Below are 144179 nucleotides of genomic sequence, written 5' to 3'. Positions count from 1 at the left end.
CAGCCAATAGCCAGCAAGATGCTAGGGCCCTCCATCCAACAACTATAAGAAAATGAGTTCCGTCAACAACTCTGGTGAACTTTGGAGCAAATTCTTCCCCAGTCAAGCCTCCAGATGAGAACATATTCCAGTCAATCCCTTGATTGCAATCTCATGAGACTCAGCTAATCTATGCCTAGACTCTTGTGAGCAACCAGTATGCTTTCTTTTAAGTCACTAAGCTTGTGATAAATTGTTATAGAGCTGTGTTAAAGGGTCCCCAAAACTTCAATCAGGTTCAATAATTTGCTATAAGGATTCATGTGTGTGTGCAGGCTCAGTTGCTCAGTCGTGTCCAACTCTGGGACTCCATGGACTATAGCCCACCAGACTCCTCTGTTCGAGGAATTTTCTATACAAGAATACTGAAGTGGGTTGCCATTCCCTTCTCCAAGGGGGTCTTCCCAACCCAGAGATCAAACCCACATCTCTTGTGTCTTCTGCATTAGCAGGTGGATTCTTTACCACTCAGCCACCTGGGAAGCCCATAAGGATTCATATCATTTAGCAAAACCATTATAACCATGGTTAAAGTTTATTGTAGTTAAAGAATATAAATTAAAATCAGCAGAAGAAAAAGATTTATGGAGCAGAATGCAGGAAAAGACCAGGCATAGGTTTCCAGTTGTCCTTTCCCAGTAGAGTCATGTGGACAGAACTTACTTAATTCTCACAAATGGTGTGTGACAACGCACAGAGTATTCCCTAGGGAGCTCAGGATTCAGGGTTTTCACTGAGAGCTGGTTATTTAGGCACAGCTGACTGCCTGTATGGCTGACCTTCAGTCTCCAGCCTTTCCAGAGATCAAACACACATGTGTAGCCCAAGGTACCCACACACATCGCAATTAGCATAAACTATCTAGCATGGCCCAAGGCCTCAGCTAAACAAAGCCACTCTTAACAGGTAGGATATTCCCAGGAGCCAGGCAAGGACCAAACCTTTCTTTGGATGTGCAAGGTTTTGACAACCCAGACCTACTGAACAGCAAAAGGTAACTAATAAAGATTTCGTTACCTGAGAGTATGGTGCTACTGTAATAAATATCTAAAAATTTAAGGAGTGGCTTTGGAACCAAGTAGTGGACAGAAGCTGGAAGAATTTTGAAAAGCATCATAGAGAAAGTCTAAATTTCCTTAAACAGTCTGTTAGAAGAAATGTGAAACTGGAGGATACTGCTGCTGCTGCTAAGTCACTTCAGTCGTGTCCGACTCTGTGCAACCCCATAGACGGCAGCCCATCGGGCTCCCCCAACCCTGGGATTCTCCAGGCAAGAACACTGGAGTGGGTTGTCATTTCCTTCTCCAATCATGAAAGTGAAAAGTGAAAGTGAAGTTGCTCAGTCGTGTCCGACTCTTAGCGACCCGTGGACCGCAGCCTACCAGGCTCCTCTGTCCATGGGATTTTCCAGACAAGAGTACTGGAGTGGGGTGCCATTGCCTTCTCGGGAGGATACTGCTAGTGACGGTTAAAAGGAAATTCTCGAGAAACACGTTATTGGAAAATGAAGGAAGGGGATCCTTGTTATGCAGTGGCAGAAAACTTAGTTAAATTATCTTCTGCAGTTATATGGAAAACCAAACTTGTACATAATTAACTTGGCTATATAGCTATGGAAATTTCCAAGCAAAGTATTAAAGGTCCATCCTGGTTTCTTATTGCTGCTTATAGTAAAATGAGAAAAGAAAGAGATAAATAAGAGAAGAATTGTTAAACAAAAGGAACCAGAACTTGATGATTTTTAAAATTCTCAAACTTTCCAAATATACTAACAAATAATTTCTAAGCACTATCAGGAAAGTATGCTCTATAGAAAAAGCTGAGGGGGTGACTGTACAAACTTTTACTTAAATCTCAGAAAGACCAAAAAGTCAGAGTAGTCAGTCACTCAAAATGTCCTTTCAAGAGGTGAAGAGTGGGCCTCATAGAGCCTCTCAACCAAACCTACAGCCTGTAGGCGCTTACGAAGATATTCCCCAACACTCTGGGCAGGTAGAGAAGGGCTTATCTCAAAAAGATCTGTATGTGTGTGACTTTTTTAGAATGGAGTAAATCTAAGTGAAACCCACAGAAGGCCCAGAAAGTTCTTGAGAAAAGTATTTCAGCAGAAACTAAGAGAATAGATTGAAAGGGAAAAAGAATACAAAATGAAAGGAAGTTGTAGGATTCCCAGTATTCTGTTGGTAAGGAGCAGGCTAATAAAACTCAGGTTCAAACACAGGCTACCTTTCATGAAAAGGGAAGAATGACTCAGAGAGCAAAACCAAGACCCCAGACAGCAAAACTGAGAAATACCAAAGGAAAATTGTTTCTCTATTTGCACATCTGACATGCAATATAGAGGGGTGTTTCCACACTAAGAACAAATTATGAAATAAATGGCCATGTTGGAGAATCCTAAGTGGCAAGAAATTGCAGGGAGTCTCTGTAAACTGAGAACGCCTTGAGCCAACGCCAGAAAAAACAAAAGATCTCAGTCCTACAACCTCAAGGAACTAAACGTGGCTACTAATGGATCCTTCCCCAGTTGGACCAACATAATCGCAGCTTTGTAAGACTCTAAGCACAGGGCTCATCTAAGCCATGTTTGAACCACTGACCCACAGAAAATTGCGATAATAAATGTGTGATGTTTTAAACCACTAAGTTTGTTGTAGTATTGTTATTCAGCATTAAAAAAACCAAATAAATTTTTTAATCATAGTCTACAATTTCTCTCTTCCTATATCCTATGAAATTCCACTCTGCCTCAGAGAATATACTTCACATGATTTTTAACTTTAAATTTGTTAAGATTTGTTTTATGACACAAGGGGTGATATATCTTGGTGAATGTCCCATGTGTGCTTGATAAAAATGCTATGTTGTGTTGGTAAGTGGAGTGGTCTATACATGTCAATTAGATCCAGTTGGCTGATAGTGTTGATCAGTTATTCTATAACCTTGTTAGTTTCTATTTGTTATATAAACTACTGAGAGAGGTGTTAAAATATCCGACTATAATTGTAGATTTCTTCTTTAAGTTCTATCCCGGTTTTTACTTCATGTATTTCAAAGCTCTGTGGTCAGATGCATACACATTTAAAATGGTTATATCTTCATGGTGACTTGGCCCATTATTGTTATGCAATGTCCTTCTTTACCTCTTATAATTTACCTTCCAAAATTAATTTTTTATATTAATATAGCTTCCCTAGTTATCTTTTATTAGGATTTGATAGAGTATTTTTTCTAACATCTTGTTCTTAATTTACTTACATAATTGCATTTAGACTGAGTTCTAGATGGCACATAGTGGGCTCCTGTTTTTTAGCTCAGTCTGAAAATCTGACTTTCAGTCAGTGTGTGCAAATAGTTAATTTGATATAATTATTAATAAATTTGGATAATTATTGATGTGTTTGGAAGAGAGGTGTGTTCTATTTTTCCCATTTTCATTTTCTCTGCTTCCTCTTTTCTATTTTCTTTGCTTTATGTGAATATTTTTAATATCTATGGGGTTTTAATACTATATATTTTTGTATAGTTTTTGTTGTTTGTTTTTGTTCTTGTTTTAATTTCTGCCTAAATTTTCACAGTCCAGTTAAAATTAATATTTTACCATTTCAAGTATTTAATTCATTTACATTTTAAAAAATTACTCAAAAGGTAATATTTATATTTACCAGTAATTGTTTACATTTCATGTTCTTTTTGTTCCCGTATTTCTCCATTACTGCCTTCTTCTGTGTTAAATAGATACTTTCTATTGTACCATTTCAGGTCTCCCATTATTTCTTTTACTATTTATATTCATTTTTTTCATTATTTTCTACATAGTTTCTCCTAAAGATTGTCATTAATATTAACTTATAACAATCTAATTTAGATCAACTTAATTTCAATAATATTAAAAACCTTGCTTCTATATAGCTTCATTCCTCTCTGTTTTTGTGCTGTTATTGGCATAAAAGTTACATCTTTATACAATGCATATCCATCAACACAAATTTATAATCACTGCTTTATGCAGTTATCTTTTAAGTCAGACAGGAGGAATAAAAGTTACAGACAAAAATCATATTTATACTGTCTTTTACGTTTACCTATGTAGTTCCTTCGCTGGAATTCTTTATCCCAGCACGTGGATTTAAGCCACTCTCTAGTGTCCTTTCACATCAGCCTAAAAGACAACATTTAGTATTTCTTGCAGGGCACGTCTGCCAGTGATAAAGTTTTAGTTTGTTTAAATCTGGAAATGTATTAACTTCTTTATCTTTGGGATGATAATTTTTCTGCATACAGAATTCTTGGATAACTTTTTCATTCAGCTCTTTTAATACATCATCTCACTGCCTTCTAGCTTCCATGGTTTCTGATGAGAAATGAGCTGTTAATCTTACTAAGAATCCTCTGCACAAGATGAGATACTTCTCTCACTTTCAAGATTCCCTTTGAACGATGTCTTTTATGTGCAACAGTTTGATTATAATGTTTCTAGGTGTGTATTTCTTTGAGTTTATCTTATTTGAAGTTTATTCAGCTCCTTCAATGTGTAGAAATTTGAGTTTTCCGCCATTATTTCTCCAGATACTCTTTTTTTTTTCTTTCTTTCCCTCCCTCTAGAATTCCATAATGCATATGTTTTGGGTACCCTACAGGTCTCTAAGGCCTTGTTCGTATTTATTCATTCTTTTTTCTTTCTGTTCCTCAGACTAGATAATCTCAATTATCTATTTTCAAATTTACTGAGTCTTCTACTTCCTCAAATGTGCTGTTGAGCCCCTCTAGTGAATTTTTAATATCAGATATTGGACTTTTCTACTCTATTTCAAAATGATCCCCATGATAAGTCTAGTTATGTCAACAAAGATATTACCTAGTCTTAGACTATATTCCCCACACTGTACATAGCAATAAATAAATATATATATATGATTATCTCAAGTTCAAATGCATTTTAATGACCTTGTATTTTTACTCTCCTTCACCATGTTTACTGTTTTTGACATTTTTTAAAAATATTTTTTTGTTTTATATCTCAACTACTTACTCCAGATATAGAGGATTTTACTACTTTTGTAACCTTCCTACTAGCTTTATTTTTTTTAAGTTTTTTTAAAGTTTGTTTATTATTATTATTTTATTGACTGTGCTGGGTCTTCATTGCTTCACATGGGCTTTCTCTAGCTGCAGTGAGCAGGGGCTACTCTTCCTTGCAGTACAAGGGCTTCTCATTTCGGTGGCTTCTCTTGTTACAGAGCACAGGTTCTAGGCTCACAGGCTTCAGTTGTTGCAGCACACAGGCTGAGTAATTGCATCTTGCAAGTGGCCTCAGTAGCTGTGGCACATAGGCTTAGCTGTTCCACGGCATGTGGAATCTTCCCAGACCAGGGATTGAACCCATGTCCCCTTCATTGGCAGGTAGACTCTCATCCACTCTACCACCAGGAAAACTCCCTACTAGTTTTATACATGGCTGATTTACTATTTTTCTGTATAGTTGCCTTTACCAATGAGATTTTTTTTCTTTCATAATTTTTATATTTCTAGTTGCAGCCTTTTCTTTTTGCTTAAAGAAGTCTCTTTAACATTTCTTGTAAAGCTGGTTTGATGGTTCTGAACTCTTCTAGTTTTTGCTTGTCTGTAAAACTTTTGATCTCTCCATCAAATCTGAATGAAAGCCTTGCCAGGTAGAGTATTCTTGGTTATGAGTTTTCCCCTTTCATCACTTTAAATATACCATGCCATTCCCTTCTGCTCTGCAGAGCTTGTGCTCAAAAACTCAGCTGATAGACGTAGAGAAGTTCCCTTGTAGTAACTTCTTTCTTTTCCCTTGTTGCCTTTAATATTGTTTATCTTTGATTTTTGCCATTTAAATTATTCAGTGTCTTGGTGTGGTCATTTTTGGGTTGATTCTATTTGGAACTCTCTGTGTTCCCTGGACCAGAATGTCTGTTTCCCTTCCCAAGTTAGGGAAGTTTTCAGCTAGTATGTCTTCAAGGATGTTCTCTTCCCCTTTCTCTCTCTGTTCTCCTTCTGAGATCTCTATAGTGCAAATGTCATTATACTTGATGTCTCAGAAGTCTCTTAAACTGTCCTCAATTCTTTTCACTCTTTTTTTCTCTTCAGTTTCAGTGATTTATTTTTCTCTACTCTCTCTACACTGATCCATTCCTTTGTTATCATCTAATCTACTATTTTTTCTTCTAGTCTATTTTTTTTATTTTTAGTTATTTTTAGTTTTTAGTTATATTTAGTTTAATTTTTAGTTATATTTAGTTTTTAGTTTATTTTTAGTTATTTAATTATTATAATCTTCATCTCTGTTTATCCTTTATATTTCTAACTCTTTGTTAAAAAGAGATTCTTAAAGTTACTTTCTAGTCCTAGTTTGCTGGAAGTTTTAATCTTTAGTTGATTTAGAAATTTATCAAATGGTTTCTGGTGTTTATGGAGATAATCATATGGTTTTTCTCCTTTTGTCTGTCAATATGATGAAATACATTGATTGGTTTTCCTAATGTAAACCAATTTTTTTTTTTTTTGCATTCCTGGTATAAATCCTACTTGATTTGATGCATTTGACTAAATGTTTTTTTTTCCCTCTAGTTCTCCCACTCCATTTAGCCTCATATATTTTGCTGATTCACTTTTTCCACCCATGTAATTGAAATACATCAAAATGTAATGAATTATGTAGTGTGCAAAAAAGCATGATAGAGTATTTTGGAAATCAAACTCATACTTTATAAGAAGAAGTCATAATTTATAGTAGATAGCACAAGAATTATATGTTACCATACTTCAGAAGATACTAACAATTTTTCAAAGATATCTGAGAACAATAGTAATTATTTCTACAGTCAATAAATTGGCAGTTGACAAGTAAACCAAGGCTTTTGAAATAGATTCTAACAACAGTTCTATCCAAAATACAAAATTATTACCAATAGAACCCTAAAGCAAGTTCTGAACTCAAATCCAGAATAAAACATGTATATCAGAAAATTCTAGATCATGATGCTACTAAAAGTATCAGTTACTCAATAAAGCAAAAATAAAATAAAAACTATGTGTAAGAGGGAGAAAAAAAGGACAAAAACATAAAGAAGCAGGATGCTTCCTTTATTTTAAATATAGGTATGTGGCACTGAATCAGACTTTTTAGTAGCAAAACATTGCAAATGATCACCTCCAAACAAAACAAAACACACACAGAAATTAATGTGCAGTTTCTATCACATTGTAAAAATTCTCTTTGCTTTACCCTTTTCCGTATAAAAAAGCTGAGAACTCACTGCTCCCACATCTGATTATGCTCTGCCTATACTTTAACATGAGTAAGAGCCAAGACTCTACCCCTAGAGAATGGAATGAGTAATTTCTATGTAGAACGAGTCTTCAGAGGATTCTTTTAAGCCCAAATCAGAAAGTACACAGGGACTTCCCTGGTGGTCCTATGGTTAAGAATCTGCCTCCCAGTGCAGGGGACACCGGTTCGATCCCTGGTCCGGGAAGATCTCACAAGTGATGGAGTAACTAAGCCCATGTGCCACAACTACTGAGCTCACACTGTGGGGCCTGCAAGCTGCAACTACTGAGACCACATGCGCTGAAGCCAGCACTCCCTACAGCCCATGCTCCACAACAAGAGAAGACACTACAATGAGAAGCCCACACACCACAAGAAAGAGTAACCCCTGATCAGTGCAACTAGAGAAAGCCTGCACACAACAGTGAAGACCCACCACATCCAAAAACAAATTTTAAAATATTAAGAAGAAGGGTTTTTTTCCAAGTAAACAAAAAAGGATGGACTTCAGACTGTGAAAATGGACAAAAAGAAAAGAGAGATAAGACAGAAGTGATGAAAGCATGGTTTTATAATTTCCCCAAATCCCCTCATAAACAAAATCAAATAGGATAGTAGAAGCCAAAACCCAGGATGACATCATCAACAAAATCAATTCACAAAGAATCTCCAATAACCTTATGATACAAGTGGGTGGGGCCAAACCACTAACCACAGTAAGACCCACAGAGAATGACAGCAAGGCAGAAACAAGGGAGAAACCTGGGTCCTAAACGCTGGAGAACTGAGAGATTACCAACAAGTAGTCAGCTTCAAAAGGAAGGGCTCCCACTTAGATGAGGATGTAGGCCCAACAGGTGGAAGGGGCTTCACAATCAAAGCAAGGTCACTACAGGAAGACTGAAAGGCAGCTGACCATCAGGACTCAGGAACATCCAGTGGGCTCCCTTTCAGGCAGGTAGAAACCCACATGGAGGAGGAATAGCAGAAGCAGAGCAAGTTGATCAGAGCAGGGCACCTGGGCATAAAAGAGAAAAGTGTTCAGATACCAGTGGAGGAGGGGACAGGAGGAAGCAAGTAGAAAGCACCGAAGAGATGAATGCACAAGAACCATTAAATACTTCGTGATAAAACTGAAAATAAAGAAAAATATTGTGGCCCACTCCATCCCCTACACATGAATGTCCTTGTAAAAATACCATTTCAGCAATAGAAAAAGATTATAATCAATCTCACATTCAAAAATACCAAAAAGTAAAAAAGTGATGCAAATAACACATATACAGAAAATAAATATTCACCAGAAGAACATGACTACAAAGCATTTGAAAACAGTGAGCTAACATCTCAAAATGAGTTAAACAAAATTAAAAAACTAAGGGACATCTCTAGCAATCCAGTGGTTAAAACTCCACACTTACGATGCATGAGGTATGGGTTCGATCCCCAATTGGGGAACTAAGATCCTACATGCTGCATAGTGAGACCAAAAAAAAAAAAAAAACATTTTTTTTTAAACAGAAACAAAATTAAGAAAATAGGAGAAGTTATGATAAAAGAGCATAAGCCAGAACTAGCAAAGCTCAGAAATGAGGTAGCCAGAAAATAGGCATATATGAAGAGTTGACAAGCTCAGAAACAATTTTAAAGAAGAAAAAAACATTTCAAGAATGAAGACTAAACTAAAAGGAATAACTGGAAACCACAGAAAGTACAGTAAGAGAATAAATGTGTGGAAATAAGAAAAAAATGGAGGAAATAAAACAGAAATGAAAGGAATAAAATACATTAAGGGAAGAACAATAAACACAGAAGACAAGCCAAAAAAAAAAAAAAGCTAACATGCATAGGAAGAAAATGAAAGGAATTTTTAAAACAATAATCAAAAATTCTTCCCTGAAATAAAAGAAGACTTGAACCTTCATATTTACAACACAGAGTGGTCAATACTGAGACAGACATTCTAGAAAAACAATGGAAATATAAAAAAAAAAGGGGGGGGGGAAAGCTTTCAGTATTCAGGCAAAAAGACAATGTGACTTTTAAGGAAAAGAAAGACAGCTTGGCATAAAACTTCTAAAAAGTAACTCTCAAAGCCAGAACACCAAGGAAGAGCATATTTAAGAGCCTCAAGGAAAGTTAATCTCCAGCAAAGTTTACATCCTGAATCACTTTCAAATACAAAGTTGTGGACCAGTTTCTTCTGAGCACATAAGATATCGGACATCATTTCTTCCTTTACCCCGTCACTTCCTGAACAGTTCAGTCCAGCTCATGCGGTAGACAGAGGAGAACAGGTAGTCATTTGCACGGGGTGTGTTGGGGAGGCAGGGAGCAGCTGCGATGGCATAAAGTGGAGTGCAGAAGCTTAAGTGGGCTTTCCCTGGGACACCGAGAAACAATCCATGTGACCACATGTTAAAGGAGAAAGACAACAGTCCACATCTCTTTTTCAGAAACAGAGCAAGACAAATCTTAGAATCACAACTTCAAAAAGTTAGTTAAGTATTATCTCCATGGCCTCAATCTATTCGGGGAACAAACACCTTTTCAAGGGGGCTTTCCTGGTGGCTCAGATGGTAAAGAATCTGCCTACAATGCAGAAGACCCAGGTTCAATACCTGGGTTAGGAAGATCCCCTGGAGAAGGAAATGGCAACCCACTCCAGTATTCTTGCCTGGAGAATTCCATGGGCCGAAGAGCCTGGCAGACTACATTACAGTCCATGGGGTCACAAAGAGTAGGACATGACTGAGCGACTAACACACACCTTTTCAAGAAAATGCCTTTCAGTTAAAGAGGCTGATAGAAAGAGAATGAACATTCCTGTGATCGGGATCACAAAACAACCCATATAAAAGGTTTTTGAGTAGAAACAGTATTACTTTTTCCCAACCCACAGGCAATATGCTCCAAGGGTTGTGATGATGCTCATTTAAGCATCAGGGCTCACATACAGAGTAGACTCAGCAGAATGGGACGCTATGAATCATATACCTATGAAGCAAAAAATAATAAACTGAAAAATAACTGGTTAGCCTGCTAATTACTTAGGTTTATTTAGCAAATCTGCTGCTTTTGTATTTTCTGTTTAGGCTCTAATATAAATCATTGCATAAAGTTGAAATTCTCTTTGAAGCACTTAACCAATTACCTTGGGGGAAATAAAAGGAAAGTAATTTTCCTTCCACATTTGAGCATTAAATATGTTCTCTTTCCCCATGGTGACCTCAAGGGGCAGGAGCTTCCAACAATCTCCCCAAGTGACCATCCCAGGTGCTAACGGGCTCATGTGCTATGATCTGGAGTGACCTCACAGCAGTGAAAGGTTGAGACCTTCCAGTTCATACCTGTCCTTGGTCCCAGGTGAGTGTGGGACTTTCTGTGACTACATAGGTATCCATCTGACCTCATCTTTTCAGACAGATAATCCAGTGACACTTTGGGCCTGTTACCAACAGCCAAAGCCTTCTTTGCTTGGTCCTGTTAAACTATCATCATATCCCTACCTAGGCCAGTCCTGAATTTAAGTCAACACAGTTAGTATTGATCTAACACAAACCCCTTAGGCTTCCCCAGTGGCTCAGCGGTAAAGAACTCACCTGTAATGCAGCAGATGTTAAGAGATGCGGGTTTGATCCCTGAGTTTGGAAGATCGAAGGAGGGCATGGAAAACCACTCCAGTATTCTTGCCTGGAGAATCCCATGGACAGAGAAGCTAGAGAAGCTTGGCGGGGTGCAGTCCATAAGGTCACAGAGTCAAACACGACTGAAGCCACTTGGCATGCACACGCACAACACACACCTTATGTCAAAACCTGTGATAAGCACAGGGGACACAACACCAAATAAGACACATTGTTGCTGCCCACGAAGAGGTCAGTTTATTCAGAGAGACAGGCATGGAAAACAAAGACGACCACATACCACCATAAGCACCTAAACAGAAATTATTGAAAGATACTGAGGCCACAGAGAAGAAAGATGCCAACTCTTGGAGCTTCACACAGAAAGAAATATTTACACCGGATGTTGAAGGATGAATATGAATTTTTGGGGAACTTGGAGGTGGAGGGATAGCAGAGGAAAAGACTAGCAGACTTCCCTGGTGGTCCAGTGGCTAAGAATCTACCTGCCAATGCAGGGGACACAGGATTTAGAAGATCCCACAGGCCTTGGAACATCTAAGCCTGGGAGCCACAACTACTGACCCAGGTGCTGCAGCTAACGAAGCCTACTCACCTAGAGCCCGTGCTCCAAAACAAGAGAAGCCACAGCAATGAGAAGCCCATGCACCACAACAAAGAGTACCCCCTGCTCGCTGCAAACTAGCGAGAACCTGCATATAGCAACGAAGACCCAGACCAGTCAAAAATAATAAATCAATAAATAAATTAATTAATTAATTAAAAACAAAAAGACTAGCATATGAAAAGCCAAGAAGGCATGAAAAAGCACGGTATTTTCCAGATCTCCAAGGAGAGCAGGATGACCAAAGCGTATATGGCACATGTTGGGAGGCAATGAGACCAGGACTGGCCAGAAACCAGACCCCACATGGTCTTAGGTTCAGTACCAAGAAGTTTAGACTTTATTCAACGGCAGCGGCACAGAAGACCATTCCACAGAAGAGTCATGTGGGCAGATTTCAGTTTCAGAAGGATCACAACTTGGTTGAATGGAGTGGGGTTAAGACCAGAGAGAGAGACTAATGAAGAGATAGATGACAGTGCAGCAGAGCAGTTAGACAAGTTGGCTTGGGGAGTCTGCAGACATCGGTTTGATGCAAGTTCATCACGTCATAAGATGGGAGTTCCACTTACCCACCTTCTGCCTCAGATGCCTCACCCCAGGGCTATCTTCACTGGCCTGCGACCTGTGTAGCTGCAGAAAGGACCACACATACATAGGCTCTACACTAGGTTAACGCTGTCCCTCTCTTGAAATCCTTAATCATTTTTGGCACTCTCCTTAATCATTTTTAAAAAAGAAGTCCACATTTTTGTTCTGTATCGAGCCCTGCAAATTATGTAGCGGGTTCTGCCTCACCTCTAAACGGGTATAACAACAGCACCACAGGGTCACTGGGAAGACTAAAGGAGCAAATACATATAGAAAGCAGTGTTTGGCACACAATCCTCCATAAACAGAAACCATTTTTATTACCAATAATCCACACCTCAAGAAGAATGGAAGGGCCTGAAATAAAGGACCAGCACCAGAACACTTAACAATGTACTAATTTTATTGTATGCAAATTATACTTAAAGTTGATTAAAAAGGAAAAAAGAAATATACATGTACTATAATGCAAATAAATAAATAATAAAAGGTGATTCTGATGTTTAAAAAAAAATGGACCAGGACCATCCAGAGACCAAGGAGAAGGAAACAGGGGGGAGAATGCACAGGACGTTTCTCCAGGTGGTTGAGAAGATGCGTGAGAAGGAAGCAGGAAGGCTAGTGGGCAAGGTTGCCCTTACCCAGACCAACACTGGCAGCAGCTTTAATAAAAAGGAAAACAACCTGCAAATATCCACACAGCTATAAACTAGAGCACCTTCGACATTCATATCCAAATACCACTTTTCTTCTAAAAGTCTCATTGCTGCTTCTGTGCAGGTCTTAGCAATTATAGAGCATGCTGCAAGAAACGCTGAAGTATAATATGTGGCCAGTGGAGAGGCCAGTAAAGTTAAAGGAGAGGAGTTAAAGGAGAGAGCGGTAATTCCTTCTCTATGGAAGCAATGCTTTGAGAAAAGAGTGCGTGTGGGATCAGGTTTCAGCCAACTATCCAAGCTCCAGTCAAATTAATCTGGGACAACTTAAAGTCAGACATTTCACTGAATGGTGAGTGACTGTTAAGTAATATTACTAAAGCAAGCAAAAGTATCAGATTGAACCGTTTGAAACTGCCATGTCTGTAGCCAGAAATGGTCAAATGTCAGCCACTTCATAGCTCAACCCAGCATTTCCTAAAAATACAGGAAAAGCAACACTAACCTAAAACATGACAGTAGCAATAAAAGAATATTATACCTTAAAAAAGGAAATTTAGGAATTTTTTAAAGGGCATCATTCACCACACCTATGATCAGAGAAAAAGAAATATTAATTTTTAACGCAATAATTGAGGAAGAAAGCAAACATTTTACTAAGAGACATCATATAGAAGCAATAAATGATCAAACATCCTGGTAAAAACTACAGCTGAAGAAACTATGTATGGGAAAGGAAACAAATACTACAATAAAAAGTTTAATGTTTGAATTACGGGCATATTATAGCACATGTTCAATAATACAAAAAAAAAGGCAATTTATTAAAACACGAACTCTGCTTGATAAAAAAGCAAATTAGTGACCGGGTAATTCCTCTATTTATTATTTATTGAGCTAATAACAAATGCAGAAAGAAATGAGACAGAAGGCTTTAAAACCTATTGGAACCCTCTTTGCAGAATTGGGCCAATCAGATCTTCCAGGCAGTTCTAACTCATGATATAAAAAGCCCTCGAGAGCATTTGGATGGGCTTTTAAAACATATACACAGCTGCTTGACACCAGGATGCCACTATGGGGTAGGTTAAATGGCTACCAACAGATACAAGGCCTCCAGCACTTTTTAATTCTTTAATCTTTTACATTCTACATCTAATGATATACTTAGAATGCGATGGGGGTTGCAGGGTGGGTTTTGATATCCCCATAAGAATACTTACAAATACTGAGGACTACAATTAAGGTGTCAAAATACAGGAAACTCAAAGTTCAAAAGTAACAGAAGGGCTCAGATGATCTTGGCCTATTCACAGAGCTAATCTTTTTTTTGTTTGTTTGTTTTCAAAGTAGCTTTATTTATTTTTTAAGGTAGTCATTAAAAAAGGTTTTTTTAGGCCAGTTTTAGGTTCACAGCAAAATTGAGAAGAAGGGACAGAGATTTCTCATATGCTGTCTGCCCCTACTCATGCACAGCCTCCCCTATTAGTAACATCTCCCAACAGAGTTGTACATTTATTACAACTGACAAATCTACATTGACACATCATAATCACCCCAAGTCCATAGTTTCACATTAAGATTCACTCATGGTCTTGCACATTCTGTGGCTTTGGACAAATGTATAATGACACGAATCCACTATTATAGTATCACATAAGAGTATCTTCACCACCTCCTACATCCTCTGTTCTCTACCTACACATCTCTTCCCCCATTGCAACCACTGATCTTTTCATTGTATTCTTTTCCAGAACGTCATATAGTTGGAATGATACAGTATGTCTCCTTCTTGGTTTGGCATCTTTCACTTAGTAATATGCATTTAAGCTTCCACCATGTTTTTTCATAGCTTGATAGCTCATTGCTTTTTTTTAGAGCTGAATAATATTCCGTTGTCTGGATGTGTCATGGTTTATTTATACTCTCACCTACTGAAGGGGATCTTGGTTGCCTCCAAATTTTGGCAATTACAAATAAAGCTACTATAAACATCTGTGTGCAGATTTCTGTCTGGACATAAAAATTCAAGTCCTTTGGGTAAACACTAAGCAGTGCAATTATAGGATCATTTGGTTAGAGTACACTTAGTTTTGTAAGAAACCACCAAACATAGAGTTCATCTTAATCTATCAGCATTTGACATAGTGATTTCCCATACTTCTAAAAAAAATTTATTAATTTATTCTTTCTGGCTGCACTGGGTCTTCATTTCTGCTTGCAGGCTTTCTCTAGTTGCGGTGAGCAGGGAATACTCTTCATCTGATGAGTGGGCTTCTCATTTCAGTGGCTTCTCTTGTTGTGGAGCACAGGCTCTAGAGCAGGTGAGGGCTTTAGTAGTGGGATGTGTGGGCTTAGTTGCCGCATTGCATATGGGGTCTTCCAGGACCAAGGATCGAACCCATGTCCCCTGCATTGACAGGCAGATTGTTAACCACTGGATCACCAGGGAAGTTGCTCCCTACTTCTTAGAGTACTGTTTTTGTGTGGCTCCTGACTCACCCACCATACTCTCCTGATGTCACTTCTGTTTTCATTGGCCTCCACCACTTCTGTTTCCCTTACAAGGTCCTCTTCTCTTCCCAATTTCTAACTGTTGGAGGTCTGAAAATTCCTTCTCATCTCTCTCTGTATACCCAGGTAATCTCATCCAGCCTGTGGCTTTAAATAGGACCCTAAATGTAGCTCTCCAGCACTGACCTCTTTCCTGAGCTCCCAGTACACATAACAAGCTGCACATTCCACATTTCCACTTGCAAATCTAAAAGTAATTTCAATTATTTATTTATTTTATTATTATTCTTTCTTTTTTTTTTCCTTTAGCTGTTCATGGGCTTTCTCTAGTTTCAGCAAGCAGGGGCTACTCTCTACTTGCAGGGCTCAGGTTTCTCATGGCAGTCGTATCTCTTATTGTGGAGTATGGGCTCTAGGACACACAGGATTCAGTAGTTGTGGTGCAGGGGCTTAGTTACCCTGAGGCACGTGTAGTCCTTCTGGACCAGGGATCAAACCCATGTCCCCTGCATTGATACTGGATTCTTAACCCCTGAACCACCAGGGAAGCCCTGATATTCAAATTTAATACAGACAAAACAACTCTTGATTCCCCTGCCCCATCCCCTTGTTGCCCAGTCTTCTCCATCTCATTAGTGAGACTAAAAACTAGGAATCATTCTGTCATAGCCCATATCCAATCCATCAGAGATCCTGTGAACTCTGTCTCCAGAGTATATCCTGAATTCTAACCATTCATCAGCATCTCCACCAGTACCACCCTATGCAAGGTCTCTCATCCTAAGGATTACAATAACTGGCCCTTTGTTTCCACCCTTATTTACCACCTCCAGGTCCCCACAAACAGCCAGAGTTACTTTTCTATTAATCAGATCATATCACTGTCACACTTAGGCCTTCTAACCGCCTCCTCTCACCCTTTGAACAAAATGCAAACTTAACTGCTTTAAGACATGGAAGTATAAATTGATACAACTACATCAACAACAGAATACTATATACTAGTTAAATAAATTAGATTGATGGACATAATAAGAAGTCTGACTTTTTTTGACCATGGCCCTCAGCTTATGGGATTTTAGTTCCCTGACCAGGGATGGAACCCAAGGCCCTGGCAGTGACAGCATTGAGTCCTAACGACTGGATCACCTGAGAACTCCCAGAGTCTGACTATTTTTGATATTTGACCACTGAGAGTATTTAAGTCCCACTATTCTCCCTTTCCCTTTTGCCCCACATCTAGGCCAACCCATAAGAAAGTCCAGGCACCCTCCCTTGGTGTTGGCAGATAAGTTTAAACCGGCCCTTTGGTGGAACCCTCCAACCATCTCACTTCCTGACCATAATGCAGACCAGAGCCACCATCCCCATCTTTACTCTCTTTTGCTCCAGATGAAATCCGAGTTCTTCACCTGCTGGGAATTTTTTTTTTAATCATTTCAATGTCTTACTTCTTTCCCAGCTTTACTGAGATAGAGTAGACGTATAACATTGCATGAGTTCAAGGTGTACAGTGTGTTGACTTGATACCTTTACATATTGCAATAGATTACCACCATGGCTTTAGCTAACGCCTCCATCCTATCACATAATTACCATTTCTTTTTAGCGGTGAAAACATTTAAGAACTCCCCTTTTAGTAACTTTCAAGTACATAAAACAAGAGTATTAGCTATAATCACCATGCTGTACATTAACTTCCTAGAAATTATTCATCTTAAATCTGAATGTTTATACCCTTGATCCAATATCTCCCCATTGCCCCCAACCCCCAGCACTTGGGAACCATGACTCTACCCTTAGTTTTTCCAAGCTTCAGCTTTTTTAGATTCCACATGTAAGTGATACCATACAGCATTTGTCTTTCTCTGACTGATTTTACTTAGCTTTATCCAAGCTGTCAGAAATAGCAGGATTTCCTTCTTTTTCAGGCTGAATAATAATAGTCCACGATGTGTGTGTGTGTGTGTGTGTGTGTGTGTATACATAAACACTACACCTTATCATCTTTTTTAATTAATTCATTTATTTGGCCTCATTGGGTCTTTATACTGTGTGGGATCTTCCATTGCAGTGCATGGTCTCTCTAGTTGTGGCACGTGGGCTCTGGAGTATACAGGTTCAGTAGTTGTGGTGTGTGGGCTTGGTAGCTCCTTGGCAAGTGGGATCTTGGTTCTTGATCAGGGATCAAACCTGTGTCCCCTGCATTACAAGGTAGATTCTTAACCACTGGGACACCAGGGAAGTCCCACACACTACATCTTTATCCATTTGTTGATAGATTATTGTTTCATATCTTAGCTCATATAGTTTCATAAATCGTGCTGAAATGAACATGGGGGTACAGATATCTTTTTTGCGATCCTGTGCTTATTTCTTTGGATATACACCCAGAAATGGAATTGTTGGATCATATGGTAGATCTACTTTTAATTTTTTAAGAAACCTCCATACTGTTTTCCATAGTGGCTGCACCAATTTACACTCCCACCAACAGTGCAAAAAGACTTCCTTTTCTCCACATCCTCACCAACACTTGTTATTTCTTATCTTTCTGACGACAGTCATTCTAATAGGCATGAGGTGATATCTCATTGTGGTTTTGATTTGGATTTCCCTGGTGATTAGTGATGTTGAGCATTTTTTCATGTACCTGTTGGTCATTTGTACATCTTCTTTTGGAAAAATGTCTGTTCAGTTCCTCTGCCCACTTTTTAATTGGATACGTGATTCTTTGCTAAGTACATTTTGGATATTAACTTATCAGATATGATTTGCAAGTAGTTTCTCCCTTTCCACAGGTTGCCTTTTTATTTCATTGTTTCTTATGATGTGTATAAGCTTTTAGTTTTATACAGTCCAACTTGTTGGTTTTTGCTCTTGTTCCATGTGTTCTTGTTGTCATATCCAGGAAACCACTGCCAAGACCAACGTCAAGGAGCTTTTTCTTTTCAGGGAATATTTTTGATGCTGACAATATGAGTAACTATCTCATATACATTAGAACCTACAAGTCAATGTAGGCATCCCAATATCCATAAATTCCTGAAGGGGGAGGGAAGGGTTTCCATGCATTTAGCAAGGATTGCCTGCCTGCCTGCCTGCTAAGTTGCTTCAGTCATATCTGATTATTTGCGACCCAGTATTCTCCAAGCAAGAATACTGGAGTGGGTTGCCATGCCCTCCACCAGGGATCATCCTGACCCAGGGATCGAACACCTGTCTCCTACACTGGCAGGCAGATCTTATACCACTGAGCCCCCAGGAAGCCCCTAGCAGGGATTCCTGTTATCCAAAGAGAACATGAGCCAGTAGATAAACCTTGAAAGCATAATGTTGAGGTGGGGAGAAGGGTTGTGACAGAATTGATACTGTTTAATTTATGTAATAATCTGATTTATTTCTAGTAATTTTTTGTTGTTTTAAAGTCTATCTTATCTGCTATTGAACTTTTTACGTATATACATTATATTAATATATCTTGTGCAATTCTTTCATTTTCAGTCTTTCTATATGCCTAGGCTTTAGATGTGCCTCTTATAAATGGGTAATTTTTTAAATAATTTTAAAAAGCTAGTCAGATATCTCTGTCTTTCAGTTGGAATGTTTACACTTACTCTGTGTGTGTGTGTGTGTGTGTGTGTGTGTGTGCTTCATCACTATCCAACTCTTTACAACCCCATGGACTATAGCCCTCCAGGCTCCTCTGTCCATGGAATTCTCCAGGCAAGAATACTGGATCTTCCAGACCCAGGGATCGAACCCACATCTCCTGTGTCTCCTGTACTGCAGGCAGATTCTTTATCTGCTAAGCCATCAGGGAAGCCCCCCCGCCCCCGTAATTTTTATAAAGATCAATTTAATTCCAAAACCTTAGCTTATGCCATCAGTCCCATGCTTTTGCTCTCCCTTCTTGGTTTTTTTAAGGAACTGCTTTCTAATTTCTATTCTATTTTCCTCTACTACTTAGGCAATCATATACTCTATATTCTAGATATTTTAACACGCATAAGTTACTTATCCAAAGCTAATTTGGCTATTCTCCAGAAGAACACAGGACTTCAGATCACTGTAATCCTTACTACTGCTGCCCCAAACTTAACAAGCTATTGCTGCCATATATTTTTATTCTATCTTGTTTTTTGATCATAAAACCCTTGTTATTGTTGTTTATACAATCATATATGCCCATGTTTAACCATATATTTATTTTTTCTTTATTTCATTTCTTGTTGTATCTCAGACTTTCATCTGGAATCACTTTTGTCTAAACTACATCCTTTAGACCAGTGTCATCCAACAGAAATATAATGTGAGCCCATGTGTAACTTTAAATTTTTAAAAACTTTAAAAAAACAAGTAAAATTAATTTTAATAAAACAAAAATATCTCATGATAAATGTTTGACTTGATGCAGTTTTTCTTAGTAAAAACAAATCATCTAACAGTTATCTTTCCTCAAAGATTATTTTGTCATTGCTAACAAATTAGTATGCTTCAATTACCAAGATATAAAAGGATTCTCTTAGAAAGTTGCAATATGAACAGGCAGCTGTGTGTGAACATAGTTAATAGTGAATTCTGAAGGATTCAGGATAACCTGACAACTGAGGTACTTTTTTTAAGGTTTATAAGCTGTATTTCCTATTGTACAGATATTATTATAACCTTTGGACATTCCTCGGATTTTCAGAGAAAACTCTCTGACATCAGAACTAAAGCTTTAGGACCATTACTGAGCTAGAGCCAGCTTGTACCAACTCACAATAGCAGATTGTTAAATATCAGAAATTTTGTAAGTTAAGCCACTGGTATTAGCCATTAATTAAGCCTTTGGAATTAGCCATGGTGGGATTATTTACCCCATGGAAATCATCAAACACCACAACTCAGAGCTTCCTCTTTCAAGACCCTGATGCCGGGAAAGATCGAAAGCAAAAGAAGAGGACAGCAGAGGATGAGATGTCTGGATGGCATCACTGATTCAATGGATAAGAATTTGCGCAAACTCCAGAAGATGGTGAGGGACAAGGAGGCCTGGCATGCTGCAGTCCGTGGGGGTGCAAAGAGTCAGAAACAACTTAGTGACTGAACAACAACAACTAACAAGGCAAGTAAGATTCACCTTTATTTACACTACTGATGAAAGTGAAAGAGGACAGTGAAAAGGCTGACTTAAAACTTAACGTTCAGAAAACAAAGATCAGGGCATCTGGTCCCATCACTTCATGGCAAATAGATGGGGAAAAAATTGAACCAGTGACAGACTGTATTTTCTTGGGCTCCAAAATCACTGCAGATGGTGACTGTAGCGATGAAATTAAAAGACGCTTGCTCTTGGAAGAAAAGCTATGACCAACCTAGACGCCATATTAAAAAGCAGAGACATTACTTTGCTGACAAAGGTCTATCTAGTCAAATTCAGACTTAAATTGAAAAAAGTAGGGAAAACCACTAGACCATTCAGGTATGACCTAAATCAAATCACTTCCGATTATACAGTGGAAGTGACAAAATAGGGATTAGATCTGATAGGGTGCCTGAAGAATTATGGATGGAGGTTCGCGACACTGTACAGGAGACAGGAATCAAGACCATCCCCAAGAAAAAGAAATGAAAAAAAGGAAAATGGCTCTCTGAGGAGGCCTTACAAATAGCTATGAAAAGAAGAAAAGTGAAAAACAAAGGAGAAAAGAAAAGATATTCCCATTTGAATGCACAGTTCCAAAGAATAGCAAGGGGAAATAAGAAAGCCTTCCTCAGTGATCAGTGCAAAGAAACAGAGGAAAACAATAGAATGGGAAAGTCTAGAGATCTCTTCAAGAAAATTAGAGATACCAAGGGAAAATTTCATGCAAAGATGGGCACAATAAAGGACAGAAATGGTATGGACCTAACAGAAGCAGAAGATATTAAGAAGAGGTGGCAAGAATACACAGAAGAACAACACAAAAAAGATCTTCATGACACAGATAACCATGATGGTGTGATCACCCACCTAGAGCCAGACATCCTGGAATGCAAAGTCAAGTGGGCCTTAGGAGGCATCACTACGAACAAAGCTAGTAGAGGTGAAGAAACTCCAGTTGAGCTATTTCAAATCCTAAAAGATGATGCTGTGAAAGTGCTGCATGCAATATGCCAGCAAATTTGGAAAACTCAGCAGTGGCCCCAGGACTGAAAAAGGTCAGTTTTCATTCCAATCCCAAAGAAAGGCAATGCCAAAGAATGCTCAAACTACTGCACCATTGTACTCATCTCACACGCTAGTAAAGTAATGCTCAAAATTCTCCAAACCAGGCTTCAACAATACATGAACCGTGAACTTCCAGATGTTCAAGCTGGATTTAGAAAAGGCAGAGGAACCAGAGATCAAATTGCCAACATCCATTGGATCATCGAAAAAGCAAGAGAGTTCCAGAAAAACATCTACTTCTGCTTTATTGACTATGCCAAAGCCTTTGACTGTGTGGAACACAACAAACTGTGGAAAATTCTGAAAGAGATGGGAATTCCAGACCACCTGACCTGCCTATTGAGAAATCTGTATGCAGGTCAGGAAGCAACAGTTAGAACTGGACATGGAAAAACAGACTGGTTCCAAATAGGGAAAGGAGTATGTCAAGGCTATATATTGTCACCCTGCTTATTTAACTTATATGCAGAGTACGTCATGAGAAATGCTGGGCTGGATGATGCACAAGCTGGAATTAAGATTGCCAGGAGAAATACCAATAACCTCAGATATGCAGATGACACTACCCTTATGGCAGAAAGTGAAGAAGAACTAAAGAGCCTCTTGATGAAAGTGAAAGAGGAGAGTGAAAAAGGTGGCTTAAAACTCAACATTCAGAAAATTAAGATCATGGCATCTGGTCCCATCATTTGATGGCAAATAGATGGAGAAACAGAAGCAGTATCAGACTTTATTTTTTTGACTTCCAAATCACTGCAGATGGTGACCGCAGCCATGAAATTAAAAGATGCTTGCTTCTTGGAAGAAGTTATGACCAACCTAGACAGCATATCAAAAAGCAGAGACATTACTTTGCCAACAAAGGTCCATCTAGTCAAGACAATGGTTTTTCCAGGAGTCACATACGGATGTGAGAGTTGGACCATAAAGAAAGCTGAGCACCGAATTGACGCTTTTGAACTGTGGTGTTGGAGAAGGGTCTAGAGAGTCCCTTGGACTGCAAGGAGATCCAACCAGTCCATCCTAAAGGAGATCAGTCCTGAATATTCACTGGAAGGACTGATGCTGAAACTGAAACTCCAATACTTTGGCCACCTGATGCGAACAGCTGACTCAATGGAAAAGACCCTGATGCTGGGAGGGATTGGGGGCAGGAGGAGAAGAGGATGACAGAGGATGAGATGGTTGGATGGCATCACTTACTCAATGGACATGAGTTTGAGTAAACTCTGGGTGTTGGCAATAAAGAGGGAGGCCTGGTGTGCTGCAGTCCATGGGGTCGCAAAGAGTTGGACACAACTGAGCAACTGAACTGAATGAACTGAAGACTCCAAGACTTTGCTCTTTCTGGATAATTCTGAGAACATCAGAGTTGAACTTGCTAAGATAGCCCTAAACTAGTAGGGTCTGTAGACAACTGGTAAAGCAAGCAAAAATTCTCTCTGGAAGAAGGTTCAATTGTCCTATGTCTCAATTTTTTTCCCACAAATATGTTTTCAAGTACAATGACCAGAAAACAGTCAAAGAGAACTAAGCATTCAAGGTGGGGGCACGGAGCGGGTACTCCTTCATCAAGAGCCAGCAGGGGGAAAAAATACAACAGAAAGACTTCAACATCTTAGATATTAGGCTTTTCTGACCCAGATTATAAAATCACTATTTTCACTATGATCAAAGAAATAAAAGAAAAAGTTGCAAATGTCATCAGGAAACTGTACACTTTAAAATGTGACATTGCAGAAGTGAAAAGGAGTCAAATAGCAGTTGTACATCTAAAAAACAGTAAATAAAAAGTTTAATGGACAGATTTAACAGCAAATCAGACACAGCTGAAGAGGTCACTGACAACCCAAGAGAAAAGTCAGAAGCAGCTATCCAGAATGGAGCATGAAGAAAATATACATAAAATATAGATGAAAAAGAACAAGCCCAGAGAACACAGTGAAAAAGTCTAATATACATTTAATCAGATTTCCAGATAGGAGAATAAACAGAGGCAATACATAAAGATATAATGAATGAGAATTTTCCAGAACTTACAAAATTCACCAACCCATAACTTCACAAAGCTTAACAAATCCCAAAGAGGATAAACAATTTTTTTAATCCACACCTAGACACATCACAGTGAAACTACAGAGAATCAAACAGGAAAAAATCTGAAAAGGAGTCACAGAAAAAGAGACATGATCTTCAAAGAAGCCACAGCTAGCCTGACTGCTAATATCTCAAGAGAAAATATGGATGTTAGAAAATACTAGGATATTATTAAATATCATCAACGTGCTGAAGGAACATAACAACTTACAACAATGGTATAAAGCCAGGATATCTTCATATATTGCCTTGGTTTATACCCAGCAAAAGAAAATTGCCTTTAAGAATAAAGGTGAGTAAAAATAAATAATTTTTTTAAAAGAATAAAGGTGAGCAGTAGAGAAAACTCCATTTACAGCAATAACAAAAATAAAATACTTAGGAATAGATTAAACAAGAAATAGGTAAAGCCTATATAAAGAAATTTATAAATACTCCTGAAAGATGTAAAAGGAGACTAGAACAGATGGAAAGATATTCTTTCTAGCAATATCCCTTGTTCTTGGAAAAGATGGATAAATTCATAAAGATGTCAGTTCTCTCCTAAGTTAATTTAAAATTAAATGCAGTGCTCGCATCGGCAGCACATATACTAAAATTGGAACGATACAGAGAAGATTAGCATGGCCCCTGCACAAGGATGACATGCAAATTCGTGAAGCGTTCCATATTTTAAAAAAATAATAATAATAAAATAAATAAATAAATAAAATTAAATGCAGTCTCAGTTTTACAAAACCAACAAGATTTTTTTTATGGAACTAAGCAAGATGACACTAAACTTGATATGAAAAAAATAAAAATGCAAAAAGATTACAAAAATACTAAAAAAAAATGCTATAGGTAGAAAAGGATTTTCAAGACAGTGAAAATATTCTATATGATACAATAATAAAGAATACAGTATGTACACTGCATCCAAACTTATAGACTATGCAACACCAAGAGTGAACCCTAATGTAAACTGTGGACTTTGGTTGATTATAACGTGTCAGTGTAGATTCATGAATTATAACAAATATTCAGCTTCTCAGGTGAGGGATGCTGGTAATAAAGCAGACTGTACAAGTGTGAGACCAGGGGATATAAAGGAAATCTCCACACTTCCTCTCCACTTTGCTGTGAACCTAAAACTGCTCTTTAAAAAACAATGAAGTCTTTAAACATGTAGAGAGAGAGAAAGAAAAAAAAAGAAAGAGAAGGAAGCAAGGAGGAACAAAATGCTACAAGAAGGATTAGTCTTGTTGTTGGTCTTCCCTGGTGGCTCAGTGGTAAAGAATCCACCTGCTAATGCAGGAGACACAGGATCAATCTCTGATTCAGGAAGATCACACATGCTGCAGAGCAACTAAGCCCATGTGCCACAACTACTGAGCTTGTTCTCCAGAGCCCAAGAGCCGCAGTTACTGAAGCCCGCATCCCAGAGCCTATGCTCCACAACAAGAGAAGCCACCGCAGTGAGAAGCCCACGCACTGCAACTAGAGAGTAGCCCCCGCTCGCCACAACTAGCAGAAAGCTTATGCAGCAATGAAGACCCAGCACTGCCAAAGATAAATTAATTAATTAAAAACTTTTAAAAATACATACTATAAAAATTAAAACAGTATGGAACATATGAAGAGACAGAGGCAGCATAACAGAATAGAAAGTCTGGAAAGAGATCTAAGTACAATAAAAATTTTTTATATAGTAAGGATTGTATTTCAAGTCACAGGGGAGTAAATAGAGTTTTTAATAAATGGTACTGAGACAACTGATTAACCACTTGTTATTCTTTAGCTGCTAAGTCATGTCCAACTCTTTGGGACCCCATGGACTGCAGCACACCAGGCTTCCCTATACTTACCTTAAAAATAGTTATGATAAAAAAAAAATAGTTATGATAATGCTGACTCTTAGGTCAGGGTCATGGTGTAAATTCCATCACACCTTCCTACCTCTCAGAGTTTGCTCAAACTCATGTCCACTGAGTCAGTGATGCTATCTAACCATCTCATCCTCTGCCACCTCCTTCTCCTCTTGCCCTCATTCTTTCCCAGCATCAGGATCTTTTCCAAATAGTTGGCTCTTCCCATCAGGTGACCAAAGTACTAGAGTTTCAGCTGCAGCTTCAGTCCTTCCAATGAATATTCAGGGTTGATTTCCTTTAGGATTGACTGGTTTGATCTCCTTGCTGTCCAAGGGACTCACAAGAGTCTTTTCCAACTCCACAGTTCAAAAGCATCAATTCTTTGGTTCCCAGTCTTTTTTATGGTCCAAATCTCACATCCTTTCATGACTACTGGAAAAACCAGAGCTTTGACTAGATGGACCTTTGTCAATAAAGTGATATCTTTGCTTTTTAATACGCTGTCTAGGTTTCTCATAGCTTTTCTTCCAAAGAGCAAGCATCTTTTAATTTCATGGCTGCAATCACTGTCCACAGTGATTTTGGGGGCCCAAAAAAATAAAATCTGTCAGTGTTTCCATTTTTTCCCCACCTATTTTCCATGAAATGATGGGACCTCATGCCATGACCTTAGTTTTTTTTAATTAACCACTTAGGAAAAATTAAATTAGATCTATGCCCTACACAATACACAAGAATAAACTCTGAACTAATCAGGCATCTAAATATAAAAGTGAAACCTTGCAGGTACTAGAAAATATGAAGGTGAATTTTGCTTGAACTTGAGTTTAGGAAAAGGCTTTCTAACTATGGCCCCAAATTCAGAATCCATGGAAGAAAAGAAATTGATAAATTTGACTACATAATGAAAATTTTTAAAAACTACTGTGTAGTTTTATCATCAAGAAAATCAAGAAAACAAAGTAGGTTAGAGGTAAGAACACTTGAAATATATCACAGATAAAGGAACAATATTCTTAATATATAAAGGACTCTTACAGATGAGGAAAATAACATCAATCCTTCTAAATTCCCCCAAAAAAATTAAAGAAGAAGGAACACTTTGTAATTCTAAAAAAAGACACCATAAGAAAACTACCAACCAATATCCCTTATGTGTATTGACACAAAAATCCTCAACAAAATATAGTAAACTGAATCCAGCAGTATATTAAAAGAATTATACAAGTGGATTATGTGAATTATAAGAAAGAATTATGACCAAGTAAGGCTTATTCTCAGAATACAGAGATGATTTAACATATGCAAATCAATGTAATACACAGTATTAACAGAATGAAGGAAAAATATACATGACCATCTTGATGCAGAAAAGCATTTGACAAAATTCAACATTCTTTTGTAATAAAAATAGTCAATAAACTAGGGATAAAAGGAATTTTTCTCAAAATAATAAAGGACATATGTGAAAAACCCACAGTTATCATACTCATCAGTGAAAAATTGAAAACTTTTTATCATATCTATCTCAGATAATGAATGCTAACTAAACATATGTGGTAATTATTTTACAAAATATATAAGTCAAATCAATACATGTAAGTACACTTTAGACAGTGATGTATGTCGACTATATCTCAATAAAACTGAAAGAAAGGAACTTCCCTGATGGTACAGTGGTTAAAACTTTGCCTTCCAACACAGGAGGCGCAGGAAAAATCCATGGTCAGGGAGGTAAGATTCCACATGCCTCATGGCCAAAAAAACCAAAATGTAAAGCAGAATATTGTAACAAATTCAATAAAAGCTTTTTAAATGGTCCACATCAAAAAAATTGAAAAAAAAAAAAGAGAATAAATCATTGGTGTCCATCATTACCAGTGCTGCTCAGTACTGTACTCTAGCCAGCAGAAAAAAGGGGTCAAGGGGAGTAACAAAGATTAGAAAGGAAAAAACAAAATCATTATTAATCACAGATAATCTATATTTCACTCAAAAGCATGAATATCAAGAATTTTAGCTTCTAGCTCTATGGCAGTTTATACCATCACTTGACACAGCCCATCACCATTGTTAATTTTAAACTCTATACATGTTCCTTGGGGCTTCCCCAGTGGCTCAGATGATAAGAATTTGCCTACAATGCAGGAGACCTGGGTTCGATGCCTCAGTAGGGAAGATCTCCTGGAGAAGGGAAGTGCAACCCACTCCGGTATTCCTGCCTGGAGAATTCCATGGGCAGAGGAGCCTGGCAGGCTACAGTCCATGTGGTCGCAAAAAGTCAGACACGACTGAGAAGCTAACACTTTCACTTTCACATGTTCGTTGAGCAGGTCCCCAACATTAAACATGGGTTTTTGTTAAAGCACCTGTGTTGCAGTGAAGCATTTCTCAATCACCTGAGACAATGATTAAAAGCAGATTTATGGGCCCCACCTCAGAGTTATGGAATCAAAACATCTACAGTTTAGACCTGGGAATCTTTACTTTTTATTTTCCAAGCGATTCATTTGTACACTAAACCATTAGAGTGGATTTCAAAGGTGTGTTACAATCCTGTTACTACTACTAATTTCTTAGGAATGCTACTAAAAATTGATGTTATAACTCAGTAAGACTCTTCCTTCAAATCCTAATCTATTTCATTTACAAATAGTATATTTTAATCCATCAATTTTGAAATTTCCTTCTTGTTCAGTTAATTGCCCTGGCCCCTCTCATGTTATTACAGCAGAATGTCTGCAAAGCGTATGCTAAAAAAAAAAAAAAAAAAAAATAGTTTCTTACCTCCAAACAGAAAAATTATAATGACCTGGACAACCATGACGGTGTGGTCAGTCACCTAGAGCCAGACATCCTGGAGTATGAAGTGAACTGGGCCATAGGAAGCTTTACCAACAACAAAGCTAGTAGAAATAATTTCAAATCCTAAAAGATGATGTTGAGCTATTTCAAATCCTAAAAGATGATGCTGTTAAAGTGCTGCACTCAGTAGGTCAGCAAATTTGGAAAACTCAGCAGAGGCCACAGGATGGAAAAGGTCAGTTTTATTCCAATCCCAAAGAAAGACAATGCCAAAGAATGTTCAAACTACTGCACAATTGCACTCATTTCACATGTTAGCAAGGTAATGCTCAAAATCCTTCAAGTTAGGCTTCAAGAACTTTCTGATGTACAAGCTAGATTTAGAAAAGGCAGAGGAACCAGAGACTAAATTGCCAACATCTGTTGGACCATAGAGAAAGCAAGTGAATTCCAGACAAACATCTACTTCTGCTTTACTGACTAGGCCAAAGACTTTGACTGTGTGGATCACAACAAACTGTGGAAAATTCTTAAAGAGATGGGAATACCAGACCACACTACCTGTCTCCTGAGAAACCTATATGTAGGTCAAGAAGCAACAGTTACAACCAGACAAATAACAACAGACTAGTTCAAAATGGGAAAGGAGTACGTCAAGGCTGTATATTGTCACCCTGCTTATTTAACTTATATGCAGAGTACATCATAAGAAACGCTGGGCTGGATGAAGCACAAGCTGGAATCAAGATTGCTGGGAGAAATAACAATCTCAGATATGCAGATGATACCACTCTAATGGCAGAAAACCAAAGAACCTCTTGATGACAGTGAAAGAGGCGAGTGAGAAAGCTGGCTTAAAACTCAACATTCAAAGAACTAAGATCATGATGGCATCCAGTTCCACCACTTCATAGAACAGGAAAAAGTGGAAACAGTGACAGATTTTATATTCTTGGGCTCCAAAATCACTGCAGATGGTGACTGCAGTCATGAAATAAAAAGAAAAAGACACTTGTTCCTTTAAAGGAAAGCTATGACAAACCTAGACAGCATATTAAAAAGTAGAGACATCACTTTATACACAAAGGGCTGTATGGTCAAAGCTATGGTTTTTCCAGTAGTCATGTATGGTTGTGAGAGTTGGACCATAAAGAAGGCTGAGCACCAAAGAACTGATGCTTTCGAACTGTGGTGCTGGAGAAGACTTATGAGTCCCTTGGATAGCAAGGAGATCAAACCAGTCAATCCTAAGGGAGATCAACCCTGAATATTCATTGGAAGAACTGATGCTGAAGGTGAAGCTCCTGGCCACCTGATGTGAAGAGCCAGTTCATTGGAAAAGATCCTGGTGCTGGGAAAGATCGAGGGCAGGAGGAGAAGGGGGCGACACAGGATGAGGTGCCAATCACCGACCAATCACCGATGGCATCACCGACTCAACAGACAAGAGTCTGAGCAAACTCCAGTAGACAGTGAAGGACACGGAAGCCTGGCATACCGCAGTCCATAGGGTCACAAAGAGTCAGACACAACTTAGCAACTAAACAAAAACAACCTCAAAACATACAAAAAATAGAGTATGCAATGTGGTTTTTTGTGTTTTCTAATAATAAAATGTTAGGTAGTTAGAATAGGAAAAAGGAGTCCAAAATTGCAGTGGCTAAAAGACAAAGAAGGGAAAAGCCCTCAAAAATAGAACAAAGGAAGGTCTGAGGACCAGAGTGAGGACCTCAGGTAAAACAAACAGCTCTCCTGGGTAATCCAATTTACATATGGCAGACTCAGTGGGAGGAGAAAAAACATATAAAAAGAGGAGCCAAAATTAAGTTGGGGGCTTCTCTTCGCATCTTTTGGGTCGGCCCGCCCTCAAGCCTCAAGGATGTATTTTCGTTTGCTTTCTAAATAAAACTGAGCTGTAACACAGAGCTGTAACACTGGTCCCTCTGAGGAAATTACACAGGGCCGTAACACCAATTTGTCCGTCGCTTCAAATTTTTACTGCAGCGAGACAAAACCGAGGAAATTACAAATTCTCCCGACAATAACATAACAAAAAGAAATTCCAACGAGCAGTATAGTTTTAGTAGAAAGGCAATTTAATATTATCTCTTATTCAATAAGTGAAATATTTTAGCTCATCCCAACAGTAAAGTGAAGGTTGCCCTTCAAAAACCACAATATAGTTAAAACTACTTGCTGCTAATCCTAACATCTGGCCTAGGTTAGGGATCAATTCCCAGTTTAAACATACAGTCAGATAATGAATAAAGAGATTCAGAAAGCATAGGCTGTGTGATAGAATTTACACCATGACCCTGAGCCAGGAGGCAGCATTATCATAACTATTTTTAAGAATTACAACATACAGCTCATTATGTGTCAGTAACATTACAATTTACAAAATAGCTAACAATGGATTTAGCATTTGACTATATAGTAAATAGAATCATCATCCCTACAGATAAGGATGTAATTTTACTGTATATGAAAGGAAAATACACATTGCTGATGAGACTCATATCCCATTGCTCCCCTACACTTGTGCCAGCTGAAGTGAAGAGCCATTCTCCAAAGAGACAAGACAGACAGACAGACACACACACACACACACAGTCTCTCCCCACCCCACCCGCCTCTCCCCTGTGCTTTTACAGCCAGGATAAATGTAGCTACATTGTTGAAATACCATCAGTCCTTCAAAGTTCACCTCCAATGCTCCATTGTCCACAACCTCTCAAACAGGATTCTTTCCCTGATGGGGAAACTCTCTGGCATTCTCTTTACTCCATCCTGTATCTTGAGCTCCTGAGGGCAGAGGCTAGATTTTACTACATCCTGGATCAGCCCTCACCTGCCCCACTCCACCCCCAACCCCTCCATGCCTTGCAAAAAGAGTCTCTATAAATCACTATCGGTGACTCTTTAGATTAATCTGCCAATTCATCAGTTTAGTTTGGTTGTTCTACCCAAATATAATTCACACTTTAATGCATGCTAAAGAATAAAGAGCCAGTTGAGAGACTACATTTGGGTTTTTTACCTGAAAGCAAGCACAATAGTAACTTAAACTTAGAGAAATAAATCCACAGCCCAAAGTCATGCTGTTCTATTATATGCACTACAAGCCTAAGCTGTTGCCTTCCAGTACAGTACCTGCCAACACTTCCAAATGGGCCCTTATTTGTTTAGAGGGAAGGCCACACAGACATCCTATTGGAAATCACCAGGCCTTCTCTATGGGGCAGGGGTGGGGGGGTTGGGGGGGGAGGGTGCGGGTGGTAAAATTTCTGAGCCACCCATCAATGGCTTGGTATTTAAATGATAAAGAAACAAAGAACATTTAACAATCAAGACTGCAGCATTCCACAAGAAGTGACCAAAACTTCGGTCGTGGGAATATCAAACAAAACTAAGCCATTTTAAAAGAAAGTAGAAATAAGGAATAATGAAACCAACAAGAATAAAACACTAAGAGCAAAATAAATTTATACATAAGACAACTATTTTTCAAAATTCTTGCTCGGCTTTGGATGTTCTGTTTGCCTCCCAGCTACAAACACATTCTTCACACATGCTGGGAATGCTGCGGAAAACTAGTCAGCATTCAGAGGCTTAATCCACAGTCCCAGTGCAGCGCCTGTGGGCTTAATAGTCAGACAGCCATTTGTCCTCAGGAGAGGTTAGGGGTTAAAATGCAAATATGCAAACAACTGAGTTCTTTCCCTAAGATAGCTGGAAAAAGCATGATCCCTATTGCTATTTCTTTTTTAAGGGAAAAAAGCTTGCAGTCTCAGGGATGTGTTTAAATACCTTAGTATAATACAATTTTGAAGGAGAAAACAATAGATAGGAATAAACACCCTTGTCCTGGATAAAATCTATACTCTGGAGAAAAGGTTGACATATGTGTGACAGTTGATTTACCAGAATCACTAAAGATTTTGATTTATCAATCAGTGCCTTGGGCACTGGATTCTCCCCAAGGGAAAATTAACAATTCCAACTAAACTAATATATTCTATTATGAACTAAAATGAATGCAAGAATCAATCCTGTCACTTTGTACAACATCCAATTACGATAAAAGTATGTCTATCCTTTGGGGGATACCTAAAATTAAAAGTTATTTAATGAAAGAAATAATATATTAAATAATCATAATTGAAGCCAATTGACATTTTTAAAGGATGGCTTTGACATGCTTTAAAGGAGATGAGCGAATCTCAGAAATGTAATTGCATAACTGGGTCAAGAACACGATTTTTTAAAGTCAGACTACCTGAATTGACTGCTGCCCCTACCATTTAGTAGAAGCAATCTCCTGGGCTTCTCTAAGCCTCAGTTTTGTGGCCTGCAAAATGGAGAGACACAGTTGTCCCCATAAACTCAACATTCAAAAAACTAAGATCATGGCATCTGGTCTCATCACTTCATGGCAAACAGATGGGGAAACAATAGAAACAGTGACAGACTTTATTTTCCTGGTTTCCAAAATCACTGCAGATGGTGACGGCAGCCATGAAATTAAAAGATGCTTGCTCCTTGGAAGAAAAGCTATGACCAACCGAGACAGCATATTAAAAAGCAGAGACATTACTTTGCCAACAAAGGTCCATCTAGTCAAAGCTATGGTTTTTCCAGTAGTCATGTATGGATGTGAGAGTTGGACCATAAAGAAAGCTGAGCACCGAAGAATAGATGCTCTTGAACTGTGGTGTTGGAGAAGACACTTGAGAGTCTCTTGGACTGCAAGGAGATCAAGCCAGTCAATCCTAAAGAAAATCAACCCTGAATATTCATTGGAAGGACTGATGCTGAAGCTGAAATTCCAATACTCTGGCCACCTGATGTGAAGAACTGACTCATTGGGAAAGACCCTGATGCTGGGAAAGATTGAAGGCAGGAGGAGAAGGGGATGACAGAGGATGAGATGGTGGGATGGCATCACCAACTTGATGGACTTGAGTTTGAGCAAGTTCCAGGAGCTGGTGATGGACAGGGAAGACTGGTGTGCTGCAGTCCATGGGGTCGCAAAGAGTCGGACACAACTGAGCAACTACACTGAACTGAACAGTTGTCCTTAGGAAAATGAATAATGATAATGAATATAAAAGCATTTGGCACAGTAGCTGGCATACAATCAGCTTTCTGTGAAGTGATGCCATTTTTATTACTGTCATTCTAAAAGCATATGAAGTATAAGAACAAAGAGCATCAATCATCATTCAGTTATACAAGGGTTAAATTGCAACCCACTGCAGTCTCCCAACAACAGTGAACCCTGAAAAGAATTCAGGATGATAAAACAGGATGAGGCACTCTATGCTTGGGATAAAGGGCCCCCTAGACAGTCGGATGTATATTTCAGGAAGAATTTCAGTGACTCCAGATTCCCGCATTTTCCCATATGTAAAAACGTACTAAAATCATTAACTTGAGATATCTGTTCTTCGTGATTAGCAGTAATCTTTTACCAAGATGAATGCCTCACTACATGTTACTAGACTGGCTCCTCCCCTAGTTCTCCAAAGCAGTTCCTCAGAGCTGTCTCCCAGGCTACAGCCCTCAGTAAGACCCTGAAAAAAACTTAAATTCACAGCTCTTATATTGTGTGTTTTTATTTAAGTCAGCAATAGACTTGGGACTTCCCTGGTGGCCCAGTGGTTAAGAATCTGCCTTCTAATACAGGGGACATGGGTATGATCCTTGCTCAGGGAACTAAGATCCTACAGTCATGGTGATGTAGGAGAGAAATGGGCTCCAGGTTAGACATTTACAATCAGCCTCCTGTCTGCTCTCTGAAATGGAAGTAACAACAGAAACAGGGTAAATAGACAGTGTTTGTCTCTTGACAAATGCCTCAAATGCCTTGAGGTAATAGTTAGGGCAAGGACAAAGAGGGGTAAAATCTGTTTGAGTAAAGGATTAAGGGATCTCCATTCTCCTCTCTTTTGGGACAAGGGAGACACTACACATGCACAGAAAACTCCTTGTGGCTCAAAAGTCAGGGGCTAATTCCAGGCCATAATGAGCCCTGCTATCTCAGAAGCCTTCACTTTGAGATCCATCTTGGCTGTGGGATGTATGCACACCCCAGGGGAGGGTCTCAGGGTAGGTGAGGTGTAGAAAAAGAAACCAAATACTTGGCCTGAAGGAAGACAAAGACCTGAAAGAAATGATCTATAAAAATGACTTAACCACCTCTTCACTGTGCTCCTCCTCACTAGCGGGGATGCCCATACCTTTTCTCTCAGGGTGTGCATCTCTGCCTTGCTTCTGTATTAACAAATTGTTTTTCTACGTGCTCTCCCACTTGTTGTGTGCTCTGTCTCTAATAATAAACCTTGTATCTGCATTTATAGTTTCTGCCTCCGTGATAGACGCATTTTTCGCAGGGGGCAAAGATCCAGGGAAAAACAGCTTCTTGCTCTAGTGCTTGCTGGTCTGGTGGCTAGGATTCCTGATTCTCATCCAGGCTTCCCAGGTTCACTTCCTGGGCAGGGAATTAAGATCTCACTTCATGCCACCGCACACTGCTGCCTCAGCAAGATCAGTGGCCTCAACTAACACTGTGCATACGCCCACATGCCACAACTAGACAAGCAGGAGCACAACAACAAAGACCCAGTGCAGCCAAAAAAAATTTATTTAACTCACAGACAAAACAAACAGACTACAACACAGATAAGCATCAGAACTAATAGTACACAGGGTACCAAATGCCCTTCAGCTTTCTGCAAGAGTCATTCAGTATTATCTAACTGACAGTTTAAAAAGCTTTAATAATTAACTTATATATGAAACTTTATTTAGTGTTACCCATTGATCAGAAAAATCAACATCCATAAGGATGCTTTAAAGAAGGGATCAGCAAACCACAGCCAGGGGGCCAAATCTGGCCCACAACCTATTTTTATAAATAAAGTTTTATTGGAACACAATCACACTCATCATTTATACATTGTCCTGGCTATTTTGGCACCACGCCTGACAGATTAACTGTGACTAAAACCAAATGTCTTATTGTTTTAACCAAGTTTCCTTTGGTGAGGTGGTGAAGCCAGATGCAGATCAAGAGAGAAACTGAAAAGAGTTTTACAATTTTGTTACTCATAGTTCCCTAGGCAGGACACAGCACACCATGTAAAGTCACTCAGGAGAAGCACCAGGGTCAACTGCAAGGCAGAGGGACAGAGGGATGTTGACTAAATAAAGTAGTCACAACCTGAAAGTAGAGAGGTATCTTATTTGGTGGGAATTATGAGGACTTCAAGCCCAGGAGACACTGTCTCAAGGGACCCGAGAGATTGCTCCGAGGAGGCGGGGAAAGGAGTCGGGATATATAGAAGTTTGCATCAAGAGGGGGCAGGCAGTCTCTTAAAGAAAACCAGATCTCAAGGAATCGAGTGCTCTTCTATGTATGGGAAGATGCAAGTGTCTGAACTCACTGAATTCATTCCTTTTATATGCATCTCAGCTACCTAGGACCAAATCCTGCTTCTTGATTATTGTCATTGTTGCTGTTCACTCCCTCATTCATATCCGACTTTTTGTGATCCCACGGACTGCAGCAAGCCAGGCTTCCCTGTCCTTCATTATCTCCCACAATTTGCTCAAACTCGTGTGCATTGAGTCAGTAATGCCATCCAACCATCTCATCCTTTGTCATCCTTTCTCCTCCTGCCCTCAATCTTTCCCAGCATCAGGGTCTTTCCCAGTGAGTCGGCTCTTCACATAAGGTGGCCAGAGTATAGGAGCTTCAGCATCAGCATCAGTCCTTCCAATGAACATTCAGAGTTGATTTCCTTTTAGTGTTGACTGGTTTGATCTTCTTGTAGTTCAAGGGACTCTCAAGAGTCTTCTCCAACACCACAGTTAGAAAGCATCAATTCTTTGGTGCTTAGCCTTCTTTGGTCCAACTCTCACATCTAGACATGACTACTGGAAAAACCATAGCTTTGACTATACACACTTTTGTCATCAGCAAAGTGGTGTCTCTGCTTTTTAATATGCTGTCTAGGTTGGTCATAGCTTTTCTTCCAAGGAGCAAGCATCTTTTAATTTCATAGTTGCAGTTACCATCTGCAGTGATTTTGGAGCCCAACAAAATAGTCTGTCACTATTTCCATTTTGCCCCATCTATTAGCCATGAAGTGACAGGATAGGATGCTATGATCTTAGGTTTATGAATTTGAGTTAAATCTAAGCCAGTTTTTTCACTCTCCTCTTTCACTTTCATCAAGAGGCTCTTTAGTTCCTCTTCACTTTCTGCCATTAGGGTGGTGTCATCTGTACAACTGATGTTATTGACATTCTCCCAGCAATCTTGATTCCAGCTTATGATTCATGCAGTAGGGCATTTCACATGATGTACTCTGCATAGAAGTTAAATAAGCAGGGTGACAGTATATAGCCTTGACATATTCCTTTCCCAATTTTGAACCAGTTCCATGTGTGCTTCTAACTGTTGCCTCTTGACTTGCATACAGGTTTCTCCGGAGACAGGTAAGATGGTCTGGTATTCCCATCTCTTTAAGAATTTTCCAGTTTGTTGTGATACACACGGTCAAAGTCATTAATGTGGTCAAGGAAGCAGAAGTAGATGTTTCTCTGGAATTCTCTTGCTTTTTCTATGATCCAGGGGATGTTGGCAATTTGATCTCTGGTTCCTCTGCCTTTTCTAAATCCAGCTTGTACATCTGGAAGGTCTCTGTTCACATACTGTTGAAGCCTAGCTTGAAGAATTTTGAGCATTACTTTGCTAGCATGTAACATGAACACAACTGTACGGTAGTTGGAACATTCTTTGGCATTGCCTTCTTTGGGATTGGAATGAAAACTGACCTCTTCCAGCCCTGTGGCTACTGCTGAGTTTTCCAAATTTGCTGACATATTGTGTGCAGCACTTTAACAGCATCATCTTTTAGGATTTGAAATAGCTCAGCTGGAATTCCATCACCTCCACTAGCTTTGGTCATAGTAATGCTTCCTAAGGCCCACTTGACTTCCTACTCTTGATTGTTCATGTTCTTAAATCCTCATTTATCATAAGGGGTGGTGGATGTGGCAGATGACTGCCTCTTGCACGTTCATGCTCAACCCCCCGCCCCACTTAAAAGATTTGAATCCCTGATAGCTGTGACATTCTTGTTTAGAGACACACCAAGAAATATTTCATTTCATGGGGAACTGTGATCAAGCATCTTTAATAGGGTTTCCACAGAAAGGAAAGGATAGGATGATACAGGATATGCAGGTTTAAGGTTTGCTAACCTGAATCATTTCAGGAGGCTCTGGGACATTGGGGTATCCTTGGTTGTCAAGTATCCAGCCCTAGGTGAATATGTAGTCACCCAGAGTATGAGAGCCTCTTCAAAGAGGTAAATGGGGGACATGGATTTAAATGGCTACTGAAGAAGAGGAGCTGACCAACCCTTAGCCAGAGCCTCAAAATCAGTCAAGACAACACTTTTTTAAACTCCACTATTTCCGCAAAGCCTAAAAGGTTTGCTATGTGCCCCTCTACAGAAAAGCTTCCTGACTCCTGGTCTAAGTAGGAAGTCTGGGCATCCAACTTAAGTAGAGGTTACCTTAAACATGCTCTCTATAAGTGCTTATGGAAATCAGTGAGGGAATTTTAAATAGGTAGAAAGCTTAATCCATACTAGGAGTGAGGGAAAGACGCTCTTAGAAGTCATAGGGCAGTTCCTAGTGTCACAGGCCACAGAAAATCCAAAGACTCAGTTGTGGTTCACAGCAGGCCCAGGGTGAGTGGGCTACCCTCACGGCAATGGAGTCCAGTGGTCTAGAACTCAGGCTCTGAAGTCTGACAGACCCAAGTTCAAGTTTTTTTTCCTACTACTTAGCAGTAGTGTGCTCTTATCTACTGTTGCATAACATATTATGCCAAAACTTAGCGGCTTAAGATAATTATCATTCATTATATCAGTTTCTGAAGATCAGGAATCCAGAAGCCCCTTATATTGGTGGTTTGGGATCTAGAGCCCTCACAAGGTTGCAGGCAAGCCGCCAGCCAGGGATACAGCCATCTGAAAGCTCAAACGGGCTGGAGAATCCACTTTCAAGCTCAGTCCTGTGGTTGTTGGCAGGTCTCAATCCCTTGTTAGCTGTTTGGCAGTGTTCTTTACCCCACAGGCCTCCCTACAGGCTGCCTGACATCCCTACAACACCTTCCCTATAACAAGTGATTAGAATGAGAGAGAAAAAGAAAACAAAACAATGTCCATTGTCTTTTCTAACCTAATCTCAGAAGAAACATATCCTCATTTCTTCCATGTGCTAGTGGTCCCACAGACCAGCCAGCCCTGGTACAATGTGGGAGAGGACACACAAGAATGTAAAGACCAGGAGTTCAGGATCATTTGGAACCACCTGGAGGTTGGCTATTGCATGACCTAATTTATCCAAGTTTCAGATCTATCATCTACAAAGTTGGAGTAATAATAGTACTTGGTTCAGAAGGTAATTATTAGGTTTAAGTGAGACACTGCATGTAAAACCTCATCACAGTGCTTGGTCCTCAGTGAATGCATACGTGCTCAGTTATGTCCAAATCATTGCAACCCCATGGGCTGTAGCCCGCCAGGCTTCTCTGTCCATGAGATTTCCCAGGCAAGAATACTGGAGTGGGTTGCCATTTCCTCCTCCACGGGATCTTCCCCACCCAGGAATCAAACAGTCTCTTGCATCTCCAGCATTGTAATGAAGCACTCTATAAATGCCAGCAATTGTTATCAACCTCATTATTTCACTGCTGTTATTCCTATTGCTGCTACTTCCATAACAGTAACTAAAGGGGAAAACAAAGCCAAAAAAACTCTTCAGCACCACAGGAAAGTTTCCAGCCCTTGGCTGCTTCCAGGTGAGCTCTTTTTATACTACACAGGCAATTGTAACTCTATCTGAAGAAATAAACCCCCAGCAAATCCAAATTATTCTCTTCTCCTCTCACCTTGATCTGAAATAACTGAAACAGAAACCCATAATTAATAACTGATCAAATCTATTATTATTAAAGCATTGGCCAAACATGATTCTCTCTATAGGGATGAGCCAAAAAATTGTCAGAGAATAAAAAATTCAATACCATGACATAAGGGCAATTAGTCCACTTTAAATAAACTCATTGTAAGAAACTGGAGAAATGTCAAAAATATCCATTTGAATACTTAAGACATTTATTCATTCATTCATTCAACAAACATTTATAATGTAATTCCTATGCACTAGGCACTGTTCCAGGAGCTGTATAAACAACCATGACTATAGTAAAAAAAAAAATCTGCTTTTATGAAACTTGCAGACTAGTGGAAAAAAGCAAATACAGAAATAGGCAATAATAATAATAATGGGGTAGGTTAGCTGGAAATGAATTAGATGTAAGGAAGCAGGTGGATACACAAGTTTGGAGCTCAGAGGAGATCTCTAAATAGGGGATATAAACTTAGAGTTCCAATTGAAGAGAGAATATGTTAATCTTAAGAATAAATGATGTGATCACCAAAGGAGTAAGACCAGATAAAGAACAGGCCAAGGTTTGTCTTGGGAGACTCTAGCACTCAGAGATGAGGGAGAAAAAGGGAAAGCAGCAAAGGACTCTGAGAAGTAGCCGAGAAGGCAGAAGGAAAACCAAGTGAGTGGTATTCCAGAAGCCAATGAAGAAAGAGTATCAGGAAAGTAATGAGCTGTGTCAGATGCTGTTGGCTGGTCAAGTAATATCAGAATGTGAACTGACCACTGGATCTAGCTAAACAGAGGTTCCTGGACATTGGTGACCTTGCCATGAGTGGTAGTGGTGGAGTGGTAAAGATGAACAGCTGACTGGAATGGCTTCATAAGAGAATGGGAGGAGAATTGGAGGGAAAAATTCAATACAATTTGCATGCCTTTCCCCTCTGTTTCTGTCAGTTTAATTTTCAGATCTAGCCACAAACCCTAAGAGGATCAACGAAAACTCTTTCCTTCCCTACTGCAACTACAGTAAAGACTGGTTAGGCAAAGATCACCAATGGGTACAAAACCTAGATGGAAATTTTGATGAGGGATAGGATACTTGCAGAGACTTAAAGTACCTCCTCATAATAGATGGGCTATTAGTTTTAAGGGGAAAATAGCTACTATCCACTGGAGAAGTAGAACTTGATTAGATGATCAGACTGAATGAGTTGAATGAATGCCACCATTGTAGGACAGATGGATATGGAGGGCCTCAAGATGGATGTGCTAAGGACACACACCATATAAATGGTATTTCAGCCAAGAATACATTTCCTATATCTACTAATGAAAAAAACATCAGAGAAACCCAAAGTGAGGGACATTCTAATTTTAAAAACAAGGGATCATATGTGCCATGGTCTGAATGTTTATGTCCCCACCACCAAATTCCTGTGTTAGGAATAAGGAGGTAGGGCCTTTGGGAGGTGACTAGGTCATGATGGCAGAGCTCTCATGAATGGGATCGGTGTCCTTATAAAAGAGAACCGATATTATCCAATCTTCTTGCTAGGTGAGGAACCAGCAAAGAAGTCTTCAGTCGGCAACTCAGAAGAGAGCCTTCACCTGAATCCAACCATGCTGGCACCCTGAGATTGGATTTGCAATCTCCAGAACTGTGAGAAATAAACTTCTGCTGTTTATAAGCATCCAGTCTATGGTATTTTGCCATAGCAGCCCAAATGGACAAAGACAATAATATCCTTTTAAAAAAATATTTTTATTCGTTTATTTGACTGCACTAGGTCTTAGTTGCAGCATGTGAGATTTTCCATCTTCAGTGTGAAATGTGAACACTTAGTTGTGGTATATGGGATCTAGTTCCCCAACCAGAGATTGAACCCAGACCCGCTGCATTGGAAACAGAGTCTTGGCCACTGAACCATCAAGGCAGTCCTAATAATATTCTTTTTTAAATGTCAATCTCATAAAAAACAAAAGCTGTGAATTTCCCAGGTTAGAGGAGCTTTTGTGTGTGTGTGTGTGTGTGTGTGTGTGTGTGTTCAGTCACTTAGTCATGTCCAACTTTTTGTGACCCCATGGACTATTGCCCGCCCACCGAGGCTCCTCTGTCCCTGGGATTTTCCAGGCAAGAATACTGGAGTGGATTGCCATTTACTCCTCCAGGGCTTAAAGAAACATAACAACCAAATGCAAGATCGGATCTAACCTGAATCTTGTTTTGGAGGAAAACAAGGTTATTGGGTCAGTTGACAAAAGTGGAATACTGACATTATATTAAAGTACAATATTATGCAAATGTACTAAAGTTGATTATTGCACTATGGTACTATAAAAGGACATTTTTATTCTTAGGAAATATACATAAACGTATTTAGAGGTAAGAGGCCATGATGTATGCAAATTTACTCTCAAATGGCTCAGAAGAAAAAATTAGGTATATGGAGAATTGGTAACAAAGAAAGATGGGCAAAATGTTAATAGTATGTACATCTGGGTAAAGTGTATACAGGTGTTCTTTATACTAGCTCTTCGCAACATTTTGTAAATGTGAAATTATTTCCAAAAGAAACATTTTTCTTTAAAATCACAACAAAAAAAAAACCCTGACATTTCAACCAGAAAAATGAGCACAGGACGTGAACACACCATGTACATAAAAATCAACATATGAAAGAATATTTAGCCTTGGTGGTGGTTGTGGAGGTTTAGTCACTAAGTTGTGTCCAACTCTTGCGACCCCATGGACTGTAGCCCACCAGGCTCCTTTGTCCCCAGGATTTCCCAGGCAAGAATACTGGAGTGGGTTGCCATTTCCCGCTCCAGGGGATCTTTCTGACCCAGGGATTGAACGCGTGTCTCCTGCTTCTCCTTCACTGAAGGCAGATTCTTCATTGCTAAGCCACCAGGGAAGCCCCACCAGGCCTCAAACCCCAACACCCTGCAGTGGAAGTGAGGTGTCTTAACCACTGGACTGCCAGGGAAGTTCCCTGGGGGTTTTTAAATAGTAAGAATATTCACAGCAGGCAAGAGTGTGAATAACCCAGACTCTCACATATATTGCTGATAGGAGGGTAAAGTGATTTAATGAATCATATATATTCAACTATAAAATACTAAATAATCAAGAAAAGTGGTGGTGCCCATTGCATTGTCATGTGGTAAAAATACAAATTATATAATAGCATGTATGGATTTCTTCTATATTTTTAAGAAAAAATTGAAAATAGCAGAGAATATATACAACAAAATCTTATTTATGAGATAAGATTACAAGTATTCTTTTACTTTCTTTTTTTGCCATATTTATTTTCTATAATAATGTATAGCAAGCAGAGAAAGTCTCTTTTTTTTTTTTTTTTTAGAAAGTCTCTTTTTAAAGAGCAAAAATAGGAATTACCTGGTCAACACAAGTATGCTTCCCTGTTTTAACAAGGATACCAGAAGACTAAGAAAGTACTTTAAGATTCAATATATGGTTATATTGAATGTAAACTAGCAAACAAAAAGAGATGGGGAGCCAATCGTAGTATACTGAAATATCCCCACTACTGTTCATCGTTTTTAAATTGCAAAAAGTATAAATATGTTTTTTCTCTGAAACTGAGTTTTGTGTCATGGACAGTAGATAATGAAATGTGCTTCAGGGCCTATGCTGGAAGCCCAGAGCTTCTTTCGGAGGCTTTGAGGGGCTGGTCCCTCTTGAGATGAAGTTACAGACAGCTGGTGAGACTTGCCTCCACCTTCTAGCCGCTGGTGTAGCTGCCTCACATGGGGTTCTTGAAAGCGATCCCCTTGTAAGAGCTTCTTGGGGTTGCTCTGCTGCCCTCAAGAATAAAAGCTTCTATGATCCAGAATTGCTAAGCACCAAATTTTGATGGCTTTTAAATATTAATATATTGAGGCCTGTAGCACTAGAAATGCTTTCCTAGGTAAAATAAAAGTTAGGGACTTCCCCCGTGGTCCAGTGGTTAAGAATTCGCCTGCCAATCCCTGGACCAAAAATTAAAATCCCACATGGCGTGAAGCACTAACTCTGCACATGGCAACAACTGAAGTCCAAGCACTCTAGAGCCCGTGCTCCACAACATGATAAACCACGGCAACAAGAAGCCCACGCAGAGCAACTAGAGAACTCCTGTGAGCCTCAACAAAGACCCAGCACAGCCAAAACTTACAATAATTAGTCTATAAAGAAACAAAATTGAGAATTAATGTTATTTTTTTAAACATCATCCCAACCACTTAAAAACTAATAATAAAAAAAGTTGAACATAAAAAAAAGTACAAATATGCATTAAATACATTTATTAAGGGCTTCTATGGTGGCTCAGATGGTAAAGAATCTGCCTGCAATGCAGGAGACCCAGGTTCAATCCCTGGGTTGGGAAGATTCCCCCAGAGAAGGAAACAGCTACCCACTCCAGTATTCTTGCCTGGAGAATTCCATGGACAGAGGAGCCTGGTGGGCTACAGTCCATGGGATTGCAAAGAGTTGGAAACGACTGAGTTAACTAACTTCCACATTTATTAAAGCTCATTTTCTTCACGATAAGATCAGGATACTCTTCTGGAACAAAATTTACAAATTCTGACCATCTCTTAAGCCAAACCAACTCTGCTAGCTGCAATTGAATCTGACTTTTACTCCCTAAAAGGGCAGAAGCTCCTGTGGGCGTGGGCTGGGGGCATGTGGTGCTGTGAGAAGGCCACTCAGCCCTGCCAACCAGACTAACCACTGGAAGCTCCACAGCTTAGTGTGAAAATTAATTCTGAGAGGTTTAACTCCTCAAAACAGAATGTTGTGGTTTTTTTTTTAAGCATGCAGTTTATTAAATTCTATATTAATTATGACTCTCAGAACCAGTGCATTTTATAGCAACATGGAGAAAAACACTAAATATACATAAGACATCTTTTTTAATCCATTAGATAATTAAACAGACTATGAGGACGTTTTGGCAACTACTATAAAACACTGCCCTCTGGTGTTGAGGTCATTCCATATATATTAACATGACACACACAGAAAAAGAAAAGCCTTTCTTGAGAGTAAAAACCACTACCTTCGGGGACTTACGCTTCTGGCTTGCAAAAATCTGAACATAAAATCCCTCAGGATTTCGCAGGAATATGTTGTGGACCCCTTTCCTACTGTGCCAGAACAATATTAAGTAATGTTATTGCAAACTGTCTTAGCCAATTCCTATCACAGGACCTCTTCAGGAACTGCAGTCAACAGTCTCTTTGAAAAATATATATATAAATAAATACGATTTTAAAGAGTTTTCCTGGAAAGGGGTTTCTGGTAAAATAAACCAAAGATTTTTTCACAGGAAAATTTCTATTAGTTTTGATAAGAAGAAAAAAATAGGAATGATACTACATATGCTATATATGTCTTTACAAATATGAGACAATTTTTATGAATAACAAATGGCAACGTTAACTAAGAAGCTGGCAATAACTTTCTTATATAGTGATCATCTTATCCATACAAAAGGTACTTAAGGAAATAATTTGGGAGGGAAGCTCTGATGGTTACAAATATAGGAATTATAGGTGCAAAGTCATCAGAATGTGTTACCATTGAGCTAAAAACAAAATCTGAAAGAAGGAAATAACGTTTTCTCACATAAACAGAGTTTACACTGCACACTTCTCAGTCTGAAAAGAATATATATATATATATATATATATAAATTCAAATAGCTATGATTTTTGTCATATCTGAGACTTGGAATTTATAGGTATTGTAATACTTACAATTTACCTAAATTTCCTCATTTTTGAAGGAGCTTTTTCACAAATTATTCCTGTATTCTACTCTTTTTTTTTTTTTGTCCACATTGTACGGCTTGTGGGATCTTAGCTCCCACCAGGGATGGAACATGTGCCCCCTGCAATAGAAGCACAGAATCCTAACCACTGGACGGCCAGGTAATTCCCTACTTATTTTTAATTTACAACTTTTTAATGTTTAACAAACAAAACACTTACTGAAATTAATAAAGAATACTATTTACCAATAATATTATTACCAAAAGAATATTTACCATCAATTTGTGAGAGAAATTAGAGTAATATTAATTATAGGCAACATTTATCTAATGTATAATTTGTACCAGGCACTAACAAGTACTTTGCCAGAATTATCCAATGTAATCATCCCAGAGTCAATAAGGTAGGTATATCCCTATTTTATAGAGGAGGAAAGTGACATTTACAGGGGTCACTCTAATAATTTTTCCAAGATCATACAGTTAAAAAGTGACATTAAAACACAGGGACTGACTCCAGAAGGCATGATCTTAATCCACTACTACACTGATCACTAGGGAAAGTACCGGTATGAACTGGTTACCCTAGTGTAGATACAAAACAAAATGGGTAACTGTCTATACTTAGGTATAACCAAAGATTAATACCCAGAATTTGTAGAGTTCCTACAAATAAACATGAAACACAACCCATTAGAAAAATAAGGAAAAATTATGCCGTTATCAAATACATATTGCTTCTCTTTACCTGTCCCCTAAATTCCAAGTGTCTACATTGTCTTTTCTACTGACTTTCTCCACTTGAATATCTTTGGTACAGGGGCCAATGACTTATATAAGATGTCTATACTCATTTCTGAGGGCTTCTATAACACAGTACCACAAACTGTTTAGCTTAAACCAACATAAGTTTATTCTCTCATAGTTCTGAGGGTGAGAAGTCAAATTCAAGGTGTCAGCAGGGCCACATTCCACCCAAGTCTTGAGAAGAGTCCTTTGTCTCTTGCAGTTTCTAGTGCATGTGTGCGAGCTAAGTCACTTCAGTCGTGTCCAACTCTTTGAGACCCTATGGGCTGTAGCCCACCAGGCTCCTCTGTCCAGGGGATTCTCCAGGCAAGAATACTGGAGCGGGTTGCTGTGCCCTCCTCCAGGGGGTTTTCCTGACCCTGGGATCAAACCCGCATTTCCTAAGTCTCCTGCATTGGCAGATGGGTTCTTTACCACTGGCGCCACCTTGGTGGTTGCTGGCAATGACTGGGGGTCCTTGGTGGGGACAGCACAACTCCACTTTCTGCTTCCATCCATACATGGCTTTCTTCACTCTACTTGTCTGTCTGAATCCAAATTTCCCTCTTATTAGGACACTAGCCACTGATCAGGGCCCACATTAATCCAGTATGAGTTCATCTTAATTTAATTACATTTGCAAAGACACTATTTTCAAATAAGGTCACATTCACAGGTATCAGGGGGTTAGGACTTAGCCATACCTTTTGGGAGGACACAATTCAATCCAGACTCCCACCAGTGGGCTCTGTGGGAGGACACAATTCAATCCAGATTCCCACCAGTGGGCTCTGTGTGTGTTGTGTATGTTTATATATCTCAAACATATAAATTTAAATATGTTTGCATATATATAATACATAAGTGAATGTGTGTGTGCTAAGTCAGTTTCCAATTCTGTGCAAGCCTATGGACTGTAGGCCCCCAGGCGCCTCTGTCCATGGGGATTTTCTAGGCAAGAATACTGGAGCGGGTTGCCATGCCCTCCTTCAGGGGATCTTCCTGACCCAGGGATCTAACACATAACTCTTACGTCTCTTGCACTTGCAGGTGGGTCCTTTACCACTAGTGCCACCGGAAGCTCAATACATAGGTATACATCTATAAATATACATACATATAAACCACAGTATACATAAAAGAGGGTAATTTCTATAAAGGACAAGCTCTAGAATACTTCAATATTATACACAGTTTAATGTTATTTTTATCCATGCATAAAAGAAAACCTTTCTTAACAATAAAAATTTCCTCAAAGATTATTTAAAGTACCAAATTCTCTGGCCAAATGACTTCAAAATAGAAAAAAGCAACATGGGAATTCCACATATAGACACAACAGAGTAACTAGAATTAGAACTAACTTGCCCTCCCACTACAAATAACTAAAAAATTGGACAAAACATATAAACCAGTTGTTTTCAGACACTGAACAATAGGCAACACAAGACTATGACTCCAGAGAAAAATGCAACAGTGAGCCTTACCATTACCTCAATTTTCTATGCAGAGACATTTACCAGCACGCTGGCACAAGTAGGGAGATCCTTAACAGTTTATAGCAACCTTGATTAACTGAAGAGAAAGATATCAGTTTGGAAAGCATATGGTAGCTGGAATTTATGGGGCAGAGTACCAGAGACTTGTGAGTTGCTCAGTCGTGTCCAAAGAGGAAGGAGTTACACAGAGAAAGAGCTCTGGATATCTGCAAAGTAGTCACCTTGAAGTTTTGACTGAATTGCAAGCCATGCAGACATAGAGCAAGACATCACAGGTAGGGCAAAGAAAAGGATCTTGGGGGGAAAAAAACAGCTACCAGAGAGATATAAACTGGAAAATTACTGGAAGTCATAGTGTTGAATGAGAGGAACTCACAGTAAAAAATTACATACTATACAAGAAAACCAGTCACCAAAAGGAAAAGTAAGTAGATCCTATAAAATAAATATGTTTAAAAATATTTAAGGAGATTCTTTAAAAGAGAAATCCATTTTTTTAAACAAAATGAGGTAAAATGTTAATGGAATTTATATATATAATAAACATAGTCATTAAAAATTTTGAGTTGATAATTAGATTAAACAGATTAGACAAAGCTGAAAATAGAATAAACAAACTGGAAAACATACAAGAAAAGTCATCTAGAATATGGTAGATGGGGATAAAGATAAAGAGAGTGTGAAAAGTAATCAGTATACATAAAAATAAAATATCCAGCATTTATCTAACCATGGATTCATGTACAACCAGTTGGTCAAAGAATAAATCAAAAGAGAAACAAAAAAAAAATGCCTTGAGATAAATGAAGATAAAAATATGACATAACAAAACTTATGAGACACAGCAAAAGCAGTTGTGAGAGAGAAGTTCATAGTAATAAATGTCTACATCAATAAACAAAAAAATCTCAGACAATCTTACTTTACACCTCAAGGAACTAGAAAAAGAAGAATAAATGAGGCCCAAAGTTAGTAGAAGGAATGCACTAACAAAACTCAGAGTGAAAATAAATTAGAGACTAAAAATAAAAATAGAAAAGATCACTGAAACTAAGAGATCATTCTTTGAAAAGATAAAACTGACAAACTTTTAGCTAGACTCATCAAGAAAAAAAAGACAGGACACAAATAAAATCAGGAAAAGAAAACATTACAACTGATACTTCGAAATGCAAAGGATCTTAAGAGATTACTGTGAACCAATACACATCAACAAATTTGACAACCTAGAAGAAATGGAAAATTTCTAGAAACATAAACAACCAAGACCGAATCACAAAGAAACAGAAAATCTGAACAGATCAATTAAAATATAAAGATACTGAATCAGTAATTTAGAACCTCCCAACAACAACAAAAAAAGTCCAGACCAGATGACTTCACTGGTAAACTCTACCAAACATTCATAAAACTAATACCAATCCTTCTCAAGCTCTTAAAAAAAACAGAGGAGGGGGGAACACTTCCAAACTCATTTTATGAGGCCAGCATTACTGACTTTAAAACTAGACGCCATCACAAGAAAAGACAATTACAGTCCAATATTCCCAATGAATAAAGATGTGAAAATCCTCAACAAAATATCAGCAAACCAAATTCAACAATACATTTAAAGGATCGTACACCATGATCAAGTGGGATTTACTCCATGGATGAAAGAATTATTCAACACCCACAAATCAATCAAAGTGATACACCACATTAACAAAATGAAGGACAAAAATCATATGACCTTCTCAATAGAAGTAGAAAAAGCATTTGACAGAATTCAACATCCATTTACGGTAAAAGCTCTTAACAAGTGGGTATAAAAGAGAATGCTATAAGAGAGAACGTATTTCAACATAATAAAGGCCACATGTGACAAACCCAGAGCTAATATCATATTCAATAGTTAAAAGCTGAAAACTGTTCCTCTAAGGTCAGGAACAGGACAAAGGTGATCACTCTCACCACTTTTACTTAACACAGTATTGGAAATCCTAGCCAGAGCAATTAAGAAAAAAAAAAAAGAAAAGAAAGAAAAGCATCTAAATTGAAAAGGAATAAGTAAAATGGTTACTATTTGCAGATGACATGGTATTATATATAATAATAAGATCACAAATTAAGAATTCACAGAGATAGGAAAAGGTAATATTTTAAGATACAATAACTGAAATTATGAAGTTAGGGATCCTCACTGCTGAGTAGGATACGTTTAAAAAAAAAATCAAAGAAACCCTAGTAAAATACAAAAAAATATGAAATGTAAGAATATAATCTTTAAAAGCTACCAAAAAGAAAAGTCAGATTGCCTAATACATACACACACACACACACACACACACACACACACACACACACACACATACATATATGTTAATTTGGCTGCCAGCACATTTCTTATCAAAACTCTGGATATAAAAATCAAAGAACAGTAGTATACAGAAGTTAGGGAAATTAATTGTCAATCTAGAATTCTATACTAAGTAATCAGTGAAATAATTGTGACATTATCAATAGTAAGAGTTAAATAAAGACATTAAAAAAATATATATTGTGAGGACTTTCCTGGTGTCCAATGGTTAAGAGTTCACCTGCAAATGCAGGGGACAGGGGTTTGATCCCTGGTCCAGGGAGATCCCACATGCCATGGAGCAACTAGGTCCTGACATCAAAACTACTGATCCCAGGCTCTAGAGCCTGTACCCTGCAACTACTGAGCCCATGAGTCACAACTGTTGAAACCCATGTGCTGCAAGTACTGAAGCCCACACACCCTAGAGCCTGTGCTCTACAACAAGAGAAGCCACCACAATGAGAAGCCCACACAGCAAAACTAGACAGTACCTCCCACTCACTGCAACTAGAGAAAGCCCTTGAGCAGTAATGAAGATCCAGCACAGCCAAAAATAAATGAAATATTTTTTTTAATATTGAGAGAGTATATTACTGACAAACAGTTGCTAACGAATTACAAATGGTTGTACTTTGAGAAGAAAAGTACACTCTTGCTTGCAGATACAGGCAAGAAAAACAGCAAAGAAATTCATGAATGTATTTAAATAAGTATTGACCATTAAAAAAACATATTTCTAAAAAGTAATGTCCAACTTACAGTAAGAAGAAGTAATTAAAAGAACATTACAGCATACTAACACATATATATGGAATTTAGAAAGATGGTAACGATAACCCTATATGCAAAACAGAAAAAGAGACACAGAAATACAGAACAGACTTTTGAACTCTGTGGGAGAATGTGAGGGTGGATATTTCAAAAGAACAGCATGTATACTATCTGTGGTGAAACAGATCACCAGCCCAGGTGGGATGCATGAGACAAGTGCTCGGGCCTGGTGCACTGGGAAGACCCAGAGGAATTGGGTGGAGAGGGAGGTGGGAGGGGGGACCGGGATGGGGAATATGTGTAAATCTATGGCTGATTCATATCAATGTATGACAAAACCCACTGAAATGTTGTGAAGTAATTAGCCTTCAACTAATAAAAAAATAAAAAAAAAAAAAAGAAGGCGGAATTTTGGAATTCCCTGGTGATCCAGTGGTTGGGACTCTACTTGTTCACTGTCAAAGTCCTGGGTTCAATCCCTGATTGGGGAAATAAGATCCCTCAAGCCATGCAGGCTGGCCAAAAAGAAGAAAAAGGTGGAATTTAAAACTACTCAGTGATAGTCTGAATGATAAGACAGATCAGCTTAAAAGTTTCCTAAAGTCCCTCCATTATTCTGTAGGAAAGTGGAGATACTGCTCACTAAAGCATATTAAATACATAAAAGTAACCTCAAAAAGAAGAGAAATAGAATGTAAAACTTCTAAACTATTGCCAGAGTAAGGAGAAAATTAAGAATAGGAAAAGAAGACAGGAAAGGAGTAGGAGTGGGAGAATTATAGCTTTACAGAAAAAGCATTACCTCATAGAAATATATTCACATGTATCAGTGTATTAATTTAGGTTTCCTCAGAAGCATAACCTGAAACAAAGATCCAAGTGCAAGTCATTTATTTGGGAAGTGATCCCCGGAAGCACTGGTTGGGGAATGGAAAAGTGAGACAAGGAAGGGAAGGCAACCACAAAAGGGTATGTTATGAAACACGTTCTCATTGTGGATAACTGCAGCTTAGTCTTGTTGGAGATTTTTGAGAGCTGCATAAAGTCCCGGCAGAATGAGTCCAGAGTGAAAAGGGGAGAAGAGGTTGGGGTGTATATTTATCAGTCAGTGGTTGAGAGATGCTGCTGGGTATAAGCTTTCAGACATTTTCACCCTAGACTGCTTGTGGCTGAGTAAACTCAACTTCTTTAGTCGCGAATCGTGTCCAACTCTTTACAACCCCATGGACTGTAGCCCACCAGGCTCCTCTGTCCAAGGCATTCTCTGGGCAAGAATACTGGAGTGGGTTACCATTCCCTTCTCCAGGGGAATTTCCCAACCCAGGGGTTGAACCTGGGTCTCCTGAGCCACCAGGGAAGCTCACACTCCAGCGGTTAGGGAAAATTTCAGGCAAGGAGATACAGATGCTGCCATGGATAGCTATGTACACACTCAATATGCCAGCAAATCTGGAAAACTCAGCAGTGGCCATAGGACTGGAAAAGGTCAGTTTTCATTCCAATCTCAAAGAAATTTAGAAAGATGGTAACGATAACCCTATATGCAAAACAGAAAAAGAGACACAGAAGTACAGAACAGACTTTTGAACTCTGTGGGAGAAGGTGAGGGTGGGATGTTTCAAAAGAACAGCATGTATATTATCTATGGTGAAACAGAGCACCAGCCCAGGTGGGATGCATGAGACAAGTGCTCGGGCCTGGTGCACTGGGAAGACCCAGAGGAATCGGGTGGAGAGGGAGGTGGGAGGGGGGATCGGGATGGGGAATACGTGTAAATCTATGGCTGATTCATATCAATGTATGACAAAACCCACTGGAAAAATAAATAAATAAATAAATAAAGGAAAAAAAAAAAAAGAAAGGCAATGCCGAAGAATGTTCAAACTACTGCACAGTTGCAACTCGTTTCACACACTAGCAAAGCAATGCTGAAAATTCTCCAAGCTAGGCTTCAACCGTACATGAACTGAGAACTTACAGCTGTTCAAGCTGGATTTAGAAAAGGCAGAGGAACCAGAAATCAAATTGCCAACATCTACCAGATCATAGAAAAAGCAAGAGAATTCCAGAAAAACATCTGCTTCATTGACCACATTAAAGCCTTTGACTATGTGGATCAAAACAAACTGTGGAAAATTCTTGAAGAGATGGGAATACCAGACCAACTGACCCGCCTCCTGGGAAATCTGTATGCAGGTCAAGAAGCAACAGTCAGAACCAGACATAGAACAATGGACTGGTTCCAAATTGGGAAAGGAGTACGTCAAGGCTGTATATTGTCACCTGGCTTATTTAACTTCTATGCAGAATACATCATGCTAAATGCCAGGCTGGATGAAGCACAAGCTGGAATCAAGATTGCCAGGAGAAATATCAATAATCTCAGACATGCAGATGACATCACCCTTATGGCAGAAAGCAAAGAGGAACTAAAAAGTCTCTTGATGAAAGTGAAAGAGAGAATGAAAAAGCTAGCTTAAAATTCAACATTCAGAAAACTAAGATCGTGGCATCTGGTCCCATCACTTCATGGCAAGTAGATGGGGAAAAAAATGGAAACAGTGACAAACTTTATTTTCTTGAGTTTCAAAATCACTGCAAATGGTGACTGTAGCCATGAAATTAAAACATACTTGCTCCTTGGAAGAAAAGCTATGACCAACCTAGACAGCATATTAAAAAGCAGAGACATTACTTTGCCGATAAAGATCTGTCTAGTCAAAGCTATGATCTTTCCAGTAGTCATGTATGAATATGAGAGTTGGACCATAAAGAAAGCTGAGCACAAAACTGATGCTTTTGAACTGAGTTGTTGGTGAAGACTCTTGAGAGTCTCTTAGACTGCAAGGGAATCAAAGCAGTCAATCCTAAAGGAAATCAATCCTAGACATTCATTGGAAGGACTGGTGCTGAAGCTGAAATTCCAATACTTTGGGGACCTGATCGAAGAACTGACTCATTGGAAAAGACCCTGATGCTGGGAAAGATCGCAGGCAGGAAGAGAACGGGACAGAGAATGAGATGGTTGGATGATATCACTGAGTCTATAAACATGAGTCTGAGCAAGCTCTGGGAGCTGGTGATGGACAGGGAAACCTGGCGTGCTGCAGTCCATGGGGTCACAAAGAGTCGGACATGACTGAGCGACTGAACTGAATTGATAGATAGCTATGACGAGACAGGGCATCCCAGAGCTTCCTATGTAAGCAGTGTTCATAATAAACTAAATCATTTAAATTGCCTACAAAAGCAGAGTCCTCAGATTGGATTTTTAAAAGAAGAAAATCACATATATATATGCTGTTTAAAAAGAGACCTATATATACACACATATTTCCTTGCTCTGAGAGAACCTAAAAGCAGTGATATTGCGGTAGTAATGAGCACTTCTAGCACCCAGATCTTGGTTTCTAATACCATCCTCCAGCAAAACGTACCAAGGGTTACTTGGAGGAATGGCTGATTCTAGGACTGGGCAGGGAAAAAATCCCACATTAAAGAAAGTATGTCAAAAGAACACAGGAGACAACTGAAGAGAGTTGCCGATGTCCAAAGCTGGAACAATTTGAGGGAAAAAATGAAGTAGATTGTATTATAACCTAAAGTATAAAGTAAATATCCAGGAGTCCATGTGTGTGTGTGTGTGGTCGTGACTGACTCTTGGCCACCCCATGGACTATAGCCTGCCAGGCTCCTTTGTTCATGGAATTTTCCAGGCAAGACTACTGGAGGGTTGACATTTCCTACTCCAGGGGATTTTCTCGACCCAGGGGTCAAAGCTGCATTTCTTTCCTCTTCTGCATTGGCAAGTGGATTCTTTACCACTGCACCACCTGGGAAGTCCCCTGAATAAATAAAAGATTAAATAAATAGATGGGGGAGAAGAGACAAATCTCCAGGCATTAGAAGTTAAAATAACTTCTGTAGATATTATACCCTCAAGGAGGTGGGGCATAACTCCCCCACTTAGGTGCGGACAACCCATTGGGACTTACTTCCAAAAAGTACAGTATGAGAAGGATGGAGGGGTTGGGTAATGAAGAATCCTGACAAACACTACCTCTGCAGGTGATCAAGGTCAGCATCACGTGATAAGTCATATTGGTAGTACATACCTTTGATAGAAGGTGATGAAAATGGCACTTCACCTATGTGATCTTTCTCCCTAAAGCCCACAATTTCAGTCTAATAATGAGAAAAATGTCAGAAACACCCCAATTGATGGATACTGTACAAAAAACCTGACCAGAACTACTCAAAACTGCCAAAGTCATTTAAAAAAAAAAAAAGAAAGTCTGAGACACTGTCACAACTAAGGAAAGCAAGAAGACATGACAACTAAGTCTAATGTGGTATCCTGAACCAGATTCTGAGACAGAAAAGGGGTATCAGGCAAAAACTGGGCAAAGTTAGGGACTTCCCTGGTAATCCAGTGGCTAAAATTCTGCACTCCCAATGCAGGAGGCCCAGGTTCGATCCCTGGTCAGGGAAGTAGATCTCATATCTCCAACTAAAGATTCTTCAAGATGCAATGAACATCGAAGATCCCACATGCTGCAACTAAGACTGCACAGCCAAATAAATAAACTAACTAACTAAATAAATATTTTTTAAAAAACTGGGGAGAGTTAAATAAAGTATGAACCTTGGTTTATAATAATGTATCAATATTGGTTTGCTAATTATAACAAATGTAGCATACTAATGTAAGATGTTACTAGGGGAAACCCGGTGCAAAGTATTTGGCAACTCTCTTTGAAATTTTTCTGTAAATCTAAAGCTGCACTAAAAAAAGATAAAGCTTATTTTAAAAAAAGAGAGAGAGAGAGAGAGCGATAAAGAGAGACTGAAAGTAGAGACAGAAAAACAAATGCCAAACAAATATTCACCCACTTAGAGCTAGTATAACATAAGATCAAATGGAAGGCAAAAAAAATGCTTAAGGCAAAAAGCATTACTAACAATAAAGATAGTCATTACTTTACAATTCACCAGGAAAAATATCACAACCTTATAAGCACCTGTCAACATAGCTTCAAAATATAAGATTTATATACTTTTCCCCAAAAGCTTTAATTCTGAAGTAATCATCCAAGCAAAGCCCACAATGTTCTTATTTTTCCATTGTTTACTAGCTTCCTGTCCTGAACTGTGACATACTGAAAAATATTCCAACTTATACTTTATGTAACTTTAAGTGAAATTATGAAATTTTAAGTCCTTCCTTTGGGCAAAAGAAAAATGTCTCAAAAGTAACTCACATAGAGAATTATCAAGGATATTCCATGTTTGGACCTAACTCTTGGGTTTCTAATTTAGCATTAGCCTGAAGTAAAAACTCCTAACTCTGTGTCTCACTTGCTTAGAGTTTCCTCCCTCTCCAGACTGAAAGACACTGCCTGAATTAGACTTCCATTTTATCAGGAATTGCAGAGCACGCGGCGCCTCCAAGCTCTCAAAAAGCTTCCTGGAGACTTCCAGAACCGCAGGAATCACCCGTTGGAGGGCATCCAGACTTTAGCATCTGGAGAGGTCATCCACAGAAGGAAGGTAAGAGATAAACACAAAAAGAGAGGGCTTTTTTTTAAGATTGCAGAAAGAAAAGAGGGACTCAGGTGGCTCAATTAACAAATAAGCAAATATATTTATAGAGTTTGTCAGGAATGTGTCACATGACATTCACATGGATTTACAAAAAGAGGGCAGGTTTGGTAAATTAGAAAGTATCAAATGGTGATGAAGGTAGGAAAAATCCTGTCTTCTCAGGAAACAAGGAATTGTAAAAACCATGAAGTTTGTCATCATTATGTCAAGATCTCCCCTGTGCTACAGTTGCAAATGACAACAAAATTCCTAGTGAGGCCTGTATTAAGCTTACTGGAATATTAAACCTGACACCTTGTAGTCTAATTCTCAGTTGCTTCTAAGGTCAAAGGACAGTTTTTTCTTTCACATACTAAGTAAATATTGGCTAATCTGCACTTTATATTATACTTACATGTCACAAACACAACATATATTTAAAAGAATGAATACTACAACCATATTTTTTATATCAAAGGGATTTTCTAAATCAGAATCAATTAGAAAAGCTCAGTTATGCTGTGTACCACATGTGTATGCGTGTACATGTGTAGGGTGTTTCTAAAAGCCATGCCACACAGCTTGCAGGACCTTAGTTCCCCAACCAGGGATTGAACCTGGGCCCTCAGCAGTGAAAATATGGTGTCTTAACCACTGAACCACCAGGGAATTCCTCAGAGCAAACTAATTTTATGTAACTTATTTCTTTTTCTTTTCTTCCTAACTAATTTCTTGAAATGCTACTAAGTGGTCTGATTTTTATATTCCTAAAATGAGTAATTTGTAAAGTTTAAAATCCTTCAGTGGAAGGAAAAACTAACATTTATTAAGTGTCTCAAATCCAGCAGTGTTTTATATGTAGTGTCTTCCCTAACCCTTACAGTCACACAAGCTACATATTATGAAGCCTATTTTATACACCATGACTCAGAATGATTAAGTGATTTGCCCAAAGGCACAATAGCTGGCAAATGAAGAACCAGAACTTGAATTCACATCTCTGTGACCCAAAGCCTGCACACACTGCCCAGCATGTAACATGTCCCCAGTTCATATTTGAAGAACAAATGTTCAAAAATTAATTTTGAAATTTTGTGAGCCAAGACTACCAAATATTAATAACTCCTAAGAATCCAGTTACAGCTAAAGAGAAAAATATTTGCTAATAATATACTCATATACACATTTAGCTGCAGATATTCTAAAAAATTCAGTTCTGTTATCATGTGATCCTGATTTATAGTTTGAGAATAAACTTGAAAATCATATATCAGTGACTGAAAGTCAATATCCAGTAAAACAGCTCTAGGAAAGGGAAAAAGTCCATTGAATGAACAAGAGATATTTTGAACCAGAGAGTTCAATGACAGGTTCAGGTCAGCCATTTATCAACTCACAGCATGGTGTGAAAGGCAGGAGGCCTCCATGGAATCATGTGATAGAGTCATTTTAGCTTTATTTTGACTGGTGTCGCATAGAATATCTTGGTCTCCATCATTTTACTTATAACCTATTTATGTCTTTAAATTTAAAATGTGTTTCTTGTAGACAGTATATAGTTCAGTTTTACTTTTTATCTAATCTGAAAATCTCTGCCTTTTAATTATGGTGCAAATATCATATATGGGCTTCCCTGGTGGCTCAGACAGTAAAGAATCTGCCTGCAATGTGGTAGACCCAGGATTGATCCCTGGGTCAGGAAGATCCCCTGGAAGAGGAAATGGCTATCCATTCCAATATTCTTGCTTGGAGAATTCCATGGACAGGGGAACTTGGCAGGCTACAGCCCATGGGATCACAAAGAGTCAGACATGACTGAGAAACTAATACTTTCACTTTTATGGCATATACATTAGGTATAATTATTGAAAAAAGGTGGTGAATTAGCAGTTTTAAATTTTCCACAAAAGAAAGCCGAGGAGCAGATGACTTCACTGATGAATTCTACCCAAGATCTAAAGAATTAATATAAATTCTTCATAACTATTCAAAATAAATAGCAGAAAGAAAAATCCTTGCCAACTCATTTTATGATGCCAGTATTACACTTATATCAAAACCAGAGAAAGACATCACAAGAAAATAAAAATATCTTATAAATATAAATACATAAATCCTCAAAAAATACTACCAATCAAAATCCAAATGTATCCCAGGAATGAAAGGTTGGTTCAACATCCAAAATCAATCAATGTAATATACCATATCAATTGAACAAAGTACACATACATGATCATCTCGATAAATGCATAAACTTTGACAAAACATAATACCCTTTCATAATTAAAAACATCAAAAAAGTAGGAATAGATGGTAACTTTCTTAAACTGATAAAAGGTATCTATGAAAAACCCATGGCTAACATGATGAAAAGCAAAATGCTCTCCCCCTAAAATTGAGACCAAGACAAGAATGTCTATTCTTACCACTACTATTCAACATTGTACTGGAGGGTGTGCCAGGGCAATTAGAAAAGAAAAGGAAATAAATAACCAGACTGGAAAGGAAGAAGTAAAACTGTCTCTATTTAGAGATGACATGATAATGCATATAGAAAAATCCTTTAAAATCCACTAAAAAACTACTAGAACTAATAAACTAATATTCAGCAAGGTTTCAGGATACAAGATCAATATAGAAAATCAATTGTATTTCTCTGCACTATCAACCAATAATCTAAAATTGAAATTAGGAAAATAACTTCATTTATAATACCATCAAAATAATAAAATGTTTAGGAATAAACTTAACAAAAGATGTATAATATTCTTATTCTGAAAAGATAAATACAAAAAATATAAATATAAAACACATTGAAAGAAATAGAAGAAGGCCTAAAATAAATGAAAAGACACCCATGTTCATGAATCAGAAAACTTAAGATTGTTAGGATGGCAATACTTCTCAAATTGGCATACAGATTCAATGCAATCCCTATCAAAACTCCAACTGCTGTCTTTTTGCAGAAATTCACCAGCTGTCCTAAAGTATCCACATATGGAAGTGGAAAGACCTAAAATACCCAAAACGATCTTGAAAAATAACAAAGTTAGAATACTCACACTTTGCGATTTCAAAATGTACTGTAATCTAGAGTAATCAGGACAGTGGGATGTTGACCTAGGACAGACATATAGACCAACTGAGAGTCCAGAAATAAATCCTCATATTTGTAGTCAATTGACATTTGACAAGGTGCCAAGTCAGTTAAAAGGGAAAAAACAATATTTTCAACAAATGGTGCTGAAACAACTAAATATATATCAAATGGATAAGGATTGTCCCCTTCCTTACACCATACACAACAATTAATTTAAAATGCACCCTTGCAAACTTGCTGGTGGTCCAGTGACTAAGACTCTATGCTCCCAATGCAAGGGGCCTGGATCCAATCCCTTGTCAGAGAACTAAATCCCACATGCCTCAGCTAAAGATCCCACATGCTGCAACGAAGACTGACGATCCCAAGTGCTACAACTAAGACCTGGCACAACCAAGTAAATAAATTAATCAAATAAATGCATCATTCACCAAAATATAAAAGCTAAAACTATAAAATTCCCAGGAGAAACCATAAGCATAAATCTTCATGATTTAAGGTTAGGCAAGTCTTACTTAAATATGATACTAAAAACTATAAGCAAACAAGTGTGGGAAATAGATAAATTGAATTTCATAAAAATTTTAAACGTTTATGCTTCAAAGAACACTATCAGGAAAGTGAAAAGACCACTTACCCATGAAATAGAAAAAAATATTTGAAAACCTGATAAAGGACTTGCATCCAGAATATATAAAAAACTCTTTCAACTCAACAGTAAGAAGACAAGCAAATTTAAAAGTGAGCAGACTTAAATTGCACTCATCACAGTACTAAAGTAATGCTCAAAATTCTCCAAGCCAGGCTTCAGCAATACGTGATCCGTGAACTTCCAGATGCTCAAGCTGGTTTTAGAAAAGGCAGAGGAACCAGAGATCAAATTGCCAACATCCATTGGATCATTGAAAAAGCAAGAGAGTTCCAGAAAAACATCTATTTCTGCTTTATTGACTATGCCAAAGCCTTTGACTGTGTGGATCACAATAAACAGTGGAAAATTCTGAAAGAGATGGGAATACCAGACCACCTGACCTGCCTCTTGAGAAACCTGTATGCAGGTCAGGAAGCAACAGTTAGAACTGGACATGGGACAACAGACTGGTTCCAAATAGGAAAAGGAGTACGTCAAGGCTGTGTATTGTCACCCTGCTTATTTAACTTATATGCAGAGTACATCATGAGAAACACTGGGCTGGATGAAGCACAAGCTGGAATCAAGATTGCCAGGAGAAATATCAATAACCTCAGATATGCAGATGATACCACCCTTATGGCAGAAAGTAAAGAACTACAGAGCCTCTTGATGAAAGTGAAAGAGGAGAGTGAAAAAGATGGCTTAAAGCTCAACATTCAGAAAACTAAGATCACGGCATCTGGTCCCATCACTTCATGGCAAATAGATGAGGAAACAGTGGAAACAGTGGCCGACTTTACTCTCTTGGGCTCCAAAATCACTGCAGATGGTGACTGCAGCCATGAAATTAAAAGACACTTACTCCTTGGAGGAAAAGTTATGACCAACCTAGACAGCATATTAAAAAGCAGAGACATTACTTTGCCAACAAAGGTCCGTCTAGTCAAGGCTATGGTTTTTCCAGTAGTCATGGATGGATGTGAGAGTTGAGATGATGGTGGAAACGTTTTAAAACGGACCATGGTGGGACTTCCCTGGCAGCCTAGTACTTTAGACTCCACCTTCCAATACAGAAGGTGCAAGTTCAATTCTTAGTCAGGGAGCTAAGATCCCACATGCCTCGCAGCCAGAAAACCAGAATATAAACAGCTGAAACAATACTGTAACACATTCAATAAAGACTTTAAAAATGGTCCACGTCGAAAAAAATCTTTTAAAAAAATTTTATTAAAAAATATAAAATGGACTGTGGTAATGGTTGCACATATCTGTGAATATATATAAGAATCAATGGATTACATACTTTAAATGAATGGATCTTATGGCATGTAAACTTCATATCAATAAAGCTTTTTAAAAAACTAACAAACCTGATATTAGGTTAAATAAGATTAAGTACAGAGGTAATTACTAGAACAAAAATATCAACCTTACTTAATATGCAAAGAAGTGTAAACAAAGAAAATATCAAGTAGAGAAGGAAATACAGCAAATATAATACACGGTAATTATAACATGACAGAGTGGAGACTGATAATTAATGTGGACGAGATTAAGCCCATTCAGAGGATTAACTGGTTTATTATTAAAACAAGATTTCCAATTTGGCTCACAAAGCAAGACTCACCTATATGCTGGTACCAGAGACACACATAAACATAAATGATTGAGGAAGGCTGAAAATAAAGCGGTCAGCAAAGGTTAACAGGCAAATGGAAACAATAAGAAAGCAGTGAAGTGTCAAGGCTTGATCTGCATTTTTAAAAGATGGCTCTGATTTCTGTGTGGAGAATGAATTGAGGGAGTGTTCCATAAACAAGCGAGAAATGGCCTCTGTATACTGGCCCCTTGGTTATCTATTTCTGAACTGCAGGTTGTCTACTTCCATCTCTTCACTGTTAACTCAAGAGCTCACAGACACCAAACTCAAATTTTTACATACGAATTCTTTGAAAATAGCCCAAACAAGCAGATTTTTAGCTATTCAGGGCCTCCTTGCCTTGCACAGTCCACAAAATCACACCTAGCATCTGAAGTCCACTGCTAAGGCAAAGACTTGTGGTTACAAGTCCTTTGCAGCACCCTGACCCAGAGCCTCCCACTGTGCTGCCGAGGGACACCGCCTGGACACAGAAATGCCCTCTCCCTGCCGAAAGGCCCATCGCCCTCGCCCCTTCTGAGCAGCAACTCCCATGCCCTAGCCTCTGGACAGATTTTCACTGAGAGGGACTTCCTCAGCAGAGAACTGTCAAAGCATCTCCCAATAAAACTTAGGTGTGCTACTGTGACCTCACACTCATATCATTTTCCTTGATTAGGCCCCCACAGCCCCCAGTCCTCTACAGGAGGCAGTCTCGCAGATGACACATGGCAAAGGCTAGACTAGACAGGGTGGATATGGGATGTGGAGAAGCGTGAGTGGACTTGGAGCTCCAAAGCCAAGATCAAGGAAAGAGTGGTAATGGCAACACCATTGGTAAAGCTAAGGAAGGAAAAGATGACAGTAACCCTCAAAAAGCACAATGTCAGTAGGACCACAGATCACAGGTAAAAAGTGGGGCTTCCATGGTAAGCATGGACTTCTGCCCAGAGGGAGGGCTTGGCACATAGAAGAAATTCTACACTCTTGAGTAAGCAGTCTGTTTTTCCAACTTCTTTCACATCAACTTCTGATAAGAAATACATTTTGTGGGGGTTTCCCTGGCCATCCAGTGGTTAAGAATCCACCTTCTTCCAATGCAGGGGTCATGGATTTGATCCCTGGTCAGGGAACTAAGATTCCACATTCCATCACCACAACAAAGACTCAGAAAAGCCAAAAAAAAAAATTTTTTTTTTTTGTTTAAAAGGGAAGGGATATACGTTTACCTATGGCTGATTCGTGTTGAGGTTTGACAGAAAACAACAAAATTCTATAAAGCAATTATCCTTCAATAAAAAAATTAATTAATTAAAAAATATTCTGTATCATGTTCCTATGTGACTGTCTGTGTGTCTGTGGCCACAGAAACACACATATATATAAAGATTCACTGAAACAATACTTACCTTCACTGTGCCAGGTATTTTTATTTTCTATTCACTCTTCTTTTTTTCCAAATGCATGTCATGAGCCTTTAAATTGATTTCATGATCCATCAACAGAAAACAGACTGCAGTTTGAAAACCACTGCATTTAGTGATGATTGTTTATTTTTCTCTTCCCTCACCTTCCTTGGATTTAGGATGAAGATGGGGGGGAAGTGCTTTTTCAGAAGATTCCCCTCTTTTGTCCATGTTGCTGGTCAGCTCCAGTTTTTCTCAGAAGCTGCGCTTTGATTTGCTGAGGCCTCTGAATGCTGAATTAAAGGCATAGCTAGAAATTTCTGACTAGAATAGCCCTGAGCCAGAGGGAAAGAGAGGCCTGGATGGGTGTTTCCTCCTGGCAACCAGGAGTGTGCACAGCACCCTGGACACCTGCCCGTGAGGGAAGCTGCCCTTGTAAGACTGAAAAACTGACTCCTCATTCCTGTGATTTCTTTCAGAATATACCTATACTTTCTAGGAAGTCTATTATAAGACTAATTGAAAAATTGCTAAATAAGTTTGAGATACATTCATACATTCTTTGTATGTATGCAACAGCACATAAAAGGAAATTTATGTAAGAACTCTGTGAAAGTTCTTTAGTTAATAAAGATGAGAATCTCAATATTACATTAATTAATGGTACTGAGAACATAATAAACAAGAATCCATCCAGAGGCTCAAAAATTTCCCTTTATTTAGAAAGAAAACAGTACATAGAAAAAGAATATCCTGTAAATAAACACAGCATAACAAGCTGACCTGCCGCCTGACTCCTCTACAGCCTACAGTATTCACAAGAGTCATTTTTTGAGCACAATGTATTATATGAATAAAACTCTACACTTTTAAAATTGAGTTTTCTCTTTTTGAAGTACAGCTTCGAGCAACTACAAGTTTCCATCCTGCTAACCCCAGGCAGCAGTTGCTTTTAACTTCTATCTTTTATTTAAAAAACTTAATTGGAAGTTTTTGTAGCCAGAAGGAGCACTTCAAAGAAAGGGGGAAAAAATGCCAAAAATTAATACTTTATGTCAGAGGTTAGTAGGGAAAGAAACAAAGATTGCAGAAACGAGGGGTTAATGGTATATAAGAAAGTGGTGAAAGGAGAGAGGAAGGCAGGAATGGATTGAAAAAAAGAAGGAAAAGAGGAAACTCAGAACACTGAAAACAAGATCAGGGATAACACTGTCTCTCCTCTGAGCGGGGTGATACAACACAAGGCTTACAGCAGCATTTATAATTTCCTACGCAGGCCCTGTGTACAGATTCCCAAACCTTCCCCCCCACACCACCACTCACTCAAGTCATTTACCCCCGCCTACAGTTACACATCAAGGGACCACAGCTCTTCCTATGCCTTAATTTCTAAACAATCCTGTCACTGCAGATTCGAAGTCAATTCTGTCAAAATAATAAAACTACGAACATTATTAACGCATATATACGGAATCTAGAAAAAATGGTACTGATGAACCTATTTGCAGGGCAGAAGTAGAGACTCAGACACAGAGAATAGACGTACGGACACAGCCGGGGAAGGAGAGGGTGGGACAAATGGGAGTAGCATTGAATTTTGTGTGTGAAATAGGTAACTAGTGGGAAGCTCACAGGGAGCTCAACCTGGTGCTCTGTGAGGTCAGTGAATCTGCTGTATCACTCACCAAGGAAGTCAATGAACAGGTCAAGGAGCTGAATATACAGGGCTACCTCCCAGAGGGTCTTAGAGTTGAAGTAAATACTAGTTCCCAGTACTTCAATGAAGAAAATTTCCCATACTTGAAAAGGTCCTCAAGATCAGAAGAGCTATGACCAAAGACTGATCTCAGATAGGTTAGACTACTCTTCCATGTAAAAATCATAAGAGGTTGTTTTCCATGATCTGTTTTTATAAGACTTTTCCCAGCAGTCAATTTCAGAACTGTTCTCCCAACATGACCTTTTATCTCCGATAAAAGTGACTTTGGGGCAGAGGACTGGAGTGATGGGGGAGAAGGCCTGACAATGAACATTAAGCTGGCTTGAGGGGCAAGGACACTAATCATATCTCTAGATAAGAATCTCCAGCCTTCCTCAGAGCCTCTCAGAAGGCACTGGCTTCGAGATAGGGCTGTACAATTCAATCTTCAGGGTGGCAAAAGATTGAGTTTCAGTGTCCTAGACAGAACAATCCCTGCTACAGAAGCTGAGGTTAGGGGAACTCCCCAGCAGTCCAGTGGCTAGGACTCTGAACTTTCACTCCAAGAGGCACAGGTTCAGATCCCGGTTAGGGAGCTAAGATCCTGCATGCTGCATGGTGAGGCCAAAAATAAATAAATAAAGTTTTTTTAAAAGAAGCTGAGGCTGACAACCAAAGGAAGCCCAGTTGACACACAGCACACAGATAGAAGGGCCAAACTGGCCAGTGTGCCATTCCACAGCCCTCTGTACATGAAACTGCCCAGTTTACAGACCCGGCTGGACTGGGGACGGGCATGTGTCCCAAGGGCAGTTAACTCATAAGTGGGCCAGGCCTCCAATGGTAGACCTGGAGGAAAAGGATAAGAAAAAGCTAGGCCAATCAGAGTCTGTTGCTGGGGGATGTGAATGGGGACATGGAAACAAAACATTTCCAGATGGGAGAAGGTTAAAGATTATGACCAAGAGAAAGGCTGGAGAGGCCCTGATGGACAGTGGAGCTAAAGAGTAAAAACACTTAATGCAGCAACCACACACACACACACACACACTGACATACTAGACAAAATGGAAGTGGGGAAATTTAAAACATATAATCAAATTCGACAGAAAAAAAAAAGGGAAATTCCTGCATTCCAGAAACAGAGGAAACCAGAATGAAAGCATAAACTAAAGTAAAACAACCTTGAAGGCAAGAAACACTATGAGATTAAAATGAGTCACCATGCAACAAAATAAAATGCCATTTTAAATTTGTACATACTTAATTATGTGGCTTACAAGATCTAAGACAAAAATTAAAGAATTACAAGGATCAACTGGTGAATCCACATTCATATAGGAGATTTTAACATGCCTCTCTCAGCAATTTATAATCAAGAGGACAAAAATTAATAAAGTTTAGAAAGAATATTTGAACAACAGCTTGAGCAAATGAACTAATAACTAAAGAATACTTACTCTTTTCATTTCCATGCAATATTTATGAAAACTGACCATTCAAAGATATAAAGCAAACCATAATAAATATTAAACATTCCAAAGCATACCTGGCTTTATCTAATCAAATGTAATTAAGTTAGGAGTCAATAATAAAAAACAAAAATTTTTAAAACTGTATATTTGCAAATGTAAAGATACCAGAATAGTCAGAGGAAAAAATTATAGAAATTAGAATGTGCTTAGAATGAAAAAATAATCTTCTTACTTTAAATATAGCATGTCAAAACCAATAGGATAATTCTACTTCCACTTAGGATGTAAAAAATTGCAAGAGAATGCTGCTCCTACCCTAAAAACAAAAGGTGGTTAACCACAAAATCAATCTTTTTAAAAAATTTTATTGAACTGTAATCACTTTACAATGTTGTGTTAGTTTCTTCCCTGCAGCAAAGTGAATCAGTTACACATGTATGTATATCCCTTCTCTTTTAGATTTCCTTTCCATTTAGGTCACCAGAGAGCACTGAGTAGAGTTCACAGTCTTTTTAGGTACATCAGAGAGCTGAAGATGCAATGAAGCCTAATTAAGTAAAATCCAAAACAAATAAGCACGGCTGCCTTCATCTTTGGTACAGCAGAGGGATGCAGAGGAGACTGCCACAGATGGGTAAGAAATGCACTGATCTTTTAATGAATTTCTAGAGATTAAACAAACGTTAGCATGATGGTTTAGAATCCCTAACAGCAATCATGCACAGAGTCTGTACATCTGGCCAACTTTGCTTCTCGGGCATTTACTAAATATAGGTGAGACAGGTATATGTGAGAAAAATTGCCAGACATACTCTCTGAGGCACATGTGTGGGGCCTAACAGTCTGTGGAACAATTTAAAAATGTCTAGTATATATGTAACTGGAGTACCAGAGGTAGAGAGAAAGAGTCAAAGTAAATATTTGAAGAAATAATGGTTGAAACTCCCAAATTTAGTAAAGGAGATAAATTCACATATTCAAAAAGTTCAAAAGTAGAGTAAATACAAAACAAAACAAAAAAACACACACCCCTACACATATTATGGTCAAACTGGTGAAACCACTAATAAAGAAAGAAATCTTGAAAGCAGCTAGAGAAAGAGTGGAACAATAATTCAAATTACCACTTACTTCCTATCAGAAACTATAGAGCTCAGAAGACAGAGAGATAACACCTTTAAAGTGCTAAAAGAAAGGGGAAAAAACCCTGCCAACCCAGAATTTAATATCCGGAGAAAATGTCCTTAAGGAATAAAGTTGAAATAAAGATTCTTTCAGATAAAATGGGTTGACTATAGAGCAAAATTTAAGCTATAACTATGTAGCTTCTAGGAGAAATAGAATATTTGGGAAACTTGGTATAGGCAAAGATTTCTTAAAAGGACCCAGAAAACACCGAACATAAAATAATTGATAAACTGGATATCATTAAAATTCACAACTTCTGCTCTACTCAATTCTCTGTAATGATCTATATGGGAAAAGAATCTTAAAAAGTGTATACATGTTTGTGTACAGTTGATTCACTTTGCTGTACACCAGAAACTAACACATTATAAACCAACTATTCTCCAATAAAAAATTGAAAAAAAAAAAAAAGAAGTTAATAATTCCTGTGGGTTCTTTGTAGAAAACAGTGTCTTCTGACACTTTTCCCTTTGTCTCACTTCTTAGCGGGTATATGTCGGGCTTCCCAGGTGGTGCTAGTGGTAAAGAACCTGCCTGACAATGCAGGAGACATAAAAGATGAAGGTTAGATCCCTGGGTTGGGAGGATCACTAAAGAAGGGCATAGCAACACACTCCAGTATTCCTGCCTGGACAATCCCATGGACAAGGGCCCCTGGTGGGCTGCAGTCCATGGGGTCACAAAGAGTCAGAAACAACTGCAGTGACTCAGCATGCACACAGTGGGAATGTGCCAGCCCCAGTCTCCCAGTTCATCCCCACCCACCCTCCCCCTTGGTAACCATACGTTTGTTTTCTACATCTGTGACTCGATTTCTGTTTTTTTAGATTTCACACACAAGCAATATCGTTTGATATTTGTCTTTATCTGACTTACCTTACTCAGTATGATAATCTCTAGGTCCATCCATGTCACTGCAAATGAATTCATTCTTTTTTATGGCTGAGTAATATGCCACTGTATCACATCTTTATCATTCTTCTGTTGATGGACATTTAGGTTGCTTCCATGTTCTGGCTATTGTAAATAGTGCTGCAATGAACACTTCGGTGCATGTATCTTTCAAATTATGGTTTTCTGTGGGTATATGCCCAGGAGTGGGATTGCTGTATCATATGGTAGCTCTACTTTTAGTTTTTTAAGGAACCTCCATACTGTTCTCCTTGGTGGCTGTTCCAATTTACATTCCCACCAATGGTGTAGGAGGGCTCCCTTTTCTCCACACCCTCTTCAGCATTTATTGTTTGTACATTTTTTTTTTTGAGATGAAAACATTTATTTCAACTAAATTTTGTTTCATTAAAAAATTCTATAATGTCATTAAAAAAGAAATAAAATAGAAACATTTAACTACCTTTAAAGATTAAAAAAAACCCTCTAAAGACCAAATAAACACATATACATTTCAAATATTTCCACTGTTTTTATAAACCTCAATATTATCCTGTTGTCATTTCATTCTCCTGAAATAAGAACCATGACTACTGCATAATTACTGGACTAAACATTAACCATATTATTTCTAAATACAAACTATGCCAAATGTATTTGGTTAGTTTGCTGAGTATGTGGTTTTTAAGGCTTGATTCTATGAAATATCTGTTTATCTCTGGTAAAGAGTCCAAAATTCAGCTATCAGAAGGCATATATATATATATATATATATAAACATATGCAATCTGAGCATGGTTACGCCTTATTGAGAGGTCATGAAAGTACACCTAAAACCAGGACAGTAACTTTAGTAACTTGAACTCAGTATAGCATAGCCACCACCACTAGGAAAAGCTAAGGACCGATAGCTCAGATCAAGTACTGCAGGAAGTATTGTGGTTTGTCGACCTACTGATCTGAAAGATCTAGATAAAGTGCAATTAGTGGTCAGAAGTAAGCTACCCTGGGCAGGCTCATGAAAGTGAACCTTCCTGATTCATCCTGAGAACATCCTGAGAAACACAGTCAACGTAGGCAATGACTTCCTATTTTTCTCACAAAGTCAGGAGAACCCATGCATCTGATTTAGACAGGATTTCAAGGACAGCTAAACCAAAAGGCTTGTGTCATCAGAGGGTCAATTGTCATGAGAAATCCAGATAAAATCACCACTACATACTCAGGAATTTCAGTTAGCAGCATGGCCTTTTAAAAAATATCACCAAGCTGAGTCTAAAACTGCAACAGGTATATCAAGTCAGAGCCACGGACTCCAGAAGCTGATCAATGATCACTCACGTGTCCATCATTATCAAATCCCCATAGAACGGCAATTTTCTGAAAGCATTCCTTTTTCTTCTATCTCTTTTAGAAGATATAATGAAATAACAACCTTCATGTATTTCAACCATTTATCTTTGGGGGTGGGGAGGAGGGGCTCTCCTACATAATGCCTCTTATTGTAATTTCAACTAAAGTGTATTTTTTGTTTTCCCTATTTTGCACTAGTTTAACTAGAGGTCTTTGGCAGGGAATAGTCGGTCCTACTTATGTTAAAGAAAGTGGTAAGGCAAACTGGGGTCTTCAAGTAAACAGAATCCCTGATACAACTGGAAAGGAATACATAATCTGGGGACAGTTGTTTGTACATTTTTTTATTATAGCCTTTCTGACTGGTGTGAGATGATACCTCATTGTAGTTTTGATTTGTATTTCTCTAATAATTAGAAATATTGAGAATCTTTTCATGTGCCTCTTGGCTATCTGTATGTCATCTTTGAAGAAACATCTGTTTAGATCTTCCACCCATTTTTTCATTAGGTTGTTTCTTGCTTTGATATTAAGCTGCATGAGCTGTTTATATATTTTGGAGATTAATCACTTGTCCTTTGCTTCATTTACAAATATTTTCTCCCATTCCTTGAGTTGTCTTTTTGTTTATTGTTTCCTTTGCTGTGCAAAAGCTTTTCTGTTTAATTAGGCCGAAATTAATAAATAATTTGTTTATTTTTGTTTTCATTTTCATACTCTAGGAGGTGGATCAAAAAAGATATTGCTAGGTGAGGCAAGGTGAAGGCCCACTGGTGAGGAACACTGGCTGAGATGCAGGCAGCCGCGGGGCCTGGCGAGGAGACCATGGGCGCCTCAACCTCCTGGGGCCTGCTCCCCCGCGTCCCAGCTCCGCACCACGAACCACAAGAGGTTCCGGGCCCGAACCATCTGCCCACCGAGATGCTCCGGGAGGTGCTGAGCTACCTGCCCCCAAGCACGCTGCTCCGGCAGTGCCGCCTGGTGTGCCGGCGCTGGCGAGAGGTGGTGGACGGCAGGGACCTGTGGCTGAGCATCCTGCCCTGGAAACACCCCGACCTGTGGCCCGTCATCCTCACCTGCCTGCCCCCTGCTGGCGACCCCGGGCCCTGCATCCTGGGCCGCTTCTGCGAGCTCAGACCCATAGGGCGCAAGCTCACCGTGAACCCCCCGGAGAAAGAAGACCTCTGGAATTGTATGATGCTGAGCGGTAGCGATGACTCGGAGGAAGAGGAAGACTTGGGGGTCAGGCTGAAGACTTCTGGGGAGACTAGCTACAGTCCTGCCTACAGGTGTTGGTACAAGGGAGAAATTTTGGATCTGGAGGAGGAGGGCCTGTGGCGGGAACTCCTGGATAGTGGAAAGATTTGGATTTCTGTCTGTCGCCGCTGGACAGAACAACAAGGCAGTGACCGGATGTATCAGCTAGTCGTCAAGCTTCTAGATGCCAACTATGCCACCTTGCATTATTTCTTCCATAAACGTTTTCCTGTCCGTCCGCGGACAGGCAGCTTCTCCTTTCGGATCATGCATGCGTTCACCAACATCAAGAAGGGCGTCCGCTTTGTGTTGTTTGACCACAGTGTCGAGGGCTATGACTCGTGGCCTGAGCAGTGTGGAGTCTCCAGGCCCCAGTCCAGTGTCATCGTACGGATCCATCCCTAGGCTGTCCTTGTGAGACAACCTGACCATGCCTTCCAGGAGCTGCGACCATTGGCCAGACCACCTCAATAATCAAGAGCTTGTAGCTCCTGGCATCCTGGGATCTATCCTGGGTCCAATCAAGGGACCTACTGGGCCTTGTCTTTAAATTCTATGAGAAACTACGAGAAGAACGTTCTTACATCAGGGTTACTGACTGAATGCAGCCCCTGTTCTATGTAGTGGAGACACACGGGTGAAAACAAGGCTCCTCACCCTCCCCCCCAGTGCCAGGCCCAGTGGTTCGGCCCCTGTGCCCTCTGCCCTTGTCTTCTGTTTCTGCTGCAGGGGCTTCATTGATCACTTCCAAGAATCCCTCTCCTCATGTCTGAACCAGAAACCCATCCCTCTGGCTGAGTAATTCCAGTCTCTAACCTTCCGTGATTTCAAGACTTTGACCAGGACTCAGAGCTGAAAGTTAAACTAACTCAAAAAATTGTTTAGAGGCAGAGGGTTCTGCCCACCCTGTGCACAATGAATTTGGTCCCCAGAGCCCAGCCCTATTCTGGATTCTACGGTGGATAGAATTATTTTGTTATTTTGAAATTCTTTTTGAATTTGGAGATAATAAATCAGGAATGTATCTTCCAATCATAGTTAATAAATACAGTATTTGCCTAAAAAAAAAGATATTGCTGCAATTTATGTCAGAGAGTATTTTGCCTATGTTATCCTCTAAGAGTTTTATGGTATCTGGCCTTACAATTAGGGAGGGATTATAAACTTTGAATAAAAATTGTAAAAAATGAAACCCAGGAGAAAGAGAAAACCCATGGAGGAGAAAAAAAATTATTATAATTAATGTCCTTAGAGAGAAAAGATATTTAACCTGGGAAACAAGACAAGGGACTGTAGAGAAGACACTAAAAAAAATAAGAAAAGTTTCTAGAAATCGACAATCCAAAGATTCAGTAGAAGAGATTTTTAAAAACATAAGCTAGAGAAAACTTTTCAGAAGAGAGAAGAGAGAGACAGACAAACAGGAAGACAGACACTGAGAATCAGCAAAAGGTTGAAAATCAATTCATGAGGTTTAGCATTCAAATAAGAAAAGTTCCAGACAGTGAAATTAGAGAAAGCTGAAGAAGGAATTCATTAATCAGGAAACATAAATCTCTAAATTGAAAGGACCCATCTGAGTACTCACCTCAATGAATAATTTATTTTATTTTTTTTTTATTTTCTGTCTGTATTTTTATTTTTATTTTTTTCCATTTATTTTTATTAGTTGGAGGCTAATTACAATATTGTAGTGGTTTTTGTCATATCCATCCGAGCTATAGGAAAGCCCACATGCTGAGGGGCAACTAACAAACTAAATAGAGGACCACAATCCACAACAAGAGAAGCCTAGTCGCAACTAGAGAAACCCCTGCACACAGCAACAAAGAGCCCACACATCACAACGAAGACCCAGGACAGCTAAAAAATTTAAAATAAAATTTAAAAAATTTTTCAAAAGTGAGAATGAGAGAGAAGGTATATGAAGTTTCAGGAAAAGAGAGAAGTTGTCAGAGTTATCTAAAAGAAATCAGATGCTTTCTTTCCTCAACTCTGTAGCCAGAAAAAGTGAGCTATTCTGAGGATCTGCTGCTCTCAGTACACTATCTAATGAAAAGGGTTCTTATGTGTTCTGTTAAACTTAACGTAGATACATAATCTTCACCTTGAGATAAAAGAAGGATACACATGCTTTTTACATAAAGTAAGTTCAACATAGTTCTCACTCTCTCTGCTCTCTACTGCACAATGTAGGAGGTACATACAAATGATCCTTGTACACATCAGACCCATTACTTTAAGAAGCTAGTCTCTTTTAGGAAACTGAGTCTAATAACCTATAAATGAAAGCATGTTCCATGTTCTCTATAAAGTACATTAAACACAGAACTATGATTTAATGCCAAGTACATTTTAGATATTATACCTTAAAATGCCTCATGTTCATTTTAAAAATTATATAACAGCCTGCAGATTCAGGAAAGCAGTAATGTAGCTTTCACCATTACTCATGAAGTTTCATTTCCTCCACATCAGCTCGGTCTCTATAGCCCACTCATGTATGAGGTATGAACAATTTTCATAAATTGGATGTACTGAGTGGATTTTCTCCTCCCTGGATGGTGTTGGGGTTGGGGGACCAAGGCATTCTAAAATCCAAGGAAGGGATGTCCCTGGTGGAACAGTAGAAAAGAATCTGCCTTCCTGTGCAGGAGACATGAGTTCAATCCCTAGTCTGAGAAGATTCCACATGCTGTGGACAACTAAGCCCATGTGCCACAACTACTGAGCCCACATGCTGCTACTATGGAAGTCCATGGGCCTAGAGCCTATGCCCCACAACAAGAGAAGCTACCACAATGAGGAGCCTGCTCACTGCAATGAAGCGTTGCTTGCTGCAACTAGAGAAAGTTCGAGCAAAGCAATGAAGACCCAGCACAGCCAAAAATAAATAAATATATAAATAATCAAAGGCTTTGTTCATAGTGATGCTTCCTAAGCTCCACTGGACTTCACACTCCAGGATGTCCAGCTCTAGATGAGTGACAACACCATCACGGTTATCTGGCTCATTAAGACCTTTTTTGTATAGTTCTGTGTATTCTTGCCACCTTTTTAAAATCTCTTCTGCTTCTGTTAGGTCCTCACCATTTCTGTCCTTTATTGTGCCCATCCTTGCATGAAATGTTCCCTTGATATCTCCAGCATTCTTGAAGAGATCTCTAGTCTTCCCTGTTCTGTTGTTTTCCTCTATTTCTTTGCATTGTTCATTTAAGAAGTCCTTCTTATTTCTCCCTGCTATTCTCTGGAACTCTCCATTTAGTTGGGCATATCTTTCCCTTTCTCTCTTGCCCTTTGCTTCTCTTCTTTCCTCAACTATTTGTAAAGCCTCCTCAGACAACCACTTTACCTTCTTGCATTTCATTTTCTTTGGGATGGTTTTGGTCACTGCCTCCTGTCCATATTCTTCAGCTACTCTGTCTACCAGATCTAATCCCTCGGATCTGTTCATCAGCTCCACTGTATAATCATAAGAGATTTTATTTAGGTCATACCTGAACAACTTAGTGGTTTTCCATACTTTCTTCAATTTAAGCCTGAGTTTTGCAACAACAAACCATCCTTCACCAAATATATATACACTAAGATTTCTGCAATGTCAATTCACCTCATCAAGTATATGATTTATCTCTTTGTCTATTAAAATTTTATTTTGTACTTTTCAAAAAAGTTTAGACCTTTATAGTATGACTTGAACACTTTAATACAAGGTCTAGAGAGCATCCAGCACTTGATAGATGTAAAAGCCAAGGTGTAGAAAGAGTAAATGGGTGAATTTAAATACCTCAGTCCAGCCAGCATGTCAAAGAAGAGTCAGGACTCAAGGTTCTGGACAATTAGCCCCAAGTACCAAGTTCAGCTCTCAGCATGTGATTTTATTATGCCTACCTGGCCAGAAGATAGAGAGATTTTTACCAGTTATGCTACTCTTTATGTGGGTCATGCTGACTGTAGCCTGACATTGCACTAGACCCTAGGAAACCGATAAAACCTAGGCTATTTCTTGGAGCCTTGCAAATTTCCTATGGTAATGCAACTACCTATTCATGCTCTTAGAAGTAGGCTAGAGGGTTCAGGATGCGTTCCCATGTGGCACATTCTGTAGTTCGCACTTTACAGCATGAGATGTTTCCATGGTAACAACATTCCCACTCGGGTAGCTTCTTCCATCTACTCCCTTCTTCCTGGTTCAACACTTCATGGGGGTCCTGATCCCCATGGCAGGACCAAAAACAGCAGTGGTACTAAGTGTTCCTGAAGAAATGCTGGCTCCTCACAAGTCACCCACCTAAGATGTAGAAAATAGGGAATGCCATTGGGAGGGAGAAGGGACCTGTGATGAAGCTGCTCAGTCTTTGCCTGAGACACCCATCAATAACCAGAGGGACAGTTAAAGGATTAGAGGCTCTGCCATTGTGCTAAAGGTCAGAATGGGAGACATGCTATCTGTAGCCATGGGCAACACTTTAATCCTTCCAGGCTGCTGAAGTAGAGGGGTTGTGTACATGTTATTTTGCTTAATGTTGATACACAATCCCCATTCAACAGATGACAGAATGACTTGATAAAGTTGCAACAAACTTGCCTATGGTCCTGCAGCTTGTCAGGGACAGGGCCTAGGTTTACCATCATTCTGTCTGACCCTGGTCCCCATGCTCTCAATGATCACATGTGTCACTTCTCACCATCTCCCAAGACCTCCTGCCTCACATCCTTCCCATAGCACAAACACACACACTGGGCACACTGAGCAATGCTGCAGTTATTTAATTAGAGTCAGACTGATACAGACCACATCAGGTGGGACAGGTGTCTGGATTCCAGCTTCAGATGAGGAGAACAGGGCAGGAAGTGCAAGTGCAGGCTGGCATCCTTGGCAAAGATTATGTCACCAAAGATGTCAGACTGAGACCTAATCCTAAAGCAGTGTTCACCACTGAGGACACCTTATAGCCGGTGCAATCTTTACTGAAGATGATGGAAAGCTGGAAGGGAGGAAGAGGAGGAGGGACAGGATATGAGCCCATACCCGGGCTATCCTGTCTCCCCAGGATCACCTCACACCTCATGCCTCACCCTCAGGGATTCAGCCCCACCCCCAGCAAGAACCTCTGCCCACAGACCCACCACTGGAGAGGGGGCTGCCAGCAGGCACCAGGGGGAGGATGGCTCCCTAACAGTCCAGACACAGGCATCATGAGTGAGACAGAGCCACCAGCCAAGTCAGGAAGGGGAGGAGATGGCAAGGGTCAGCAGGGCGCAGCCAGGACTGGTCCTGAGGTAGGAGCAAGGTGCCAGAGTCTGGGTTTGGGTCACACCTCCTGCACCTGAGCCTCTTCTGTCAGGAGTGCTACATGGACAGAATGTGCATGCAGGTGTTGTAAACAACCCCGTGTGTCCTGTGAGCTTCTACTAGTGAATGAAACTCTACTCATGGCAAACTTCTCATTTTAAACACTTCATTACAGAAAAATATGCGGACAGACTATTCACAATTTCCAATACTGTCTGACAAGAACAAGAAAGAAAAGATAGGCTGTCAGTAGATATATTGCTAGCTCAGGCGAGCAGTCACAGGTACCTGGAAGCTTCCTCAGGAGCCTCAGGCACCAAAACACCACAGTGGAAAATCAGGCTTGTAGACATGGAGACCATGTCAGTGGAAATGGGGCTATCAGCCCGAGCAATGGCCAACGGAGTGGGAACAAAAGGAGGTGACAAGACCACAGGCCAGAAACTTCACAAAGCCAGGGAGTCCCAGGCTGGAAAGAGACTTTTAAGGCAGGGGCTCCTTTTCAATATTCCTAAAATAGAGCTGGGGCTTCCTAGGTGGCTCCGCGGTGAAGAATCTGCCTGCCAAGCAGGAGACATGGGTTTGATCTCTGGGTTGGGAAGATCTGCTGGAAAAAGAAATAGCAACCTATTTCAGGATTCTTGCCTGGAAAATCCCATAGACAGAGGAACCTGGGAGGCAATAGTCCATGGGATTGCAGAGTTGGGCGTGACTTAGGGAGTAAATCACCTACACCAAAATAGAGCTGACAAAACTACACTTGTGTGAGCTGAATGCTTCCTTTCCTGCCAAATATTAAAATTCTACTCCTCCAATGCTGGCTCCAAAACTGAAGGGAAAAAAAACACATGAGTCAACACACTTGGCCTATTGCACTGACATTAGTCCTCTTTCTGTGACCTGATTGACATGATACAGACGTATTCAGTAACAAGAGGCTGGATGTGCAGGCAGACTGCACTTGCATATTATAGGTGCTGTGGGGGCATGAGAGCTCAGTCACTTCAGTCATGTCTGACTCTTTGTAATCTGCCAGGCTCCTCTGTCCATGGGATTTTCTGGGCAAGAATACTGGAATGGGTTGCCATTCCTTACTCCAGCCCATCTAAATGACTTAGGGATGGAACCCATGTCTCCTGCGTTGCATGTGGATTCTTCAACACTGAGCCACTAGGGAAGCCCATTAAGGTGCTGTAGGGTGGACCAAAGGTTTATGTAGTTAATAGCTCTTTAATAATAGCTCTTGTCTGTCATACATCCCAAGACTGCATAATCTATTACCATGTGACATACTGCACTATGCATATGTGAGAGCTGGGGAAGAGTAGATTTACCGTGATTCTCAGATGATTCAACCTGTTCACAAGTCCGCTCTCAGCGAAGCAATCTTGAGTTTCTTGTAGTGCTAATTTTTCTGCATCAGTAGCTCCAACCAAATCGAGGGTGTTGTTCAACAATGGCGGTGGTAATGCAAGGGATACAGTGGTAAGGACTCCATAAAAAACAGGGCAGGCTTCGGCTGAAGGCACAACAGAAAACACCTTGTCACAAGAATAACCAAGGTAGAAGGTTCCTGTTTCCTACCACCTGATAGGAACTCACACATCCAAAACTTCAGACTCACCTGCCACAGGGACCCACCCTCTCCCAGGACTGCTTACATCCCAGACAGAAAACCTTCCCTACGAGGCAGTCCCAGCAGAGGGAGCCGCAAGAGGGGCCGGGCCTGGAGATCCCTCTGCCCTTGACCACCGCTCCCAGGTATACTAGCCTACTTCCTCCCTTCCAATGAGCACCATTACCCTAAACAAATCCCCCAGGGTGTGCGCAGATAATGACCCATCCAGCTCCACACCACCCCCTCCATTCAAAGACTGGAAGCCTCAGGGAGTTTGTGCCAGACTCCTGGGCACTGATCTGCCAGCTGCCCTCAGAATCTGTCTGTTGAGGCAGCTTGGACAGGACTGGGGAAGATGCAGTGAGACGGCACCAGGCAAGGATCAGGAGGGCCATCCAGAACCTCCTTCCTACCCTCACGCGTCTCAAAGGTCAGCTCTCTGGTCACCAGCAGGGCCAGCAGAAGCAGTGCTCCCTTCATCGTGGCGGCAGCTGGAGTGCTCTGGGCAGGGTTTCTGTTGCTTTATAAACCACAAGCTTCCTGAGCCCAGCCCACATCTCTCCCAGACGGACCACAGGCCTGTGATCATGCAGCTGGTACAGGTGGCTCCCTAGGTCCTTGGGGTGTTTACTGTGGAACACCATCCTACTCTGAGAGCAGAGCTGGAGGACCTGTGGGGATATCTTTGCCAAAGACCAAGTGGAGCTGACATTTCTGACTTCATTTGGAGCCAAGTGCTTTGTTGTCCCACCCCCAACCATCATCTGTTTTCCTGAGCATCCATCCCCCAGCCCATCGTGGTTCCAAGGGCAGCACTCTCTCAAACTGAGCAGATGGAATCACAGGAGGGCCAAGGACAGCTCTACACCACTGTCAGGTAGAAAAAAGTTCATCCAGAATCCTTCCTTTTTTCGACAAATTTAAGTCCTGGGGATAAGAATGCTGCACTGGGCCTTATTGAAGCCCCTGAATATCTTAACATCTTACTGAAGCCCCCAAATATGGTAAACTCCCAAATATCTCTAGACAGGGCCCTGATGAATGGTGGACAGTAGCCTTGGACTCTGAATCATTCTGATCCGGGAACTCTTAGGACTTAAGTCCATGTGGGTTTTTTCAGGGGCTGGTAATTCTGTAATTTTGAATCATGCCACCAGCTTTCCTCAAATATTCAAGAGAGAAAGTTCCTATGTTCTAGACCCCTAGTGGCTCCAGTCTTTTCCCTTCTCCTGGCTGTCCCGCCCTCCTCCAGTATGAACCTGGTCTCAAGAGATGTTTGGACTGCAGTCTATCCAGAGGCATCAGGGAGTAGCTGTGGGGTTGTAGAGTTTATCTCCTGGGGCAGATGCTCTGAGGTCCACAGCCCTACAGGACACTGGGGATGGAGGATATAAGGCCCAGAGGGCTGGGTCCACCACAGGGGGCAGTGCATATGTGCAAACTCTCTCAAGAGACAAACTCAAAAAAAAAAAAAAAAAAAAAAAGAGACAAACTCAACCTTCCATGCTACCAAAGCAGTTTGTTGGGACAAACAATTTGAGATAGTCCTTAAAAACTCTAGAAGAAAAGTCTGAGAAACTCCCAATGGCCAAACTGGAAACAGTTTGAAGACAAAATAAATAAAAGAGAATTAGATAATAACCCAAAGTATAAAGTAATATGTATCGGTCCATACTGATATACATATCAGTTCGGCTCAGTCACTCAGTTGTTTCTGACTCTTTGTGACCCCACGGACTGCAGCACGCCAGGCCCCTCTGTCCATTGCCAACTCCCGGAGTTTACTCAAACTCATGTCCATTGAGTCAGTGATGCCATCCAACCATCTCATCTTCTGTTTTCCCATTCTCCTCCTGCCTTCAATCGTTCCCAGCATCAGGGTCTTTTCAGATGAGTCAGTTTTTCATATCAGGTGGCCAAAGTATTGGAGTTTTAGCTTCAACATCAGTTCTTCCAATGAATATTCAGGACTGATTTCCTTTAGGGTTGACAGGTTGGATCTCCTTGCAGTCCAAGGGACTCTCAAGAGTCTTCTCCAACACCACACTTCAAAAGCATCAATTCTTCGGCACTCAGCTTTGTTTATAAATCCAACTCTCACATCCATACATGACCACTGGAAAAACCACAGCCTTAACTAGATGGACCTTTGTTGGCAAAGTAATGTCTCTGCTTTTTAATATACTGTCTAGGTTGGTCATAACTTTTCTTCCAAGGAGTAAGTGTCTCTTAATTTCATGGCTGTAGTCACCATCTGCAGTGATTTTGGAGCCCCCAAAAATAAAGTCTGACACTGTTTCCATCATTTCCCCATCTATTTCCCATGAAGTGATGGGACCGGATGCCACGATTTTTGGTTTCTGATTGTTGAGCTTTAAGCCAACTTCTTCACTCTCCTTTTTCACTTTCATCAAGAGGCTCTTTAGTTCTTCATCACTTTCTACCATAAGGGTGGTGTCATCTGCATATTTGAGGTTATTGATATTTTCCCCAGCAATCTTAATTCCAGCTTGTGCTTCATCCAGCCCAGCATTTCTCATGATGTACTCTGCATATAAGTTAAATAAGCAGGGTGACAATATACAGCCTTGACGTACTCCTTTCCCGATTTGATACCAGTCTGTTGTTCCATGTCCAGTTCTAACCATTGCTTCCTGACCTGCATACAGGTTTCTCAAGAGTCAGGTCAGGTGGTCAGGTATTCCCATCTCATTCAGAATTTTCCACAGTTTGTTGTGATCCACACAGTCACAGGCTTTTTCATAGTCAATAAAGCAGAAATAGATCTATTTCTGGAACTCTCTTGCTTTTTTGATGATCCAGTGGATGTTGGCAATTTGATCTCTGGTTCCTCTGCCTTTTCTAAAACCAGCTTCAACATCTGGAAGTTCATGGGTCACATATTGTTGAAGCCTAGCTTGGGAAATTTTGAGCATTACTTTACTAGCGTGTGAGATGAGTGCAATTGTGCAGTAGTTTGAGCATTCTTTGGCATTGCCTCTCTTTGGGATTGGAATGAAAACTGACCTTTTCCAGTCCTGTGGCCACTGCTGAGTCTTCCAAATTTGTTGGCATATTGAGTGCAGCACTTTCACAGCATCATCTTTTAGGATTTGAAATAGCTCAATTGGAATTCCATCACCTGCTCTAGCTTTGTTTGTAGTGATGCTTCCTAAGGCCCACTTGACTTCACATTCTAGGATGTCTGGCTCTAGGTGAGTGACCACACCATCGTGATTATCTGGGTCGTGAAGATCTTTTTTGTATAGTTCTGCTGTGTATTTTTGCCACCTCTTCTTAATATCATCTGCTTCTGTTAGGTCCATAATATTTCTGTCCTTTATTGAGCCCATCTTTGTATGAAATGTTCCCTTGGTATCTCTAATTTTCTTGAAAAGATCTCTAGTCTTTCCCATTCTGTTGTTTTCCTCTATTTCTTTGCATTGATCACTGAGGAAGGCTTTCTTATCTCTCCTTGTTATGCTTTGGAACTCTACATTCAAATAGGTATATTTTTCCTTTTCCCCTTTGCTTTTCACTTCTCTTCTTTTCAAAGCTATTTGTAAGCCCTCCTCAGACAGCCATTTTGCTTTTTCGCATTTCTTTTTCTTGGGGATGGTCTTGATCCCTCTCTCCTGTACAATGTCATGAACCTCCATCCATAGTTCATCAGGTACTCTGTCTATCAGATGTAGTCCCATAAATCTATTTCTTACTTCCACTGTATAATCATAGAGAATTTGATTTAGGTCATACTTGATTGGTCTAGAGGTTTTCCCTACTTTCTTCAATTTAAGTCTGAATTTGGCAATAAGGAGTTCATGTTCTGAGCCACAGTCAGCTCCCAGTCTTGTTTTTGCTGACTATATAGAGCTTCCCCATTTTTGGCTACAAAGAATATAATAATCTGATTTCAGTGTTGACCATCTGGTGGATGGCAATGTGTGGAGTCTTCTCTTGTGTTTTTGGAAGAGGGTGTTTGCTATGACCAGTGCATTCTCTTGTTAAAACTGTATGAGCCTTTGCCCTGCTTCATTCTGTACTGCAAGGCCAAATTTGCCCATTACTCCAGGTGTTTCTTGACTCCTACTTTTGCATGCCAGTCCCCTATAATAAAAAGGACATCTTTTTTGGGTGTTAGTTCTAGAAGGTCTTGTAGGTCTTCATAGAACCGTTCAACTTCAGCTTCTTCAGCATTACTGTCTGCTGCATAGACTTGGATTACTGTGATAATGAATTGTTTGCCTTGGAAATAGAGATCATTCTGTCATTTTTGAGACTGCATCCAAGTACTGCATTTTGAACTCTTTTGTTGACTATGCTGGCCACTCCATTTCTTCTAAGGGATTCTTGCCCACAGTAGTAGATATAATGGTCATCTTAGTCAAATTCACCCGTTCCAGTCCATTTTAGTTCACTGATTACTAAAATGTCGATGTTCACTCTTGCCACCCTTGTTTGACCACTTGCAGTTTGTCTTGATTCATGGACCTCACATTCCAGGTTCTTATACAATATTGCTCTTTACAGCATTGGACTTTGCTTCCATCACCAGTACATCCACAACTGGGTGTTGTTTTTGCTTGTCTCCATCTCTTCATTCTTTCTGGAGTTATTCCTCCACTGATCTCCAGTAGCATATTGGGCACCTACTGACCTGGGAAGTTCTTCTTTCAGTGTCCTATCTTTTTGCCTTTTCATACTGTTCATGGGGTTCTCAAGGCAAGAATACTGAGGTGTTTTCCATCCCTTTCTCCAGTGGACCACGTTTTTTCAGAACTCTCCACAATGACCCGTCCATCTTGGGTGGCCCTACATAGCATGGCTCATAGTTTCATTGAGTTAAACAAGGCTGTGGTCCATGTGATCAGATTGGCTAGTTTTCTATGATTGTGGTTTTCAGTCTGTCTGTCCTCTGATGGAGAAGGATAAGAGCCGTATGGAAGTTTCTTGATAGGAGAGACTGACTGAGGGGGGAACTGGGTCTTGTTCTGATGGGTAGGGCCATGCTCAGTAAATCTTGAATCCAATTCTCTTATGATGGGTGGAGCTGTATTTCCTCCCTGTTATTTACCTGGGGCCAAACTATGGTGGAGGTAATGAAGATAATGGTGACCTCCTTCAAAGATCTGTTGAATGATTACATTACTATATGATTACATAAATGTGGGAGAGGAGACAACCAATCCTTACAGAAACATCCTGAATAACAGTTGTAGATCATCCCATGCAGGAGGGGGAAATTACTGCCCTGCCCTCTCTGAGCATGGGCTAGACTTAGGAACTCATTTCCAAAGAGATGGAGAAGGAAATGGCAACCCACTTCAGTATTCTTGCCTGGAAAACCCCATGGATGGAGGAGCCTGGTGGGCTACTGTCCACGGAGTCACAAAGAGTTGGACACGACTGAGCGACTTCACCTTCCAGAGAGAAGAGGAGTGGAAGGGGGAAGCAGTGCAGAAACTTGGCAAACACATAAACAATAATTTCCAGTGGAAAGACACACTGCTGTCCTGTGTACCCTGATGAAAGGGGATGAAAGGGCACTTCTCCTGTGTGGTTTCTTCTTCAAAACCCAAAGTCTGAATCCACTCTATGTTGTGAGAACAACAGCACACAAACTCAGTCCCTCTACCATCCTTGGCCAGTTCCCCTCAAGACGATCAAGGCCATAACAGAGTAGGGGATAATGAGTAATCCACAGAGGAGAGGATACTGGGGACACAGGACAATGAATGCAGTGTGTATAGTTGTGGGTTGGATCCTGGAACCCAAAGTGACATTAATGGACAATCTGGTGAAATCCAAATACAGTATGAGGTTCAGTTAGAAGTAATGTTCCAATGTTGTTTCTCAGGTTCGACAAATATTTGCAACTACTCTATACATCACAAATTATTCCAAATGTAATGTTATTAATAACAAATTGACAGAAGAAGCTCAACGTGGTACTGTGACAGGCTAAATGGATGGGGTGGGGTGGGAGGTGGGGTAAGTTCAAGAGGCAGGAGACATACCTATGCTTACAGCTGAGTCATGTTTAATGGCAGAAGCCAACGCAATATTGTAAAGTAATTATACTCCAACTAAAAAGACATTAAAAAAACAACCTACATTGGGAAAGGGCCACATCAGCGGCATTCCTCCATTGACCCTGACCAACTCTTCACCCTGATGTCACCAAATGTCCCCACAATTCGGGGACATCTCAGAGGATCTTGTAGCACCTTCAGAAGGGCACTTGGCTGGATTTATAGCAGCCACCTGTGTTACTCAGCATTCTAATCCCTGGCTCCTCTCCTTACAGAGCTGCAGAAGGCATTGGGGGCAGTGTCTTCTGAAGGACAGAAGGCATGGGATCCATGGGCAGGGGTCCCACCACACAGAAGTCCTGCTGCCACAGACAAAGAGCCAGCATGTGCAGCCTGGGCCTTGTGGTATTCACCTTCCTGCCCAGGAATCTCTGAGACACATCTGCAGCCACCTGAGCCCCTCATGGGGTGACTTTCAGAGCAGTGGCCCCCCCCAGGCAGCAGGAGCCATGGTAAGGAGGGGCTCCACAGAAATCAGCTGACACTGCAGCTCAGTACTTGGTGACTCTTTGCCAAGAGCAGTTACCGGATGTGAATCCTGTTTGGCATAAGAGTTCTGACTGTGGTCATACATTGTGTCCCAACTTCAGATCATGTCTTCAGTAAACTTTAATCCACCACAGGTGACTCAGAAATAACAGCCAGGTGCCTCCAGCCAAAAGCTATTTGATTCTGACTTATGAAATATTTTACATCTTTACCTTATTTATTTTCTCCCAGGCAATATTCATAAGCACATCCTATAGTAAATAAAACTAAAACTATTCTCATTTATTGATGCCAGAGAAATGGAATATTCCTGCCATTATTCTAACAAACATTGTGCAACATCTACCTGGGCCCTCACCTAGTCCTGGGATGCAGCAGCACACAGCGCAGCTCTCGCTCTCCTGCAGCCCTTCCTCACCTAAGAGGGAGTGAAAGACAGTGACCCCACGGGAAGAAGTGCTCTGGGCGAAGATGAAGCAGGGGGAGAAGACAGAGGGCCATGGGGGGGAGGATGGAGGCAGCATGATTTGAAATAAGGGCTCAAGATATGGGGAAATCTGTGCCCTGTGATACTTAAAGACATCTGAGGATGAGGGAACAAATCATGCAGCCACTGGAGGAAGAGCCTCCAGGCCAGGAGGGCTCCACGTGCAGAGGCCCTGCTGCAGGAGCACACTTGGTCAGGTCAAGGAGCAGACAGGAGGCACTGAGGGAGGAGAGAAAGGCAGGGATAAAGTCACAGAGGCAGCAGCAGTGCGGGGCTGGTTGTGCAACTGGCCCAGAGACTGTGGCCTAGAAGGGGCTTGGCTTTTCCTCAAGTGGGAGCTCTGGAGAGGAGATGGGGGGAACAGTACAGAGACACTCAAGAGTAGAAAGAGGTTGCAGAAAATGGTTGGACCTAGAAACTGTCATACAGAGTGAAGAAAGTCAGACAGAGAAGCAGAAACATCTTATGACACCTTTTATATGTGGCATCTAAAAACACATGGACTTCCCTGGTAGCTCAGTCGGTAAAGCATCTGCCTACAATGTGGGAGACCCAGGTTCGATCCCTGGGTCAGGAAGATCCCCTGGAGTAGGAAATGGCAACCCACTCCAGTATTCTTGCCTGGAAAATCCCATGGACTGAGGTTCCTGGTAGGTTACAGTCCATGGGGTCGCAAAGAGTCAGACAGGACTGAGCGACTTCACTTTCGCTTTCACTTTCACTTTCTAAAACCACATACTATAAATGAAGTTATTTATAAAACAAAAACAGACTCACAGACTTAGAGAATGAACTTTATGGTTGCCAGGGGAAAGGTGAGAGAGAGTGAGGAAGTTTGGGATGGACGATGCTGTATTTAAAATGGATGGCTAACAAGGACCACTATCGCACAGGGAACTCTGCTCAGTGTTATGAGGCAGCATGGATAGGAGGGGAGTTTGTGAAAGAATGGATACATGTGCATATATATGGCTCAGTCCCTTTGTTGTCCTCCTGAAACTATCATTATCTTCTAAATCATGTATAATCCAATGCACACAAAAAAGTCTCAATTAAAAGAAAAGAAGAAAGAAGTTGCAGAAAATATTTCTGTGTAGAATGAGATGCTATCAAGGTTGCCAGGTGGAGGGACTTGGTCAAGAAAAAACTAGAAATTTCTGGGCCAGCACATAAAAGAGGTTTCCAGTCTCCAGAAACTGGTTTGGGGAAGTGGCCCAACAGAGGCCACTGACAAGATTAAGGAAACAGTGATAACAGCAGGGCGGGGCAGGAGCCACCAGAGAGCCTGACCAAGGGGTCAGGCCTTGTGCTCTGACTTGCCTGGCACTTACTCCCTGTGAGACCATTCCTAAGCTCAGAGTATAAAGTCCACACCTGCCTGTCTTCAAGATCATGTGTTGTTCCGACAGGCTCTCATAGGCCAGCATTCAGGAGGCCTGATTTTTGAGCATTTTTGCCCTTTTTAGTCAACCTGGGGATTTTCAGTTGTTAAGCTTCCTGTGTCAGCTGCCCCTCCCCCAGAGCCCTCCAGGAGGAGGAGGCTGAGCCAGTGCCCTCTGTGGACTCAAGGACTAGCATCTTGCCAACACACACAGCTCCTCCTGTGCAGACCTGGGAAACACCAGGCTGTGGCCTGGCAGGATCTTCGGGAAAAGGAAGCATCTGACACAAGATCCCTTGGGGTGAGGACATGGACGTGTTATGAAAAGGGCTCCAGGTGAGTAGGGAGCACTTGCCACCAGCACCATGAGGCGGGCTGGAGCTCTCCTGCTGCTCTGCACTGCCTTGCTCCTCATCGTGGGTGGAAGTGAGTGGCTGGGACCTGGGCTCCCCAGGGGTTCTGACACCTTCCCAGGGCAGCACTGAGCATGTCTGGAGGGGAAGGGAAGAGTGTGTTCTGATAAATGCCTTTCAAGGAGTGTGCCCTTATCTCTCTGTTTAAGATTGTGACATCTGCCCAGCAGTGAGGGAGGATGTTTACCTCTTTGTGAAGGGAACCCCTGACGAATACATTGCTAAAGTGAAAGAATACAACACAAACAGTGCGATAGTGGCCAATGCCAGAAGGCTGAAGGGCAGAGTTGATGAGAAGTTGACAGAAGAGGATAAGCAGAATGCTCTCAGCGTCCTGGTAGGTGAGGCTGTGTGTGGATGTGCCTGTGTGGGGACAGGGGTGTCAGGCATCTGCTCAGGGCACTGGGAGGTGGGGGGATCATTTCCTCTCCACCCTGGCTCTTCCCTGAGAACCTGAGAGCAGAAAGAACCTCATGAATGAGGAGGTAGAGAGGATGTGGCTGACACCCACAGGGTGGGGAAGGATCCTGCAGGAAAACTCGGTCTAGCCCTGGAGCTCCTGAGCTGGCCCTGACTGCTCAGCTCTGCCTGGTCACAGGCCTGGGACCCTCCAGGCCCTCCTGACTCTGTGATGCCACCTGCCTTTGGAGTTAGGCCCTCAGCACTGGCCTCCTTGACTCCAGCCTCTCCAGCAGAGGAACTGGAATCTTCTGTAATCCATTCGCATTGAGTCCTTCCTTTCTCCAAATATCAGTTCTTTCCCTCCTGCTTTAAGTTCCTACTCCATCCCACCTAAACCCTACATTTCTCCTTGTTCCCTAGACCTCAAAGAGACATTTATGCCTCACATGCCCTAAGAGGAGGCTGCTTCCAAAAGCTGCCCTCCTGCCCTCCCCAGGCCTGGGATGCCCAGAATCGAGGATAACGGTGAATCCTCTCTCTGCTGCCGTAGAGGTGGTGGGACAAGCAGCTATTTCAACTCTTAAGTGTATAAGGGCTAGAGGGAGGAAGCAGACAGGGGTCAGCTCATCTCTGAAGACTCCCAGGAGTCACTCCAGAGCCCTGCAAGGTGGTCCTCAGCAGTGTCTCCCATTCTATCCCAGAAGACTGCCCTCAGTCCTCCAGGGAGACCCCACAATCTCTGTTCCATTGGAAGAAAACTCCCTGGGACATATCCACCTTTACCTGCTCACATCCAGAGGCCTCCCTCCAAACAAGCCTGCAGGCCCCTCCCCTGTGTTCAGAGCTGCTTTACATCTCATCCACCCCTGAGGCCTCACGAGATTTGTGCACCTTCTCTTACAGAATAAAGTATACTCAAGTTCTCTCTGCTGATGGAACTGTCCCTGCCAGGAGCCCAAGGAAATCACTTGGCTGATCACTAAGTAGTGTCAGCAACCCACCATGTCTGTGTCTGAGTAGGTAATACCAGAAATAAAAGGCCTTGCAATTCACAACAGAGTGCTTACTCACTGGAGATTGGGCTTTGGAGGTTGGGGAGAGGGAGGACGTGGCCACAGTGGAGACCACCAGTGTGCCTTCCACCTGCAGCTGAATTTCAATGATGTGAGATGCTGAAATATAGTGAAAGTGTTAGTCGCTCATTCATGTCCAGTTCTTTGTGACCCGCATGGATTGTAGCCCAACAGGCTTCCTTGTCAATGGAATTCTCCAGGTAGGAAAGAATACTGAAATGGGTAGCCATTCCATTCTCCTGAAGATCTTCTGGACTCATGGATCTTGCTTTGCAGGTGGATTCTTTACTGTCTGAGCCACCAAATGTTGATCCTCCACAAATTCAATAGGTGGGGGAGGGTTAATGATCATTACATCAGCCAGAGTGTCTGATCACTTCTGTCAACAGGACCCACAGGTCATAAGCATCATCCACCAAATTTCTTCCTCCCAGCAATCTCGAGGGGTAGGAGTAATCATCCTCATCTTACAAGGGAGAATCTGAGGCTAGAGGAGGTAAAGCATCTGCTGAAGAGACATATCTTCCCCCACCCATCCATTCTGGGGAGACGACCTCGGCTAACTCACCCTGTGACTGTGCACATATTATAGTCCTTCTTTGGGCCTCTGGTTTCCATTAACAAAATTGAACTACAACCAAAGTAAAATAATGGGTGAGAAGGGACCCCTCTCCTAAACTCCTGACAGGAGAGGAAGAACCAAGGGTCAAGGTTCACGTGCTTAGGCCTTAGTTTATCCTAAATCCAAACCCCCAGTTGTGGACTCAGCTGCTTTCACATAAACACACACTGAGTTGGGTCTCATGCTCAGAGTGCACGTCCAGGGGTCTGGGACTTCTTGCTCCTCCTGTGCCTCTGCTGCCTGCCCATGAACCTGGCCCCATGCTCATGCTGTCTGATTCTTCTTCACCTGATCCCACCCGCTCTCTAAGAGCTTCTTCCCACCCAACAGCTCCCCTCCAGAAAAGAGTCTGGCTGGGTTTACCCCACAGGGCTGGGTCTAGGACAGGGACTCTCTAAGGTCCTCATGGTGAGGAGGCTTAGTACAGGTCCCCAGGGTGATCCAGAGCTGCTGCTTCTCCCTGTGGAGGGGACCCTGGTGGGTGCAGGGGAGGTCTCCTTGCCCTGGGTGACACTGGGCCCTTGTCTCTGCCCACCACTCCACCCCCACCAGGCTCTGTCTGGGGGCTCTTCTAAGATGGAGACCTGCCTCTGTGGGAGCTAAGGTGAGTTGAGCTGGTGTGAGCAGGTTCTGGGGCAGGGACCCTTCTCATTATCTGACTCAGGATGTATATTCCACCCCACCCCCAGCCAACTGATGTAAAAGCTCCAGAGCTTCTGAAAAGACAGTTGACACCCTGATGAGTTAGGTGATTCTTATAATGTCTTGAATATAGACTCACCCTGCTCTGCAGTGAGTGTACAGGTGTTATGGGGATCTATCCAAGGATGCAGCAAAGACAAGTAAGGGGCATTTGGTGCTCCTGGGACAGACAGACAGATAGGTCCTCCTGCTCTTGCTCAGCTGCACAGAGCTCCCTGGGGCTGCTGGGAAGACACCTCTATATTGCCCACCCATTCCCTCCCCTCTCCCTGCCTTCCTTCAATCTACAGCACCCTTATCTAATCTGGGTTAGTAGAAAAGGGAGCATCTGATTTCACCCAAATCTTTTTCTGTCTAACATCCAAACCTCAGATGGGTGGGAAGGAAATTGTCAAAAAGCTGTGGCTTTTGTTCTCTGCTTCTCACATGAATTTCCATCTGAGATCATAGACACCCCACTCATTTCCACCTAGGCCACCCTGAATTCACCAGCAGCTGTGTGAATCATCCCTCACTTCATATAATCTCAGGAAATATATTATACTGGAAAACTATGGATTGATGCAATTCATAAATAAATATATATAAAAAATTAACACAACCTTAGGATATCAAATCCAGCAGCACATAAAGGAATTAGCACATAAAGACAAAGTGATGTTTCCCTTGGGAATGCATGTTTGGCTTACAATTCAAAGTCAATCAAGTAAGTCCACATATTAACAGAATACTGGAGAAAAGTCATATGATTATCTCAACAGATGCAGAAAATATGTTTTAAAAATTGAAATACTCACCTAGAGGAGTGGGATGGGGTGGGAGGGGGGAAGGAGGTTCCAGAGGGAGGTGACATGTATACACCTATGGTTGATTCATGTAGATGTATGGCAGAAACCAACAAATATTGTAAAGCTACTATGCTAGAATTAAAAGTAAATAAAGTATCAAAGCATTCATAATTGCAAGATTCAGGCTTAAACTGAATAAAGTAGGGAAAATCCATAGACCTTTCACATATGACCTAAATCCAATCCCTAATGATTCATTAAACAGTGGAGGTGACAAATATATTCAAGGGATTAGATCTGGTAGACAGAATGCCTGAAGAAGTATGGATGGAGGTTTGTAACATTGTACAGGAGGCAGTGATCAAAACCGTCCCAAAGAAAAAGAAATGCAAGAAGGCAAAGTGGTTGCCTGAAGAGGATTTACAAATAGCTGAGGAAAGAAGAGACGTGAAAGATATAGCCAACACAATCCAGAGAATAGCAAAGAGAGAAGAGAATGCCATCTTCGATGAACAATGCAAAGAAACAGAGGAAACAATAGAATGGGAAAGAGTAGAAATCTCTTCAAAAAATTGGAGATATCAAGGGAACATTTCATGCAAGGATGAGCGTAATAATGGACAGAAGCAGTAAGAACCTAACAGAAGCAGAAGAGATTAAGAAGAGGTGGCAAGAATATACAGAACGATAAAAAAAAAAAAAAAATCTTAATGACCCAGATAACCACGATGGTGTGGTCAACCACCTAGAGGCAGACATCCTGGAGTATGAAGTCAAGGGGGCTTTAGGAAGCATTACTCTGAACAAAGCTAGTGGAGGTGATTGAATTCCAGCTGAATATTTAAAACCCCAAATAATACTGTTAAAATGCTGTACTCAGTAGGTCAGTAAGTTTGGAAAACTCAGTAGTTGCCTCAGGACTGGAAAAGGTGCGTTTTCATTCCAATTCCAAAGAAGGGCAATGTCAAAGAATCTTCAGACTATGGTACAATTGCACTCATTTCCCATGCTAGTAAGGTTATGCTCAAAATCCTTCAAGCTAGGCTCCAGTAGTACATGAACTGAGAACTTCCAGACGTATGAGCTGGGTTTAGAAAGGGCAGAGGAACCAGAGATCAAATTGGCAACATATGTTGGCTCATAGAAAAACCAAGGGAATTCCAGAAAAAATCTACTTCTGTTTCTTTGACTATACTAAAGCCTTTGACTGTGTAAATCACAACAAACTGTGAAAAATTGTTAAAGAGATTGAAATATCAGACCACTTTATCCATCTCCTGAGAAACCTGTATGCAGGTCAAGAAGAAACAGAACTACACATGAAACAATGGACTGGGTCAGTAATGAGAAAGGAGTTCATCAAGGTTGAATAGTGTCACCCTGCTTATTTAACTTTTATGCAGGGAAAATCATTCGTAATGCCCAGGTGGATGAATCACAAGCTGGAATTAAGATTTCCGGGAGAAATGTCAACAACCTCAGATATGCAGATGATATCACTTGAATGGCAGAAAGTGAAGAGAAACTAAAGAACCTCTTGATGAAAGAGGAGAGTGAAAAAAGCTGGTTTAAAACTCAACATTCAGAAAACTAAACTCATGGCATCCAGTCCCATCACTTCACGGCAAATAGAAGGAGGGAAAGTGGAAACAGTAGCTAATTTTACTTTCTTGGGCTTCAAAATCACTGCAGATAGTGACATAGCCTTGAAATTAAAAGACACTTGCTCCTTGGGAAAAAAACGCTCTGACAAACCTAGGCAAGGTATTTAAAAGCAAAGACATCACCTTGCTGACAAAGGTTCATATAGTCAAAGCTATGGTTTTTCCAGTAGTCATGTACAGATGTGAGAGTTGGACCATAAGGAAGGCTGAGCTCTGAAGAACTGATGCTTTTGAACTGTGGTGCAATGCAGGAGACCCCAATTCGATTTCTGAGTTGGCAACATCCCCTGGAGAAGGGTTAGGCTACCCACTCCAGTATTCTTAGGCTTCCCTGGTGGCTCAGACAGTAAAGAATCTGCCTTTAGTGTGGGGTCCCAAGTTTGATCCCTGGGTTGGGATGATTCCCTGGAGGAGGGTATGGCAACCTACTCCAGTATTCTTGCCTGAAGAATCCCCATGAACAGAGGGGTCTGGTGGGCTACAGTCCAGAGAATCACAAAGATTTAGTTAGACACCACTGAGTGACTAAGCACAGCACAGTGACTGAACAACAACGTTATACCTGAATTCTCACTAAATAAATTACTTTGAAGAGACTCAACAGTCCCATTGTGCTTAGTTACCCAGTGGTGTCCAACTCTTTGTGACCCCATGGACTGTAGCCCACCAGGCTCCTCTGTCCATGGGGATTCTCCAGGCAAGAATACTGAAGTGGGTTGCCATGCTCTCCTCCAGGGGATCTTCCCACTACCAAAAACAGAAAAGAAAAATGAACAAAAAAAATCTTACACAAAAAAGTAACTGCAAACATTCAAAAATGTAAAAGAGGCCAAATATGAATAAAAAGAATTGCTATTTTAACTGTTCTTAAAATACCTTATTTTTAAAAATTTTAATTAAAAATATATGACTATGTCAACACATCACTATGTCCTTTTCTAGCAATTGAAACTGTCCCAGGAAGGTAAATGGCCCTAAAGCTTATAGTTTTATGGTCAAAATGTATCTGGTTGGAGGATAAAGTAAGAATAGGAAATATTTGGGACCAAAAAATGGAGTAAGATGAGAATCAACACAAAAGTTGAAAGAGATGGTTGAGGAGAAAGGTGAAGTAAGCTGAGATTAGATATCATGAAAGTATACAGAAGTCATTTAACTCTACTGTCTGACTTTCCTTAACAATGCCACCAGTTCAGTGAGCATGTAGGACTTGTCACGAAATGAGGATGTTCCAAGTAAGTATTGTGAGAGTACAAGAAACAGGTACTCATTAGCATCAGTCAGTTAGTCAGTTCAGTCTCTCACTCGTGTCTAACTCTTTGTGACCCCATGAATCGCAGCACACCTGGCCTCCCTGTCCATCACCAACTCCCGGAGTTCACTCAAACTCATGCCCATCGAGTTGGTGATGTCATCCAGCCATCTCATCCTCTGTCGTCCCCTTCTCCTCCTGCCCCCAATCCCTCCCAGCATCAGGGTCTTTTCCAATGAGTCAACTCTTCACATGAGGTGGCCAAAGTACTGGAGTATCAGCTTCAGCATCAGTCCTTCCAATGAACACCCAGGACTGATCTCCTTTAGGATGGACTGGTTGGATCTCCTTGCAGACTCAAGAGTCTTCTCCAACACCATAGTTCAGAAGCATCAATTTTTCGATGCTCAGCTTTCTTCACAGTCCAAATCTCACATCCATACATGACCACTGGAAAAACCATAGCCTTAACCAGACAGACCTTTGTTGGCAAAGTAATGTCTCTGCTTTTTAATGTGCTATCAAGGTTGGTCATAACTTTCCTTCCAAGGAGTAAGCATCTTTTAATTTCATGGCTGCAGTCACCATCCGCAGTGATTTTGGAGCCCAAAAAAATGAAGTCTGACACTGTTTCCAATGTTTCCCCATCTATTTCCCATGAGGTGATGGGAGCAGATGCCATGATCTTAGTTTTCTGAATGTTAAGCTTTAAGCCAACTCTGAGAGTTGGCTCTGAGAGTGAAAAACTCTCCTCTTTCACTTTCATCAAGAGGCTTTTTAGTTCCTCTTCACTTTCTGCCATAAGGGTGGTGTCATCTGCATATCTGAGGTTATTGGTATTTCTCCCGGCAATCTTGATTCCAGCTTGTGCTTCTTTCAGCCCAGGGTTTCTCATGATGTACTCTGCATATAAGTTAAATAAGTAGGGTGACAATATACAGCCTTGACATACTCCTTTTCCTATTTGGAACCAGTCTGTTGTTCCATGTCCAGTTCTAACTGTTGCTTCCTGACCTGCACACAAGTTTCTCAAGAGGCAGGTGAGGTGGTCTGGCATTCCCATCTCGTTCAGAATTTTCCACAGTTTGTTGTGATCCACACAGTCACAGGCTTTTTCATAGTCAATAAAGCAGAAATAGATCTTTTTCTGGAACTCTCTTGCTTTTTTGATGATCCAGCGGATGTTGGCAATTTGATCTCCGGTTCCTCTGCCTTTTCTAAAACCAGCTTCAACATCTGGAAGTTCTCGGTTCACGTATTGCTGAAGCCTGGCTTGGAGAATTTTGAGCATTACTTTACTAGCGTGTGAGATGAGTACAATTGTGCGGTAGTTTGAACATTCTTTGGCATTGCCTTTCTTAGGGATTGGAATGAAAACTGACCTTTTCCAGTCCTGTGGCCACTGCTGAGTTTTCCAAATTTGCTGGCATATTGAGTGCAGCACTTTCACAGCATCATCTTTCAGGATTTGAAATAGCTCAACTGTAATTCCATCACATCCACTAGCTTTGTTTGTAGTGATGCTTCCTAAGGCCCACTTGACTTCACATTCCAGGAAGTCTGGCTCTAGGTGAGTGATCACACCATTGTGATTATCTGGCTCGTGAAGATCTTTTTTGTACAGTTCTTCTGTGTATTCTTGCCACCTCTTCTTAATATCTTCTGCTTCTGTTAGGTCCATACCATTTCTGTCCCTTACTGAACCCATCTTTGCCTGAAATGTTCCCTTGATATCTCTAATTTTCTTGGAGAGATCCCTAGTCTTTCCCATTCTGTTGTTTTCCTCTATTTCTTTGCATTGATTGCTGAGGAAGGCTTTCTTATCTCTCCTGGCTATTCTTTGGAACTCTGCATCCAAATGGGAATATCTTTCCTTTTCCCCTTTGCTTTTCACTTCTCTTCTTTTCACAGCTATTTGTAAGGCCTCCTCAGACAACTGTTTTGCCTTTTTGCATTTCTTTTCCATGGGGATGGTCTTGATCCCTGTCTCCTGTACAATGTCACAAACCTCCATCCATAGTTCATCAGGCTCTCTGTCTATCAGATCTAGTCCCTTAAATCTATTTCTCACTTCCACTGTGTAGAATAAGGGATTTGATTGAGGTCATACCTGAATGGTCTAGTGGTTTTCCCTACTTTCTTCAGTTTAAGTCTGAATTTGGCAATAAGGAGTTCATGATCTGAGCCACAGTCAGCTCCCAGTCTTGTTTTTGCTGAGCTTCTCCATCTTTGGCTGCAAAGAATATAATCAATCTGATTTTGGTGTTGACCATCTGGTGATGTCCATGTGTAGAGTCTTCTCTTGTGTTGTTGGAAGAGGGTGTTTGCTGTGATCAGTGCGTTCTCTTGGCAAAACTCTATTAGCCTTTGCCCTGCTTCATTCCATACTCCAAGGCCAAATTTGCCTGTTATCCAGGTGTTTATTGACTTCCTACTTTTGTATTCCAGTCCCCTATAACGAAAAGGACATCTTCTTTGGGTGTTAGTTCTAAAAGGTCTTGTAGGTCTTCATAGAACCGTTCAACTTCAGCTTCTTCAGCATTACTGGTTGGGGCATAGGCTTGGTTTACTGTGATATTGAATGGTTTGCATTTGAAACAAACAGAGATCATTCTGTCGTTTTGAGATTGCATCCAAGTACTGCATTTTGGACTCTCTTGTTGACCATGATGGCTACTCCATGTCTTCTAAGGGATTCCTGCCCACAGTAGTAGATATAATGGTCATCTGAGCTAAATTCACCCAGTCCAGTCCATTTTAGTTCGCTGATTCCTAGAGTGTCGACATTCACTCTTTCCATCTCCTGTTTGGCCACTTCTAATTTGACTTGATTCATGGACCTAACATTCCAGGTTCCTATGCAATATTGCTCTTTACAGCATCGGACCTTGCTTCTATCACCAGTCCCATCCACAACTGGGTGTTGTTTTTGCTTTGGCTCCATCCCTTCATTCTTTCTGGAGTTATTTCTCCTCTTATCTCCAGTAGCATATTGGGCACCTACCGACCTGGGGAGTTCCTCTTTCAGTATCCTATCATTTTTCCTTCTCATATATGGCTCCCAAAGGTTCAGGTTGATGAGGGAGGTGAATGATGTCAGCAAAGGTAGGATCATATGTAAACAGGGATGGGTTCCAGGAAGAGCTGACTTTCAGCTGGTTATTTCCAGTGCATTTGTTTTGGTTTGAAAAATGCTGAAATACTTGTATATTTTTGCATAATAATTGCTGTTGCAAACATTCTAAGAGTCTCTCTACCACTGTTGCCTCAGGTATTGCAATTTCCATGCCTCCTGTGCCTGCCAAACCAACTGCAGACTTCTCAACTAAATATATACCAAGTAGAACCCTGGGGTGCTTCCAGGACTCTGCAACAGATGACTGTAGTTTTATCACTCTAAGTCACCACACTTACTCCTGTAAAGAATATATGGTACAGGTCTAGTAGTTAAGAACCCACCTTCCAGAACAGTGGGCTTGGGTTGGATCCCTGGTCAGGGAATTAAGATCCCACCTGTAGTGCAGCAACTGAGACTACACCCTGTAACTACTAAGCCCACAAAATGTAAAGAAAGATCCTACATACTGCAACGAAGATCCTGCATGCTGAAACTAAGACCTCACACAGCCAAAAAATAAATTTATTGTAAAAAATGAAGATATACATATATACATCTTCATATACATATGTATAAAGCTATACATATATTACTCAACCATAAAAAGGAACAAATTGTGTCATTTGCAGAGAAGTGGATTGACCTAGAGACTGTCATACAGAGTTAAGTAAGGCAGAAAGAGAAAAACAAGTATTGGATAGTAACACATGTATGTGGAATCTAGAAAAATGGTATAGATGATCTTAATGCAAGCAGAAATAAAATACAGACACAGAGAACAAATTTATGTGTACCAAGGAGGGGGTGGGATGAATTGGGAGATTTGAATTGACATACATTGATACTATGTATAAAATATGTAACTAATGAGAACCTACTGTATAGCACCTACTGTATACTGTATAGGAACTCTAAGAGTGTTCTGTGGTGACCTAAAAGGGAAGGAAATCTAAATGGGGGCGGGGGAGGGGGCAGATGGATGTAAATATACAGCTAGTTCCCTCCTCTCTTGTGATGCCAGTGGTAAACAATCTGCCCTCCAATGCAGGAGACTCAAGAGAGGAGGGTTAGATCCCTGGCTCGAGAAGATTCCCAGGAGAAGGAAATGGCAACCCACTCCAGTATTCTTGCCTAGAAAATTCCACAGAAAGGGGAGCCTGATGGGCTACAGTCTATGGGGTCACAAAGACTTAGACACAATTGAGCACACATGCCACAGCTGATTCACTTTGCTGTACAGCAGGAACTAACCCAACACCGCAGAACGACTATCCTCCAATTTTTTTTTAAAAGGACACTCTCTCCTGATACAGCCAAGGATTTGTTTTGATGCCCAGGAGGCTGGCTAATATCTCATCCAGGCAACCCCACTCGGCTTTGCTGGTACAGCCCAATCTAGGTATTGCCAGAGGATTGCCCTTTTACCTTAAGGAGCTCACTGAGTGTCCTCTGCTTTGGTCCCTTAGGTCCCTCCAGCCAGACCCATCCTTGAGACAATTAGGGCAGAAAGGGACAAAAGCAGCAGTGCTGGCTGCCCAGTGTACTGAGGCCAACATCCCTGCTGACCTACTCCATGCCCACAGCTGTGGGCTCACACACTGCAGCTACTGCTCCCTGGGAGTCCTCCTGTCACTCAGCTCTAGGCAGGAGACAGGACTCCTACCAGTAATTTCAGTATCTACATACTGAGAGTCTTTTCACTGGGTCCTGTATTATCTCTTACAAACTTTTTCATATTTTATTACATTTTTGTCTCTCTGTTTTATTTGGGATATTTTTCTTTGAGTTAAATTACAATTTACTGATTTTCTCAACAACTGTACTTAATCTGCTCTTGAATGTATTATTTGAATATTTTAGTCCAAGAAAATGCACTGTGAATGTATTAAATTCCCTCTAAATTAGGGATAGAGCTAGAGATATAAAAAGATATGGATACATATTCTCAGACTGACAATCCTCCATGTTCTCCCTCCTCTGGTACAGTTTTAGATTTCCACCTTGCACTACATCCACTCCTCCTGCAGACCTTCCTCTAATATTTTCTGTAGTGCAGGTATGCTGGTGCTGAATGATTTCAAGCTTTTGCCTCTGTGAAAAAGTGTTTCTTTTTCCTTTATTTTTAAAACATAGCTTCACCCGGTGGAAAATTAGAGCTCCACAGTGTACTTTTTTTTTTTTTTAAATACTTGACTAAATTGCATAGTTTCCTAAGAGAAGTGTCCTGTCGTTCTTCTCTCTGTTCCAGAGGGTAGAGACATTTTACCACTTATGCCACACTTCATATGGGCCATGCTGACTGTAGTCTGACAATACCCTAGACCCTAGGAAATAGGGATAAAACCTTGTCCCATCCTTGTAATTTCATAAGTCTCCTAAGGTAATGCGACTACCCATTTCATGCCGCTAGAAGTAAGCTGGGGGGTGCGGTCCCAAGATGGCAGAGGAATATGACAGGGTGACCAATTTCTCCCCCATGAATTCATCAAAAGATCATTTGAATGCTGAGCAACTTCCACAAAACAACTTCTGAACACTGGCAAAGGACACCAGGCACCCAGAAAGGCAGGCCATTCTCTTCAAAAGGAGGTAGGACAAAATATAAAAGATGAAAAAAGAGACAAAAGACTTAGGGGTGGAGACCCATCCTGGGGAGGGAGTAGTGAAGAAGAAGTTTCCAAACAGTAGGAAACCCTCTCACAGGCGGGTCTGTGGGGAGTTTAGGAATCTCAGAGGGCAACATAACTAGCAGGGGAAAAAAAAAAAAAACCCACAGAATAGATGCCTAAATGCAACTGCCAGTGGAGAAGCAGCCCAGACGCTCGCATCTACCACCAGCGAGCAGGGGCTGGACAGGGAGGCATGGGCTGCACAATCGGTGCTTAGGGTAAGGAGTGGGCCTGAAGGCCCTGAGGACAATCTGAGGGAGCTAACATGAGATAGCAACCCAAACTATGGAATCACCAGAGAGAGAAAAAAGAGAGAGAGAGAGAGAGAACTTTCCCATGAAAGGCTCTAACATGCAGCGTAGTCTACTCACAGAGCAAAGGATTAAGCAAATACCAAAGGAGAGCTAGCTGGCTTCGTAGAGTCCCCTCTCCCTGGCCAGAAGCTGAGAGGCAGGCAAGGACAGCCAGAGCTGGAAGGCAAGGGGCTGCTCCAACCTTGGCCCCAGAGACTGGAATCCTCCACCCAACTGTAAGCAGACTCCCAATTGCTAATCATGTCTTCCTGGGATCCTGGACAGTTGACATCAGCCAGGAGGTTTGCAGCCTGAGATTAGCTCCCCAGAGGAGACACATGGCACACCTGAGACGGTGCTCTCATGGTGCACCCGGGAAACCGAGTGACTGGGACACGGGAGACGATTAAGATGCTCAGCCCACCTGGGACAGTACACTCACCAAACACCTGGTCTCCTGAGCTGCTCAGACCTGGCAAGGGCACAAAACACACGTGCAAATGAGTCTGTGCCCTTGCAGAGTACCTGAGAACCTGAGTGGATGAGACCTGGGAAGTGCAAGAAACGCAGGGCCCACTCTGGACAGTGCCGCAGCAGAACACCCTGGAGCCTGAGCAGTGCAGACCCTGGAAGCGCACACTGCCTTGAGCTGGGGCAAATCCAGTGTGGCCCATACACTGCGAGCACTCCCCACACACGGCCAGTGATATTTGTTTGCAGTATCCCTCCCTCCCCACAACACAAGTGAAAAAGTGAGTCTAAATAAGTGATCACCTTCACCCTCTTGTGTTAGGGAAGAAATTAGACACTGAAGAAACCTGCAAACAGAGGAAGCGAAAATGAACATAGAAGAGGGAACTGCTCTGGAAGTGACAGATGCCAATAGATTAAAAGCCTGACCCAGAGGGATGGGATGGAGAGGGAGGCGGGAGCAGGGATCGGGAGAGGGAACACATGTAAATCCATGGCTGATTCATGTCAATGTATGGCAAAAACCACTACCCATATTGTGAAGTAATTAGCCTCCAACTAATATATATATATATATATATGTATAAAAAGCTTGTAGTTACCATTGACTAAGCATTGGAGGGGGCCTATAGACCCACTCCAGTGTTCTTGCCTGGAGAATCCCAGGCATGGGGGAGCCTGGTGGGCTGCGATCTATGGGGTCGCACAGAGTTGGACATGACTGAAGTGACTTAGCAGCAGCAGCATAGACCTTGAGAACAAGTACAAGCTGGAACAACGAACTATCTGAAACTGAACTGACCCCACACTGCCCACAACAACTTTAGAGAAATCCCTATATATATTTTTACTATTACCCCTTTTAAATTTTTTAAATTTAAGTTCTTTTTTTTCTTTTGCATTTATTTTTATTAGTTGGAGGCTAATTACTTTACAATATTGTAGTGGTTTTTGTCATACATGGACATGAATCAGCCTTGGATTTACATGTGTTCCCCATCCCATTCCCCCCTCCCACCTCCCTCTCCACCCGGTCCCTCTGGGTCTTCCCAGTGCACCAGGCCTGAGCACTTGTCTCATGCATCCAACCTGTGCTGATGATCTGTTTCACTCTAGATAATAAACATGTTTCGATGCTGTTCTCTCGAAACATCCCACCCTCACCTTCTCCCACAGAGTCCAAAAGTCTGTTCTGTACATCTGTGTCTCTTTTTCTGTTTTGCATATAGGGTTATCGTTACTATCTTTCTAAATTCCATATATATGTGTTAGTATTCTGTATTGATCTTTATCTTTCTGGCTTACTTCACTCTGTATGTTCATCGCAGCACTGTTTATAATAGCCAGGACATGGAAGCAACCTAGATGCCCATCAGCAGACGAATGGATAAGGAAGCTGTGGTACATATACACCATGGAATATTACTCAGCCATTAAAAAATTTAAGTTCTTTATTACTTGTTTAATTTTCATTTTTATAACCTACTATTACCTTGCAAAAAATACCCTATTTTTAAAGCAAATCTCATATATAAATATTTTATGATTTTTGTGATTTTGCTTTGTATTTTTAATATTGCTTTTTTGAGAGTCTAACCTCTACTCTAGATTTTTAATCTTTGCTTTTTGATATTTGTTATCAATTATGTACCTTTAAGAATCTAATTTTCAGTATCCATTTTCACTTATGGGTGTGATTACTGGCTTGATTGCTCTCTCCCATTTTGACTTTCCCATTTCTCCCCCAGGTCACCTCTATCTCCTCCCTCCCCCTTCTCTTCTCTCTCTCTTTTTTGATATAAATTTATTTATTTTAACTGGAGGCTAATTGTTTTACAATACGGTAGTGGTTTTGCCATACATTGACATGAATCCACCATGGGTGTATATGTGTTCCCCACCCTGAACACCCCTCCCACGTCCCTCCCCATCCCATCCCTCTAGGTCCTTCCAGTGCACCAACCCCGAGCACCCTGTATCATGCTTTGAACCTGGACTGGCGATTCATTTCACATATGATAATGTACATGTTTCAATGCCATTCTCCCAAACCATCCCACCCTTGCCCTCTCCCATAGAGTCCAGAAGTCTGTTCTATACATCTGTGTCTCTTTCGCTGTCTTGCATATAGGATTATCATTACCATCTTTCTAAATTCCATATATATGCGTTAGTATACCATATTGGTGTTTATCTTTCTGGCTTACTTCACTCTGTATAATGGGCTCCAATTTCATCCATCTCATTAGAACTGATTCAAATGTATTCTTTTTAATGGCTGAGTAATATTCCATTGTGTATATGTACCAGAGCTTTCTTATCCATTCGTCTGTTGATGGGCATCGAGATGAGGTTGCTTCCATGTCCTGGCTATTATAAACAGTGCTGCAATGAGCACTGGGGTACACGTGTCTCTTTCAGTTCTGGTTTCCTCAGTGTGTATGCCCAGGAGTGGGATAGCTGGGTCATATGGCAGTTCTATTTCCAGTTTTTAAAGAAATCTCCACACTCTTCTCCATAGTGGCTGTACTAGTTTCCATTCCCACCAACAGTGTAAGAGGGTTCCCTTTTCTACACACCCTCTCCAGCATTTATTGCTTGTAGACTTTTGGATAGAAGCCATTCTGACTGGCGTGTAATGGTACCTCATTGTGGTTTTGATGTCCATTTCTCTGATAATGACTGCTGTTGAGCATCTTTTCTTGTGTTTGTTAGCCATCTGTATGTCTTCTTTGGAGAAATGTCTGTTTAGATCTTTGGCCCATTTTTTGATTGGGTTGTTTATTTTTCTGGAATTGAGCTGCAGGAGTTCCTTGTATATTTTTTGAGATTAAACCTTTGTTTCTTCGTTTGCTATTATTTTCTCCCATTCTGAAGGCTGTCTTTTCACCTTGCTTATAGTTTCCTTTGTTGTGCAAAAGCTTTTAAGTTTCATTAGGTCCCATTTGTTTATTTTTGCTTTTATTTCCAATATTCTGGGAGGGGGGTCATAGAGGATCTTGCTGTGATTTATGTCAGAGAGTGTTTTGCCTATGTTCTCCTCTAGGAGTTTTATAGTTTCTGGTCTTACATTTAGATCTTTAATCCATTTTGAGTTTATTTTTGTGTATGGTGTTAGAAAGTGTTCTAGTTTCATTCTTTTACAAGTGGTTGACCAGTTTTCTCGGCACCACTTGTTAAAGAGATTGTCTTTTTTCTATTGTGTATTCTTGCCTCCATTGTCGAAGGTAAGGTGTCCATAGGTACGTGGATTTATCTCTGGGCTTTCTATTTTGTTCCGTTGATCTATATTTCTGTCTTTGTGTCAGTACCATACTGTCTTGATGACTGTGGCTTTGCAGTAGAGCCTGAAGTGAGGCAGGTTGATTCCTCCAGTTCCATTCTTCTTTCTCAAGATTGCTTTGGCTACTCGAGGTTTTTTGTATTTCCATACAAATTGTGAAATTATTTGTTCCAGTTCTGGGAAGAATACCGCTGGTAGCTTGATAGGGATTGCATTGAATCTATAGATTGCTTTGGGTAGTATACTCATTTTCACAATATTGATTCTTCCAATCCATGAACACGGTATATTTCTCCATCTATTTGTGTCCTTTTTGATTTCTTTCATCAGTGTTTTATAGTTTTCTATGTATAGGTCTTTTGTTTCTTTAGGTAGATATACTCCTATGTATTTTATTCTTTTTGTTGCAATGGTGAATGGTATTGTTTCCTTAATTTCTCTTTCTGTTTTCTCATTGTTAGTGTATAGGAATGCAAGGGATTTCTGTCTGTTAATTTTATATCCTGTGACTTTACTATATTCATTGATTAGCTGTAGTAATTTTCTGGTGGAGTCTTTAGGGTTTTCTATGTAGAGGATCACGTCATCTGCAAACAGTGAGAGTTTTACTTCTTCTTTTCCTATCTGGATTCCTTTTATTTCTTTTTCTGCTCTGATTGCTGTGGCCAACACTTCCAAAACTATGTTGAATAGTAGTGGTGAGAGTGGGCACCCTTTCCTTGTTCCTGACTTTAGGGGAAATGCTTTCAATTTTTCACCATTGAGGATAATGTTTGCTGTGGGTTTGTCATATATAGCTTTTATTATGTTGAGGTATGTTTCTTCTATTCCTGCTTTCTGGAGAGTTTTTATCATAAATGAATGTTGAATTTTGTCAAAGGCTTTCTCTGCATCTACTGAGCTAATCATATGGTTTTTATCTTTCAATTTGTTAATGTGGTGTATTAAATTGATTGATTTGCAGATATTGAAGAATCCTTGCATCCCTGGGATAAAGCCCACTTGGTCATGATGTATGTTTTTTTAATATGCTGTTGGATTCTGTTTGCTAGTATTTTGTTAAGGATTTTTGCATCTATGTTTATCAGTGATATTTACCTTTAGTTTCCTTTTTTTGTGGCATCTTTGTCAGGTTTTGGTATTAGGGTGATGGTGGCTTCATAGAATGAGTTTGGAAGTTTACCTTCCTCTGCAATTTTCTGGGAGAGTTTGAGTAGGATAGGTGTTAGCTCTTCTCTAAATTTTTGGTAGAATTCAGCTCCGACGCTGTCTGGTCCTGGGCTTTTGTTTACTGGAAGATTTCTGATTACAGTTTCAATTTCTGTGCTTGTGATGGGTCTGTTAAGATCTTCTATTTCTTCCTGGTTCAGATTTGGAAAGTTATACTTTTCTAAGACTTTGTCCATTTCTTCCAAGTTGTCCATTTTATTGGCATAGAGCTGCTGGTAGTATTCTCTTATGATCCTTTGTATTTCTGTGTGGTCTGTTGTGATCTCTCCATTTTCATTTCTAATTTTGTTGGTTTGATTTTTCTCCATTTTTGTCTTGATGAGTCTGGCTAATGGTTTGTCAATTTTATTTATCTTCTCAAAGAACTAGGTTTTGGCTTTGTTGATTTTTGCTATGGTCTCTTTTATTTCCTTTGCATTTATTTCTGCCCTAATTTTTAAGATTTCCTTCCTTCTACTAACCCTGGGGTTCTTCATTTATTCCTGTTGTAGTTGCTTTAGGTGTTGAGTTAGGTGATTTATTTGAATTTTTCTTGTTTCTTGAGGTAAGCCTGTATTGCTATGAACCTTCCCCTTAGCACTGCTTTTACAGTGTCCCATAGATTTTGGGTTGTTGTGTTTTCATTTTCATTCATTTCTATGCATATTTTGATTTCTTTTTTGATTTCTTCTATGATTTGTTGGTTATTCAGCAGCGTGTTGTTCAGCCTCAATATGTTGGAATTTGTAATAATTTTTCTCCTGTAATTGACATCTAATCTTACTGCATTGTGACCAGAAAAGATGCTTGGAATGATTTCAATTTTTTTGAATTTAGCAAGGCTAGATTGATGGCCCAATATGTGATCTCTCTTGTAGAAGGTTCCATGTGCACTTGAGAAAAAGGTGAAATTCATTGTTTTGGGGTGAAATGTCCTATAGATATCAATTAGGTCTAGCTGGTCTATTGTATCATTTAAAGTTTGTGTTTCCTTGTTGATTTTCTATTTTGTTGATCTATCCATAGCTGTGAGTAGGGTATTAAAGCCTCCCACTGTTATTGTGTTATTGTTAATTTCCCCTTTCATTCTTGTTAGCATTTGCTTTACATATTGCTGTGCTTCTATGTTGGGTGCATATATATTTATAATTGTTATATCTTCTTTTTGGATTGATCCTTTGATCACTATGTAGTATCCTTCTTTGTCTATTTTCACAGCCTTTGTTTTACAATCTATTTTATCTCATATGAGTATTACTACTCCTGCTTTCTTTGGTCTCTATTTGTGTGGAATATCTTTTTCCAGCCCTTCACTTTCAGTCTGTATGTGTCCCTTGTTTTGAGGTGGGTCTCTTGTAGACAGCATATATAGGGGTCTTGTTTTTGTATCCATTCAGCCAGTCTTTGTCTTTGGGTTGGGGCATTCAACCCATTTACATTTTAAGGTAATTATCGATAAGTATGATCCCATTGCCATTTACTTTGGTGTTTTGGGTTCAAGTTTATACACCTTTTCTGTGTTTCCTGTCTAGAGAAGATCCTTTAGTATTTTTTGGAGAGCTGGTTTGGTGGTGCTGAATTCTCTCAGCTTTGCTTGTCTGTAAAGCTTTTGATTTCTCTTTCATATTTGAATGAGATCCTTGCTGGGTACAGTAATCTTGGCTGTAGGTTATTTTCTTTCATCAGTTTAAGTATGTCCTGCCATTCTCTTCTGGCCTGAAGAGGTTCTATTGAAAGATCAGCTCTTATCCTTATGGGAATCCCCGTGTGTGTTCTTTGTTGTTTTTCCCTTGCTGCTTTTCATATTTGTTCTTTGCGTTTGATCTTTGTTAATTTGATTATTCTGTGTATTGGGGTGTTTTGCCTTGGGTTTATCCTGTTTGAGACTCTCTGGGTTTCTTGGACTTAGGTGATTATTTCCTTCCCCATTTTAGGGACGTTATCAACTATTATTTCCTCAAGTATTTTCTCATGGTCTTTCTTTTTGTCTTCTTCTTCTGGGACTCCTATGATTCAAATGTTGGGGTGTTTAACATTGTCCCAGAGGTCCCTGAGGTTGTCCTCATTTCTTTTAATTCTTTTTTCCTCTTTCCTCTCTGTTTCATTTATTTCTATCATTCTATCTTCTACCTCACTTATCCTCTCTTCTGCCTCCATTATTCTACTGTTCGTTCCCTTCAGAGTGTTTTTGATCTCATTTATTGCTTTCTTCATTACATATTGACTCTTTTTTATTTCTTCTAGGTCCTTGTTAAACATTTCTTGCATCTTCTCGATCCTTGTCTCCAGGCTATTTATCTTTAACTCCATATTGTTTTCAAGATTTTGGATCATTTTCACTATCATTATTTGGAATTCTTTATCAGGTAGATTCCCTATCTCCCCCTCTTTTGTTTTGTTTGGCATTTATCCTGTTCCTTTACCTGCTGGGTATTTCTCTGCCTTTTCATTTTGTTTATATTGCTGTGTTTGGGATGGCCTTTCCGTATTCTGGCAATTTGTGCTTCCTCTTTATTGTGAAGGTTCCTCACTGTGGGTGGGGTTGGACAGTGGCTATCAAGGTTTCCTGGTTAGGGAAGCTTGTGTCGGTGTTCTGGTGGATGGAGCTGGATTTCTTCTCTCTGGAGTGCAATAAAATGTCCAGTAATGAGTTTTGAGTTGTCAGTGCTGTGACTTTGGGCTGCCTGTATATTGGAGCTCAAGGCTATGTTCCTATGTTCCTGGAGAATTTGCATGGTATGTCTTTCTCTGGAACTTGTTGGCCCTTGGGTGGTGCTTGGTTTCAGTGTAGGTATGGAGGTGTTTGATGATTTCCTATCAATTAATGTTCCCTGGAGTCAGGAGTTCTCTGGTGTTCTCAGGATTTGGACTTAAGCCTCCTACCTCTGGTTTTCAGTCTTATTCTTATAGTAGACTCAAGACTTCTCCATCTATACAGCACTGATGATAAAACATCTAGGTTAATGATGAAAAGTTTCTCCACAGTGAGGGACACCTGGAGAGGTACATAGAGTTACATGGAGAAGAGAAGAGGGAGGAGGGAGATATAGGTGACCAGCAGGAGAAGAGGGGAACTCAAAAGGGGAGAGAGCAAGCTAGCCTGAAATCACTTCCCTATGTGCTCTCCACAGTCTGGATCCCTCAGAGATGTTCATGGCATTACACAGAGAAGAGAAGAGGGAGGAAGGAGACAGAGGTGGCCAGGAGGACAAAGGGGGGGATCAAAAGGAGAGAGACTGATCTAGCCAGTAATCAGTTCCCTAAGTGTTCTCCACAGCCTGGAACACACAAAGAGATTCACAAATTTGGGTAGAGAAGAGACAGGGGAGGGAGGAGATAGAGGCAACGAGAGTCCAAAGGGGGAGAGAGCAATCCAGCCAGTAATCTCACTCCCAAGTAAAAATGGGTACTAAAGATTGGGTTCTTAAAGGTACAAAATTGATAACAAATACCAAGAAGCAATGATTAAAAATCTAGAGTAGAGGTTAGATTGTCAAAAACACAATATTACAGAGAAAAACAAAGTCACAAAAATTATAAAATATATATTGTGAAGTTTGCTTTAAAAATAGGGTCTTTTTTTTTGCAAAGTAATAGTAGGTTATACAAATGAATATTAAAGGAGTAATGAGGACTTGAAAAATAAAAAAACAAATTTTAAAAGTTTAAAAATTAATAATAGTGAAAATATAGCTGGGACTTTCTCTGGTGTTGTTGTGGACAGTGTGGGGTCAGTTCATTTTCAGATAGTTCCTTGCCTACACTTCTCAAGATCTATAGGCCCCTTCCTATGTAGTTGGTGCTAACTGCAGGGTTTTAATCTATTGCACCTGTCACTTCCAAAGTGGTTCCCTCTGTTTATTTTAGCTTCTTCTGTTTGCTGGTCTCTCCAGTGTCTAATTTCCACCCTGCCACAAGGGGGCAGTGGTGGTCACTTTTTTAGGCTCACTTGTTCAGTCGTGCTGTGGGGAGGGAGGAACACTGAAAACGAACATCCCCGGCGTCTGTGGGGAGTGTTCCCAGTGTTTCGGCCACACTCGGTTTGCCCCCGCTCATGGCGTGTGTGCTTTCCCAGTCTACCCTGTTCAGGCTCTAGATTGCTCTGCCGGGAACTGTCTGAGGCTGACCCTGGGTTGAGTGCACTTCCCAGGTCTAAGCCACTCAGGTTCAGGTTCTTGGGTACTCCACAAAGGCGAAGACTTGGTTGGGCCTGCGTTTTGTGCCCTTCCCAGGTCCGAGCAGCTCAGGTGACCAGGTGCTTTGTGAGCACAGTCTCCCCCAGGTGGGGGCTGTGACTTATCGCCTCCCCCGTCCCTGCTGCTGTTTTCTGGGTGTACAACCTGCACGCCTTCTCAGGTGTGCTGTGTGTCTCTTCTGGGGAGCTGATCTCTGGCTGAGACCCTCCTGGCTGGTGTCGACCATCCAGAATCCCAAGGAGTCTTGGTTAGCAATGAAGCCTGCTTGCAGTTTGGTAGATGATGCCTTGCTGGGGCCGTGATTGCCCCCTTCCGGATCTGGCTGCCCTCGCCTGCCAGTCTCCGGTGGGGGATGGGCCAGTCCACAGCCAGCTAGCTCTGCTCAGTCCTTTGTTCTGTGAGCATGCCTAGCAGTATCTTAGGTTCAGGCTTTTTGTGGGATAGCTATCCCACAGTCTGGGTTGCTATCTCTAATTAGTTCCCTCAGATTGCCCTTGGGGCATTCAGGCCCGGTCTTTACCCTAAGCCATGCAGCCCGTGCCTCCTTGTCCAGTCGCCTCTTGCTAGTGGTGGATGTGAGCATCTGCGCTGCTTCTCCGCTGGAGTTGCTGTTAGGCACGTAATCTGTGGGTTTTAATTATTTATTTATTTTTCCTCCCGGTTACGTTGCCCTCTGAGGTTACAAGGCTCGCCACAGATTCACTGGTGAGAGTGTTTCCTGGTGTTTGGAAACTTCTCTCTTTTTAAAGACTCCCTTCCCAGGATGGATCTCTGTCCCTACCTCTTTTGTCTCTCTTTTTATCTTTTATATTTTTTCCTACCTCCTTTTTAAGTTGGACTGCCTTTCTGGGTGCCTGATGTTCTCTGCCAGCATTCAGAAGTTGTTTTGTGGAATTTGCTCATCATTCAAATGTTCTTTTGATGGATTTGTGGGGGAGAAAGTGGTCTCCCTGTCCTATTCCTCTGCCATCTTAGGACTGCCATCCTCTTCTACTTAACTCTGTGACTCTCTGTGGGTGTTCTGGGCTGTGGAACACACTTAGGGAACTGATTACTGGCTAGACTGCTCTCTCCCCCTCTTCTCCTCCTGGTCACCTCTATCTCCCTTCTCCCTCTTCTCTTTCTATGTAACTCTGTGAATCTCTCTGGATGTTCCAGACTGTGGACAGCACTTAGGGAACTGATTACTGGATAGATGGCTCTCTCCCCTTTTGACTCCCCCTCTTCTCCTCCTGGTCACCTCTATCTCCTACCTCTCTCTTCTCTTCTCCATGTAACTCTGTGAACCTATCTGGGTATCTGTCACTGTGGAGAATTGTTTCACCATTAACCTATATGGTTATCATCTGTGCTGTGTGGATGGAGAAGTCTTGAGGCTATTATAAAAATAAGACACAAATCCAGAGGCAGGAGGCTTAACTTCAAAACTTGAGAACATCAGAGGACTACTGATTCCAGGGAACATAATAGACAAGAACTCACCCAAAAGCCTCCATACCTACACTAAAACCAAGCTCCACCCAAAAGCCAACAAGTTCCAGAGCAAGACATACCATGCTAATTCTTCAGCAAAGGAGGAACACAGCCCTGAACATTAAAAGACAGGCTGCCCAAATCCATGCCAAACCTATAGATACCCCAAAAAAGTACTACTGTTCACTTCATTGCACTCCAGAGATAAGAGATCCAGCAACACCCACCAGAACACAGATGCAAACTCCCCTAACCAGGAAACTTTGACAAGCCACCAGTCCAATCCCACCCACAGGGAGTAGGCCCCACAATAAAGAGGAACCACGAACTTCCAGCCTATAGAAAGGGCACCCCAAACACAGCAATCTAAACAAAATGAAAAGGCAGAGAAGTGTTCAGCAGATAAAGGAACTTGACAAAAGCCCACCAAACCAAACCAAAGAGGAGGAGATAGGGAGTCTACCTGAAAAAGAATTCAGAATAATCATAGTACAGATGATCCAAGCCTTGAAAACAAAACGGAGTTACAGATAAATAGACTAGAGACAAGGATTGAGAAGATGCAAGAAATAACAAGGACTTAGAAGAAATAAAGAAGATTCAATCAGTAATGAATAATGCAATAAATGAGATCAAAAGCACTCTGGAGGAAATCAACAGTAGAATAACTGAGGCAAAAGATAGGAAAAGTGAGGTGGAAGATAGCATAGTGGAAATAAATGAAGCAGAGAGGAGAAAATAAAAGAGAATTAAAAGAAATGAGGTCAGCGTCAGAGACCTCTGAAAGAAAAGTCAGAAAGTGAAGTCACTCAGTCGTGTCCGACTCTTTGAGACCCCATGGACTGTAGCCTACCAGGCTCCTCCGTCCATGGGATTCTCCAGGCAAGAATACTGGAGTGGGATCTTCCTGATCCAGGGATTGAACCCAGGTCTCCCGCATTGTGGGCAGATGCTTTAACCTCTGAGCCACCAGGGAAGCCCCAGAGACCTTTGAGACAATGTTAAATGCCTGAACATTTGAATCATAGGCATCCCAGAAGAAGAAGACAAAAAGAAAAGGCATGAGAAAATACTTGAGGAAATAATAGTTGAAATTTTTCCTAAAATGGGGAGGGAAATAGCCACCCAAGTCCAAGAAACCCAGAGTCCCAAACAGGATAAACCCAAGGCAAAACACCCCAAGACAGATATTAATCAAACCACCAAAGATCAAACACAAAGAACAAATATTAAAATCAGCAAGGGAAAAGCAACAAAGAACACACAAAGGGATTCCCATAAGGATAACAGCTGATCTTTCAATAGAACCTCTTCAGTCCAGAAGGGAATGTCAGGACATACTTAAAGTGATGAAAGAGAAAAATCTACAACCCAGGTTACTGTACCCCGCAAGGTTCTCATTCAAATATGAAGGAGAAATCAAAAGCTCTACAGACAATCAAAAGCTGAGAGAATTCAGCACCACCAAGTCAGCTCTTCAACAAGTGCTGAAGGATCTTCTCTAGACAGGAAACACAGAAAAGGTGTATTAACTCTAATCCAAAACACCAAAGTAAATGGCAATGGGATCATACTTATCAATAATTACCTTAAATGTAAATGGGTTGAATGCCCCAACCAAAAGACAAAGACTGGCTGAATGGATACAAAAACAATATCCCTATGTATGCTGTCTACAAGAGTCCCACCTCAAAACAAGAGACACATACAGACTGAAAGTGAAGGGGTGCAGAAAAATATTTTATGCAAATGGAGACCTAAAGAAAGTAGGAGTAGCAATACTCATAAATCAACAAAACTAAAAGCTGATTCTTTGAGAAGATAAATAAAATAGACAAACTATTAGCCAGACTCATCAAGACAAAAAGGGAGAAAAATCAAATCAACAAAATTAGAAATGAAAATGGAGAGATCACAACAGACAACACAGAAATACAAAGGATCATAAGAGACTACTACCAGCAGCTATATGCCAATAAAATGGACAACTTGGAAGAAATGGACAAAGTCTTAGAAAAGTATAACTTTCCAAAACTGAACCAGGAAGAAATAGGAGATCTTAACAGACCCATCACAAGCATGGAAGTTGAAACTGTAATCAGAAATCTTCCAACAAACAAAAGTCCAGGACTAGACGCCTTCACAGCTGAATTCTACCAAAAATTTAGGAAGAGATAACACCTATCTTACTCAAACTCTTCCAGGAAATTGTGGAGGAAGGTAAACTTCCAAACTCATTCTATGAAGCCACCATCACCCTAATACCAAAACTTGACAAAGATGCCACAAAAAAGAAAACTACAGGCCAATATCACTGATGAACATAGATGCAAAAATCCTCAACAAAATTCTAGCAAACAGAATCCAACAGCATATTAAAAAGATCATATATCATGACCAAGTGGGCTTTATCCCAGGGATGCAAGGATTCTTCAGTATTCACAAATCAATGTGATACACCACATTAACAAATTGAAAGATAAAATCCATACGATTATCTCAATAGATGCTGAGAAAACCTTTGACAAAATTCAGCACTCATTTATGATAAAAAAAAAAAAAGCCCTCCAGAAAGCAGGAATAGAAGGAACATTGAAAAAGCAAAAGAGTTCCAGAAAAACATCTATTTCTGCTTTATTGATTGCGCCAAAGCCTTCGACTCTGTGGATCACAATGAACTGTGGAAAATTCTGAAAGAGATGGGAATACCAGACCACCTGACCTGCCTCTTGAGAAACCTGTATGCAGGTCAGGAAGCAACAGTTAGAACTGGACATGGACCAACAGACTGGTTCCAAATAGGAAAAGGAGTACATCAAGGCTGTATATTGTCACCCTGCTTATTTAAATTATATGCAGAGTACATCATGAGAAACACTGGGCTGGAAGAAGCACAAGCTGGAATCAAGATTGCTGGGAGAAACATCAATAACCTCAGATATGCAGATGACACCACCCTTATGGCAGAAAGTGAAGAGGAACTAAAAAGCCTCTTGATGAAAGTGAAAGAGGAGAGTGAAAAAGTTGGCTTAAAGCTCAACATTTCCCCCAACTAATAAAAAGAAATGGAAAAAAAAAAAAAGCTCAACATTCATAAAACTAAGATCATGGCATCTGGTCCCATCGCTTCATGGGAAATAGATGGGGAAACAGTGGAAACAGTGTCAGACTTTATTTTGGGGGGCTCCAAAATCACGGCTGATGGTGATTGCAGCCATGAAATTGAAAGACGCTTACTCCTTGGATGGAAAATTATGACCAACCTAGATAGCATATTAAAAAGCAGAGACATTACTTTGCCAACAAAGGTCCGTCTGGTCAAGGTTATGGTTTTTCCAGTGGTCATGTATGGATGTGAGAGTTGGACTGTGAAGAAAGCTAAGCACAGAAAAATTGATGCTTTTGAACTATGGTGTTGGAGAAGACTCTTGAGAGTCCCCTGGACTGCAAGGAGATCCAACCAGTCCATCCTAAAGGAGATCAGTCCTGGGTGTTCATTGGAAGGACTGATGCTGAAGCTGAAACTCCAATACCTTGGCCACCTCATGTGAAGAGTTGACTCATTGGAAAAGACCCTGATGCTGGGAGGGATTGGGGGCAGGAGGAGAAGGGGATGACAGAGGATGAGATGGCTGGATGGCATCACCGACTCGATGGACATGAGTTTGAGTGGACTCCAGGAGTTGGTGATGGACAGGGAGGCCTGGTGTGCTGCGATTCATGGGGTCACAAATAGTCGGACATGACTGAGCGATTGAACTGACTGACTGAGCATCGACCAAATCAAGTGTTGTGTTTAACAGTGTTTTGTTTCCAAGGCCCACTGTGCCAAACGTTCCATAAAATATAGGGCAGGCTTCTGCTGAAGGCACAACAGAAAATACCTCATCAAAAGGATCACCAGGTCATAAGAATCCTGTTTCCCACCACTTGATAGGCACTCACACATCCAAAGCTTCCAGACTCACCTCCCACAGAGATGTGCCCTCTCCCAGGACTGCTTACATCCAAGACAGAAATCCTTCTCTATGAAGCACTCACAGCAGAAGGGAGCAGCAAGAGGGGCTAGGCGTGGAGATCCTGCTGCCCTTGACCACCGCCCCCAGGCATACCAGCCTGCTTCCTCCCTCCCAACCTGCACCACTACCCACAACAAACTATCCCCCAGGATGTGCGCAGCTAGCTCCCTCCATTCAATGACCCGCCTAGCTCCACAGCACCCCCCTCCATTCAAAGGCTGAAAGCCTCGGGGAGTTTGTGCAGGATTCCTGGGCACTGGTAAGACAGCTGCCTTCAGAATCTGCCCCCAGAAGCAGCTTGGACAGGACTGGGAAGGATGCGGTGAGACAGCACTGGGCAAGGATCAGGACCCTCCTTCCTACCCTCACACATCTCTAAAGTCAGCTCTCTGGTCACCAGCAAGGCCAGCAGAAGCAATGCTCCCTTCATCATGGCGGCAGCTGAAAGGCTCTGCTCAGGGCAGGATTTCTGTTGCTATATAAACCAATAGCTCCCTAAGCCCAGCCCACATCCCTCCCAGGAGAGCCACAGGCCTGTGGCCAGGCATCTGGCACAGGTGGCTCCCTCAGACCTTGGGGTGTTTACAGTGGAAGACCATCGTACTCTGAGATCAGAGCTACTGGAGAACATGTGGGGGTATCTTTGCCAAAAACCAACTGGAGCTGACATTTTCAAATGCTCTGTTGTCTGGGCCCCAACTATCTCCTGTTTTCCTGATCATTCTTCCCCCAACCCATCCGGGCTCTGAGGTCAGCACTCTCCCAAACTGAGAAGATGGAATCACAGGAGGGTCAATGACAAGTCTGTATCACTATCAGGTAGAAAAAAAGTCATTGGGAATCCCTTTTTCCCCAAGGTTAAGTCCTGGAGATAAGAATGTGGAGCTGGGCCTTACTGAAACCCCCAAATATCTTAATGGCTACAGTCTCTAGACTGGGCCCTGAGGACTGGTGGACAGCAGCCTTGGGGTCTAAATCATCCCAACCTGGAAACTTGCAGGACTTGAGGCCTCGTGGGTTTTCTCAGGTACTAGTAATTTTGTAATTTCGTATCATGCCACCAGCTTTCCTCAGGTACTTAAGGAAGCAAGTTCCTGGGCACTTTCTGGACTCCAACCTTACTCCTTCTCCTAGCTGTCACACCCTCCTCCATCAGTGAACCTGGTCTCAAGAGGTGTTTGGACTGCAGTCTGTGCAGAAATATCAGAGAGAAGCTGCTGGGTATGGGGGTCTCCTGTGTCAGAGACTCTGAGGCCCACAGCCCTATAGGACACTGAGGACAGGAGTTCTAAGGCCCACTGGGTTGAGTTCACCAGAGGTGGCACTCCATGTGTGAAAACTCTCTGAAGAGCAAACTCAACCTTCCAGGATGGGAAAGCAGTTTGTTGGCACAACAAGATGAGATGGTACTTGAAAACTCTAGAAGGAAGTCTGAGAAACCCCCCAAAGGCCAAACTGGAAATAGTTTGACAAACAAAATAAATAACAGAGTATTAGATGATAACTCAAAGCATAAAGTAATACTTGTGAGTCCATATTGATATAAATAAATGATTAAATAAATGCAGACTTCCTTGGTTGTCCAGTGGTTAAGAACCCACCACTCAATGCAGTGGACACTGGTTCAAGCCCTGGTCAGGGAAGTAAGAATCCACATGCCCTGGGGCACTATAAAACCCTCACACACCAACTAGAGAGAACATGCTCTGCAAACAGAAGGTCCTTGTGCCGAAACATAGAGCTGACACAGCAAGACAAAGACCCAGCACCCCTAAACTAACCTGAAGTAAAGTGGGAGAGGAGACAACCATTCGTTATAGAAACATCCCAAATAACAGACAGAGATTATTCCCTCCAGGAGGGGTAATTGACAGCTCTTCCCCTCTGGAATATTGGTAGACAGAGTAACTTATTTTCAAAGAGAAGAGGAGAGGAAGGGGAAAACAGTGCAGAAACCTGGCAAACGACTTAGTCAACTAATCAAGGCTGATATCCTCAGTGGCAAGACACACAGCTGTCAATGTATCCCCCGAGTGAGGGGACAGGAAGGGCGATTCACCTGTGTGATGTCTTCCTCAAAACCCAAAGTCTGAACCACACTCAACATTATGAGAATAGCAGACAAACTCAGTTTGGGGGCCTTCAACCATCCCTGGTTAATCCTCCTCAAGACTGTTAAGGCCATGACAGACCAGGAGAGAATGTGTAATCCTCAGAGCAGAGGACACTGGGGACACATGACAATGAATACAGTGAGTCTAGGTCATGGATTTGATCCCGGAACACAAGAGACATTAATGGACAACCTGGTGAATTCCAAATAGTGTATTGGGTTTAGTTAGAAGTAACATTTCAGTGTTGTTTCTCAGTTTGACAAATATTTGCAACACTTCTATAAATCTAAATTTATTCCAAATTAAAATTTTATTTGAAAAACAACATGCATTAGAAAAAGGCTACATGTGCTGCATTCCTCCACCGACCCTGATCAGCTCTTCACCCTGATGTCACCAAATGTCCCTATGATCTGGAGACGTCTCAGAGGATCCTGTAGCACCCTCGGAAGGGCACTGGGCTGGGGTTCCTTGTCCCCAGTGCAGGACCAAGAACAGGAGTGGCACTTAGTGTCCCTGAAGAAATGCTGGCTCCTCATAGACACCCACCTAAGAAGTAGAAAATGGCGAATGCCACTGGGAGAAAGAGGGGACCAGTGATGACCCTCTTAGGTCATCTCTGAAGTCACCTGTCAATAACCAGAGGGACTGGAGACTCTGCCACTGTGCTGAAGGCCAGAGTGAGACCTATGTTATCTGTGCCCCAAAACAACAATTTTATCCTGCCAGGCTGGTGATGTCACAGGTTACACACTTGTTACTTTGCTTAATCTTCACACAAAATCTCTGTGTAGCAGATGACAGAATGACTTGGAAAGTTACAATAACTTTGCCCATCCTCCCACAGCTTGCCAGGGACGGGGTGTAGGTTCTGTCTGACCCTGTTCCCCAAGCTTTCAATGACCACATGTATCACTTCTCACCATCACTCATGACCTCCTGCCTCACATCCTGCCTGAAGAGAACACACACGCTGGGCACAATGAGCAATGCTGCAGTGACTTTATTAGAGTCAGCCTGATAGAGGCCACATCAGGTGGGAAAGGTGTCTGGATTCCAGCTTCAGGAACAGAAGGAGAACAGGGCAGGAGGATCAAGTGCAGACCAGGCACATCTGGCAAAGCTTATCCCACCAAAGAGAGCAGACTGGAAGCAAATCCTATAAGAGCATTCACCACCGAGGACAATTTATAGCCGGTGCAATCGTTACTGAAGATGATGGACACCTGGAAGGGAGAAGGAGGTGGAGGGACAGGACCTGAGCCCACTGTTGGGCTATCCTGTCTCCCAGGATCAACTCATGCTTCACCCTCAGGGACTCATCCCCATCCCCAACAAGAACCTCTGCCCACAGACCCACCACTGGAGAGGGGGCTACCAGCAGGCACCAGGGGGAGGATGGCTCCCTAGTAGCCCAGGCACCAGTGTCAGGAGGGAGACAGAGCCACCAGTCATGCCAGGAAGGGGAGGAGATGACAAGGGTCAGCAGGGAACAGCCGGGACTGGTCCTGAAGGAGGAGTAAGGTGCTGGAGACTGGGCTTGGGTCACACCTCCTGCACCTGAGCCTATTCTTTCAGGTGTGCTGGGTGCACAGAATGTGCATGCAGGTGTCGTAAACAACCCCTTGTGCCCTGGGAGCTTCTATTAGTGCATGAAACTCTGGATTTTGGCAAACCTCTCCTTTTTGAATGATTAACAATTTGAGGAAAATATGCAGAGACTGTTCAAAATCTCAAATACTATATCACAAGAAAAACAACCACAGCAAAAGGTGGTTCTTCAAGAGATACTGTTAGTCCAAGTGAGTAGCCGCACGTACCTAGAAGCTGCCCCAGGATATTCAGTTGCCAAAACACCAGAGTGGAAATTCTGGCTCGTAGGCACTGAGAACATGTCGGTGGAAATGGGGCTCTGTGCTAGAGCAATGTCCGTCAGAAAGGGATAAAGAAGAGGTGATGTGACCACAGGTCAGAAACCTTATAAAGCCAGGGAGTCCCATGCTGAAAGGAGACCTAAAACCCGGGGCTCCTTTTAAATATTCTTAAAGTAGAGATGACAGGACTGCTACACTTGTGTGAGCTGAATGTTTCATTTCCTGCAAAGATTAAAGTGCCATTCCTCCAATGCTACTTCCTCTCAGTGAGAAAAGAAAATTACAGAAGTCAAGACACTTGTCCTAGTGCACTGACAGTAGTCCCCTCTTCTGTGTGAGCTGATTGACATGATATGGACATATTCGGTAACAAGAGGCTGGATGTGCTGGTGGACTGTGCTTGCATATTACAGGTGCTGCAGGTTGGGGCAAAAGGTTTGTGTGCTTCTTTGTCTATAGCTCTGTCTATCACACATCCCATGATTGAATGATCTATTACCATGTGGCATACTGAACTATGCTGCATGTGAGTTCTCAAGGTAAGTTACCTTAAATTTCAGGTTATTAAACCTGTTCTCAGGTCCTGCTTCAGTGAAGCAATCCCGGACTTTTTCAACGGCTGCTTTTTCATCTTCATTAGCATCGATCGCATCCAAGGTTTCATTCAATGCTTTTTCTGGGAGTCCAAGGATCACACCACTAAGGCCTTCATAAAACACAGGGCAGGCTTCCGCTAAAGGCAGAGACAGAAAACATCTTGTCAAAAGAATCACTAGGTGAGAAGGTTCCTGTTTCCCACCACTTGATAGGAACCCACACATCCGAAGCTTCCAGATTCACCTCCCACAGAGACTTGGCCTCTCCCAGGACTGCTTACATCCCAGACAGAAAACCTTCCCTATGTGGAACTCCCAGCGGAAGGGAGCGGCAAGAGGGGCTAGGCCTGGAGACCCCTCTGCCCTTGACCACTGCCCCCAAGCATACCAGCCTGCTTCCTCCCTCGCAACGAGCACCACTACCCCCAACAAAATATCCCCCAGGGTGTGTGTGGATCATGACCCTTCCAGCTCCATGCCACCCCCTCCAATCAAAGACTGAAAACCCCAGGGAGTTTGTGCAGGACTCCTGGGCACTGATCTGCCACCTGTCCTCGGAACCTGTCCCTAGAATCAGCTTGACAGGACTGGGAAGGATGCAGTGAGATGACAACGGGCAAGGATCAAGAGGGCCATCTGGACCTTCCTTCCTACCCTCACTCGTCTTGAAGGTCAGCTCTCTGGTCACCAGCAAGGCCAGCACAAGCAGTGCTCCCTTCATCATGGCAGCAGCTGGAGTGCTCTGCTCAGGGCAGGGTTTTGCCTGCTTTATACACCACCAGCTCCCCAAGCCCAGCCCTCATCCCTCCCAGGAAAATCACAGGCCTATGGCCAGTGTCCTGGCATAGGTGGCTCCCATGGCCCTTGGGGTGTTTATTGTGCAAGACCATCCTACTCTGAAAGCAGGACTCTTGGAGGACATGTAGGGTTATCTGCCAAAGATCAAGTGGAGCCAACATGTCTAAGTGACTCCTGCTGCTGCTGCTGCTGCTGCTACGTCACTTCAGTTGTGTCTGACTCTGTGTGACCCCATAGATGGCAGCCCACCAGGCTGCTCTGTCCCTGGGATTCTCCAGGCAAGAATACTGGAGTGAGCTGCCATTTCCTTCTCCCTAAGTGACTCCATTTGGAGCCGAATACTCTGTTGTCCCAGCCCCAGTCATCACCTGTTTTCCTGGTCATCCTTCCCCCAACCTATCCTGACTCTGAGGGCATTACTCTCCCATACTGAGCAGATGGAATCACAGGAGGGCCAAGGACAGATCTACACACTGTCAGGTAGAAAAAAGGCATAAAGAATCCTTCCTTTCTCCCCAAGTTGAAGTCATGGAGATAAGAATGTGGCACTGGACCTTACTGAAGCCCCCAGATGTTTTAACATCTGCAGTCTCTAGACAGGGCCCTGACACTGGTGGACAGCAGCATTGGGCTCTGAATTATGCCCAACAAGGCACTCGCAGGACTTAAGGCCATGTGGCTTTTCTTAGACCATGACAATTCTGTACTTTTGGATCATGCCACCAGCTTTTCTCAGGCTGTTCAGCCAGCTAGCTCCTGAACAGGTTCTAGCCGGGCCCCTTCTCCTGGCTGTACTTCCTCCTCCATCAGTGAACCTGGTCTCAGGAAGTACTTGCATTGAACAGTATCCTGGAACATCAGAGAGCAGCTGTGTGTTTGGGGGTTTGTCTCCTGGGGGAAAGACACCAAGGTCCATAGCCCTAGAGGCCCAGTTCTAAGGCCCAGAGGGCTATGTTGATCAGATGTGGCAGTCTCTGTGTGAAAACTCTTTCAGAGTTAAACTCAACCTTTCATGCTAGGAGAGCAGTTTGTTGGGACAAACAATTTGAGATGGCCCTTGAAAACACCAGAAGGAATCCTGAGAAGCTCCCAATGGCCAAACTGGAAAGGGTGTGACAGACAAAATAAATAACAGTGTATTAGATGATAAACCAATGTATAAAGTAATATAAGTGAGTCCATGCTGATATGGAGAAGGGAAAGTCTCCCTATCCCTTCCCTGGAGAAGGAACAGGTTACCTACTTCAGTATTCTGGCCTGGAGATTTCCGTGGACTTCAAAGTCCATAGGGTCACAAAGAGATGGACATGACCTAGCCACTTTCACTTTCACACTGATATAAATTAATGTCTAAATACATAAATGTGAGAGAGGAGACAACCATTCCTTATAGTAACATCCTGAATAATAGACACAGACTACCCCTCCAGGAGGGGGATCTTACTGTCCTGCCCTCTCTGAGCATGGCTAGACTTAGGAGCTCGTCTCCAAAGAAAAGAGGAGGGGAAGGGGAAAACACTGCAGAAACCTGGCAAACACAACATAATCAGCTAATCAAGGCTGATATTCCCGGTACTAAGACACACTGCTGTCACGTGTACCCCGATGAAAGGGGACAGGTAGGGCACCTCACGTGTGTGGTGTCTTCCTCGAAACTCAAAGTCTGAACCCTACTCGACAGTAGAGAACAACAGCAGTTAACTACCATTGCTGATAGTTCTCCTCAAGACTGTCAAGGCCATGACAGACCAGGAGAGAATGAGTAACTCCATAGAGCAGAGGACATTGGGGACACATGACAGTGAATGCAGTGAGTTTAGGGTCTGGATAGGTTCCTGGAATCCAAGAGACATTAATGGACAACCTGCTGATATTCACAAAAACTGTAACATTTAGTTAGTCATAAGGTTCCAAAGTTGTCTCTCAGTTTTGACAGATATTTGCAATGTTTTTTTAATCAATCTACAATTGTTGCAACTTAAAATTTTACTAATAACAACTTGAAACAATAAGCTCAACTCTGTAACTCTGTGACAACCTAGAGGGGTGAGATGTGGAGGAGGATATTCAAGACAAAGGGATTCATGTAAATTTATGGCTGAGACATGTTGTTGTATGGCACAGTCCAATACAATATTATAAAATAATATCCTCCAATTAAAAATACAGTGAACAACAACAACAACAACCTGCATTAGGACAGGGCTACATCAGCAGCATTCCTACATTGACCCTGACCCGCCCTTCACTCTGATGTCACCAAATGTCTGCATGATCCGGGGATGTCTCAGAGAACCCTGTGGCACCCTTGAAAGGGCACTGGGCTGGATCCATAGCAGCCACCTGTGTTACTCAGCACTCCAGGCCCTGGTTCCTCTCCTCACAGAGCTCAGAGGGCATTTGGGGGCAGTGTTTTCTCAAGGACAGGAGGCATGGGATCCATGGGCAGCTGTCCCACCACACAGAAGTCCTGCTCCCACAGACAAAGAGCCAACATGTGCAGTCTGGGCCTTGTGGTGTTCACCTTCCTGCCCAGGAAACTCACACCTACAGCCACCAGAGGCCCTCTTGAGGTGACCTTCAGAGGGGTGGAACCCAGGCTGCCGGAGCCATGGCAAGGAGGGTCTGCACAGAGGTCAGCTGACACTGCAGCTCAGTATGTGGTGCCTCTTTGCCAAGAGCAGTTACCGGATGTGAATCCTATTTGGCACAGGGTTCAGCCTATGGTCACACCATGTGTCCCAATGTCAGAATAGGTCTTCAGCAAACATTAATCTGCCACAGGTGGCTCAGAGAAAGGACAGCCAGGTGCCGCCAGCGAGAGGTTACTTGATTCTGACTTATCAAACATTTTAAACCTTTGCCTTATTAACCCAAGGCAATATTCATAAACACATTTACAGTAAGTAGCATGAAAGATATTCCTGCTTATCAACTGCAGGGAAATGGAATATTTCTGCCATTGTTCTAACAAACACTGTGCAACATCTACCGAGTGCTGGGCCCTCTCCTAGTCCTGGGATGCAGCAGCACACAGCACAGCTCTCGCTCTCCTGCAGCTCTTCATCACCTGAGAGGGAGTGAAAGACAGTGACCCCACGGGAAGAAGTGCTCTGGGCGAAGATGAAGCAGGAGAAGAAGACAGAAGGCTGTGGGAGGAGGAGACGGGCAGACTGCTTTTATATTAGAACTCAATAGTTGGGGAAAACTGTGCTGTGTGATACTTGAAGACACCTGAGAATGAGGGAATGAATCATGCAGCCACTGAAGGAAGAGCCTCCAGGCCAGGAGGGCTCCACGTGCAGAGGCCCTGCTGCAGGAGCACACTTGGTCAGGTCAAGGAGCAGACAGGAGGCACTGAGGGAGGAGAGAAAGGCAGGGATAAGTCCACAGAGGCAGCAGCAGTGCAGGGCTGGTTGTGCAACTGGCCCAGAGATTGTGGCCTAGAAGGGGCTTGGCTTTTCCTCAAGTGGAGAGATGGTTGTGGGAACAGTACAGAGACACTCAAGAGGTGAAAGAGGTTGCAAAAAGTGATGGACCTAAACACTGTCAAGCTGACTGAAATAAGTCAGTCAGAGAAGCAGAAAGGTCTTATGATATCTCTTATATGCAGAATCTAGAAAGACAAGATACAAAGGAATTTGTTCACAACCCAGAAACATGACAGATTTAGAGAACAAACTTATGATTGCTACAGGGAAGGATGAGGGTAAGGGACAGTTATGGAGCTGGGATGCTCATGTACACACATGATATTGAAAATAGACAAGGATCATATGCCATGATCAAGTCAGGTATATTCAAGGGATGCAAAGATTCTTTAATATATGCAGATCAATCAATGTGATACACCATATTAACACATTAAAATATAAAATTCACATGACAATTTCCATAACTTCAATAAAACTTTCAACAAAATTCAGCACCCATTTATGATAGAAACTCTTGAAAATGGGCATAGAAGGAATCTACCTGAACATAATGAAAGTCATGTACCATAATCCCACAGGAAAGATTGTTCTCATTGGTGAAAAACAGAAAGCATTTCCTCCAAGATCAGGAGCAAGATAAGAGTGTCCACTCTGACCACCACTATTCAATATAGTTTTGGAAGTCCAGCCATGGCAAACAGAGGAGAAAAAGAAATAGAGGAATACAGACTGGAAACGAAGCAGTAAAACTCTCACTATTTGTAGATGACATGATATTATACATAGAAAAAGGTAAAGATACTAAAGTTAAAGATACTAGAGATAACAGTAAAGATAACTACAGCTAAATCAGTGAATTTATTTCTATAGACATAGGATAGAAAATCACTATACATGAATTCCTTGCAATCCTGTGCACTAACGAAGAATACTCAGAAAGAGAAATTCAGGAATCAATTCCATTCACCACTGACATAAAAAGAATAAAATACCTAGCAATAAACCTACCTAAGGAGAGGTAGGTAAGCCCTACCTACCTAAGGTATGCAGGTAAGCCCTGCATACAAAAGGGCTGTATGCAGAAATCTATAAGACACTGATGAAAGACATTAAAGATTACATAAACAGATTACCATGTTCTTGGAAGGGAAGAATCGATATTGTAAAAATGACTATACTACTCAAAAAAATCTACAGATTCAGTGCAATGTATATCAAATTACCAATGGTATTTATCACAGAATTAGTACAAAAAAATTTCACAATTCATACAGGAACACAAAAGACCGCTTATAGGCAAAGTGATCTTGCACAATAAGAATGGAGCTGAAGGAATCAATCTTCCTGATTTCAGACTATACTGCAAAGCTACACTCATCAAGACAGTATGCAACAGGCAGAAAAACAGAAATATAGACTAACAGAACAAGATAGAAAGCCAAAAAAAAAAAAAAATCCACGCACCTGTGGGCATCTTATCTTTGACAAGGGAGGAAAGACTATGTGAAAGTGAAAGTCACTCAGATGTGTCCAACTCTTTGCAACCCCATGCACCATACAGTACATGCAATTCTCCAAGCCAGAATACTGGAATGGGTAGCCTTTGCCTTTTCCAAGGGATCTTCCCAACCCAGGGATCAAGCCCAGGTCTCCTGCAGTACAGGCAGTATCTTCACCAGCTGAGACACAAGGAAAGCCCAAGAATATTGGAGTGGGTAGACTATCCTTTCTCCAGCGGATCTCCCCAACCCAGGAATTGAACTGGGGTGTCCTGCATTGCAGGTGGATTCTTTCCCAACTGACCTATGAGGGAAGCTACAATGGAGAAAAGACAGTCTCTTTAATAAGTGATGTTAGGGAAATTAGTCAGCTACATGTATTATAGAAGAATGAAATTAGAACACTGCCTAGCACCATACACAAAGATAAACTCAAAATGGATTAAAAACCTAAATGTAAGATCAGAAACGACAAAACTCTTCAAGGAAAACACAGGCAGAACACTATTTAAAATAAATCACAAAAAGATCCTCTATGACCCACCTCCTAGAGTAATGGAAATAAAAACAAAAATAAACAAATGGGAACTAATCAAACTTAAGAGCTTTTGCACAGCAAAAGAAACAATAAACAAGATGAAAGGACAGCATTTGGAATGGGACAAAATAATTGCAACTGAAACAAGTGACAAAGGATTAATTTCCAAAATATACAAGCAACACATACAGCTCAACCTCAGGGGAAAAACATTAAAAATGGGTAGAAGATCTAAACAGATATTTCACCAAAGAAGGCATCCTAATAGCTAATCAACACATGAAAGAATGGTCAACATTGCTTATTATTAGAGAAACGCAAATCAAAACTACAATGAGGTATCACCTCACTTCGATCACAATGGACATCATCAATAAATCTACAAACAATAAATGCTGGATTCCATATATAGGAGAAGGTGAGGGTGGGATGTTTCGAAAGAACAGCATGTATATTATCTATGGTGAAACAGATCACCAGCCCAGGTGGGATGCATGAGACTAGTGCTTGGGCCTAGTGCACTGGGAAGACCCAGAGGAATCGGGTGGAGAGGGAGGTGGGAGGGGGGATCGGGATGGGGAATACGTGTAAATCTATGGCTGATTCATATCAATGTATGACAAAACCCACTGAAAAATAAATAAATGAATTAATTAATTTTTAAAAAAAAGAAAAAAAAATGCTGGAGAGGATGTGGAGAAAAGGGAACCCTCTAGCACTGTTGGTGGGAATGTAAATTGACATAGCCACTATGGACATTCCTTAAAAAACTAGAAATGAAGCTATTATATGACCCAACAATCCCAGTACTGGGCATATACACTAAGGAAATTATAATTGAAAAAGACACATGTACTCCAGTGTTCATTGCAGTACTATTCACAATAGCTAGGACATGGAAGCAACTTAGATGTCCATCAACAGATCAATGGATAAAGAAATGGTGGTACCCATATACAATAGAATACTACTCACCCATAGAAAGGAATGCATCTGAGTTAGTTTTAACGAGGTGGGTGAAACTAGAGCATATTATACGGAGTGAAGTAAGTCAGAAAGTCAAAAACAAATGTTGTATATTAATACCTATACAAGAAATCTAGAAAAATGGTACTGATGAACTTATATGCTGGGCAGGAATAGAGACATGGACATACAGAACAGATTTATGCACACAGTGGAGGAAGGAGAGGTTGGGATGAATTGAGAGAGCATCATGGAAATATACACATAACCGTGTGTAAAACAAATAGCTAATGGGAAGTTGTTGCATAGAGCAGGTAGCTCGGCCTGGTGCTCGTGAAACATACAGGGATGGGATGGGCTGGGAGGTAGGACAGAGGTACAAGAGGAAGGGACATGTGTTTACCTCTGACTGATTCATGTTGATGTATGGTAGAAACTGACACAACTCTGGAAAGCATTTATTCTCCAATTAAAAATAAGTAAATTTTAAATAAATAGATAACCATCAAGGATAACTGTATAGCCCAGGGAACTCTGCTCATTGTTTTGTGGCAGCCTAGATGAGAGGGGACTATGGGAAAGAATGGATAATGTGTACACATATGGAAGAGTCCGTTCATTGTCTATCTGGAGCTATCATAACATTTTTAACTGGCTATAATCCAATACAATAAAAAAAAAGTTTAATTAGAAAGAAGAAGAAGGGGCTGCAGAAAATATTTCTGTGTAGAACAAGGTACTATCAAAGTTACCAGGTGGCAGGTCCACGTCAAGAGAAAACTAGAAACTTTCTGGGTCAGAGCATACAAGAGATTTCAGGGCTCTATAACTGATTTGGGAAAGTGGCCCAACAGAGGCCACTGACAAGATCAAGGACAGTGATAACAGCAGGGCAGGAGCCACCAGAGAGCCTGAGGAGGGGCTCAGGGCTCATGCTCTGGCCTGCTTGGCACTTACTCCCTGTGAGACCATTCCTAAGCATGGAGCTTCCCAAAAACCCATGAGTCCACACCAACCTGTCTTCAAGGTCACATGTTCTGACAGGCTCCCACTGGCCATCATTCACGAGGCATGATAGGCAGCATTTTTGTCCTTTTGGTCAACCTGGGGATTTTCCATTGTTAAGCTTTCTGAGTCAGCTGCCCCTCCCACAGAGCCTTCCAGGGGCAGGAGGCTGAGCCAGTGCCTTCTGTGGACTCAAGGACCAGCATCTTGCCAACACACACAGCTCCTCCTGTGCAGCCCCGGGCAACTTCACACTGTGGCCTGGCAGAATCTCCTAAAAAATAGAGCATCTGACCCAGGCCCCCTGGGGGTGAGGACAAGCACAGGTATAAAAGGGCTCCAGGTGAGTAGGGAGCATCTGCCACCGGCACCATGACTCGGGCTGGAGCTCTCCTGCTGCTCTGCGCTGCCTTGCTCCTCATCGCGGGTGGAAGTGAGTGGCTGGGACCTGGGCTCCCCAAGGGTTCTGATACCTTCCCAGGGCACCATCTGAGCATCTCGGAGGTGTGAAGGCAATAGGGTGTTCTGATGAGTGCCTTACAGGGAGTGTCCCCATATCTTTCTGTTTCAGAGTGTGATGACATCTGCCCAGCCTTGAGGGACACTGTTGACCTGTTCATATCGGGAACCCATGATGAGTATATTGAACAAGTTGAAAAGTATAACCAAAACTCTGATGTACTGGAAACTGCTGATACCCTGAAGAGCTGTGTTGATGAGAGGTTGACAGCAGAGGATAAGCAAGATGCTCTGAGCGCTCTGGTGGGTCAGGCTGTGTATGAATGTGCCTTTGGGGTCTCTGTGGGGAGTGGGCGGGGATGTCAGGGGCCTATTCAGGGTAATGGGAGGTGGGGAGATCATATTCTCTCCACCCTGGCCCTTCCCCCGGAACCTGGGAGGATAAAGATCCTCTTGAATGAGGAGGTAGAGAGGATGTGGCCAGCATGCACAGGGTGGGGAAAGATCATTGAGGGAGACTCAGTCCAGCCCTGGAGCTCTTGAGCTGGCCCAACTGCTCAGCTCCGCCTGATCACAGGCCTGGGACCCTCCAGGCCCTCCTAACTCTGTGGTGCCACCTGCCCTGTGTTCAGCGCAGCTTCATTCTCTTGGAACCCTGAGGCCTCACCAGGTTTCTGCACCTTCTTTTACAGAATAAAATATACTCAAGTTCTCTCTGCTGATGGAACTGTCCCTGCCAGGCACCCAAGGAGACCACTTGCCTGATCCCTAAGTAATGTCAGCAACCTGCCACATCCAGGTGTCTGATTATAGAGGATTCCAGCAATAAAAAGCCTTGCATTTCACAGGAGAGTGCTTACTCATTGACTTCAGAGAGGAGGGAGGAGGGGAGGTCATAACCACAGTGGAGACCATCAGTGTGCCTTCCCACTGCAGCTAGATTTCAGTGCTCTCAGATGCTTCTCTACAAATTCAACAGGTGGAGCATGAGTAATGATCATTATATCAGCTAGAGGGTCTGATCACTTCTGTCATATCCGCCTGAGTGTCTGCTCACTTCTGTCACCAAGACCCAAATGCATATTCCACCAAATTTCAGCCTCCCAGCAACCTTGAGGCATAGGAGTAGTCATGCTCATCTTACAAGAGAGAATCTGAGGCTCAGAGGGGGTACAGCATCTGCTGAAGAGACACAGCCTTCCCCACCCATCCATGCTCCAGAGATGAGCTCAGCTAAATCACCCTATGACTGTGCACATATTACAGTCCTTCTTTAGGCCTCTGATGTCCATTTAGAAACCGAACTCCCTCCAATATCCAAGTCTGGGGTAAGGCCATACTGAAATAATGACTGACAAATGGCCCTTGTCCTAAGTGCCTGACAGGAGAGGAAGAACAAAGGGTCAAGGTCCGTGTGCTGAACGCTGTCACTCCTTGGGCCTCAGTTTATCCTAATCCAACCCCTCAGTTGTGGACTCAGCTGCTTCTACATAAACACAAAGTGAGTTGAGTCTCACACTCAGAGTGGACATCCAGGGGCCTGGGGTTTCTTGCTCCTCCTGTGTCTCTGTTGCCTGCCCACGAACAGGGCCCCATGCTCACGATGTCTCATTCTTTTTTGCCCGACTCCACCCCATCTCTAAGAGCTTCTTCCCATCCAACGGCTCCCCTACAGGTCAGAGTATCCTGGGCTTACCCCAAAGGGCTGGGTTTAGGACGGGGAATCTCTAAGGTCCTCATGAGGAGAAGGCTTAGGACAGGTCCACAAGGTGATCTAGAGCTGCTGCTTCTCCCTGTGGAGGGAGCCCTGAGGGATGCGGGGAAGGTCTCCTTGCCCAGAGTGACACCGGGCCCTTGTCTCTGCCCACCACTCCATCAAAACCAGGGTCTGTCTGGGGTCTTTTCTAAGATGGAGTCATGCCTCTGTGGGAGCTAAGGTGAGCTGAGCTGGTGTGAACAGGTCCTGGAGCAGGGACCTGTTCATTATCTGACACAGGATGTGCATTCCATCCCACTCCCACCCAACTGATGTGAAAGCTCCAGGCCTTCAGAAAGGAGAGATGACACCCTGATAAATTAGGTGCCTCTTCCAATGTCTTGGATATAAACTCGCCCTGCTCTACAGTGAGTGTACAGGTGGGACGGGACCCATCCAAAGATTCGGTGGAGATGAGTGAGGGGCAGTTGGTCCTCCTGGGACAGACACAATCCATCTTTGGCTCTTGCTCAGCTGCCCAGAACTCCTGAGTCTGCTGGGGAGACACCTCCATATTGCCCACTGCCCCCCCCCCACTTTCCCTGCCTTCCTCTAATCTACAGCACCCTTATCTAATCTGGGGTTAGTAGAAAAGGCAGCATCTGATTTCTCCCAAATCCTTTTCTGTCTGACAACCGAACCTCAGATAGCTGCGAAGGTACCTGTCTAAAACCTGTGGCTTTGGATCTCTGATTCTCACATGACTTCCCTCTGAGATCACAGGAGCCCTGCTTCGTTTCCACCTAGGCCAACCTGAGTTTACCTGCAGCTGTGGGATAGTCCCCCACTGCAGACACTCCCCTCCTCAAACTCCTGCATCTGCCTACCTGCCTGGTGGACTTCTCCAGCACCTGCGAGCTTGCTGGACCACTGGTGTTTGGTGTTGAGTTGCTTCAGGTGTGTCTGACTCTTCGCAACCCTATGGACTGTAGCCAGCTACGTTCCGCTGTCCATGGGATCCTTCTGGCAAGAATACTAGACTGGGTTTCCCTGCCCTCCTTCAAACCACTGGGAGGCTCACTGCGAGGTTCCTCACTTAGGCACCTGACATCACCTTCCTAATTACCTACCTGCTCCCACGTCCCTGTGTCTGGGTCACCTTTGATGGGAACACAAATCTCATGGTGTCCTATTTCCATCTCCCTGATCAGAAAAGCCAGGAATTCAAGTGAAAGATACCCAGTAACGACAGAAGGGAAAAGGGAGAGGGATACCATAGTTGAAGCTTCAGAGGCATCACAGAGAACAGGAACATCCCTACTCAGAGAAGAGAAACCTGATTGGGGGAGGGAGATGCTTTCTGGCCTTGTATTTCTCTGTGGACCTTGCAATGAGATATTCTCAATCTGCTGGGACAAGGTGTTTTCAGGGTGCACCCTGACCCTAGGCCTTAGGAATTGATGGCAGAATTCAGGCAGAAGCACACACTGCTCCATGGATCAAGATCTGGGAACCAGAAAGTCATAGAGAGATAGGAGCAAGATCTGGGTGGCAGGATAGAAGCTTTAGGACTGAGACAAGCTTCCAACAAGGAAAAGGCCAGAATCAGGCCACAGTTGAGGACAAGCCTTGCTGTCATGATTGCAAACGCCCTCAGAGATACATCCACTGCTTCAGTGTTACCATCAGACCTGGAAGTTACCTTGAAAATACTTTTTAAATATATTCTACTATATTGAATATAGCTCCAATGGTATAACATATTTATACTCATCTTTAGGCTGGCATGCTCATGGAATCAGAACACAGAAAACCCAGCAGAGGCTTCAAACACATGAAGGGGTTCATATGGAAGAGTCAGATGTTCTTTTATGTGCCCCAAACAGGCACCCGAGGATGCAACAGTGCTCAGCAGATCCTAAGCAGACAGACAAGGTAGATGACAGAAACACATCTTCCACTCAGAAGGTCACCATAGAAAACACACACATGGATTCATCATGTCTGTTTCCAGGTTACTGAGGTAACAGCAAACTCACTCCTTAATAGCCAAAAAGGCTCCACTTGTAAAGCCTGTAGAGTTGCAATGAGGCCTGTGTATCTTGGCAGCTGGAGCACAGAAACTAGCATGGTCAACACAACACAGCCAAGTGAAGAGGCCCTGCAGATGATAGCAGGACAAGCCCAGAGCCACATCATCACCGGTTCTATCACAGAGGCAGCTCTGAGAAAACACACAGGGCTGGCCCAGTCTCAGGAGCATCTTCCATGTTCAATCCGTGAAGGGTTAGCCCATTCTACATTTCTTCAGGACAGGCATGGAAGTAATAATAATAAATAACAGAAATCCCTAAACGATTTTGGTCTAGTGTCCGAGAGAAAAAATTAGAACCAAGTCCAAGATAACTGAAGAAGGCCCAAACAAAAAGAGACCCTGATGCGACTTTCCTGGTGATCCAGTGGTTAAGAATCTGCCTTCCAATGCTGAGGATGCTGGTGTGACCCCTGATCAAAGGACTTAGATACCACTTGCCATGGGACGACAGAGACTTTTGTGCCACAGCTAGAGCAAAAACTGCAGGCTGCAAGGAAAGATCCTTCATCTGCCACAAGAAGACCCTGCATCCTAGCATTGGAATTCAGACTCTTAACCATGGAATCAGCAACATTATAAAGCAATTATCCTCCAATTTAAAAATTAAGTTTAATTTAAAAATACTTTCTAAGACTTCAAAAAGAAGGAGAGAGAGAAAGACCCTGAGAAGAGGCCAGAAAGAATAAGTCAAGGCAGGATTCTGCTTGATGATCCAAGTTCAGGGAGACTTTGCACAATGGGGCGATATGGTGCACAGCTATGTGGTTGCAATACAAGCTTATGAAACATTCTACTCCTGAGCCGTCTGACTGCTTTGGAGTGGAAAATAAAAAGTAAACCATAAATGACTCATTCTGCTCTCCTTCTCAACATGCCATGAAAAAGACAGTAATGGAATTTTAAACTATGGCCCCATAAGGACGAAAAGAACAATATGGTGTTATCACCTAGTGATGGAATAGAACACATTTTCAGAGAAAAGAAAGCACAGAAAGACGAGGTGACTATGGGCAGAAAAATCCATATCTAACAAATAAGACAGAGCCTGTTTTTCCTACTTAATTCCAAAGAGCTCTGGGCTACAGAGACATGACCACTGCAATGGGTAAATGTAAATACAGCTGCCGAACTGAAAAGAAGTAACTGATAAAAAGAGGTAAGTGATATCTATGTGGAATCAGTGACACCCCTAACCCTACTCCCCACCTCTTTCATGCACAGAACACATACATTCAGGTAAACATCCTCCAAGAAGGAAGCTGGAGGCCAGTGTGATGTAATGGTTAATATCAGGGTCCCTGGAGTTGCACTTCATGGTTCCAAATTGTTTGCATTCAAAACATGCACTTTCAATAGCACCACTGTAAGCTAGAACGTAACAGAGGAGTGTCTTCAAATTTCTAAAGCAAACTTAGATTTCCATCCTGAGGAAGGTATCAATCCAAAAAGGTTAACAGTCAAATAATTCTCCTTCCTTGCATCTTCTCTCAGGAATGTACAGGAGGATGTACTTCACTAACACACGAGAACAGACTGAGAAAGGGGAAGACGTCTGATCCCAAGATGAACTAAGGGAAATTCGGGACACCCACTGCATTGGGTTTGGAAAGTCATCATTCCAGACTGGAGTCTAGAAGGAGGGGCAGCTCTAGGTGATATCGCTCTAGAGAGGGGAAAGGCAGATCAATACATTGTTCTCTGTGTCCAATCATGGGAAGAAGAACTTTCATTTTTTCTTAAGGATTTGGAACATACAGAGGTTTTTTAGGTACATGCAGGTAATCACAAAGTATGAGCAAGGGTAATATATTACTAACAAAGTACAAAAATATATATTTTCCTTTTAAAAGTTTCTTTTATTCAAAGAACACAAACATACCTTAGCTTTACAAATATATATAATAAATGGCATAAATACAACTGAGCAGGACCCTAAGAGGTCTCCCCACAACAGACCACCTCCCAACCATGTCCTCCACATGCCTTTTGTCTGTAGAAACACTTTTGTCTTCTAGGCCTTTCCCAAATTCTAAGGAGTACATTGAATCAGATACCTGAGAAAATGCAGAAAGAAAACCAGTCAAGCAAGAAAATATAATAATATTTGAGCCATTAAATAATGCCAAGGACCTTCAGTTACTCCTCAAGGGCCATACATAATATTCTGTACCATATCCTTGCAGGTTTTTTGAAGATACTGAAATCCCCATTAGGTGGAAGAAGTTAACTGTATGCTTCCCACAGAATGTAGACTCCAGTCATTTTGGAAACAGAAGGTTGATGATGTTGACTCCCGATTCCCTGATCACCAAACAATCACAAGAAACTCCACCAGCTGATCACATACCCCACAATCCCCCCTCCCTCAGCCTGTCTTTAAAAGCCTTTCCCTGAAAGCCTTTGGGGAGTTCAGACCCCTGAAGTACTACCTACCTGGACTCCTTGCTTGGTGGTGAACACCGAATTTTCCTTCACCACAAGCCGATGTCAATAGATTGGCTTTACTATGCATGGGCAAGCTGACACAGGCCAAGATCAGGAACATAAAGAGACTGAAGTGAAAAACTGAGTGATCATCTTAACTGATGAAGAAAAAAAGAGTTTATGATTCTAAGCAGTTATTTGTGATTTAGAAAAAAAGAAAATGGGAATAAAGAGTTCTTCATGATCACAATAAAGTGCATTTATAAAAAGCTCAACAAATATCATATATGATGGTCAAATGTTATGAGAAGTTCATTTAAAATGAGAAACAAGGTAATGATGCTTGAATGACTGTTTGTACTAAACATTTACTATATTTATTAACCAAAGCAGTACAGAAGAAAGTTTGATGATATCAAAGTAGACAACAGATAAACAAGAATATCAGACTTCCCTGGTGGTGCTGTCAGTTGGGAATCCACCTGCCAATACAGAGGACATGTGTTTGACCTCTAGCTTGGGAATATCTCACATGCTGCAGGACAACTAAGCATGTACTCCACAATTACTGAGCCTGCGCTCTAGAGCTTGGGAGCTACTAACACTGAAGCCTGCGCACACTAAGTCCACATGCTGCAACTACTGAAGCATGCAGATCCTAGGATCCATCTTGTACAAGCAGACAGCTCCCACTTGCTGAAACTAGAGAAAGCCCATGTGCAGTGATAAAAACACAGCCAGCCAAAAAAAAAAAAAAAAATGCAATATCAATAACCATCCAAACCACGATCTTTGAAAAAGCAAAAAAAAAAAAACTGATAAATCTCTATTACTTATTTTAAAAGCAGTGAGACACAAATTATCATATAAATAAAAGAAAGGATGACGTTATAGATACACAAATATAAAAATGTGAAAACACGAAGGACTAATTATGCCAATTAGCTGGATAGCTTAGATGAAGCATACACCTTTCTTGAGGACAAAAATTACACAAAGTGAATCAATATGAAAGAGAATACCTGAATAGCTCTATATCTGTTAGAAAAGATAAATTTTAGTTAAACCATTACACATAGACAATTCCAGGCCCCTAGATATAGAGGTGAATTTTATAAACTATGCAAAAAAGAAATAATATCAATTCTATATAAATGCTTTAAGAAAACAGAGGACAAATGAGCCTTCCCAACTCATCTCTTGAGGCCAGTATTTTCTCACATATTTTCAGAAAAAGTGTTACCAGAAAACGATGAACTGATGCCATTCATAAACATAAATCCCCCCCAAAATTAACACAACTTTAGCAAATATAATCTGGACACACAAAAAAGAAGTGGCACATAAACATAAGTGATGTTTATCCTGGGACAGCAAGTTTGTTTTGACATTAAAAGTCAATCAATCTAATTCACCATATTAACAGAATAATGGGGAAAAGTCATATGATCTTCATAACAAATGCAGAAAATATGTTTTAAAAATTAAAACATTCACCTGGGGTGGGGGGATGAGCTGGGAAGTGGGAAGGAGGTTCAAGAGGGACGGGACATGTGTACACCTATGAATGATTCATGTTGATTATGGCAGAAAGCAACAAATATTGTAAAGCAATTATCCTCCAATTAAAAATAAATTTTTAAAAATAAAACCATTCATAATAAAACACATCAATAAACTAAGAGAAAAGTATACTTCATAACATTATAACTGACAATATCTAATGGGGAAAGTTTGAATGCTTTCCTCCTAAAATCAAGCACAAGGCAAAGAAGCCCACTTTCATGATTTTTTGAAACATTTTACCGGCAGTTCTGACCAGTATAACAAAAGAAATACAGGCTGGAAAGGAAGAAGTAAAAGCATATATCAAAACATTCAGGAAAAAATTGAAAAATTTAACATCCATTAAAAAAACCTAAAGAATCTACAAAAACACCACTAGTACATATAAGTGTGTGTATTAGTCACTTAGTCATGCCCAACTCTTTGTATCCTCATGGACTAAAGCCTGCCTGGCTCCTCTGCTTTTGGAATTCTCCAGGCAAGAATACTGGAGTGGGTTGCCATTTCCTTCACTAGGGGACATATAAATGAGGTTAGCATATTTGTAAAATACAAGTCAATATATAAAAACTCAAGGGTATTCTACATAGAGACAACAAACAATCCTAAATTGAAGTAAAATGTCATTCATAATAGCACCAGAAACAAAATATTTTGACAGGGAATTAATAAAATATGTGCAAGACCTATAAAACGGAAACTTTGCAAAACATTAATTTCTGAGTAAAGTAAAAGTCATAATTAAATGTAGACATGTACGAGGCTTACATATTTAAAGACTCAATAATGATAAGATTTCAATTCATTTGACCTTTAGAGTCAAGGCAATCTTGATTCACTTGCCAGCAGGAGGTGTGTAGAAAGTGAGAAACGGATTTGAAAACATATACAGAGTAATGTCAGGAGGATGGTTTAGTAGGAGATCCCAATCTCTAAGCCACCAATGACAAAAACAACAAAGCTCTAACACAGTTCAGGAGTCCACTTAAGAAGCTGAAGCAACACAGCAGTGTTGCAGGAAGGGGACCCCTTCCAGAGTTCAAAAGGGGGTTCTTGACTAACACTGAGAAATGAATTGTCCGAAGAGACACACATGCTGACAGATCAAGAGACCTTTTTGGAAAGGGGCGGCAGGGTAGAAAGCAGTAGGGAAAGGGACCCCGGGAGAACTGCTCTGCCGTGTGCCTTGCAGACTTGGATTTTATGGTGGTTGGATTACTTTCCAAGCTGTCTTTGGCCAATCACTCTGTCAGTGTGTTTCCTGTAACAGTAGCACGAATTTAAATGAGCGAGAGCTGTGGAGGAAACCAACAGCCAGCGCAACCACTGCATGAGCCCGGCGCTCTCAGCACAGAAGGTCTCACAGGATTTTACGTCTCAGACTCCCGGCGCTGAGTCCCCCAGCCTCCCTAACAGGACCCATGACAGCTCTGCCTCCCTGGAACTCAGCACAGCCAACATACATGCAGCAAAATAGTCCTGGTCCTGAAGGCAGGCGTGCACCTGCCCCCAGCTCTGACCTCAGCAACTGAACTTGTGCCTGCAGTCCACCCCGGATCCTTTCACAGGCCCTGTCCTTTCCACTGTGCATATATCGCTGTCCTGTACATTCAACTACAGACCCACAGCTGAGCACGTGCACACTTTTGGCATGAGCAGTCACCACTACCTACCCTAGTCCCTCAGTGCATACCCAGAGGCAATGCTGAGGACCACACAGTTATGTTTCTGTACACTAGAAATGAAAACTCCAAAAAGGAAATTTTAAAAAGTTAAAAAAGAAAAGATAGTAGTAGAATGAATCACAGAGGGGAAAGCCTTCTACTCTGAAAACTACAAAAGACTGATGAGAAACATTAAAGAAGACACAAAGAAGTAGAACAACATCCCATATTCATGAATTGGAAGACTAATGTTTTTAAAAATATCCATATCACCCAAAATGATATAAACAGTCAAAGAAGTCCCTGTGCAAATCCCAAGGCACTTTTTACAGAACTAGAAAAATGGTCATAAAAATCATATGCAACCACAAAGGACTCTGAATAGCTACAACAACATTGAGAAAGAAAAACAAACCTGGAGACACCACTCTTCTTCACTTCAAAACATATTACAAAGTTGCAGTCATTAAAATAGTATGATAGCAACATGTGGACTCATATACAAGTGGAACATAATAGAGACCTCAGAAAACACACAACATACACAGATGCAGTCAGTTGATCTTTGACATAGCTTGCAGGAATAGAAAATGGAGAGAGATGATTTCTTCCATAAATGATGTAGGAATCACTGGATCTGGAGAAGGAAAAGAATGAAATCTGATTCTTATCTTACACCACACACACAAAACATTTCAAAATATTAAGCCCTGAAACATAATGCCTAAAAATGTAAAATTATTATAAGGAAATATAGGGGTAAAATGGTATGACATGGGTTTTGGTAATAATTTCTTGGATATTAAATCCAAAGCACAGCAACGAAAAAGAAGACAAGTGGGACAATGTAAAATAAAAGGCTGCCAAATAGCAAAGGAAATCATCAACAGAGTAAAAGGCCATCTACATAATGGGAACATATTTTCAAACCACATATCTGATAAGTTAATGTCCAAAATAAAGCAGGATTCCTACACGAGGCTTCTCAGGGGACGCTAGTGGTAAAGAACTCACCTGCCAATGCAGGAAAGATAATGAGACGTGGGTTCAATAGCTGGGTCAGGAAGATCCTCTGGAAGGGAGGGCATGGCAACCCACTCCACTATTCTTCTCTGGAGAATCACATGGATAGGAGAGCCAGGCCTGCTGCAGTCCGTAGAGTCTCAAAAAGTCTGACACAACTGAAGCAACTTAGCTTGCAAGCACATGTACCAACATCTCTATATAAAAACACAAACATCTCAATTAAAAATAAGCATTGGACCTGAACCGACAATTCTCCCAAGATAAAAAAGCAGCCAATCTGTGTATAAAAGGTGCTCAATATCAATAATTATCAGGGAAATACAAAGCAAAACCACACTGAGATATCATTATCACTTCATGGTTATTATAAAGGCCATTTAAAACAAAATACTCAAGTACTGGCATGGATATTGAGAAATTGAGAATGGAAGCTGGTACTGGCATTTTACATAACAGCACAGGGTGTCCTCAAAAGCTGAAAAATACAATTGCCATATGATCCACCAACCCCACTTCTGGGTACTTATCCTAAAGAATTAAAATCAAGATCTCAAACGCATATTGCAGTCCCAGGTTCACTGTAACATTATTCACAAAGGCCAAGACAAGGAGATAAGCCAAATATCCAACAACAGATATATACCTAAAGAAAATGTGATATATACACAAATAAACATAGTGGAATGTTGTTCAGTCTTTAAAAAGAAACAAAATCTTACTGTATACAACAAAATGTATAAACAGTAAACAATATTGCATGTAAAATAAGCCAGTCACAGAGAGACAATTTCTGCACTATCGCACTCACATAAGGAAATATCTAAGGTAAGTAGTTAAACCCACAAATTCCCTGGTGGTACAGTTAGGACTCTATTCCTCATTGCCAAGGGCCTGGATTCAATCCATGGTCAGGGAACTAAGAAATTAGAGGCTACATGGCTCAATCACAATATTTAAAAAATCTTTGAAGTATTTTTTATTTTAAGAAGTATTTGAATCCATAGAAGCAGAAAGAGGAATGGTGGTTACCAGGGGCAAACAGTACTTGTTTTTGTTGTTGTTCCATCGCTCAGCCATGTCAGACTCTTTGAGACCCCATGGACTGCAGAATGCCAGGCTTCCTGTTCTTCACTACCTCCTGCAGTTTGCTGAAACTCATATTCATTGAGCCGGTGATGCCATCCAACCATTTCATCCTCCGTCGTTCCCTCTTCCTCCTGCACTCAATGTTTTCCAACATTAGGATCTTTTCCAGTTAGTTGGCTCTTAACATCAGAGCCCAAGTATTGAAATTTCAGCTTTAGCATCATTTCTTTAAAGGATTATTCAGGCTGATTTCCTTCAGTCTTGACTGATTTGACCTCCTTGCTGTCAAAGGGACTCCCAAGAGTCTTAAGCACCACAGTTTGAAAACATAAATTCTTTATCTTCATGGCCCAATTCTCACATCTGTACATGACTACTAGAAAAACCATAGCTTTGACTACATGGACATTTGTTAGCAAAGTGATGTCTCTGTTTTTTAATATGCTATCTAGATTTGTCATGGCTTTCTTTCCAAGGAGCAAGTGTCTTTTAATTTCATGACTGCAGTCACCGTCAACAGTGATTTTGGAGCCCAAGAAAATAAAGTCTGTCCCGGCTTCCCCTTTTTCCCTTTCTATTTGCCATGAAGTGATGGGACAGGATGCTATGATTTTAGTTTTCTAATGCTGAGTTTTAAGCTAGCTTTTACACTCTTCTCCTTCACCTTCATCAAGAGTTTCTTTAGTTCCTCTTAGCTTTCTGCCATCTTCTACATATCTGAGATTGTTGATATTTCCACTGGCACTCATGATTTCCGCTTGTGATTCATCCAGCCTGGCATTTCCCGTGATGTACTTGGCATATAAGTTAAAGAAGCAGGCCTTTTTCATTCTCCTTTCCTAATTTTGAACCATTCCATTGTTCCATGACCAGTTGTAACCATTGCTTCTTGACCTGCATACAGGTTTCTCAGAAGGCAGGTAAGGTGATCTGAAATTCCTGTCTCTATAAGAATTTTCCACAGTTGGTTGTGATCCACACAGTCAAAAGCTTTAGTGTAGTCAATGAAGTAGAAGTAGATGTTTTTCTGGAATTCTCTAGCTTTTTTCTATGATCAAATGGATGTTGGCAATTTGATCTCTGGTACCCTTGCCTTTGCAAAATGCAGCTTATACATCTGGAAGTTCTCAATTCACATACTGCTGAAGCCTACGTTGAAGCATTTTTAGCATAACCTTACCAGCATGGGAAATGAGCACAACTGTACAGTAGCGTGAACATTCTTTGGCATTGCCCTTCCTTGGGATTGGAACGAAGACTGACTTTTTCCAGTCCTGTGGCCACTACTGACTTTTCCAAATTTGCTGAGCTATTGAGTGCAGCACTTCATTTATTTATTTATTTATTTATTTATTTATTTATTTCTCCATTGCACTTTTATTTGAATGTAATATTTGGGACAGTTGTCCCAGAGGGCTAATTCCCAATTTAATCTGAGGTCATAATAAAACAAACAACAAAACAGTATTTGGGATTTCAGTTTCTCACCCTTATCATCAAGACTCACTGCCTCCCATCATCAGTATTTATTGAGCATTTACAGTGTACTAGGCACAATAGAACATACAGAAAACATTGTCCCTGCTCTTGAGGAGCTTACATTCTAGAAGAAAAAAAAATACACCTCTTTTAAAATGGTTATTTTTGTTTGGTGTTTTCTGCAAGGTACTGAGGAAATAGTTGGTAGGGTGAGCTTTGGGTATTACTTAGCCCCATCATTATTTAAAGAGAGGAAGGGGAAGGAATTTAAAGGCAAAGACAATGACAGACCATTCAGGATAGGTAGGGTGTATAGGGAGACAACGCAATCTCATCAACTCAGGAGAGATTCGCTGCAGTGAACAGGAAGAGGGAAATAGTCTGTGGGATGCAAGCAAAGGAAGCAGGGTGTCCTTAGACATCGAGTGGAGCCAGAAAGATCATGCGGCCTTTTCCCCAAGTACATGGCCACCAAGTAGGAATGGTTGGTGACAAGACAGAGGCTAAAAAAGGTAATCCTGTGCACCTGACAAATAGAAGAAAGGATCAAAATTGAAGGTAGGCTATTAAGAATATCAAGAAATTCTTAAAAACAAAAGTGATTTGGAAGCACGAAACTTACAGTTAATGCTACCCAATGTCATGATGGACCAAGAACATTGTGGCTTCCTAAGTTAGAAAATGCCATATACCAAAATTTTAAATGGAACAACATTACTTTTTTCAATCAACTCCCCGTCTCTGAAAAAAATTTTCAGGGGGAGGGGGGAGTACAGGACATGGTTGGGAACAGTAGTAGTTATCTTAGCAGTATTTTACTGTTATGATAAACTTTGTATTCAAACTTGGTAAAAGCCCATTAACTGCCAAGAGGGAATAAGGAATAAATTTCCAAAAATGTACAATTTTCTTTAGAGAAGTTTCAGAACCAAAAGACTAATTTACATGAAAAGCTGTAGAGAAAGTAGTTGAAAAGTCCATTCATAAAACTTTTATTCCACTTACATGAACTTAATACACGTGTTCTTAACAATTATGCTTGGATTGTTCATGAAAATCTCATAAGACATTAAACAAAGCTAGCCATCATCTCAAGTTATTTCCCTGTTAACTATTTTTTACAGCACATGCATGTTAGGCAAGTATCAAAAAAAAAATCACAAAAGCAAAAAAAAAAAACTAAAAAAAGTTAAATACATGGGTTTTTGTTTTACTGCTGTGCTTGATATACATGAAGTAATGAATATCAAGCAATTCATTTTTACTGCATCTTTACTTGTACATTTGTTCTTAGGTTGCCTAAAACATTTAAATACAAATAAAATGAGTGTAGCAAAAATAATGAAAGCAAACAGCAGGTAACTTTACAAATAATGGAATGTGAACCATTTCTGCCCTTATCCAGAGTAAATTGGGTCACAACTAAAGGAACACTTCTGTAGCTGCAGTCAACAGTGTGCACACTGCGTCTGAGTATTCCACAGATAACACATGGTTTAACATGCAATATCCATGGGATATCCATTTCTACTACAGCTTTGTAAGTGCTCCAAACCTAAGAAGTACCCACAACAACCCCTGTGACTGGAACCAATTATCCCTTTTATTCCCCACCAGGACATACCAATATGCAGGCAGTTTTCTTTGCTTAGACATGGAAGCAGTTTTAACACTGGCCCTTGTGAAGCCACAATGTACCAAAAGTACTATGCCAAACATTTATAACTTGTATAAAAATTCCACATCCCCATATTGGCCACCTCAAGATGAAAACAGATAACTCCCTAAATGTTAACTGGCTCTACTCCCCTAATATTAAACATAAAAACCACATGGGAAATATAGAAATTCAAATAGAAGTAACATAAACCTGTCATAAATCGTAAACAAAAAACTATTTGTGGGACAGCATGGATGACAAATGGTCTACTGTGTAAATTTTAGAATGAGGCAGACGAAAGTTGGAAGGCCGGTTAATTTTCCCCTCCTTCTCCTGCTTCAGCTTCGTCTCCTTGGGTATCCGATGTCCACAATGTCAAATTATCTCTCAGTAACTGCATTATTAGCGTGCTGTCTTTGTATGACTCTTCACTTAATGTATCAAGTTCAGCAATGGCTTCATCAAATGCTGTCTTTGCAAGAGAGCAGGCTTTCTCAGGGGAGTTCAGAATCTCATAATAGAACACAGAGAAGTTAAGGGCCAGACCCAGTCTGATAGGATGTGTTGGTTGCATTTCCTTTTTGCTGATTTCAAAAGCTTCTTGGTATGCTTGCTGTGACTGATCCACAATCCCTTTCTTGTCATCACCAGTCGCAACCTCAGCCAAGTAGCGGTAGTAGTCTCCTTTCATTTTCAAATAGAAGACTTTGCTCTCTGCTTGTGAAGCATTGGGGATCAAGAACTTTTCCAAAAGAGACAATACATCATTGCAGATATCTCTTAGCTCGGTCTCTATTTTCTTTCTGTATTCTCGAGCCATCTGCTGTTTTTTCTCAGCACCTTCCGTCTTTTGCTCAATACTGGAGACGACCCTCCAAGATGACCTACGGGCTCCTACAACATTTTTATAAGCAACTGAGAGAAGATTCCTCTCCTCATTGGATAATTCAGCTCCTTGCTCAGTTACAGACTTCATGCAGGCTGCCATGTCATCATATCGCTCAGCCTGCTCAGCCAGTTTGGCCTTCTGTACCAGCTCGTTTTTATCCATGACTGGATGTTCTGTGTCCGGAGTAGGTGGCGACGGACGGACGGGGATCAGCAGTCTCCGAGTGCAGCACTTTAATAGCACCATTAGGATTTTAAATAGTTCAGCTGGAACAAAGCTAGCTAATTTCAAACTAGATTTGTTCAGAGAAATGCTTCCTGAGACCCACTTGACTTCACACTCCAGGAATCCTGGCTCTAGGTAAGTGACCACACTATCATGAGCATTTGTGTTGTTAAGGTTTTTTTTTTTATAGTTCTGGGTATTCTTGCCACTTTTCAATCTCTTCTGATCCTGGTACGTCCTTACTGTTTCTGTTATTTATTGTGCTAATCCAAGCATGAAATATTCTTTTGATCTGTCCAATTTTTGAAGAGATTTGTAGCATTTTCCCATCTATTTCCTTTATTTCTTTGCATTGTTGAAGAACCTTCTTTTCTCCTCTTGCTTTTCTCAGGAACTCTGCATTCAGTTGGCTATATTTTCCCCTTTCTCCCTTGCCTTTCTCTTGTCATCATTCCTCAGCTATTTCTAAAGCCCCCTTAGATTACTTTCCCTTGTTACATTTCTATTTCTTGGGGATGGTTATGATAACTGCCACCTGTACAATGTTATGGACATCTGTCCATAGATTTTCAGGCACTCTGTCTACCAGATCTAATCCCTTTAAACTTTTGTCACCCCCTCTGTATAGTCATAAGGGATTTGCTTTAGGTCGTACCTCAGTGGCCTAGTGGTTTTCCCTATTTTCTTCAATTTAAGTCTGAATTTCCCAATAAGGTGTCATGATCTGAGCCACAGTCAGCTCCAAGTCTTGTTTTTGCTGACTGTATAGTGGTTCTCCATCTTTGGCTACAAAACAATATAGTCAATCTGATTTTGGTATTCATCATCTGGTGATATCCATGTGTAGACTTGTCTCTTGTGTTATTAGAAGACAGTGTTAGCTATGACCAGTGTCTTCTCTTGGCAAAACTCTGTTAGCCTTTGGCTTGCTTCATTTTATACTCCAAGGTTAAATTTGCCTGTTACTCCAGGTCATATCTTGACTTCCTACTTTTAAACTCCAGTCCCCTATGATGAAAGAACATCTTTTTTTGGTGTTAGTTCTAGAAGGTCTTGGAGGTCTTCATAGGACCACTCAACTTCATCTTCTCCTGCATTATGGTTGGGGCATAGACTTGGATTATTCTGATGTTGAATGCTTTGCTTTGGAAACGAACAGAGATCATTCTGTCAGGTTTGAGATTGCACCCACGTACTGCATTTTGGACTTTTTTGTTGACTCTAAGTGTTACTCCACTTCTTCTAAGGGATTCTTGCCCAGAGTGATAGATACAATGGCTATCTGAATTAAATTTGCCCATTCCCATCCATTTTACTTCACTGATTCTTCAAATATCAATGTTCACTATTCCTTCTCCTGGTTGACTACTTCCAATTCACCTGGATTCATGGACCTAACATTAA

The 144179-nt window shown here is 41.2% G+C and overlaps 6 protein-coding genes and 2 non-coding genes across 10 annotated transcripts; 4 read left to right on the top strand and 4 right to left on the bottom strand.

Moving 5' to 3' along the window:
- Positions 1–24206: 24206 nt before the first annotated feature.
- LOC122421885 lies at positions 24207–24313 on the top strand. Its single transcript, XR_006263686.1, has one exon. It is a non-coding gene; the product is annotated as a U6 spliceosomal RNA (small nuclear RNA).
- Positions 24314–56626: 32313 nt separating this feature from the next.
- Positions 56627–56699, bottom strand: TRNAE-UUC. The gene has a single exon. It is a non-coding gene; the product is annotated as a tRNA-Glu (tRNA).
- Positions 56700–70207: 13508 nt separating this feature from the next.
- On the top strand, positions 70208–71077 carry LOC122421294 (F-box only protein 27-like). The gene has a single exon (XM_043437156.1). The coding sequence runs from the start codon at positions 70208–70210 to the stop codon at positions 71075–71077; it is 870 nt and encodes a 289-aa protein (XP_043293091.1).
- A 4349-nt stretch (positions 71078–75426) lies between these two features.
- LOC122421720 (major allergen I polypeptide chain 2-like) lies at positions 75427–81308 on the bottom strand. The gene is made up of 4 exons (XM_043437957.1): positions 81303–81308; positions 78000–78087; positions 77303–77487; positions 75427–75660 (listed from the first exon to the last, which is right to left on the bottom strand). Exons 2-4 carry the CDS (start codon positions 78064–78066, stop codon positions 75559–75561), a joined length of 354 nt encoding a protein of 117 aa, XP_043293892.1. The 5' UTR covers positions 78067–78087; positions 81303–81308; the 3' UTR covers positions 75427–75558.
- Positions 81309–86220: 4912 nt separating this feature from the next.
- On the top strand, positions 86221–87902 carry LOC122421147 (major allergen I polypeptide chain 1-like). 3 transcript variants are annotated; one of them, XM_043436962.1, is made up of 3 exons: positions 86221–86371; positions 86598–86785; positions 87271–87902. In XM_043436962.1, the coding sequence occupies exons 1-3, from the start codon at positions 86356–86358 to the stop codon at positions 87718–87720; spliced, it is 654 nt and encodes a 217-aa protein (XP_043292897.1). In that variant the 5' UTR covers positions 86221–86355; the 3' UTR covers positions 87721–87902. The 3 variants fall into 3 exon arrangements, with proteins under 3 accessions (XP_043292897.1, XP_043292898.1, XP_043292896.1); XM_043436963.1 differs by having other exon boundaries at positions 86351–86461; positions 87742–87902; XM_043436961.1 differs by having other exon boundaries at positions 86351–86461.
- Positions 87903–100003: 12101 nt separating this feature from the next.
- On the top strand, positions 100004–127810 carry LOC122421533 (major allergen I polypeptide chain 1-like). Its single transcript, XM_043437620.1, has 5 exons — positions 100004–100008; positions 108262–108276; positions 126862–126939; positions 127078–127268; positions 127658–127810. Exons 3-5 carry the CDS (start codon positions 126879–126881, stop codon positions 127685–127687), a joined length of 282 nt encoding a protein of 93 aa, XP_043293555.1. The 5' UTR covers positions 100004–100008; positions 108262–108276; positions 126862–126878; the 3' UTR covers positions 127688–127810.
- LOC122421532 (secretoglobin family 2B member 20-like) lies at positions 116823–119004 on the bottom strand. The gene is made up of 3 exons (XM_043437619.1): positions 118921–119004; positions 118219–118403; positions 116823–117022 (listed from the first exon to the last, which is right to left on the bottom strand). Exons 1-3 carry the CDS (start codon positions 118988–118990, stop codon positions 116921–116923), a joined length of 357 nt encoding a protein of 118 aa, XP_043293554.1. The 5' UTR covers positions 118991–119004; the 3' UTR covers positions 116823–116920.
- Positions 127811–139883: 12073 nt separating the features above from the next.
- Positions 139884–142766, bottom strand: LOC122421214 (14-3-3 protein zeta/delta-like). Its single transcript, XM_043437084.1, has one exon. It carries the CDS (start codon positions 142710–142712, stop codon positions 141975–141977), a length of 738 nt encoding a protein of 245 aa, XP_043293019.1. The 5' UTR covers positions 142713–142766; the 3' UTR covers positions 139884–141974.
- Between the last annotated feature and the right edge of the window lie 1413 nt (positions 142767–144179).

This window comes from Cervus canadensis, chromosome 18, assembly GCF_019320065.1.
Source record: "Cervus canadensis isolate Bull #8, Minnesota chromosome 18, ASM1932006v1, whole genome shotgun sequence".
Classification (NCBI taxonomy): Eukaryota; Metazoa; Chordata; class Mammalia; order Artiodactyla; family Cervidae; genus Cervus; species Cervus canadensis.
This window is presented reverse-complemented; position numbering and strand designations above follow the sequence as displayed.

What these genes read in the sequence shown, in the direction of transcription:
- LOC122421294 (XM_043437156.1), top strand. Translation starts at nt 70,208, where the DNA reads ATGCAGGCAGCCGCGGGGCCTGGCGAGGAGACCATGGGCGCCTCAACC.
- LOC122421533 (XM_043437620.1), top strand. Translation starts at nt 126,879, where the DNA reads ATGACTCGGGCTGGAGCTCTCCTGCTGCTCTGCGCTGCCTTGCTCCTC. An exon ending in GCTCCTCATCGCGGGTGGAA is followed by an intron (nt 126,940 to 127,077) that starts GTGAGTGGCTGG and finishes TTTCTGTTTCAG; the next exon opens with AGTGTGATGACATCTGCCCA. An exon ending in AAGATGCTCTGAGCGCTCTG is followed by an intron (nt 127,269 to 127,657) that starts GTGGGTCAGGCT and finishes CTTCTTTTACAG; the next exon opens with AATAAAATATACTCAAGTTC.
- LOC122421720 (XM_043437957.1), bottom strand. Translation starts at nt 78,066, where the DNA reads ATGAAGGGAGCACTGCTTCTGCTGGCCCTGCTGGTGACCAGAGAGCTG. An exon ending in GACCTTTGAGACGCGTGAGG is followed by an intron (nt 77,488 to 77,999) that starts GTAGGAAGGAGG and finishes TTGTGCCTTCAG; the next exon opens with CCGAAGCCTGCCCTGTTTTT. An exon ending in TGAATCATCTGAGAATCACG is followed by an intron (nt 75,661 to 77,302) that starts GTAAATCTACTC and finishes CCTCCCTTCCAG; the next exon opens with CTTTCCATCATCTTCAGTAA.
- LOC122421147 (XM_043436961.1), top strand. Translation starts at nt 86,401, where the DNA reads ATGAGGCGGGCTGGAGCTCTCCTGCTGCTCTGCACTGCCTTGCTCCTC. An exon ending in GCTCCTCATCGTGGGTGGAA is followed by an intron (nt 86,462 to 86,597) that starts GTGAGTGGCTGG and finishes TCTCTGTTTAAG; the next exon opens with ATTGTGACATCTGCCCAGCA. An exon ending in AGAATGCTCTCAGCGTCCTG is followed by an intron (nt 86,786 to 87,270) that starts GTAGGTGAGGCT and finishes CTTGTTCCCTAG; the next exon opens with ACCTCAAAGAGACATTTATG.
- LOC122421214 (XM_043437084.1), bottom strand. Translation starts at nt 142,712, where the DNA reads ATGGATAAAAACGAGCTGGTACAGAAGGCCAAACTGGCTGAGCAGGCT.
- LOC122421532 (XM_043437619.1), bottom strand. Translation starts at nt 118,990, where the DNA reads ATGATGAAGGGAGCACTGCTTGTGCTGGCCTTGCTGGTGACCAGAGAG. An exon ending in GACCTTCAAGACGAGTGAGG is followed by an intron (nt 118,404 to 118,920) that starts GTAGGAAGGAAG and finishes CTCTGCCTTTAG; the next exon opens with CGGAAGCCTGCCCTGTGTTT. An exon ending in TTAATAACCTGAAATTTAAG is followed by an intron (nt 117,023 to 118,218) that starts GTAACTTACCTT and finishes TCTCCCTTCCAG; the next exon opens with GTGTCCATCATCTTCAGTAA.